General features: G+C 45.9%; 7 protein-coding genes and 1 pseudogene across 18 annotated transcripts in view; 5 read left to right on the top strand and 3 right to left on the bottom strand.

Moving 5' to 3' along the window:
* Positions 1-41,870, top strand: part of rsh (Rap GTPase activating protein radish) — a 473,381-nt gene extending 431,511 nt beyond the window's left edge. For 2 of the 4 annotated variants that reach the window (XM_089549687.1, XM_089549686.1), the window contains exons 9-18: positions 6,172-6,243; positions 6,883-6,969; positions 8,595-8,841; positions 19,758-19,812; positions 20,779-20,899; positions 22,036-22,207; positions 28,015-28,124; positions 29,041-29,473; positions 30,396-30,478; positions 34,374-41,870. In XM_089549687.1, coding sequence (XP_089405813.1) covers positions 6,172-6,243; positions 6,883-6,969; positions 8,595-8,841; positions 19,758-19,812; positions 20,779-20,899; positions 22,036-22,207; positions 28,015-28,124; positions 29,041-29,473; positions 30,396-30,478; positions 34,374-34,538 — 1,545 coding nt within the window. In that variant the 3' untranslated portion in view covers positions 34,539-41,870. Of the gene's footprint in view, positions 1-6,171; positions 6,244-6,882; positions 6,970-8,594; positions 8,842-19,757; positions 19,813-20,778; positions 20,900-22,035; positions 22,208-28,014; positions 28,125-29,040; positions 29,474-30,395; positions 30,492-34,373 lie in introns of all 4 variants that reach the window. The other 2 variants (XM_089549688.1, XM_089549689.1) reach the window with 2 other exon arrangements.
* A 1,345-nt stretch (positions 41,871-43,215) lies between these two features.
* Positions 43,216-66,166, bottom strand: LOC149340802 (cytochrome P450 3A14-like). 7 transcript variants are annotated; one of them, XM_089549682.1, is made up of 15 exons: positions 64,331-66,166; positions 59,388-59,484; positions 59,161-59,231; positions 58,762-58,812; positions 58,585-58,681; positions 57,783-57,899; positions 55,383-55,471; positions 53,046-53,191; positions 50,910-51,028; positions 50,582-50,723; positions 48,364-48,524; positions 47,433-47,524; positions 46,266-46,409; positions 44,841-45,003; positions 43,216-43,413 (listed from the first exon to the last, which is right to left on the bottom strand). In XM_089549682.1, the coding sequence occupies exons 3-15, from the start codon at positions 59,175-59,177 to the stop codon at positions 43,321-43,323; spliced, it is 1,431 nt and encodes a 476-aa protein (XP_089405808.1). In that variant the 5' UTR covers positions 59,178-59,231; positions 59,388-59,484; positions 64,331-66,166; the 3' UTR covers positions 43,216-43,320. The 7 variants fall into 7 exon arrangements, with proteins under 7 accessions (XP_089405808.1, XP_089405807.1, XP_089405801.1 ...); XM_089549681.1 differs by having other exon boundaries at positions 59,161-59,213; XM_089549675.1 differs by lacking the exon at positions 64,331-66,166 and adding an exon at positions 62,868-64,305.
* A 137-nt stretch (positions 66,167-66,303) lies between these two features.
* LOC149340801 (cytochrome P450 3A24-like) lies at positions 66,304-85,810 on the bottom strand. Of its 2 annotated transcripts, none has more exons than XM_089549683.1 (14): positions 85,585-85,810; positions 83,916-84,012; positions 83,575-83,627; positions 82,947-83,043; positions 82,713-82,829; positions 79,684-79,772; positions 77,680-77,825; positions 76,858-76,973; positions 75,667-75,814; positions 73,417-73,577; positions 73,138-73,229; positions 69,877-70,020; positions 67,766-67,928; positions 66,304-66,518 (listed from the first exon to the last, which is right to left on the bottom strand). In XM_089549683.1, the coding sequence occupies exons 1-14, from the start codon at positions 85,650-85,652 to the stop codon at positions 66,408-66,410; spliced, it is 1,602 nt and encodes a 533-aa protein (XP_089405809.1). In that variant the 5' UTR covers positions 85,653-85,810; the 3' UTR covers positions 66,304-66,407. The 2 variants fall into 2 exon arrangements, with proteins under 2 accessions (XP_089405809.1, XP_089405810.1); XM_089549684.1 differs by having other exon boundaries at positions 85,720-85,772.
* A 5,520-nt stretch (positions 85,811-91,330) lies between these two features.
* Positions 91,331-101,080, top strand: LOC149340800 (endothelin-converting enzyme 2-like). The gene is made up of 5 exons (XM_089551184.1): positions 91,331-91,842; positions 93,314-93,485; positions 96,839-97,222; positions 99,759-100,625; positions 101,063-101,080. Exons 1-5 carry the CDS (start codon positions 91,532-91,534, stop codon positions 101,078-101,080), a joined length of 1,752 nt encoding a protein of 583 aa, XP_089407310.1. The 5' UTR covers positions 91,331-91,531.
* A 1,473-nt stretch (positions 101,081-102,553) lies between these two features.
* LOC149340799 (uncharacterized) lies at positions 102,554-107,880 on the top strand. The gene is made up of 2 exons (XM_089551346.1): positions 102,554-102,974; positions 105,150-107,880. The coding sequence occupies exons 1-2, from the start codon at positions 102,612-102,614 to the stop codon at positions 105,297-105,299; spliced, it is 513 nt and encodes a 170-aa protein (XP_089407472.1). The 5' UTR covers positions 102,554-102,611; the 3' UTR covers positions 105,300-107,880.
* A 7,289-nt stretch (positions 107,881-115,169) lies between these two features.
* Positions 115,170-120,108, top strand: LOC149340798 (uncharacterized). The gene is made up of 3 exons (XM_089549685.1): positions 115,170-115,532; positions 118,030-118,201; positions 119,637-120,108. The coding sequence occupies exons 2-3, from the start codon at positions 118,061-118,063 to the stop codon at positions 119,868-119,870; spliced, it is 375 nt and encodes a 124-aa protein (XP_089405811.1). The 5' UTR covers positions 115,170-115,532; positions 118,030-118,060; the 3' UTR covers positions 119,871-120,108.
* Positions 120,109-123,288: 3,180 nt separating this feature from the next.
* On the bottom strand, positions 123,289-126,310 carry LOC149340797 (uncharacterized; annotated as a pseudogene). The gene is made up of 3 exons (XR_016283653.1): positions 125,887-126,310; positions 124,062-124,455; positions 123,289-123,732 (listed from the first exon to the last, which is right to left on the bottom strand). The product of XR_016283653.1 is annotated as an uncharacterized LOC149340797 (transcript).
* Positions 126,311-139,439: 13,129 nt separating this feature from the next.
* The window catches only part of LOC149340796 (putative serine carboxypeptidase CPVL), a 10,573-nt gene continuing 7,543 nt past the window's right edge, over positions 139,440-142,469 (top strand). The window contains exons 1-2 of the mRNA XM_089551183.1: positions 139,440-139,446; positions 141,334-141,503. Of these exons, the coding sequence (XP_089407309.1) occupies positions 139,440-139,446; positions 141,334-141,503 (177 nt within the window). The remainder of the gene's footprint in view (positions 139,447-141,333; positions 141,504-142,469) is intronic.

Genomic DNA, 142,469 nt, shown 5'->3' with positions numbered 1-142,469 from the left:
GATGAGCCGTTCGGCAGCTGGGTGTGAGAACTCAGGACAAAGTCCGGGTCGCGGCGGTCGCATTTCGATGAAGGTGAAGCGCGAAAGATGCACGTGTGCTTGAGCGCACGTTAGAGAGACCGAAGTGGCCGAAATTAGCCCCGAACCCTGTACTACGGCGTCCCTTTATCTCTTTACTCTTTGCACAACCTCCTTAATTCCTTTCCTTGCAACCAACTTACAAATTCGTACAGAAATAGATGCAACCTGTCGTGGAAGTAAAGCCCGGCCAAGCTACTTCAACAGTTGCTATGAGTGGAGGCTTCTTTTTATAGCGCATATTCTCGTCAGCGGCTTCTTTAATAGGAGTGTAATGAGGTATGATATAAATTAGGCCTCTCAATTTTTAAGTTCGCTTTTTAGAACGAGGATAGCGTTTGAATGCCGATGCACATTGGATGCAGCCAAAAGCAATCAAAAAACTTTTACTCGACGAGTGAGCCACTGGACATTGGTTTTGGAAAGTGCACAGGAAATAAACCGCTGAAACTTAAAAGTCGCCACGGAAGAAACGCGTACAAACAAAACAAAATTCGCACGTAGCAATGGGCGCTACTAATTAGTGCTAATGCATTAATAAAGTTGGCACCTCTAAAAACAGGGCAGCTAGGCAGCGATGCGCTCATTGTTTAAAATAGCTTGTAGTACTATAAGTGATCGATGTTCCTTAAAAAGAAAACAATTTCATGTCGTATAAATAGCGTGTTCCCTATAACGTCATGTCTGAAAAACGGCCATTGCTCGAATGACTTCCTATGAAACTACAAATCATTTAGAAGAACTGTGCTGTGTTTAAAGATTACTACACCGACCAAACTGTATAGAGGGATCGACGGTTTCATCCTATAGGATATCGCTGATCTGTTCAGTCCAAGGAAGAAGAAAAGCTGCTCCACAATATCAGTTCATGGATAGCTATATCTTGTGTCAGCTTTCTCTCGACCAGGCCTTTCGTCCTTTTCATTAGAGCAGGTTTACCCTTTTGAATCGCGGTTTTCAATTAAAAGATTCAGAAGTTTATTTCGCTTCACTTCTGGGGACGGGCGGGCTCACATCTGTTGGATATGACTGTTCGCTTGTTCTTAAGAAAAAAATAAATAAAACCGTGACCGATAATCTGGAACTATATATCCCTTTTTTCTGCTTCTCTGCCTGCACTCGCTCGGTGCTGTTTCGAGGGATAAAAGCGCACCAACGGCACAAAGATCGAACTCGCTACATTCGGATCCTTCGAGCGCAGCCATTCGCCGTTTGCTCGACCGCGTCTTTCGTTCTCTGCGGCCTGTTCGAGAGCAGCAGCAGCAGCTTCAACGAGTCAACGGGCCGTCGGTTTGCACAACGCCCCGCACAACAAGCCCACCGCTGCCAGCAGCCGGAAGTGGCTGTCCTGAAGGCCTCGCGAACGTAAGCAAACATTGAATGGGCACGCTTGAGAATGGATCGAGGGAAACGAGGAAAAAAAATAAATAGGACGAACAGAGAGCGCCTCTCAGTTCGTTGAGCGCAGTATTTGCGTCTCGCCGGCGCACCCTGAGCGGGCAAACAGAGCCGACGCAGGCGTCTCCCGGAGCAGCCCGGCGCACTGAGACAGGCGTCCTCCGCTGTTTGCTCTCCGGAGTGCGAAGACGTCACGAGCGAGAGAAGGGGGCAAGGAGTGCCGAGTCTGACAAAGAGCTGCCCGCGGAGAAGTGGGGCTTGCTGCGAAAACTGACATTCAGCGCCGCACTTTGCCACTGTACATGTGTGGATGTGTGTGCGCGCGTGTGACCATATTTGCGGGATGTGATCCAACTTTCTCGCGAGGGAGACACGAAATTCAGCACATACCACATGGCCACCGTAGCAGATGAGATACGATCAAGCTCCGCCGCATGACATGCCATCGTGGCACATAGTAGTGAGAGCGGCCTGCTTTGAGTAGTGTACGAGAGGTCGGCTGACTTACGAGGTGAAGGTTTGAAGGGTATGAGAACGAACGACTAAAAGTCGCCTCTGCACCCACACTCCTATCTCTCCTAATTCTTCAACAGCTGCCGAGAGCCATTCCTTCCTTGCTATAAAGGTTTCATTAATTCATTACGTGGAAGATTCGTTGTGAACGTAAACCTAGAAGTTGAATAACTGCCAGGCGCGAAAAAAAACGCAACATTAACTGTTCGTTTAATGCATAAAAGAATGCAATGCAAAACATGCGCTCGCTATTTCGTTATCCCTGCCTTGAAGACTGATGATGATAAAAATCTGGATATCATTACTGTCGGTAAAGACATGCGCTGGCTTGGGCGGTAAAGACATGCGCTGGCTTGGGAACGCCTTGTATACAATGGAGACAGATAAGTGTTAAACACCTGGTGCGCTGAGAAAACAGATGATCTATCGAATTCACAGAGCTGTTAATAAAATAAAGTTCCCCTCTCTTCATCCCCTCTGCTTACGTAATGACCTAGGGGCCTTGAAAGGTGAGGAAATTAAGATGACGAAATGTCATGTTTATCTTAGAAAAGGCGGCTCGTTATTGTTCCTAGCGTCGTCTCTGAAAACAAGATAGCATCCGAATGCTATGCACGCCCAGTGCCGCTTTCTTACCTTCTTCGCATTTGCCCGGGGCCGCACGTATGCAGCCAGCAAGACAGCCGCTGCCTTCATCCCGCGAGAGACTTAGCCACTTTCTCCCACATATTGGGGACAGCCCTGGCAGCATGGCCCCGGGCGAAATCGAATACGCGAACCGAGGGAGGGACTCGCCCTCTCGAGCTGCCAGATGGGAACTGCGCTATGATTAGATATACCTGGCTGCGTTTGTTGACCGTGCTTTTACCCCTCGGGATCCCCCTCTGGTTCACCGTCCGTTGCTGAATGAGAGAGAGAGCCTGCGCACGCGTGTCCTCTGTCGGAGACATCGCTACGTTGTCGTGACAGCGGGACACCCGACGCGGCCTCTCTGGAGCCTCGTCGTCGCTGAATCCTCGATCTCACGTCGGTGCGAAACTGAGCTGCTTCGTGCCCCACTCAACTAACCTTGTCTTTGCGCTGCTGCTGCTGCTACCGCATGGCAAGCGAATACTGCGCTTGGTTTACGGGACTTATCGATTGCGTGCTCACTTCACCACTCGTTAGCTTGTCTGTTGCGCGGTGATAACATGGCTGTGGCAAAAGAGCAGGTAACATGCGTGTCGGAAAAAAACTTATGTGACCCAAGCATCTTTGGATATTGTGAAGGCTGCTCACGGTGCCTTAATGAGTTTATTAGTAACTTGGTAGTTATATTGGCAAGGATGTGCGAATACGAAGTTGTTTTTCTTGTTTGGATCTGCACCAGACTCTGGTCAATCCCCACACCGGGGATGTGCCATCGCTTTAGAGGCATTAAAGGGGCACTGAGGAGAAATTGAAGTTGGCTTGTATCGACAGAATACCAGCTGCTGATTACAAAAACGTCACTCATACTGACAACAAAGCTCTTGTAACGTAGAAAAGAGCAAGAACCAAAATACAGGTATCGCCGCCACAGGCCAAACTCGCAAGTACAAGCGTGATGACGTCATAGGACAAAACAGTGTTGCTAGAACCAATGGTTCTAGCAACACTAGGACCCGAGAAGTCACAAATCACTGAGGTGCAGCCAATGCATGCGCAAATCTCCTTGACATCGCCAGATGGCGCCACGTGCCCGGCAGCTACGCGCGCGCCTGCAGCATCGGGACCAATCGGCGCCTGCTCTACGGCGGTAGGCGGGCTTCCGGAGTGCCGGTATTCCGCTAACGGTAACAAGGTACACGGTATGCTAAGGGTGTCTATTTGCGAGAACTTCGTTGACTACTTCGAGAACGGGATCCATCGTAACGCTGGCAAAACGCCGGTGCAAACGTAAGCGAAGCGACTGTAGCGACGGCCGCAATAGCCGATGGATGCCTTCAACGTGCGGCCGGCGGTAGCTTTCTTTCCGGCTGCTGCTAGGCCACTATGCTGGCCGCCAGAAATCATGGAGTCTGCGTTACGACATGTGCACGTCATGTTTCACGTCACTTAGTCCTGTGTCGTCATAAGAGAATCCCAAGTTTGAATCAGAGCGGCGGGAAAAACTTTTTCAACTTCGAATCCAAATTTCTTAGAAATAAATGCATCTTTCGCTGCCGGCCAAGTGGCAACAAAACCATGAAATGCCGAACTATCAGATTTTGCTATAAAAAAAATATTAATAGCGCTCTCCTCAGTGTCCCTTTAACAGCAACGACAACGCTATCGGAAGCTGACTTGGTATGCCTGAACAGACCTCGAGTAAAAGTTTTTTAACGATATTTTCAATCTAAGTCTCGGAAACGAGACTGAGCTGCTGTCGCAATAGTGTCATGAAAAAATAAATCACGCACCTATTTGTTGTGTGTCATCTTAAGGGGCATTTCTGTTGCTGCTGATCAATTTGCTTTTTACTGCAGTGCTCATTGTGGCCATTATGTAACTGAATTCCTAAATGCTGGCCTAAAAGTTTAAATCAGTGCGTCGCAACGGGTGTCTGGCTTGATTTTCACGGAACGGCTCAAAGCGAGCGCGCTTTAGTTATGAGAAGAAAATTTGCCATGTCTCTTGGTTTGTGAGCATTCATCGTGAGCAAGAGCGAATCAGTTGCTGCTAATGCTCTAAAAAGCTACCGAAGTTTCTTGCAAACATTATTCGAAAATGAGTGCTTGCGAACTACTCTTTAAGAAGCTACAGCGGCCGACGCCTAAGATATGGTGGCAGCACTGGTAAGGGATAAAAGTTAATTTTTTTGTGGAACTGAAGTCATCCCGGTCTTCCTGAATGCAAGGCTCCCGTAAGCAGGAACTGAGGAAGGGGCCTTTGCGTGCCGCAGGTATGTTATCCACTGAAGTCTGTCAAGAATCAGGAGCACCTGGAACTAAACATTTTGCTTGCCCGGTTTCCGCTTGTTCGTTTGAGTAAATGTAAAAAAAAATAATAAATCGAAAAGCTTAAGTTTTATGCAAGCCGTCACAGATCATGAGCATATCTTTTAGGTCTGTAATTATTTGCGTTTCACGCATGGTATAAACAGCTGAAATGCCCATAGATCCGGTTTCTGACCAAAACATAATATAGAATTGTCGCGTTTTTCAAGAAGCCGTATTGCCCCGCTATAAATGCAAGACGCATCATGCAAAGTCCGTTTCTGCGAAAGCTGACCCTCCGGACGAAGCAAATAAGAAATTTCAGCCGGCTTGATGACACATAAGCAGTTTGTAGAATGATTATAACTTTGCTGTTAATTTATGCAATGTGTCGGAGTATATACCCCCAAAGATAAAGATGAAGAGTCAAGTGTAAGTACATCTTTTAGCAATTTTTTTCCCAATTCGTAAAAATTGCCAGTAACGGCGTAAATGCTAGAAGTTCGAAACTGTTGCCTAATACTTTCATTTCCCGTGTATTAAAGTTTGAAGCTAATTTTTGATTTCAGTCTTACGTGTAAGAAGCACAAAGTAAAAATGTGCATTTCTCTGCTACAATCACTGGCGGTGTGCGCACAACCAACTTTGTTTTATAACATTGCACGTTGCCAAATACTTCCCCCCAACACTAAGATCCGTACGTCTTTTTGGCGTTCTTCATGTAGAGTAAGAAACAAATAAAATAAAAGCGAACAGAATGATCAGCTGTTACGTTCAGACCCCAGCGAGTGGAAAAGGCGAAGAATTGATATATTTCTCTTCTTTCATTCGTCTTATTGCACTGAACTTCTTTTGAAGACCGACATTATGAAGTAATATAAAAGTTGTGTTATGTGTTTTTCCGGTCTTAAATATTTGGGACATGTCAATTGGAAAATCTATGTCTACATAGTCCTCATAAAAGCAGCTCTGAGATTCCTGTCAGGCAATGAAGACTTTTGAAAACCAGACAAATTACAAGGCTTTGAACGTGGTGTCTATAAGAGTAGAACTTAAGTCCAGCGTAAGCGCACATGCTGAAGCTCGAATATGACGCGGGAACAAGTCAAGTTCGATTGGATCTTTTCTCAACTCTTAGGCTTTTGGAGACGCGCTAAAAAGTACATGCTACATGAAATAAGCATGTAATATAATGTAGTACAGCCAATATAGCACATAATTTTTGTTGTTTTCTATTGTGGTTCAGGTGTCGGTGGTTTCAAGAGATGAGGTAGGCGCCTTCAAACCATACCTGTGGCATCGATCTGTTTTTCCCAAAGTGAGTATGCTCTCCTGTACTAAAGTTTTTCTCTGCTTTGTCAGCGCCGGCTTCAGCACTTCGGCCTGAGTCCACGTTAAGGCACCTAAACAGCCTGTTCGAATAAGTCATTTTGTGCATGTTAAAAACCACAGGTACAATTTTTTTTGTTTGGCACAGGAGACCTTCATGATTAGCCGCCACGGTATTATCGTTTGGAAGGTTATCATTATTGCTTGACGCTCACATTCCAACAACACATGATAGGCAAGGTGACTAACACCACACCAGGGCCACAATAGGGTGTTTTTACAATAGCACCCTGCCTGCCGACTAATAACCAGTCCTCGAAAATAAGTGTTCAGAATACAATCCGAAATTTGCAAAGCAGTTAAGAGAGTTTGTTCGTTAGATAGAGCCAAGGAATGACAACACCACCCCGTTGGCAGCATTGCCACGTTATTTAGCTGCGTACTTACGTAGGTTGTTGTTTCGTACGACAGAATATTTGACTTATCTTTTCTTATGTGAAAAACTCGGGTAAGTTGCGCAAAAAAGAGCACTGCTAACCTCGTACTTAATTGAAGAACACAGTGTCCCGTCTTTCTTGTTGTCGTAGTTCGACCCTTGTTACCCCGGCATCCTCCCTCGTATTCGCAGGGGCCACAATTTCGAGAGTGGCTGCTCACGAAGATTGTTAACGGGGAGCGCACAAGTTACTCGGCGCCCAAGTTTGCGAGAATGCAGGTAAGAAACACGCAGGCAGCCCAGGTATCGTGCCGCTTCGCCGAGCAATTGCGTCTCGACCTGCCTGTCCATGAGCATGTGTCTCTGTCAGGCCTCCGGAGCAGCCAAGAATCCCGCCGTCAGCTGCTGCAGCTCTCTTTTTGCTGCTGTTGCAAACATTGTCGTCGTCTTCCAGACTTTGGGGCGGACGATTCCGGGCTCACCGGAGAAGAGAGAACGGGGCAACGCGGGGGAATGAAATTTGCCAAGAGAACAAGACGCCCTTTTGTTTCTTGAAGGCTTGGATTCTTAGGGCGCGCGCATATTAACGCACGCCAGGGTTTCATTTTCGATTTCTTCCTTTTTGTGTGTTTGTGACGTGGCCTGGGCGACGTCATGTCCGCTTCCTTGCTCAGTAATTGAAATTTCGAGTCGAGCAGCTGTGACTAGACCTCTTTTTTTTTTCTTTTCAATGTTTGCTTCCGGATGACGGGACGGGAAAACGAAAAGAGGGCAGAAAATGGGTTACTGCTTGCAGAGAACAGAAATTTTCCGCTTGTCTAGCCATTAGAACGTCGTCGTTTTTTATTCATTTCACATGCTCGACGTCGAATTTACGCAAGTAAATGCCTTGTCGCACTGTGGTTACAATAGGGTGTTTGTTAATGTAAAACTTGACCAGAATTGAATCAGCACAATAGTTTCTTTAGGTGGGGTTGTGTTAAGACGCCTGCGCTTAGTTTTATTCTAGGCCGCTGACTGGGCTGTTGTTTTCTTACTCTTTACTCTTCGCATTCGCCGCGTGCGCTGCTAACATGGCTTATTGGTGCTTACGCACTCGTCATGATCATTCACTCATTTGCTGTCATTCAGTCGTTTGAACAAGCTCGTACCTCCATAGCGGGAAATATTTGAAAGGATGATGCCATATCAGCGCTCTCATCAGTGACCAGAGATGTTCTCTGCATCATACTTCTCACTTTCTTTGCGTTGACTTCAGTCATGTCCATACGCATGCAACTTTCGCACCCGGATTCCATCTATTGCATTTCCATTTTTTCCGCTTTTCCTGCTACTTCATTATTTATTACGCGAAGTGATCATCTTTCGCGAACCCCGAAATCAAGGCCCCGCCGGGTGCCCTGCTCGCATTGCAGACCTAATCCACTTGAGTGCAGAAGGAAATCAAGTCTTGAACCGAATTCAACGGGCCACACTTTAGTACAGCTCATTTCCCAATTTCATTCTTTCGCTCAATTATCATTGGCAGCTGCAACCTGTGACGTTGCGGTTGATGGCCAGGAAGCAATATTGGACGCCTGCTTTTACGTATAAACGATTGTTCTGACCAACTGTCAAAGGATAAAAGGACACCTACTTATAGAAACGACCCCAGTACTACGCTAGAATTTCTGTTATTAGTAGGAGTAGTGGCAGTGGTAGCAATAGTGGCACTGAGGGCACTAGTAGTACTAATAGCAGCAGCAGCGACAGCAGCCCCAGTAGGATTAGCAGTACGCAACTTTACCGCTTCTTCTGCTGCCGCCTTTTTTTAACAATGTGTGTTATGTTGCTCGTATTCACCAAAGGAGCAAAGGGACATTTGCCCTCGCCGCCCTCAACAACCGTGTTGGGCGCCAACGCAGGACCGGACGCGCAGCCAGATGCTGGAGGACATGGTGACCAACCTGCAGAACCACGCCGAGACGGGCCAGATTCCGAAGCCGTACCGGCGCGGCTCGTGGCGGCCCATCGGCCACATGCGGCCCTCGTCGCCGTTGCTCGACAGCGTCCGGGACCCGTTTGAGGGTTACGACCAGCTGGCCAGGGACTTCGCCAAGATGTTCCAGACCACGCGCCAGCTATGCGACGTCGTCTTCAACGTCGGACAGGGTGCGCACGCACGCCGATGATGACGATGATAATGGCACTGCCATACCATCTACATCACGCCCCCTTGGCTTAGCAGCTTCTTATTGTGGCTTACTTTTGTTTACTGCGTCTTCCCATGTGCACGCAACAACGTATACGCAGCAAAGCAGAAGTTTGGACTGGTTGGTGAATACTCGAGGGGAAAAATAGCTCAATCTATACGGGACACACAAAAGAAGAAGGAAGACACCACGCGTACTGTAACAGTGTGATGTATTCTTCTTCTCTTGGGTGTCACATCTAGATTGCGCCGTTTTTTACCATGAACATATCTGTATGTTCGGGCAGAAATATGGTGTGCTGAGTGGCTTTGCTTGTAACTTTGGGTTACTAGGGAAGAGCGCTCTAAAAAAAAGAAAAACATAGGTAAATTAGGCATGTAAGTATAACTACAGTGTGTTAATGAGTGCTGTCACGACTGCGGCTGACAGTTTGCAGCCTATTTTCTTCTGTTAGTTTTCTGTTTTTTTTTTTCAAGCAGCAATACCCTCTTCATGGCCATGGCACCATTCCTCGCATTTTATTATTTGACGAACCATGATCGGAAAGTAAATACGGAACACAAACCTTTTTTTATTAAGAGCCATACCTATTGTCTTCAAAAAATTTTTTCTGATGACAAGAAAAAATAGACATCGCCGGAGCTCTTTGATCAGTTAAAACAGAAACCTCGCTTTGTCGTCTCTTTCTTCGTACCATTGTAGAAACTCCCCATGTGCTCACTTTTCGAAAGCTGGCGGCTGACTGCGCCACACCTCGGAGATTGGTGAAGTTTTGCAGACTGCACACCACCTGCTTCATCCATAGGAATTGCTCAGCCCTTTCCAGGACTCGAATATATTGGAGAAATAACATTTTAAGGCTACATCCGAGGCGCCATCAGGAGCTTATCAGCTTTCCCACAGGCAGCTCTACTATCTGCTAATCTTCGTCCAGTGGTCGCGATGGATTGTCGGGTTTGGAAGCAGAGTTTCGCGACTAATATGACCAAAGAGTTCTTCTTATCAACCTCATTCAGCTCCAAGGACTGGCACCGGTAGCTGTATCGCTCCCACTTCCCCCTAATTCGTGGCAACGCCTACCCAATTTAAGGAGCGACAGGGCCGCTTGACCCCCATCTATCTTTATAACGCTGTCATTACTCAGCACCTGAAGCCGTAGTGTTCGCTGACGACAAGCCATACATTTTAACGCGCGCAAAAGTACCCTGAAAAGCTATGTCAGTTTAAACCTGTCGTGTGATTCAGAAGAATGCAGGTCGAGTTTGGGTGCGATGTTACATTCGTCATGAAACCGAAAAAAACTGGAGGCTGTCATTTCCGTAAACATTATAAATGATTGCAATCTGCTATATGCTGGCGTTAATAAACGTGGTTCACGATGATTGGGGTATACGATAAGGTCATTCTGCCTAAAGACCTGTCTGTCTGTAGTGCATGCCCTTCTGTCTCCTAAGACATGGTTTTTATAGTGCTCTAAATGGAGGGCAGCTGGCGATGTAGAGGGCGCCAGCTTGGTTTTGTCGTAAGTGAAGGCTGTCTAGTTGAATGGCTGTGAGGTAAACGTTTATGCACGCGGACTTGAGCAGTCTTCTGACTGCAGGTCTTCCAAGCAAACAGGCCCTTACGATCCACCTTCAAAGATTGGAGCCTCTCACTAAAGTTTCACATGTTTTCCTAAATTTTTGGAGTCTATCTAGTTGATAGGTGTGCGCGGCGGTCGTTCCTTGAGTACGTGTCCCCGTTCACCACTTGCTCAGCCGGCGAAGAAAATCATATGAAAGTTTGTAGGATCCAGACTTTTGATGTCCACATATGAGTATCCCATGGCAGTGAAGTTTTTTGCATGTTCATTTATGACCTCTCCCCCTCCCCCTCCCCCACCTTGGTGTTTTGAATAGCGCAACTCTCCACCACGCTAACAAATACCTTATCCTCAGTCAGGATCATACATCAGGCAGCCGTTCTTGGGAAGACGAATGAAATAAAAAAAAATATTTCGCTAGCACCAAGTGCGATGGCCAGCTGTCTTTGTGTAGAAGAACATCACCGGAACATTATTATGAGGAGCGTGGAACAAAAGGAGCACTACAGACTTGTAACGCGAAAAAAAGCTACCAGACAAAGAAGGTTAACGATTGCGCCCGCATAAAGTTTCTATTAATGAATATTTATAGCGGTGGAGCTTCTTGCTATTCTGTGAGGAACCATGCAACAACACGCTTGCGTTGCACTCTGTTCGATCGACGGCCGACTTTGGTGCCCGGACAATCCACGCTAGCGCGTGCAGGCTGACGGCCGGGTGCGCCCAGATTGCCAGCCGGCAGCGGTGAAGAGCTACGAAGGGCCGCACGCATATAAAAAGAGCCCGGAGCGGAGGTAGTGCGGCCTTTAATTAATCACTCATTATTCATCCCCTAACGATGGCCGCAGGACAAGAGAGCTTACGAAGGCGAAGAGAATGAGAGGCGCACAAGAAGGGACATGGCGATTTATTTTCCCTGGACTTGGCCCGGATACTTAGTCTGGAGGAAGGGCGCTTAGGGACCGGCTGACTTCCTATTATTCCCTCCGATGCATGCTCTTCTTTTATTTGCCAATGAGTGAGTGTGAGTGGCTGTTTGATTGCGTTTGCGTGTGCACTTGGGTGCGTTGTTTTTGCTTGGAAATGCCTGTTTTGCCGCTCTATCGCCCGTCCGTCGAGTGTTCCGGACGCTGCCGGGAACCGAATGCGGCGTGCCCTTTACACCGAAGAAAAAAAAAAAAGGCCATTAGGCGAAATTGGGCCGGCTTCGATCAGGGTCGCTTACGCACCTGCAGCGGACGCTTCGACCGACGGGGATGCCACTACGTCACCGACGCCTTTTGTTTCGGTTCGCTCCGGGGAGGAGCACCGCGTGTTACAACTTCGTAGGGAAATTGGCCGGAGAGTATCACGTGACGCTCCTTTCCTGACGAACGCGAGTCGCCGATGGACAAGAGGAGTCAAGAACAGCGCACGAAGTCACATACACTGCAGAGCAAAAAAGGAAACGAAAAGAAAGAATGTCCCCGTTACGTATCCAATGAAGGTGGTGTAGCTTTCTTGCGTAACACAGTGTAATTCCAGCTTAGAAAAGAATGGAGCGCTTAGAGTTCTATCGCGCTTTGATCACGAGTCCTGAGAAAAAACCAGCGATTGATTCGTGCAAGTCTGGTGGTAGATTACAGAAGACGTAAGCAGGATTGGAAATATAAATTTTCCAATTGCTCTTAGACGGATCAGATGAAGAAATTTTAGAATAAAATTACTAGAACCGAAGTGTTTCAAGGTTTTTACATTTATTTTTGAGTAGTTCATAGTCTTTATTATAGCACAAGAAATTTTTGAGAGGTGGAGTACGGGAGTCAAGTCAATACTGTCATTTTAACAAATATTTCTGATATGTTTTAAGTCTTCTTTCATTTTACTCGGCGTCTTCTAAACTTCGCTCACTTACCTAATATTCCTCCCTCCGTTCCTTACCATCATCCTCACCATGTTTCTTTCGTGAACCGGGACGTCACTTTGACCGCTACTGTCTGTATTGCGCATTAGCTGTGAGGGCATAGGCAGATATGATTTCCGGAGTGCACCAGTGTTAAATAAATGCAAAATCGAGCTGCTTTCTTTTAGGAAGGTTGCGATTCAAGAGTTTAATCTAATACTTTTCCCGTGTAATAAATCACCTTTGAAAATTCGCCTTACTTTCACCCTGAAATGTACTTGTTCGTTTTTCTCACTAGTTACGAACACTGCGTTTTTTTTTTTTTTGAGCGCGCCTGTGTCAGCCGCAGCTAACTCGGCTACTGTCGGAAAGTAGTTGCAGCACGACGTATTTAACATATATTAAAGCACACAGGATTTTTCATGGTCTATACCCGCGAGGTGAAGCTACGTGAACCTTGGTTATGGTTTCAACCTGGTTATTGGCCAGTGACACAAAACTGAGTGCAGTAACAACGCAGATGTTTTCATAATCACGTGCATCTACCCATGCTTAAATCTGTGTCAGCAGTTCATCCTAAAGAAGGCATTCGATTTACTTGTAAGTTTCATACTCCATATCCGTATGCCCTCTGAGCAATTGTTGGCACTCGAGCCTTCCGCACTTTCGACTCAACCAACCCGAGTTCCTTTATTAATCGTAGTGAGAGCCCTCGAGCGGAGCAACGAAGCTTGCGTGTGAGAATTTAGCGAATAACAGATAATAAAAAAGAGGCAAATGCGTTACGAAGAGGCGTCTCGATCCCAGCTCGCAAAATAAAGCAAGTTTAACAGTCGCACAAGAAGGTTACTGCAAAAGAGACGCCTATAGCGAAGTTTCCCTCGCTCTGCTCCAATTACTCGCTCCACTTCACTGGTGCGTGCGGAAAGTAAAAGCCTTCTTGCGCAATCTGAGCCATTTCACTTTATCGCTGCTGCCGACGCAGCTCCGGTATACGAAAGGGAAGCTTCTGAAGAGCGACTGGCTGCATTTGGAAACGTCACGTTCGCTCGGTTTAACGGATCTGCCTCTTCGCCGCTGGCAACGCTGCGCGACGAAGCGCGAGCCACCGGCGTTGCTCTGACGAAACAAAAAAAAAGAGAAGTAGAGGGGGTTGAGTTGGACTCGAAAACGAATCACACCAAATGCACAGAGTTGCCTTTCGTCTCCTTAAACTCTTTCGCGGAGTTTTCCAATGAGCTTACGCCTCCCGGGGCAGCTCCGCTATACAGGACGCCGTTTGAAACGTCTTCACCGCTCTTCCCCCGGCCCGACCACTGTGCCCTCCTTTCTCTCCTCGCCTTCCCCTCCTCCCCTCCTTGAGAGCCCTCACTGTTCTGCTCACTTGGCAACCTGACGCCACTTCTGTGCCTCTTCAGAGCGGCGCCCACTGTTTTCCCTAAATAGAACACGAAATACCGCTTCGCGTCTCCGGCGTGATTTCCCGGGAGAAAAGTTTTCGAAAACCCGATTTTCTCTCCCTGACCGTGGAGGCAGGGAAACCCTTCGTTGTTATATCTTCGTTTTTTGTTCTTGCGGCCCAGTGCTGCTTTAAGGGAGGTAAGGAAGGGGTGAGTATCGGGCTGTAGGCGCGGCCTTGGCCGTGCAACTAAGACGCTTCTCTCGATCTCCTGAGTCAGGAAACAATTCATTGACTTCATTCCCAAGGCAACTCGGTCGTCATTTTGGTCAGATCATCTTCAGCGCGCTCGTCATCAGCTTCTGTTTATGTTCTGATAAGGTGACGTGCATCTTTTGGTGCGCAAGAACGACACCGAACAACATGCACTATTTTTTTATTGAGATATTGAGAGTAGTTTAAACCATTGAGTTTCTCACTGTGATATAGAGAGGAAGACGGCGCCGGCATCTATGCGAGTTTCTTAAAGAACACTTCATCCACCGCTGGAGTGCCGGGAAGATTAGGTTTCGTATTTAGCTTGGAAACGTGGATTCTGCCCTTGAAACATTGGCTACACCGCAATGTTCTCTTTTTGAAATGTTAATTTTTAATAGTGCGTTTTTTACTGCTTCAATAAATTTATGTCAAGTGAAAATTCGGTGGTTTTAGGCTTGTATGCAAACTTTCACGCCATTTCTTCTAGGTTTGCCTGGAAAAGAATCGTATTTTTACGGCTGAATCCAGGTTTCATGCCCAATAATGGTCAATCCGAATACGAAACATCTTGCCGGCATTTCTGGTCCTCGTCATGGTGCATGAGCTATCGCAGCGCCACTTTTTACTCTAGGTAGTATTGAGAAACTCTGTGGTTTAAATCATTCTTAACTGGTACTTATCAGGTTTCTACTCCGTCATTCTTCAGCCTGTAATAGAATCCTTTAAGGGGGCTGCGAAACACTGCTTGGGGGGATACCGGCTATACTTCAGGTGGGTTCTTTATGTCACACAGATGCTGACTTAAAAAGAATTACAGGAATCGATGCACAGGAACGGGAGTTATTCAGTGGAGAAATTTGAAAATACAAGCAAACAAAACGCTGCCCTCAACTCGATTTTGGCGGGGCTTCCCACTCCTATTTCGCTCTCCCAATGACGGCACCTGGCGCAACCAATCAAAACAGCCAGCCAGAGCACGTCGCGGAAGTTTGTACTCCATGGTTGCCTGCTCTCTGTAACTCGTTCTTGCTGAGACTGGCAGCGTCGTTTCCATGCCAGAGCGCCCCTCGTGGTGTATTTTTATTTTTCTTGCTTTGCAGGGCTTTTATCTGTGACAGACAAGTTGTTTTTGTTGATCTAATATAAAACGCAGATAGGTGACAAAATGTGTCTCTATTTATTCACACAATTTGCAGTATATTTACTGTTTGTCCGATCATCAAGCTCGCGCCAGGTGATGTCATATTCGCTGCTAAAAACCCGCCACTCTGTGGGGACACCATCAGAGCCATGAAGTTGTTTTTGGGAGGACATTAAAATATTAAAAAAACGGAATATACGCGGTATTACCGACGCTAATAGCACCATTATAACTCACTGTATGCAATCAACAGGCAAAACAGTTAACTAAGATTGTGTTTCTGGGCCCCTTTAAGAAGTCAGCTCAGTTTGAATGCGTGAACTGCAGCCTCATGTGTTGCGTGTTGTACTTTGCACTACTAGCCTAGAAGTTTAAGACGACGCGATGCGGGCTTGCGCTGTAGGCTATCGCTTATCATTATCCTGCATTGTCCCGCATTGCCGCACATTATTGCAACTTACTTAAAATTCTTTTTGTATTGCTTATTGTTGCCAAAGTTCTCAATATTTCTGCGCAATAAAAATTCGCGTCACATCTGGAGTGTGCTTAAGAATTCGAAAATTGAACCAAGAAACAACTTTTTAAAACGGCGGATTCGCCATCTGCATGGAGGGTTTTCCTCTCAGTGGAGGATCGCTGATGGGATAAGCCCATAAAAATTCCTGTTTAAATGCTAAATTCGCAGATTTAGACCAAGTGACGGTCAAATTATAACAAGACAAACCCCATTGTGTATCAAATATCGACGTCGAGGAAATACCGCCTTCCTGCCTCGCCGTTAGCCCTCCCCCCCAATCTTTTCCATTACCACACCATATCCTTGGAGCTGGAAAGAATTACTTACCATGGGGATTAATCAGGCAGGCTTGCGAAGAGAACTTGATCCAAGCGTTGTTTGATAATAACGAACTCTTGGTAAATCTGTAATCAAACAGTTTTACTAGATATGTATAGCCAGAACTAAGAATTTCGTAATCCGTTTCTTTAGTAAACTTTAAGCTTTCGGAGACATATGGTTCGCAATATCAATTCCCGTGGTGCACTGCTTGTGTGGATGTTTGCGCGCCATTTTCTTCTTGTTCTTGCAGTATAATCCTTGTATTTTTTCTTAGCTGCCCTGTAGGAGTTCAGTGTTGCTGCAGAAGAAGCAGTACAACAACAGGGGGTGTTTTACGTAAGACTTTCTTGCACTGTAACTCCTTTTCATTATTTTTCTTTAAACAGCGCTGCTACTCTTTGCAAAGCTTACATTCCAGACGTCGCAGGCAGGAGCCATATCAATCCAGGAACAGCAAGAAACTGAAATGGGTTAAGAAATGGTACCAAAAATTCCTTGGGTCGAGCTAATCACCTCGCGTTATTTCAGCATTATTCTTCTGGTATGCTTCCAACTACCAATTGTACTGAAATCTGTACAAGTAGCAGCGCGCTATTCCAGCTTTAGTAGCGTTTTTTTGTTGAAAAATTTGCTAGTACAGGTATCAGTACAGGTTTTACTACAGGTACTAGTGCAGGTACTAGTAACAGTACCAGTACAGAGATCAGTACTAGTATAGGTAATTTCAAGCCCCACGTGCCGCAAAACATCCTCAATATCTCTGAGTTCGAGAAAATCGGCACTAAGGGACGTTTAGTGCCGATTTGCTTGAACTCAGTTAGATATATTGAGGATGTTTTCAGCACGTGGAGCTTAAAATTACCTGTACTCTATGCGCGAGTGTTGTCGTAGGTTGCAGGGTTTAAGAAATAAACTAATTCGTTTTGTTGCAGTCAAGCCTAAAAATGCACTCATACCATAGGCGCTCCGGCTATATTTGTTGCCCTGTTATAGTAATAACAGGCACTCTTTGCTCCGTGCGAGAAAAACTCTCGACGATTAATAGATCAGGAGTCACGGCTTGCAGATATTCATTTAAAGAACGTTATATCACGTCCTCTGATCGCTAGATATGGGGCCAAAAATGGAGGCCGACAAAAAGACTTAAAACTCAGTTGAGGACAGCGCACCGTCCTATGAAAGGAAAATGGCAGGGCTAATATTGCAACATCGAACTAGAGTGTGCCAAATTCGACAACAGGCTCGAGTTAATGATGTCACAGCGGAAACTGAAAATAGAAAATAGACCTGGCGGGGCTCGCAGTGCGGTGAGCACACAACCCACGGTCTGTTTTGGGTAACAGAGGGGTGCTCTAAACCAAGGAAAAATTATACAGGAGCGGCCGAAGGTCATGCGGGGGAGATGAAATGAAAAAGCCTGCTGGGATAGAGTGGGTACAGGAGTGGAATTGCTGGATAGCAATATTAGAAGCCTTATCGGGTTGTGCACGCAATCCAGCTGGTGACGATAGTGATAATGATCATGTCTAGAAACTCCAAAAGTGATGTGATAACCTGCTTGCGAAAAAGAATGATCGCGACAAAAACAAGCCAGGCGAAGCATGCGCTCCCCGAACTTAGTTAATTCTCAGTGCTAACTAAAATAATTTTGCATGAGTATGAAAAGACTTTAGTACTCGTGGGCAGCAACCGAAGCGTTGGGCCCTCGAAACCATACCAGAGGACGAAGCATTGATCACTCAACACGATACCAGAAGACGGGAAAGCCAGCCTTAATTGTAAGCTCTCAAATGTGCAGTGAAATGAGGTCATCGCTTCAGTCACGACACCAATGTGCCTAAATCACTGTTCGTGTGCCTTGTGGACTACTCTTTATGATAGAACGTACTCGATCCGTTGTATAAGTGGCATCGGTGCACCGGGGATAGTTGGTGAGAGAAGGCCACGACTAATAACCGCGATAACACGTTACTCGAAGCTCCATAGCGTGCAGAAATGATATCATTTGCATCAGTACTCAGGTGTTATTTTGTAGCAAGAGCTACATTACCCGCAGTCTCGCCATTTCGCTGTGGTCCTGGGGTGCCACTTGTGCCCATGCGCGAGGAGCCGTGTGACGTCACAGCCACGCAGCTGGTGCGCCGTGCGCCGCGGCGCTTTCCTCCGACCGAGAGGAGCCGCCGAGTGACGTCACAGCTGCCGACGCCGCGCGCCGACGCCGCTCGCCTCCTACCGACAGAGAGACTGCGCACCTATCATTACGTATATCCTGGCATGGCTGAGCTAAGCCACTGAGAATTTTTTCTGGCAGCACCTCTATGTAAAAGTAAAAAAAAAAACAATATAAGCTCACGTGAACCTGAATGTCCAATACTCCAGAGTCGCTCGCTTCAACTACTTGCTTCGGCTTACATAGAAATCAATTTTTGGAGTATGATGACCATGGCGAATGTGCTACAGCTGCTTTGATGTATGTATGAGTTATGTGAAGGGTCAAGTACACAGGCGTGATGAAGTGTTTAAACTTCCGATGGGAAAAAAAAAGTGTTCCCAAGCAGTAGAGTACATATAAGCTGTTCTTATTATACAGAAAGAAAGATTGTCGACCAACGCTTAAAAGTAAAGATTTTGCATAGCACGAGACTCTGAGGAACTCACTGGAGAAGATGCGAAGAAATATTTTGCCTACTAAACCTGGGTTCGAGACTCATGCTATTTTAGCCAACCAAGGATGTATTAAAAATAAGTAGCACTAAAATATATACTTTAGCTGGTACTGTTTTTAAGAACCCCTCAGGGATAATTTTTGCTCAGGTAACCATCATATGAAGGCAGCCGAGTCTTTATACTATGTTCCATATGTTTCTTTTACTTTTCGTCCGGAACCTACTGGAAATATTGCTGAAAGAACCAGTGCCCTGTGTTCTTGTAATACGGGTTTAAACAAATCAAAACATGTCACTATGAAGTTTATGCGTGCAACATTTTGAACCTGTTAATACAGAATAAGAATAAGGAAAAAGATAGGACAGCTTCAATAGAATTGCTGCCTCTCTTTCCTTGTTTTTTTTTTTCAGCTACTATGGTCCTGCGCTCTGAATGACATTGTTGCATAGATAAGGTATTTCGAAAATTATATGTATTTATGTTGTTTTATATGTATGACAGTGTTTTGTACTTTCCAACTTCCAGCTGCTCTGGGGCCTCTGGCCTGATTGGCAATTCATAAAAGCTACATGCTTTGCATTGCATAGGCTGGGGATGTTGGGAAGTGACCGCAATAGTTTTAATAAACGACATCATTCGCATGCAATCCTTCTTAATTATGTTGTGCGTTTTTGCTTCATCCTTTCTATCACTACTATTGCTAAAATTACTCGTGACATCCGTAATTATTGATGGCACTGTAACTTTAAGAAGACGGTAAGGTTTCTCCGTTGAAACTGTCTCCTAAAAACAGGCTTATGGCCAGGAAAATGTATCGTATGTGGTCGCATTCTGCCTGTATATTTTATCGCGCAGCAAATGAATGATTACAAGTTCGTTTTATATTTAGGTTTCTTGACACGAATGCGATGTGTAGTGCAGCTCGGGAAGTCGGACAAGTTTGGGATCAACAAATGTTTCGCATACATAAGCTACAATCAGGCCGAAACAGTCATCAAGAAACACTCCCTTCACAGTGTTACAGCAGTGTTAATTCAAGCACTGACATATGAGGTTTCATTGTGCCGATGCTAATCCTATTTTTTATCTCGTGATGTTTCGCACGCAGGTAAAGACAAGACCAAAGTCTACGCCGTCAGAGCCATCCTAGGAGTCCGCAGTCGGTGAGCAGTGGTCTCATTGCCTCACGTTCACTTGACTACATCATCATGTTAATAATCGATTCGAACCACTCGAATAATTCCTTGTGAACTGCATCTCTCTTCTGTAAAGAATGTAACGAAAGACACGGTGTACACTCAACCAACATTGAAATTCACAGTACTCATGCAGTATTAGGCATATTTCTCGATGTTCCGCCAGGAATGTTCTTTAAACAGAGTGATTCAGCCACGAAAAAATGTATAGGCTGCTTTACCCGCATTTGTTGAGTGGTAAGATAGCGAGGCAGTTGAAGTCATGGACAGAGAGCTCCTCCGGCTTAACGCGAAAAGCGTGATTTCCCTTTTGTCCGCAGGTAAGAATTGCCGGTTATGTTTCAGCGAAACAGGCAACGTCGCTGACGCTGTAGAGGCTATCTCATGAAATACTGAAAGCTGTTGGCTAAAAAGACGGTTCATGATTCAACTGCGCCATCTTTGCACTGTGTATCCTTGGCTATCGTAATCAACCGGACCGCGAGGCATGGGTACATTCCTATCCCCCTAACTTCGTTTTTGTGCAAACAGCCTTCTTAATGGGGTCCTGGAACAGTCGGGCAGTGTTCATGTAGAGCTACCCAACTCTTAGCGGTTTTGATTAGACGGGCGTAAGTTGCACACGCGTTCTGTTTGCACGAAATAGTGTCTCTATAGCAGCGAGCCTAGTCGGAAGGGCAAGAAGAGGCAATTCATGGGCCAAATTCGTATGTGGCTGCGCATCGATCAATTTAATCGCAGATATCGAGCTAACGTTGACAGGTGGGCAGTCACTTGCCGACCAACCATGCTGCCCATGATGTGCGATCAGCAGGATATCTTGCAATGTTCTGCGCTCTGATAGCAATAAGCCGTAGTGGCAGCAACCTAAGAGTGCACGATGAGAAGGTTTTGGTCGTTGTGCTGTGTTCATACCAGTAACTCGTTTTGCAGTGTGTTTCTGGAGATGCTGTACGGATTCAGCACCGGCTTCGGCTTCAACGTGGGCGGAACGGCAGACACGCCGTCTAAAGTGGTCAGTCCGTCAGGACCCAAGTCCAGCAACTATCTTCAGGCAAGTCGAATCCTAGAGGACAACTTGCTTTACTAAATTCAACACTTGACAGGAAAGCAGGACACCGTCACGACATTCATTCCCCCCAAAATAAATTCAGGCGGTGAAAAGGCGATAGCGTCGTAGCGTTCTTTCCATAATGCGTTACACGGAAACAAAGTTGGTGCCAGTCCATCCTCACATTTTGGTCATGGATACACCCCTGCTGAACTCAGCTGTGCCGAATGTTCTTGCTGGGTGTTGCGCACATCTTGAAGTTCACATATGCTCACCCCAGTGATCTACTGGAGACCTACGCGCTATCATTTTAGCCTAGTACATAATTCGGTGGGGGTCAGTGATATCTGCTTTGAATGCAAAAAAGCACTGACAATGATTTCTAAAATTTACATGATTAAGTTTATATTTTTGTTTGTAAGAAAATGAAGCATACTAAATCCATTTAAGCATGGTAGGGAAAGATTTTTTTTTACACTGCTGTGTTGAATTCGCTAGCTTAACCGACATGAATTTGAACCTTCGAACCATTGCCTATTTTCTAGTATAATAGAAGCAAAATTGTATTATATCATTGAAAAAAAAAACAGCATTTTTACATAATAACATGTAAGAGCTCATTATTCGCTACATCTGGGCTCAGTGTGAGAAGGGCAAACATTAGGGTTCGCTTGTCACTGCATAAGCATCTTCATAAGCATTGCGCTCACCGGAGTAACCATATCGCACATGTTGAAACAATGAGGAATGCCATAACGATTACTCAGTTCCGGTGACACCAGGGCTTTCTTCTTAATTATGAGTTGCGTACTAAAAAATCACAATGACATTTTTCCAAGACGCCCTGCTTCATCGTAGATCTCACTTTTTGCTTTCTTTGGATGTGCAAAGTAACTATAAACGCAGTGCCGTTTTTCTGAGACACGCCCGCTAGCAACAATTCTAATGGCGGCATATAAGAATATGGTGCTTCTAATGTTTTTCCAATAAAATATCGTCAAGACGGTATCGTCGAAATGCTAGACCCTGTACGATTCCAAAGCCTGCGGGCCGTATGAAGGCTTCATTTCTTTTGCGTGTTCCAACGACGCCTGTGGCGCAGACGCGCGACTGACGTCCACCGGCGTACGCTGCCGCAGGTTCCCGAGATCCACGAGAGCCCGCGCAACAAGAGCGCTCCGTCCAGCCCGATGGTGATTCGCGCCTTCTCCCGCCTCGGCAACTGGACGGGCTGGAGTTCCCGCAGCAGCAGTAAGGACCCTTTAATACCTGATATCGGGGGCCTCAAGCGCTGGCAGAGTGAGTGCAATTGTAAGTGGCAAGGCCCAACCTCTTACTCTCTCTACATACTACATACCAACCCGCACACAGCGCTTGCCTCTAGAGACTGGCTCTCTCTTTCTTTCTCACTTCGCGATCCACTCCTGCCCTTCCCTTTCTCTCTCTACGCTCTCTCCTTTTTCTGTTGTTCTTTCCTCTTTCTTCTTTATTTCGCTGTTAAGGCCTTTGCTGCACCCTTCGTGCTCCTCAGCCTCCGCACCACGACGCTGTCGCTTTGTAGGCTCCCTGCAGCATGTGCTGATGTACTACACATCGGTGCTTCGCTGCTTCGTTGCGCTTGCGTTTTGTGTTAGAGAAGAAAGAAAGCTTCGCGTTTGTGCATTGGTTTAACTGCGCTCGTGTGCAGATCTTTCGACTTTAGCATAAGCCATGTAGGAAAGCCATCGCTGTAAAAGGGCGATTAATGAGCGCGTCACAAGGAGAACAAAGAGGAGAAATGAGACGCAAGGAGAAAGTAAGTGGTTGCGACACGCTAATACACTTCTTCTGAAATTTTGAAATTCATCGGAGCTTGGTATCTATGGCGGAGAATTCGAGAAGTGCGCATTCTGACATTTGAAACAATTTGCCAGCCTTGCGCGATACTCGCTGAAATCAAAGTAAAAAAGACGAAACCAAGTCCTGTTGCGTTATACGTAATGACAACTGGTTTTATTCTGCTTTTGTCGAATGTACGACTGACAAATAGCCCGATTATAGATCTTAGAACGTGCTATCAGGGACTGTTCGGTGGAGAATTTTCCTTTTACTTTTTCCTTTTACTATTTCTGCACATCTTTCAAAGGCTCAGGTATTTAGTAGCTGACCTCACAGCATGCACTTGCATTTAACCTTCTACTTCGATGGAAAGAGCTAAGGCATAAACCAGGGTATTCAGACAATTTCTCAACTGACGCTTAGCAAAGACGGTGGATCGTTACGCCATCCTTCCAGAGAGCGAAGCATGAAAAGATTTAAGTTTTTGTTTGTTACATCTATGGTTGCCAACTTGTCAGTGTGCGAAGTCGGAATGGCAAAAGAGGAAGTATAGAATGGTAGCTATTTGGTATGTGCACATAGAACAGTATTTTTTCTCGCGCTTTTGTCTTGCTTTCTAGTGCAACCCAGCCGCAATCACTAACAGCTAAAAACTGGTACTAGTTGTGCTGTGTTGGACACAGTTAGCACACAACAGAGAAAGACGGGAATTACCGCCTGTAGAAGCAGCATTTAGGACACATCAGCAAAGCCCACACATGCAAAGAACAGTACCATCTTTATTACAGCGAGAGTTCAATAAGGCAGAAGTTAAGCTGCATAACTAAGTCCTACGTTAGATACCAATTAATCATAAGTGAGAACAGCTGTAGCTTGGAACATTACGGGCTAGATTTACGCTGAACTTGACGCTTGCAGGTGAGAAGATTGTAAGCAGAGAAACTAGCTTTTCTTGCTAGTGTCGGTGAAAAGCTGACCCCCGTCACATCCACGCCGCGACTGCCTTAAGTGCGATCGCTGTTTTGCTTTCTGTTTGGGGGCTTTTAGCGAATGCCATATCGTCCACGAATCTAAGCAGACCAGAAATAGGCCCATTAAGCTGTCCCGACAAAACCAAGTCAGGACTGGGGACTTGTCTTCATGTCACGATAGTTTCACATCATTCGGGATGATTGTCAACCCGGGTTAGACACATACTGTACCTCGAACATCCTACCATTAGCGACATGAGCTGACAAGAACGACCACTCATTTCTTCTGTAACACTGGAGGTAGCAAGTCGTGGCGTTAAGGGAACCGATAACGTTTACTTTCTTTAGCTGGGCCTTTTAATAACGATGGCTTTGATTTTTGACCTACAAAGCCGCGAAAAGATCAGCTTTGGCGCAAGGGAACAATCAAGAATTGCATATTTTTCAACGCTGATACTAATTTTTATTCATATCTGAGTACCGTGTAGGGTTTTTCCGAAGTCAAAGTTAGTTGTCATTTAGGGCGCGAAGTGATGGCTGCAGCCAAGCCTTTTAAGAACATATGCCCATCAAGCTTCTTCAAAGTCACTATCTTTAAAACATGTTTACGAAACAAGCAATTATGAAAACAGTTTGTAAACAATCCTGCAGCAGCTTCCATAGAGCACGATGAGAGAGAAAAAGGCATGCAGAACTTAACTTTTCTTGCTGTAAATTGGATGCCAGCTACAAAATAAGAAGAAATAAGACCGCTAAATAAGGAAATGTGGTTGACGTCCATTTTTACAATTTCGTCGTGATTATACCCGACCAGACGAATGTTTGCTCAGCACTGGGCTCCACAACTTTAATAATCTATGCACGCCATTCCAGCACGCCAGTGAAAGTCCGAGTGCTACATCTTGTGCAAACGCTATATATGCTGCAAAACGCATTAGTGTCACGCATTTCACTTCATTTTCTTGTTACATAAAAAAGGAGGGTCGCCTGTCGCCTCCACTGTTATCACTCGCGTGTCTGGAAAGCACCCAGTGTTTTAGTGCGATAGTCGGTCACGAAGCCCGAAAAGTTTGCATCCGGGATAACACCACCGATACAAGCGATATGGGACAGCTTCGGCAAATGGGCGGGGCTATAAATGGAACACTCGATCACGGCTTGCCTCGAGCCATCGCTCATTCGCGCCCGGCGTAGTGGGTCATTCTGACGACGACAAGGCTTTCCGAACGCTACGATTTCGATGAAAATACTGCGGGGCGCGGCGGCCTTGGGAGGAAATCGGACGAGAGCAACGTGGTACTTTGCTCTGCGCGGCGCTATGACGCCAACTTGGCTCTCGGTGCGAGGGGCACGCAAGGTCGTAAAATGCATCGCCGACGATGTCCCACCCTTTTCATTTGCGTGAAAGGGTGGAGCGAGCTCGTACCTCTCTTGGCGATTTCTCTTCTAGAAGGCTGTAAACATTGGCTGGTTAGCACGCGCATTAGTACGTCACTCATTTCCGCCTTGGTAGCTGGTTATTAGGCTTATCGAGAAAACACGTTTTGCCACAAATGCATTGGTGTATTGGAGATTATAAATGCACTGAAACATTGGTGATTATATGAAATCACGTGAACAGAAGGCTCCACTCTGCGTCGCAGGAAATGCGCTGGAAATGCGCAGGAAATAGGCGCTGCGAAAAAACCTTGGACAGTAATGACGTTAAGACAGTACCTGACTTAAGGGTTAGTTTTGAGGGTTAGCAGAAGTTTGAAGATTACCTTCCAAAGAAACGCTTAAGCAACCAAACGCAGAGTATTTTGGTCGGTGTGCGCTGTTAAACCTTGGCTAAAACTATTTTCGTTTTATTACATTAAGCTTGCAAGGGTAGAAACTTGGGCGAGTCGGTAACTGTGATTCATGGTATGTGAGGTAGCGCAAATCGGGACAAGAGACACAGAAGGACGCACACAACACAGGCGCTTGAAGGTGGCTTTGAAAACGAACGGAATCAGGTAGTAAAAATGATTAGCACAGATACTGTGAGCAGCAACCTATCTTCATCACTCACATTATTGGCATGCTGCTTCATCTTCGTGGAATAGCCAGTAGCGAACTGTTGTTTTCCTCTCCAACATCCGCGTAAAGTCGTTACAACCTGACGTTGCATATTGAGATTGATACTGTTGGTGTTGTGCTCGGCAATAAAACATCCCAGCGGCCTAACAGGGAGAACAATTGTTTCCGTATTTTATATCGTGGTAAAAGTTGATTGAACTGTTAATATGAGGTTATTCTGACCGACCTCCTTCTAAAGCTATTACTGCCCACTCGTCGTAACTTACTGCGACTGCTTTAATGAACACATGTGACCATAAGACCACGAACGTTACAAGGGTAGCGGAATGAACTTTGACCGGAGTGAACTGCGTACGTACAGTTGTCGTTATCGAATTAAGTCCTAACCAAAGCTTAATTTTGTTCACTTGATGCCAAAAAGAGAATGCGGCCCTTCAGGGTTTGCACTATAAAGGACATCTTGGGCGGAGAGGGGTAGGCCTCGCGGATGTTGAACTCTGGTGATGCTATTCAGATAGGCCTGGCCCGTAAACTCTTCTCAGGTGGCTCTGCGACATAAGATTTATGAGTGCTCTCGAAAACGTGCTCTCTGCGGTCGTATATCATGGGCTTGGGAGTGGACGGTCCCATTGAGATTACGATACAGCTGTACACCATTTTTTTTTTTACAGGGACGGTGAAAAGTGCGCGAATTAGTTGAATTTACTTCCACTGACTTCATTTCCTCCTACTCGCACTAGTATTACTCAGGGAAGCAAGTTCTTGAAAGATCCCACTAAATCCGGTACGTCCATCCAGGCTGTAAAGAATGGTTTGAAACAAGGGTGTAGTACAGCCACATAAGATGGACCGGTGTGCATTCAGTATCAGCAACGCCTTGAACAACGCAGGACGTGATGACTGCCACCACAGAAAACAGACGTGAGTTGTGGTTTCGAGAGCCCAGAAGTGGAGAATCGTCAGAATAGCGCTAGTTTCGATAGAAGTGTGCGTCGTGTACAGTTGCGAACCCTAAGCCGAATTTTCAGCTGTCGGCTAGGCGACCAATGACAATATTCAAAAAGAATAACGCCGGCGCATGTGAGGAGTACCAATAGGTGGTAGTAAATCTTAAAGGAGCACCTCCCTGCACTCAGACCTGCCTCCCTTCGTGTACCCACTGGGCACTGCGATGTAGTTGCCTGAGTAGTATAGTAGCATCACCAGACACACTCGCACCTTCTATTTCTCTCTGTCTCTGGTTGGTTGCACACTCGAGACCACATGGATGTGGCGGTAGCCATGGCTGTGAACAAAAAGTTTTCTTAGTAGTTGTGATGGTACAGAAAAACGCTTTACTTTGTCATGTTAACCAGTAGGCCCCTAACGAGCTCGTATATGACTACACTCCTGGCGCCTGTACGAGCTTCATGAGCTGAAGAAGTTAATCTTGAATATTGCTTCCTTCTGGAGCAGCGAATGTACTTTGTAAAAGCCTAATATAAAGTTGGAGTTAGGTACCAGAAATATAAATGGCAGATCTCATTTCAAATTTATTTTTATGCGTGCTAAAAGCATAGAGGGCTGAGCGCGTATAGGTAATTATCTAGCATAGTGCATGCTTTACTATTCCAGAGCATGTGGCACTCCTAAATGTAATGGAACTGCCTAGTCTCTAGCTTCCATGGAAACATAAATCATTATCAATGTTGTTGGGTGTCTCACATAGCCTGAGTTGCTTTGGGACGTTAAACCCCAATAAACCAATGAACCAAATCAATGTTGTTGGTTCCGTCGCCGGATCGGCTTTAGTTGCTATTTCTCCGGTGCATCACATCATGTGTTCTCAGGTGTACGTGCAGAAAGGAAAGTGTACAGCGTAATACCACGGTAACAGGGTCCCTTGCAGTAGCGCAGGAGAGAAACGGACGAGTACGTGCATGCACATTGAGCGCTTTCCAGCTGTGTCTCATGTCACGTTAGTAGAACAGCCTATTAGACGGCGCTGCAACTGGCAACTGCAGACGAGCAGCGGGGGTTCTGTCACATCAGCAGAACAGGTCAGCAGGTGACGCTGCAACTGGCAAGCACTCTGTGCGCATGCGCGTGCTCTCGTCCATTTTTCCACCGCAGTCATGCATGGGACACTGAACGCCCGTCTGGTCGGCTCTTCTGTGATATTAACAAGAAATGGGAGGGCTGTACCTGTATCCCGCTCTGACGTAATACGCGGCTGGTTGACATTACGAGAGGGTGTGCCCTTTTGATGGCCAGTTTATTTCGTTCCAGGCAAGGAGAAGGAGAAAGAGAAAAATACTGTAATGGCGGGGACCACAGTAACGCTGAGTGTTTGCGCGGACGCTCACAAGGTGGACAGGACGAAGCTGTGTCAACACGAGGTAAGAGCCCCGCCCATGTTTGCTCAACGGCAGTTTTTACGCGACTGAGTTACAGTGCTTGTCTTGGCGATGAGCGTGGAGCGCCGTCTTATTCTCTTATACTTCCAGTGATATAAAGGCAGAGAAATTCTTCGCGCGTACACCTTGAAAGGAGTTTCTGTACTTCCGCACTTCTACCGCAGCGAAGCTCACCAGCAGTTTAAATAAGGACTGACCTCAGTTAAAGAAAATGTCTTGCGCATCCATATCATGGGTTCTAGTGGACACGTTCGCAATCACAGAATTTTTACCTCAAGCAAAAACAAATCAACGTAGGCAGCAACTTCTAGGAACACTTCCGTCAGATGTCACAAAAAAACTTCGGAAATAAATCATACACATGACGCGATCGAACAAGAACTGGAATATATTATGACATTTCCCAATTAAATTGGCTAATAAATGTTGCTCTGATGATGTTAATAAAGGGCTAATAGATGATGCGCATACTATAATTTAACTGGTTGCAGTCTTTTTCTCGTCCCACAACCGGTAACTATGCGTTCCCTCTACCAAAGGTGAATTTATGTCCAGTTGGTGGTCTTACTCAAATAGAGCATTCTTTAACTCTCTTCGGGAGAAAATTGAGCGCCAGCGATATTTTCTCAAAATATTTTTCACTTAAATTCACCGCTGCTCTCAACATGCGAACACGATCAGGACATTTGGACTCCGCGTTGAGCAAAACACCGTGATCGGTTATACCTAAGAGGATCGTAGCATCCGTCCTTCCTACACGTCAGTCGTGATCACTCTCGGGATTTGAAATTAGCTGCGCTTGAGCAGCGGTCAGTGTGCAAGCGTACACGACCGCGGCCATTCTCCAGACCCACCCATTTTCCCACGCAAGCATTCCTCTTGCCAATGTCTCACCCAGTTCAACATCATCGAGTTCGACAGCGACACGTTCCAGCTGCTGGTGGACTACCTCCACTGCGGGTCGTGCCCTCTGACCTGCGAGTCCATCCCGGGGCTCATATGCGCCGCCGAGCACTACGACCTGCCCGAGCTGATGCAGGCCTGCTTCCACCACGCCAAGCAACACCTGCGCCTCTCGGTCGTCTGCGGGATGCTCAACGTCCTGGAGAACTACTACTGGCGCTACACGTCGGCCACCGAGCTGGTCAACATGATCCTCCAGTTCGTGGACACGAGGGCCGCGGCGCTGTTCGCGGGACAGGACTTCCTCGAGCTGTCCGAGTCCATGTTCCAGACCATCATCGGCCGCGAACTGAACATACCCGAGGTGAACAAGTTCGAAGTCATGCTGCGGTGGGCCAAGCACCATGTCAAGGCCATCAACAGACCTGGTGTGCACACAAAGTTTTCTCCTACATTTTTAGTGGCTATTTTTTTTAAAAGACGCAGCAGAATAATGCCGGTAAAAGAAAGATAAAGTTTATAGGATGTTCGTGGTACACGAAAGTTTAATCCTACACTACAAACACTGATAGGACTATATGGGCGTAAAAAAGGAATAAGCTGTCCTCTAGCGCGCAACCTTTTATAAAAGCGTGCGTGTTAGAGGACCGTTTACTCTCTTTTTACTCATTTCTGTTTAGAGGGTATGGTGCCGATAAAATCGAGGATAAGCGCTATTATGATGGCAATGCTTTTTAGTTACACTAACTACGTCAGCTATGAGCTGCGTGGCAGTAGGGTAATTTTATGGGAGCGAGGCTAAATGGACAAGCTGCTAGGAATCCTTAAAATGCAAAAAACAGTAGTTCATTGGCATACACTGCTTGTAAGCTTACCAGATGGAACTGCTCAGAGGTGTTCATTTAGGCTTTACGGCAGCAGGATTTAACACACGGGAGTGCACTACTCCTTCCTAATACTTCCCATTGATTCATCGGTCTTGCAGAGCTTTTGACAGCACATACCACCTAGGTAGCGCTTCAAACTTCAATGCATGCTTTGCTTATATTTTTTTTGTGTGTGTGTCACAACGACTGTCCGTTCTGATGACTCGGCACACCATACCATAAAGCCCCTTCTGCTACTTAGATTCGTCGGATGACACTGCAACGCTCGATTGACACATTATTAGAGGGCGCTTCGCTGTTGAGTAGAGTGCTCTCGAATGGCATTTTCCAGATGGAAAATGCCATTCTTTGTCATGCCATTCTTTGTCATTCTTTGATTCTTTGTTATAAATGCTACGTTAGCGTTCTCTCTTGAACGAGGTGACCCAATTTTTATGATGACTTTCTTTCGTCGCATTTTCAGATCCGAGAGAACTTCAGTGCACCATGAACCGACTGACCCGGGACTTGAAGCTGTACCTCATACCGCCGCAAGAGTTAATAAAAGTAAGTATGAAAAGTAAGTATCAATTGTTTTCTTTAGTCTATTTTTTATCACAAAAACATACAAAGCCGGATCATCAGGATGTGGAGCTTAGAAGTTCATGTAATACGGCTTATCTAAATTTGTCATAAGCTGTAATAAGTGAGGGTCATAAGTTCCTGTAAAAATATGATTACGAACAATTGACAATAGCTCGCCTTTTGAAACATTCCTTATGACCGGTCCCATAATATCTTGTTTTCCATATGGCTCGTATGGTGTCTGTAAAAAGCATACGGAGTCGATATGGATAATATAGACAGCAGATATGGCAGCATACAGGCTCTATGTGACGTCATGTACACCATATAAAAATCAAGCGGGTGCAGTACTGTCCGTATAGCTCCTTGCGGATTCCTTGCGGAACACTTATGGACAGCACATAGATTTCCGTATATTTCTTGATATCATTTGGACTCTTTATTCCCATAATTTCATACGAGGGGTTCATTTGTATCGTTTCGGTAGGGGATTTTTCGCCGCTGTTCTTGCGAGTTTGCCCTCAGAAAACCAACGCAGCTCGGCCTTTGGTCTCATGCCAACAAAAATTATTGGGCGGTGGAAGGTTTGGTACTGTTGAATGTGTCTTCACTGCACGTGGTATGTCTCACAAGAGATACGAATTCCAGCGTTTGTGATAGCCCAGTTGTAAAAGACTTTAGGTAATAGCGCCTCATGAGGCGGTGTGTGCATTAGACGATGTTTTAAGTATACTGCCGCTATTTGTCATGGCACTCGCTGGACAATAAATCCAGCCTGTTTGGTTGAAGTTTTCTGGGTACCTATTGGTAATTGAGCGTATGACACAGCCAATGGTGGCAAACAGTTTTTCTATGCGTTAGACAGCGAGTTTAAAGATAGTATCGATGTGACGCGTTGCACTGTAACGCCACGTGTTCCTAAAACCCTGTTGAATTTCCAGGAAAATGAGCGTTCACGCACTCGAATATGAATGAGTGCATCCGGTGTTGTGCCGTCAGCTCCTTTCACGCCTTCCGTGACTGTGCACGCAAAATAAGGCAACCCTGTGTCAATAACACTGTAAAACTAGTGTCTGATTTATCTTGAGCTGTATGCAGTAAAGAGTAAAGAGGGCACTTTTTTTCACGTACAAAGTCCCACAAACGAGGGTAATGGTAGGGGAAAAAGTGTATATGATAGCCCCAGTGTGTACGGTGCGGTCTTTAGTTGCATCGTTTTAAATGTTCTCTGCTGCATTTGTTTCGCTAATGTTAACATACTATTGACTTATGGACTTTTTAGGTAAACCGCTCAGATACAATTTCTTTGGTTTCCATATTCAGTTCATAAAGCTTGTCTTATCATATAATAGACGACAGAGAGGTAAACAGGTACACGTGTAGTTATTTCTATCTGTCTCAGGTGCTGGTTGAATGGTTTATAGCGCCTAATGTTTTGTTCATTCGACTCCAAGATATTTTTGATTGATTGCTTCTCCAAGAAGCAATCACATCCACGGATACACCGGCTGCAGTAAATTTCGAAAGTATTGCCACAGTATTTTGCTAGGTTTATTTTCTGAAATAGTGTGCTCCTGGTTATCACCATCGGTGTGCAGCCTTATTCTCTTATGCGCGCCACGTGAGGCAAGTTGCCTAGCGTATGCCTGCACAACGCGATTAAAGCCAACCCACTTGGGACGAACTTTCACTGCGAACTTAGCGTGGCAAGGGCCGGCATACAGTCGCCGGGCTGCGCCACGTACGACGAAAAACGGTCGTACATGCGAACATGTTGACGCACTTTGAAACAAGGCCCTCGTTTCGGATAGAATTCAGCGTTTTTTGGGACGTCCAGTGGCTGTAAATTGCTCATTGGGTTTTTGCTTTGTCCAGTATCACCTGCAACAAAATGGATTTGCTATAAGTATTCCGTATTTTTATTTAGGTTGACGATTCAGGAGCTGCTACGCCTTTCGGGAGACGTCGGTTGTCAAAAATTTTTCACTTCATAAATACCAGATGGCGCTACTGTGACAAGTTATCGTCGCGTTTGTGTTTGCCTACGATGTACTATTCGCTATTCTAAAGTTCTGTATAGCACACGATGCGTGCCGCTTTCGTCACCGTTCTCCCTCCAGCCTGCTAGGCGACTCAAAAGAGGAGGGCGGAAATCCGAAGCAGTAGTGAGTGAGTCTGGTTTATGCGCGCTGGCGTCTGCATTGCGCTTTTTCGGCGAGTGGCCGGCCGGCTGGCTGGCGAACATGCCTAGCTCTGGTAAACCGACGACGAACAGTTACTTCATGGCCGACATCCGCCCGACAGACACTGCCGAACGGCGTTCTTCGTTTTTCATCAAAAAAATTGTTCCATGTGGGTCGGCCTCACTGTTCGCGAAGGTGTACTGCAGTCGCGACTCAATATTACGGAGCACGCTTCTGCTGTCAAATCCCTCTCACGCCTTGTCTAGCGAAAGTTAGTATAGTTACTTCGTACATGTCCCAGCTAATGTCACTGCTGCACTCGCGTCGAAACTCGAAGAGCCATCATACTTTGCAAGCGTGACCCGTCAGAAAAGTTCAAACACCAAGGCATATTGCGTATTATTCTCGCCGCAACTGTTCGCGTGATATGCGGAATGTCGTGTCATGTTTAAATAGAGCGTGGTGAGCAGCCTGCACACTAATAACCACCAAGTAAACGTGTTGCTATCGCCACCGCGCGGCTGCTTTCTTTTCTAAGAGGGTACAGGGTCGCCCAATAAGCAGCTTTGCCGTCGAAGTCTTTTCCATGCCCCCTAGCGTCATCGCCATGTGGGCATATTACGAAACCACCATATGCTTGTTCCCGGGCCATGACAGCCAGTGGGGTAGGGGCAGCACGAGAGTCTACAGAAGTGACCGCTCCTTAAGCGTACAGTTTTATGAAACAAGAAAACGTAAGTGGTATACAACAACACACGACTGGTGGGCGCTATGATTTTATACTGAACACTAAAATAAACGCGAATACGTAATAGACTTATGGTTGTGATGAAGTTATCATTGAAACACAAACATGCATAAACACCAGAATCTATCGCTTTGATGATCATTTTTTTCTTTTTTGCTGCGGCCCATCGAAGTCGCGCTGACGCAGGGACTACGTTGTCCCAAACCAAAGTGAATGCTCCAATAATCTTTATGTTTGATTCCTTGAGAGGATCAAAATTCAGGTGAATTTAGAATGACGTACCTCAAACTATGCGCTGCTGGGTATTTTGATGACGGGGTCGTTTCGCATGCGTAATTGTGTTCTTTGACAGACCCTTTCATGCATCAGCTCGTCTGGCTGGCTTGCGGGTGCCGGAGATAATGTTGTCTCGAGGCCGCTTTTTTCGTATATTCTAAAAATTTCCTCTGGTGGTGGCGGCCACACGTCCGGCCCTTTTTCTTCTCCATTTGTCTGCTGGGCTTACCTTATTCACCTTGGCACACATTCTCTTCACCATGATGGGTACAAATAGCAGGAACTTCACTTGGTACATGTTGAATTTCTTCTAAAGTTGGTCAGATGTGCGGCGGACACGCAGAGTGTCTCAACTGGCAAGCCACTGGCGCAGTGCCGCACATTTATGTCATCACAATAATTCGCCTCGCATTGAAAATAAACCTTGGTTCAACTTGAGGGGTGTGTCCCTTTGCGCGCTCAGTTTGTGTCATTTGTGCGCAACAGTTTTGTTGTGGTCTTAAAAATTGAGTTTCCTTGCTCACCAGCGCAAGGAACTGGTGCTTATCCTTGGGTTTTGTTGCCAATGAATAATACTTCTACAGTGTCTAGTACGCACATTTTACAAAAGCGCATGTCGTGCATCTTTCAACCCAACATCTTTCTTTTTTTGTGTGTGTGTGTGCCACAGGTGGTACTCCCTACGAAGACAATCAGCCACGAGGAGATCCTTGACACTCTACTCTACCAGGCTGACACCGGCATGTTCCGTGTGCGGCGGTCGTACATCGAGGCTGTTGACGGCCGCAGAGACCGATACTTGCTCAGCCAAAAGCTCGCCAGATACCGAAGGTAACGACGCTGCCACGACCAATAATCGGATGCCACCTGCACCAGAGCGACCGAAGACGACTAACAACGTTTACCAACCTGACGTTAGAAAGCAAACATGACGTTTCGGCTTCCAGTTCGAGGGCCTTGTTCGCAGTGAATATCATCTTCACGTTCTCCCCTCACTGGAAGGTTAAACGTTGTTTTTAAGTGTTTACAAGACAGGCACGCAGACAGGTCTCTACCTGCATTTTAATTCAGAAAGTCTCGCTATCCACAAGGGGGCTTTTGCTGGCACTCTCATGCAGCGCGCCAGAAGAATATGCGCAAGATTTGAAGACGTAGCAGGGGACGAGTAAAGTGTACCAGGGAAACTCGCATGCTGCGAATAACTACGTCATTCGTCGTACACGCAACAAAATGACAATTGTCGAGTCGTGGAACGCTGGGCGACCTGCTTCTTCGAAAGCGGGCTGCTGTCTGGTGTGTTCCCGGGACAAGCGAGTTTTGAGAGAGTAGAAATGACGTGCAGCTGGCGCATATCCTGGCCAGAAAAATGCGTCAGGAGCTGGTAAACGTAAACGCCAAGTCGGAAAAAGAAATATTTCGGGTGTTGTTAACGCGCAGGCTACGACCTTGCTTGCGTCGGCGAAACGGGAAGTTCCACAAAACGGCTGCAGCAACACTGGTGTCATGAAAACACACGAACGCTCTTTCAGAGCACAAGGTCGTGATTGGCCATCAGATTGATAGGATCAGTCAAAGATGATCGCAAGAGAATGATTAACAATAGCACGTCTCCATCTGGATTCGCTTATCATAGAAACAAGCCCTCATACGTTGAATCGTAACGATGTCAGTCTGAACGCGACATACGTACGCTCCTGCATAAAAGCGAACCACTTCGGTCACTTATTGATTGCGAACAAGGCCTCTGTGCTGGGAGCCGAAACGTCATGTTTCTTGCTTTCCACCTTAGCTGGCCGGCATCAGTGTTTCTTTAGTGTATTGCCCCGGCCAGACGGGATTCCTTCATACTATCGACTTCATCTTTCAATGTGTTCAGCTGTTGAACTAACTAATCGTCCAGAGGTGGAAACGTAACACCCGGCATGGTTTCCGTGTTCTGAAGGTTCTGTGCCAGTTGCAAAGCTAATGGAGACCACCTGTATTTCTTTTTAATCATTAAGAATGCAGTGTGCGTCTACACTCTATGGTGGAATTTTACCTACAAAGGAGCACTTTTTCCTCGAATAAGCTCTGTGCAGTCAAAACTGTACACGCAAAAAGAGTCTAGGATGTATCCAACACACTAGATAACGACCCGTGCTCTGACGAGAAAAAACGGATAAATATTTGTGTTGGCAATACCTCAATGGCTAAGTGCGTGAGGTGCGCATGAGATGACACCAGCAACTAGTAACTTAGCCTTAAAAAGAGAAAAATATCTACATCACTGCGCTTCTAGCATGATTATTGGTTTAAACTTTCCATCCAGTGATAATACTTATTATTAAATTAAATATCTATTTCTTCCTCAGTGAGCATGATTCTATTCGAGAAAACCCACCATTCATCAGCCTATGCATGGTTCTGCTATTACAGTGGGGAAGATGTGCAGTAAAAAATCTAGATCTGCTCAAATAAAGGCACTAGTAACATAAAGTATGTAAGTTTATACTGTCAAACTGGCTGACACATGTTTCCACCTAATGTGTGAGGGCTCATGTCTTCTTAGCGTAACGAAGCGCGAACTCTGACATTCTACCTTGTCTGGACAACGCGTTGTAAAGGCGGCAGGCCAAAGACTCTGAGTGTTTCGATTGTTCAGCTGCCAACTTGTCTGGTCATGCGATAATGTGCCGAGTATTAATTGAATCGGGACTGCTGCCAAAAGGTATTTTTTTTTCTTTTATGAGGGCATTTCTTGCCGCGATTGTGCATGACAGATATTTAAGGTGAATTAGTCCTTCGGTATTGAATGTTTCTTTAGTTAACATGTGTTTTGAAAATTTGTATTCAAAGACGGTGCGTCGTTTGGTGTCCTATCTGCTCGGTGCACGCGAAAAGTGACTCTGGCATTCAGGCTCCCTGTGAAGCCGATAGGTGTTCACAGAAGGCTCATAGCCGTTTCAAATACTGTAAGCTGCACAGAGATGTGTTTTGAGATTTTACCCGAGCTCCTGAAGTGCACCGTTTTGACTTTCTGGCAAAACTGTTGTGCACATGAACCGGGGGCATCAGCACAATAATGCGCACATGTGTTATTGCAAGAGATGGTGTGTGCGTGTATTATTGCAAGAGGTGGGATGTGCATTTTCAGATTTCAATATAGCTGTTTTCATAAAACACGACGAAAAATGTTCTGTTTGGCATATGTATCATAGCATATACCAAGGTGCGTTCAGGGGAAATGGAGCGGAAGTTTCCGACTGGCACACCGCGAAATTTTCTGGCATCTGTTTCAGCGTCGATCTTGCGCTTGCTTCACTGAAATGTCGTTGTTAAGCCAGTAATCATGAAAGCGATTACGAGCAATTAATGCTGCTCTATGCCATTTATTTATTCAGTGCTAAGCCCCTAGACAACGCTCGAGTTTCTTTCTCTGTAAATGTGAAGACACTTTGCGCACGCAGAACTGGAAGAGAAACGTTTTCTTTATATATATATATAAACAAACATAAAATAGGCTCAAGCCAGTCTCTACATGGACCAAGTGGCAAAAATTAAGATTAAAAAGGTTTTCTTCATAGAACAGTTTTCCGCGATTTTAAGCACTTCAGGTCATGGAGGTAATGACGTGTGAGTGAGATTGCAGGGTGCGTCCATAAGAGACACAAGACCAAAAGCGACGTTGCACCAACTGTAATATAGTAGAAAATATTTTTAAAGAGAGAAGTACTGCTGTTTACTCAAGGAGGTTAATGAGTATACCAAGTCGGCAAATTACTTTTGTACTGTAGATGCGAACGTACTAAATTTGCAGCCCTAGTTACTCACGGCTTTAGTTTTATAGTCCTGCGACCACTGCAATCCCCTTCCCTGCAATGCCTCGCGGCTGCACACAAATGAATGTCGTTATCATTAAAATTGACTAATGTTTATCTGTCTGTTACAAAGGTCGCACTAAGCTCGATGAAAGATTTTTATGCAGCTCACTCAGTTACCGCATGAGGCTTTGACGTTAGCCGTAGTATATTTATATATCAAATTGTCTCAACCCTAAAAGCGCCGCCGACTTGGGCTATTTTTGCCAATGGCTATCACTGAAATTGCTGAGCAAGAAACTATGAGAAAACACATGGCATTGAGCACGAGTGTGCCCTTTCGAGCAATGCAATGTTGTGTCGTATGCAAGTTCTTCCGCACATACTTGTAGACACGGTAATAAACTTTTGGATGCGTCGCTCGTAGTACTTTGTGCGCACATGTTTCTAGGCACTGAGTGTTACCCTGTCCTCTGTATAGAGTGATGTGTAGCTGTTAGGTTTGTTCCTGCATGCTGGTACGAAAAAAAAAGAAAGAGAACGAACAAAACGGAGATAATGAAGAAAATGCGTCAAGAAGCGGACACGTCAGTGTTGTTTGCTCCACCGAACGTGCCTCACACGGATATCTCGTGCCTTGGTGGACGTAGCATGCGCACTGCAAGCCAGCATTGGGCAGCAAGCATATCCGAAGTCAACAATATTCATGGCTACTTAGGGTGCTTCCAGCAATTGGCTTGATGTAGGCTTAGTGTTCCAAACATACAACAATACGCTCATAGCTCTTAACATGGTAAATATCGCCGCGCGAAAGAACTTAGGTGAGTACCACTCAAGCTCAGAAAACCGCGATCGTAAGCTTTAATGGGTGACATGAATGCCCTCCAATCTGAGAGATTGAGTGACTGATGGCATCTTACTCGTGCTACCATTCACGGAGTTAACTCCTGAACTCAAAGCTACCACCTAGTAGTTTAGTCTGAACGATAGCTACTAGATACGGAAGGCAAGTGAATCATCTTGTTCCGAGTCCAACAACTGTTTCAATGGAAATTCGGCGCTTTAGAAGAGCGCATATAAATCAAGTAAATTTTTGTCGCTAAACTTAGGCTTGAAAGAACGCAGAAACATGAAAATGGTTACATAGTATCCTTTTCCATCATGTGCAGGGAGAAAAAAAAACTTAGTGACGTTCTCTGCGTGTGGTAATGAATGTTGCATAGTATTTCAAAGTCTGTAGAAATGGCAAGGGGTGTAAGTTCGATGTCGATACAAACGTCCTTCTCCGCTGTGAAAGGCTATTTGTAGCCAGAACATTAAAGCTGCATCACTTTGAAACATATCGCCTAATTTCTATTCATTAGGGGTGAAGTTCGCGCATACAGAAAAAAAAGAACAAAAATTACGAAACTGCTGCGCATGTCTGGGCTCGCGTGCTGACGTTCACCAGGCACCGCACTTTCATGTCGTATGTTACACGTGCCTATGAAGGTCAAAGAACAGAGCAAATGTTTTTGTTTTCTACACTACTGCCACAAGCTCAAGAGAAAAAAGAAACTATACACGTTTTAGGATGCACGCAATTGTACATTTCCCTCCCGTGAAAAGTGCTCCAGCGCAGAACACTCAGCGCATAGAAGGCTACTTCAGAAAAATGCGTGTTTTTATTTCTTTTCTTCGGAGTGAAACGAATTCACGGATTTTTACGTGCATATCGAAGATTATAACGCATGCCTCACCGAAGAGCGCCAGATAAACCTCAAGCACTTGACGTTTTCTAATGAGCATAAAAATTTAAGAGCACAGCTTCTCTTGAACTGCGTTGCCACGAACAAGAATGAACACCCTCGAAATGAGGAGGTGCTTAGCATGTCATAGACGATAAGCCACCGCGACGTGCACAGCTCATGTGAGACAAGTTTATGTGGGATTAAAGAGTTGGTGGTACTGAGGCACCGACTGCAAACATTCCGTGGAATAAGAATTTCAATCGTTCATGTAACCAAATCAACGAAATATTAGGTTCAGTGCGACATTTTCAGTAGCGTGTCTTCGCAAAAGTAAACAAACATTTAAGAGAGGAGCGTTTTGCGAGGCATGTAGACGGAATTTTTGTCGGAAACTAAAAAGGACACAATGTCAAAAGAAAGATAAATTTATGGTATATTAATCGCTGGGCTAAACTTTAGTCAATGGAGAGAGAATCACGCTGGCTTCAGTTCTGAACAGGACTGCCGCTTAAATCACGAAAAGCAAATGGAGCGATCGCGGTCGGAGGCATTGGAATAATTCGTACCTACGCTCTACTTTCTTGCTTTGACATCATGAACGTGTAATTTAGACCCCCTTGGGAATGTTGTTTAAAGTCGATTTCGTAGTTCTTCGTGTCGGCAAGAATTTCAATTTTCTATGCATAGAACTGATAAGGATATTTTTCCTTGCTTAAGGAAAAAATATACAACTGCCGAAAGAGAATGTAGCTTGAAATAAAAGGCATTGCTGTATTTTACCATAAACGAGTCACAATTTTCAGAAGGGCTTCATAACTGCTTAATTGAATTCGTTACAAATACATCAGCACAATTTCAAGTATTTATTTCGTCTTTCAGCTGTAAAGTTCGTATCTTTTCACTTCAAGTGAAGGTAGTCGTTGGCGTCCTCAGTTTTGAACACAGTATATCTGGAGTGGGAAACAGAGATAGTCACTTGTTTCGTCCGAGTATGGCAAGGCTTGCGTAGAGGTCTGCCTGGAATGCACGTAGAATATAAAGCAATATTATTCCATCTGGTCCCGACTTTGCTGTGCCTGTTATCCCACAACCAGTTCAAAGGGAGAGCTTTATTCGTTCAACTGGTAGCAAAATCGGTATGTTGCGCGCCATTTTTGAGCGTGTTACGTGTTCTGCGCTGTAGGCACTTATAGCTGGAAACCAAGAAAGAAAAATATATTATATAAATATATATATATTCTTTGTGCAAAAAGTGTGTAAATTATATGCAGAGAGCTGTATATGCATACACTGTGTGTAGCGCTGTGTAAGAGTATTTTTCTGTCACGCTGTTGTCGTTGCCAGCTGTTGTAGTTTCGAGAGCAGAAGAGAGAAGTAGCAGGGCATATTTCGCGGAGGCTGAAATTTTATATAGACGGCTGTTTTATAAATAGTGCAGTGTAGATAATACATCGGCCGACAGGCCAGTCGTCAGTCATAGATGTTTAAGAGTTGTTGATGGCAGGTAATGAACGATATACTTGGAGAAAATACTCACCTTTCCACGACGTCGTCTTCATTTTTGTACTAAACCTTAGTTTCTTCCGGCAGACGGGATCTAGCATATTTCCCTTCTCCTGAAGGATTTTCACGTGCTCCATTCATTCTGTTGAGGTTTGTGACTGAATCGTATTTTCTCCCTTGTGCTTTGATGTCGAAATGAACTTGCAGTTGTGCGATGCTCGAGAACGAATAACTGCACTGCATCTTGTTCTCTCCTTTTCTTACAGTGCTGTTTTTGACAGTTGTAAACGTGAAACCTTATCTTTTTATTTTGGACGGAGGGGTAACATGTAAACCGATAATGAAAGCAGTCTCCACGTCTCTTTGAGGTGTGCAAAAATACTTCTGGGAAGTGTGACAGTGTACTGAGGTTACTGGTCGCCTAAATTTCTTCTACGTGGGCAGAAATCCTTCTCTATAAACGTTTAACCTGAAGGCGTTCTCGATCCCTATTTCCGTTACGATGAACCCAGTGCGAGAGTAAAACTCAGAGCTGCATCATTGTTTTGTGATGCTAAACCTTCTCCAATGTGTGTTCTACTGTTTTTTTTTTTATCGGTAGCGGTAAAGCCATAGCACAAAGACCGGTTTTGTCTGTGCCTAACAAGGCACAATACTGCTGATTTTTCTGCGCATTCTGTTTGTCTCCTAATTTTTGGAGAATAATCCATCTGAGTAATCTGTTAACTGACGCACAAGAGATATGTGTATGAACATCATGAACTTTTTCGCGAAGGTTACAGCATTTTGTTCATTGTCCAAAAGGATACAATGCAGCTTCTCATGTGTTCCTTACCTGGAGTGAAAACTGTGTGTGAAAGGGGCTTTTCCACAGAAAAAGTAAGCGTGTTTGATGGTAATGCCAACCGCTTGTCGCCCTTCGACTTGCATTTTGGATTGATGTGTAACCGATAACAAGGGCGAGGCAAAAACACCTCTGCTGTCGGCTATTTGCGTCATTTTTGTTTTCATCTCTGATGACAAGGGCAAAAGGTCTGAGAAATAGAATCAAATCATGAAGCGTGTCCCCACTGCACACATTGCACTCACTGAACCAAACACGCTCTCTGAATAAATGTATTTTGGTAAATATGGTGACACCGCAGTCTTTCTGTTCATTCATTCTCTATGTGTGTGGCGGCAGCGAGTTGTGACTGGCACCACCTGACCTGACTGAGTCGTCGTCGCAAATCATCCTTTGTTGCAGCAACGCCTCCCTGAACTCAACTGCGTGTACTGCACAAGCATCGCTTCTTAGCGAATTGGCCCACTTACAAAACTGAGTGGCTGAGTTAAATTAGAAACGATAAAGTGCATGATATGGGATCAATGTAAACAGTATTATGTTTAAAAAGAAAATGGTCCTACTCATGTGCGGCTGAAGCAACAGTAATTCTAGCTGGCTTACGCTAAGACCGCAACACCTAGAAGTAAAGCACACAGGATAAACTAAATCGTAGAGAGATAACGTGGAGCATTTGTTAAAACTTTACAGGCGTTAAATTATTTCTTATTTTCATTAAAGCTTCCGATGCTGTCGTTTTGTTCATGCTACTAGGTCATAGTTTCAGGAATAACGTTTAATATTTGTAGCCAAAAATTAAAACAAAGTTAACGAAAGAAGATTATCTGTATACATTAGTCGGGAAGAGCTTTTTGCGCCGTATTTAATGACTTCACTGGAGAAATTGCCTCCAGAACGAACGCCCTGTAGTGACCGGTTACCCTATAGGGTAACCGGTCACTAGAGCGCGTTCGTTCTCTACCGGGACACTGAGGACAATAAAAGATGGCATGTAAACACAGAGAAACCACTATAGACGAAAATAGAAGAAAAATTCTAGGCAATGTAGCCTTAATTTCATGCCAATAATTTTAGTTACTCTTCTGTGACATAGATATATGCCTTTCCGCACTGCCAAATGCGCACTGCAAAATGTGTGAAAATGACAGAAAAACAAAATCAGTTAAATAAATTGTACAAATGCTTTCAACAATTTTTGACCTTTTTCTATGACCACACCTTCTGTGCATTACTTGTGTCAACATTGATTTACATATCTTTCATTATACCATTGATGCGGAATACTTTATGATTACTACTTCTCAAATCTCACCCCCTCTTAAGCGCACTTCAGCTGCAGCGATATTCAAAAAGACTGCCATATTTTGTGAAAAGAACAATTACAGGATGCTTAGTTGCAACAGCTGAATAAGTCTATAAGGCAAGCCGGAATAGCTGAGTGACTTAACGTCGAAAACTTGGGGTGCTCTAACGTTCACGAGAATGAGAGTTCTCGCGTGCTTTGCATTTCAATTCGATTAAAATATAGGAACTGCCACCGAGACCGAAGCAGTGCCACCATCTTCAACGGCAGGATGTCTTTGTCATTGATTCAGCACGTAGCTAAACGTTTTCAAAAGAATGTGCAGTGCATCACGATTACTTTTCCAGAAAGCTTTTATCCCTGCAAAATATTTATTTAGTTTTTGACTGAGTATACACATGCTCCTCAGAGCTGCTTCTTCTGCATTTCGGCAAAACCGCTTATTGGGTCTTTTGGTCCGCCCTTTCGCGTACTCCAACGGTGATGTCTTCCGCGGTCAGAACGCCGATTCCTTTCTTAATTTTCAAAGGTACCTGCGTGAAAGGCAAGAAAGAAGTGTAAGTTCATGCCTCGTTGAACTTCAAACATATGAAAGCTCATTTTCAAGGTTTTCCGCAACTATTTCTTCATTTTGTTTACAGTAATTCATTACCGCGGGATTCACTAAATTCTAGGTAAAGTAAATCCTCATACTGTAACAAAATCCAAACCACAATGTGCCTGCACAACGAAGTGCATGATTTTGCTGGAGGCTGTCGTTTTTTTGTGTGTGTATGTGAGACACGCTCGTAAGTCCACTTTGGCGAGGCATACGTGCTGGGGTAAGTAGTTCTTGAAAGCATTGTATAATTGGCGATCCCCTTTTCATTGGCTTCTTCAATGTCTCATCAGGTCCTGATAGAACGCATGATGCGTGCACGCACGCTACTGGGAGTCCTGCGCACTGAATATACCAGAGTACTGTCATGCAGCATGAATATTCTCTGTGACTAAGAGTTGCGCAATTTAAAATACTCCCAGTCTCACGTGCAACAGTTAAAAGGCGGAAGGACGTAGAGAGATTCGAACGAAGTACGCCCAAGTACAGTTGACGAATTCACATCAGTTCATTGCTTAAGTGAATTTAAGTCAAAGGCCGCTTATCGCCTTTGTAAAAGTGATGGCGTTTATTAAAATCTATTAATTTATTCAGTTACGTCTTAAGTCCCTCTAGAAGAAGGTAATATTTAGGGGGAGCGGAGGGGGGGGGGGTGACGCAAAACAATGCAATTACAATTTGTGAGACTTCTAAATGCACCAAGAATTCAATCACTCACACTAGATACGCAAACCTCCAATATTTGGAATAAGACCGCAATTCAAAGCTAAAAGAAGAAAATTGAAAAATAAAGACAAAATTTGAAACAATCCCGTGAATTCAACCGCCAAAAATTCATGATACACAGAAAAAACAAGAAGAGAGAGAAAAAAAAGACGGGAAAGAAATATTTACAGTGCGCCTAGATTTAAAAAGCCCCCCCCCCCCCCCCCCCTTCCCCCAAAAGTGCGTATAAACGATGCACAGCGACGTCACCTTGAGATATAAGCACGCAATGATGAAACTTATTGGCGTAAACTTCTGTAGCAATTTATGATGGTAGGCTGTTCCATCCAGCTAGGGTTCGGGGTATGAATGATTGCTCATAAAGAGCTGAACGTCATGCTAGGAGTTTGCCTTTGTGAGGGTGGCCTCGGCGAGAATATATGACACAGGGTGATTGAAAGAAGTCATCGTGTAAATAATCGCGATGGTCAAGTTTATGAAAAAGTTATAGGTGAGCTTGTTGCCGTCGCAGTGAGAAGGAATTTATTTCGGCACCATTGACCCGAGGGATATACCCTTGGAAACTTTTACTTTGCGTTAAAAATACAAGTTCACAGGACAGCATAACCTTTTTGACAAGAGGGATTCTGTTGTTACCTGCGTTTTCTCTGTACGCACAAACTGAACATTGTGCAGTGAGTGAAGTAGACACAGCTTGACAGACTGCAGAGCCAGACGCATTCCGATGCAGTTCCTTGGTCCAGCCCCAAATGGAAAGTAGGTGTACGGCCGTATAGTCTCTACGTTCTCATCGCTGAATCTGAGAAGTGAGAACGGAAACAGCAAAATCGTGCTCCAGTGAATCGGTAACTAAGTAAGAGCGAGCCATTTTCCAGAAAGAATTATGCAGATGAGGCTGCAGAAAAAGCTTGAGAACGGGAGTGTCAGAATTGTGCAGCCACCAGCCAAGAGCGACCGGGCCAAGATTTGCGGTGTTGACACACTGGCGGGGAAGATGCCATTGGTGCAACATCGTTCGCAATGAACGCTCGGTTATCAGAGCGGCCATGCTATCACTTCTGCCACCGCGCAAGACACGTACCACCACTATCAACTGCGCCACGCATTAATTCCAACTGCAGCCAAGAGGGGCAGCACTGACGCTCCCAGCGCTCCTATGTCTGCCCCCCCCCCCCCCCCTCCCATCCATTTTTAATTCAGTGCAACCTTCGTTCCGCACCATATGGCAAATGACAGGAAGCTTACCGCCTGGCTAATTTCACGGCACGCGTTTTCACTCAATTGCAGCCACTCGTTTGCATATAAGCAACTCCCGTAAACTTGAACTTGTAGAATGCACAAGTTCATAGTGTTTCATAGTGTGGTGAAAAATGTCGTCATAAAGAATTATATGGTGTTAACCCCAATTTAAGGCACTTAGACTTTTTTTTTACTTAACGATGGCACAAATTGTGAGTCTAAACTCTCTACGTATGAAATTAGCTAAAATTAGCCATTGCAGGTTTAAGATATTCACTACTTAATATTCTTGTGGCCTTCAGTCACTGTCAAAATCTTTTACCTCACTCCTACTAAAATAAGATTGTGGCATACCATTTTGGACGTTGGAATTATTATTTTATTTGTGCGCACTCCATACACCACACATTTGTCCGGTAACTCTTGCAATATGGACAGCATAACCATTTTTTTATTACCAAAAGGGAGGTTGTTCATTTACGTTGAAGGATATAAATTATAAGCAGTTAATTAAAATGAGAAGGCGTGAACCTTATTCACAGTACCGCGAGAATTGCAAGCTGCTGCCTCTCTCATTAGTTTGCAGATTTCAGACTCTCTTTGATCCGCAATAAGGAGTTAGCGAGGATGTCAGTTGTCGCGTGCTCAGTTTTTCTTAATTTGTCTCAAAGTCATTGTCCGTTTAATTAAGTGCGTTGTAGAGGGCTCCATAATGAATCAAGTTGCTGCTGTTCGGCTTTTTCATGAAAAAATTGCACGATAACAATGAACGATGGCTCATGGGTGACAATATTTTTGGCGCGTGAACTGATTCTTGTCTACCTCTCCGGCTTGAAACTGTCGGGGTCTGGAAACAGCTCGGGATCGCGATGCATCGCATATACCGGGATAAAAATGGAGCATTCTTTCGGAACCTTGATGCTGGTGTCGCCAAGAACATAATCATCACAGCCGGACCGCTCTAACCTGGTGAAAATTGAAAAGAAATCATCATTAGTTAACGACAACACTCTTGTCAAAGCCCTGAAAATAATTTGCGTGAGAGAAAAAGTCCGGTGGCGGTAAGGTTTTCGCCAAGGTACTTGGAACCATCGACACATGACTTTAAAAGGTGGGCGGATTTAGAGAAAGGCGGTAGGATAAGCGGGTGAAGAAATATTTCCTTTGAAGATCTCTAACCATCGACACGCGACTTTAAAAGGTGGGTCGATTTAGAGAAAGTGATAAGCGGGTGAAGAAATGTGGATGCGAGTATGTAATTTAAGTCTAGGCATTTCAAACGACGACATAAGAGGGTTCTTAAGTGCGTTCGAGAGGCCACAGCCCTCTAGGTCTGCAAGCGAGATGTTAAACGCAAGGCACCGCTGCGAACGGCAGGCAAGGGACTCACTACATTCCGAGGTTTGTAAAGAAGTGTGTGCATTTCACCAGATTTTTTGGGCTTGCCCACTGAACTGCACACACAAAATGTTAACGTATCACGTTCATCATTGAAACACTTTAGAGAAATCATTTCCTCATAATAATTTTTGTTAATGTTGCGTGAATTGAAATGTTTATTTTCTAAAAATGCTTCCCTGGCTTCTTTTTCTGTGTCACTGTTTCGTTACTTATGATGTTCAACACCTTCTATCTATATCAGTGAACTTTCTTTTGTTTTTTGCCTGTGTGTGTAGTGAAACATTCGTGCCTGTTTTGTTACACAAATAATTTGTATTGCTGTTCAGTTTCGGTCCCGACTAGCCTATTCCTGTTTTGCCATTACTGATTTGTGTAACCAAAGGCTGTTGGTTAATTCTGCCCCATTCAGGTTTGTCAAGGTCCATTCCACGTAATTTGCGGGAAATAAATAAATAAAGTAAAATTTATATATTTGGCAAGGATTTTTTTTTAAATGTAGAACTAAGCAGTGAAAGCAGAACTTAAATAACAGAGAAGATGTTGTCGAATCCTTCGTACTTTATAAAAAAGACAAATATCGCTACTCACCTCGTTGCGGGAGGATACAAGCGGAGCGTTTCTGATACCACGCAATGCATGTACTTCATCCTAGATATGACGTCCAAGTCTGGCTCTTTACCCTGAGACAGAAAAACGCAATAATACGGTCGTATTAGATTTTAACCTGTAATATCAACAACTGTTCCTTTTAAACGCTGAAGTAAAGAACACGCCGGTACCTGCAGTGGCAACGAGCTTCCAAATTGTCATTGTTTTAACTTATAAGAAAACGTTAGATGATGTGATGTGGCCGTCCTTCTGTCACTGAAACTAGTATCCAATTTTTTTTTACCACTGAATATTATTTCATGCTGCAAGAACGATGCAGTTAAGGTTTGTGCGACCATCTGGCAGTAACTGAATAGCGGAGTCTTACAGGAGGAACGTCCCCAACATGGATATGGCGCACTCCCATTTGGCACTATTGAGGTATCTTATTCGGGAGTTTTAATATCATAATGTGTGGCCATGATTCTTGCGCCCTCAGGGAAGACGCAAAGCACAAAACAGTCTAACCAAAGCTGAGCTTCCACGGTACATGGCTGTCATGCTTCCGGGGTCGTTGTCTCAAGAAGAACGTGTCTGGAGCTAAGGCAAAGGCATTCTAAGCACAGTATACGCATGAGAAACGCTCCTAATTGTGCTTGCCGCTAGTGTAGCGCTGGTGGAATAAGACGAAAGTGCAATATCAAAAAAAAAAAAAAGAACAGTGCGCACACTCAGTGGCACATTTGCGCCCGTGCGAGCCGTTCTCTGGGTGTGCTCTTTCTTTCGAAGACGACCAGGAAAAAAAATTGACCATTCCCCAGAATCGTAAGCGGACTGGCTAACTAGATTGCCTTGCACCAGCTTCAGGAGTGTCAGAAAGAGCTCGCACATTCGACACCACTCATTCGCGCGGACAGAAGAGGGTACTTGCATGTTTCGCCATGCAGTCGTCCACTTCCTTCCTGAGCTTCTCCTGCGCTTCGGGGTGAAGGGCGAGAAGGTAGGCGGCGAAGGCCAGAGTTGACGAGGTAGTCTCCTGGCCCGCGAGGAAAAACAGGACGCACTGAGCCAGCGCCTCTAGTTCCGTCAGACCTTGTGGAGAGAAGTCAGTAGCGAAAAGTTAACCATCATACCAAGGGAAACATCGGCACATGATTGTTCAAGGCTTGACGGGCACAAGCAGCACAACTAGAAAATAACCGCTGTCAAAGAGTGGCAGGGGATGTTACAAGAAACTGAATATCGGACTGTACTTTGTTCCACTTGCGGTTAAGTCATTGCTATTTTCCTCTCCATAGAAAGATAAAAGGCAAGAAATGTTTATCAGATATTTTGCATGAACGCAATGGTACATTCACGATAGTTCGGGTAGTTCTCTCGATGGCTGCTTGTAGGCAACGGACGCGCTCAGTGCAAAAAAATGTCCATACCCTTATCCTCCAATTTCACGCCGCGTGTTTATTCAGTAAGCCTAAGTACGACGTAATGTTCAACTTCAGCAGAAGTGCGGAAAATGCATAGAAAACGCTCACACAGCTACGCATCAAAACACATCCCTCCCTCTTCGCCGAAAAATGTATGTCAGGGCTGCCTTCAGTCTCAGTTCACCAGTTCATACATCCAGACACACACTTAAATCCACCACATTCTTATCTGAGAAACAGATCGCTACTGCGGCTTTCAAGAACATAAAGCATAAAAACAGTAGAAGCCCAGGATTTACATGGCGCATGTCGTGTAAAGCCTCTTATAATCTGCCGTCACCTCCACAGATACGTGTAAACTAAATATCCAGCGCTCTATAATTCCGCGCTCTTTTCTCAGAGTGTCACGCTAATTGGCACATGCGCGTATAACCCTTTAAACGAACGCATTGGAATAGATTCGATCTTTCAGTGCCACTCTTTGGTGTGACGGGAGAAGGCGCAAGAAGACTTTAAGCACAGGAAAGTTTGTAAACAGCTTCATCATGTTTCGAATTATTCTTGACTGCTTACAGACTTTCTGTGCCCTCAAACAGCGCAGCGGTCCGAAATGGGCTCACAGCCACACCTACACGATTTCTCTAACAAAATACGCTCCCCCACTAAAGCGACATCTGTATCGAACCCGAAGACAGTGCACACTCCTGTGCCCTCTTGGACTACAGCGGTACATTTAGAAAAGCGTACGCCCACTGGCCCATGAGGTTTTATGATACAAGACTAGTAGGACTGCATAGCCACATATATAGGTTAGGTCAGCTTTAATTCCCTTGAGTTGTGCTGGTTGGGTTATGTTAGGTTAGCTCAGGCAGGGTAGGTTTGGTGAGTACCCATATGGGCCCACAGGCCCTTGTAATAATAATAATAATAATAATCTTTATTCAGCATAATCTGAACATACAAAGAAACGGAAGCGCCGAAGCCACAAGTGGGCTTGTGCGGCGACAACCGGCAGCCGCGGCAATCTTCGCGCTACATCAGAGCTCCATCAGAGGTCAAAAGAAAATTAAAAGACGTAAACATGAAGAACACAAAAATTTTGGCACGGAAAGAATGAAAAAGCACTGATAAGATTTTAGTACATGTTAAAGATTCTCTAACGCTTGAACAGCAACACGCAGTTTTTTGCGGGTGGTTAAAGAAAATAAATCATCCGGTAATTCGTTAAAGATAGCTGGCACGTAATATTTTCTAGTTGCTTTGCCGTAGTGAGTGCGCACTCTCGGTTTATGATAGCGAGGAATATGTCTCAACGGTACCGGTTTCGTATTTATGTGTCTGTATGCGCTATTCCAAAAATATTTCAGTACTACAATTTGTTTAAAAAGATTGTCAAAAGAAGACAAACCGGATGCGGTAAAGACACTGTTGGGCAGATTTTCCTGCGGCAAGTAGAGAACGCTTGTAGCAATGTTTTTCAAAATCCTATTAACACGACATTTCCATGTGAAAGAGCAGTTAAAAAAACAACACATACCGTATCTCAAGACACTATACCCCAGAGCCTGGGCGACTAATTTTCTCACAGAAAATGGCATCATGTAAAGTCAGCCATCTTGAGTTTTTGGTTATAACAAGCGACGCCATTGTTACCCTGAGAGGCATTGTTCTTTGGTGCAATGTAAGGAAATTGCAGGAATTCGCTGAAAGCAACTTGATATATACGTTTTGTGGAAGCCGTTGTTTCCAGCTTTGCCTCCGAGTCGACATCGAACAACTTGCTTTCCAGCTCGGACGAAGTGTCAGAATTTGCAGAGAGGTTGCCGTCTTGGGCATCCATCATGAGCTGGAGGAAATCTTCCTGGCGCTGAAAAAAAGAGCAAAATTTTGGGGCGTAGTACCTCGTATGTACAGTAGGTGTTCATGAACTGGCTGCTTTTACACAAGGAAAAGTCTCATTCCAGTTGACTTTTAAATACAAATGACAACAATACTTCAAAAAACATTTCGCACCGATACACTGAGCGAATACGAAAAGAACAGATTGTCATACCTGACCATTCTGGCGTCTCTGGCTGATGATACGCTTGGAAACATTGCTGAAGTATTCAAATGGATCGCTCCCACTCCCAAGCCTGAGCCGAAAAACTTTCGCCAGCCAAGGAAAAAGTACTGAAAAATAGACCGACACACTAAGAACATTCACGCTGGTAGGTTCAGGTAGCTTATAAAAATCATAAAAATGCTGAAGTTCCTCAAAGCACCGCTCTACTGCGAGTAGCAAAGGGAACCACACGGCGAATTCTGCACCTGCTGCGTCCAGTTGCACGCTGCGTTTGGGCATGAACATTGTTGGCTGTCTAAGCTTTCCTACCAACTGAAGTGTGCGTTTTCTTAGCAGTTGTGAATAATGAGCACGTGCTACGCAGAGCTAGTTCAAAGCAAAAATGATAGTAGTAGTTGTAACGACGTACTAGTGTGAAGATAAATAAGGCCGATGCAAGAAACCGCCGAAAACGGCAAGCTGGGGCCTCCACTCATTCCTTAAAGTACTCCGAATTCACTTATTCTCCTTCGAAGCTGTTTTACACAGGCGAAGCCATCGAAGGCAGGCTGAACTGCAGGTTCAGTGAACGCAAAAGTCCCACTGTCGCTCTGGTGGTGCCCTCATTTTCGTGACCGAGTGCAGTTTTAATTTCGAAAGCATAAACATCTGTGCGTCGTGCTAACCTCTAACGACTGCGTCAGAGAGCAAATGTGGCGCATGCGGCAGCACGTAGGCCTAAACAATATGCTTGTGCCATTCGGGAAGACACCCAGCGGATAGAGCGCCTTTTCGGTATGTCCAACTTCCCAACGCACATTTATCATGGCGTTTTAAAAAGAGCTTCAAAATGACTTGGCATACTTTGTCACACACTTCTTCAAAGCACCCGTCAGCTGATAGCCAACAGCCGCCTGCATGGGTACTCTATGAAACGAGAAAAATATTTTGCTTTGCTTACACGTGTTTCATGAGCCGCACTCTCGCCCCAAGCAGGGAATCACCCCCATGTGCATGTAACGCAATGTATTAACAGTACAATGACTTCGAAAGGACGCTTAATACTCCCATAATCTGTTCCAGTATGATATTCGTTGTCCTTCGCGAAGGGAGATATCATAGGTGTACTGTGAAGTAATAAAAAAACTGATTTGAAAACTTTTGCTTCCATGTATTCAAATAGGTGCTAACCATACTTTTCAGGGCCAGTCGGCTCCGTCGTCTGCGAGTGTCCCCCATGTTTTAAAGCATGGTGTTGGTCTATATATTACCAAATAAAAGATGAATAGAGTGATTGGCTATTAGAGAACGCTAATTAAGCTTAAATTGGTTACGTTTGAAGTATATGGTAAAGTTAAAATGAGCGTTCAAAACATGTCGAGAACTCTATATTTCAGAAAAAAAAAATGCAACCTGCAATTCCTGACTTTAGCTTTATTTTATCCCCCGTCTAGCACTATAACCGAAACAACTCTGAATGATCTACATAATATGGCTGCTAGAACAGTTGACGCCGCTAAGCTGTAGTTAGTATTTCGATATCGGATTTCAGAAGTCTTATTTATGCTATAATGAACATACGGAAGTTATGTTCGAGGTATAATCTGCGTACATCTGAAATTAACGGCAGGTGTGTTCTACAAAATTGCCATCTATTTGTGCTGTGGAGCAAATGACAATTAAAATAAAGTACGAACGACGTTCAACTTCTGCGAGCCTTACATGCGAGCCTTTTCGCATGATGGACTCAATGCTTCAAATGAAATTATTATTCTAACAGTCTTTACACGATATTTTTTATTCTTAGGGCAAATTTCTGTGCAACGATAAGTCGAGTAATTTTTTGTGGGAAATGCTACAAGTTCCTTCTAATGTCATAGCCGTATCTTCAAAAGAACAGATCAGTGTTCTCTTAACATTTAGATCGAGAAAACGTGAGTCCGGAAATTTATGTCATAGAGAGTAATCATGTTTACGCCTTCTTCGTAAGCAGGGGTGTCGGAGAGATTACTTTAATCATTTCACCTGCTTTTATCATTCATTTTATTACTCCAACCCGTCGGCAAGAGCGGGCTTCTTGTGCGTCTTGCCAACATTAATACTTAGTTTAGCTGCAATATAATGCACTTGAGCAGAGGACTGTACCTGCGATAAGCACCTTCCATGATATTCTTGCCGAGAACGCCTTGTTGGCTTGCGCCACAAACTCGTTGGTGGCATCCGTATGGGAGTCCACTTTGGTCCCAAACGCGCATCTCGCTATCACGTCCAGCGAGTAGTGGCCGTAGAACCTGCAATGTTAGGAGTGACTAAACTGAGCGAACAATTTAAAATGTTTTGGGTCGTAGACGTCAATACGTTCGCAATTCTAGGACCACCATTCCTGAGGTCATCAAAAATAGATGCATCGAGGAAGCCCTGAACACTGAATAAAAGGCCAGTGTGAGAATAAAAATAGGCACGTAAGCTGGTGCCCATTGATGATCTATCTATACGAAATTGCAGTCGACTTTTTATAGAGCAGAGGTAGCCTAACCCCCTTTTTCATCCTCTGAGTCTCTGCAGCAGTCAGTGGCATGCGCTTAGCAACACATGTTACTCACTTCTGTGTTCAAAAGTGACGGAAATAAGTGGCACATGCTTTTTGCGAAAGCAACATCTTGGTTCTTAGAGCACGGAGAGAAAATAATTCAGTCTAAAAATCACAGACGGTTAGGTTACGAATATTATCGGCCTTGAAAAGGCAGCTAACAGATATATATCCGAGTTGCTGAGCATGTACTAGGAGTAACGGTCAACTTTACCTAGGCACAGGTTGCCTCCAGAAAAGTGCGCAAAGGGTATTTAAAAAAATTAGCAGACACCTAATAAATCCTTAACGTGGCTTCTGAGCAGTACAGTGATATAGCCAGGCTTACAAAGCACGACCTAACGCGATCACACATGCTGCACACATGAATCGAAATTGATTAGTCGAGATGTTTCACGTTTCGTCGTTTGAATTTGGCGCGCGCTGATAGTTCGCGAAGAACCCACGAGGGCTCCGAGGGCGCCACATAGTTCGCTAAATTTAGCTGCGAAACTCTGGCGCAGCTGTACGTGTTGCCCCACCAGCGGCACCGTTCCAAGCGTTACAGCCATGGTTACAGCGCACATCAACTTGGGGACCTGACGAGCTCCTTAAAGGGACAGTGAGGCGAGCTCTATTAATATTTTTTTTTTATACCAAAATCTGACAGTTCGGAATTTCATGGCTTTGTTGCCACTTGGCCGGCAGTGAAAGATGCATTTATTTCTAAGAAATTTGGATTCGAAGTTGAAAAGGTTTTTCCGCCGCTCTGATTCAAACTTGGGACTCTCATATGACGACGCAGGACTAAGTGACGTCAAACATGACGTGCACATGACGTAACGCAGACTCTGTGATTTCTGGCGGCCAGCAGAGCGGCCTAGCAGCAGCCGAAAAGACAGCTACCGCCGGCCGCACGTTGAAGGCATCTATCGGCTATTGCGGCCGTCGCTACCGTCGATTGGTTTACGTTTGCCCCGTCGTTTTGCCAGCGTTACGATGGATCCCGTTCTCGAAGTCTTCAACGAAGTTCTCGCAAATAGACATCTTTAGCATACCGTGTACCTTGTTACCGTTCGCGGAATTCCGGGAGCCCGCCTACCGCCGGTGAGCAGGCGCTGATTGGTCCCGATGCTGCAGGCGCGCGCGTAGCTGCCGGGTACGTGGCGCCATCTCGCGACGTCAAGGAGGTTTGTGCATTGGCTGCGCCTCAGTGATTTGTGGATTCTCGTGTACCAGTGTTACTAGAACCATTGGTTCTAGCAACACTGTTTTGTCCTATGACGTCATCACGCTTGTACTTGCGAGTTTGGCCTGTGGCGGCAATACCTGTATTTTGGTTCTTGCTCTTTTCTACATTACAAAAGCTTTGTTGTCAGTATGAGTGGCGTTTTTGTAATCAGGAGCTGGTATTCTGACGATACAAGCCAACTTCAGTTTCTAATCAGTGTCCCTTTAAGCTGTCGCTAGATGACACCGCCGCTCCCGCTAAATTTAGTGGTGGAACTCTGACACCGCTCTATGTGTTGCCAGACCAAGCCCTAAGGAGCACATCAATAAGGCGAACGGACGAGAGTTATCGCTTAAAAAGAACGTCATTTAATCAATCGCTCATTCTTCACCCCGGATAAGAAAAATGTAAGTAAATAACGTTACAATAAAAGTGGAGAACTAGCTTTTAAAGCAACACGCTAAACTATAAAATGCTCAAAATAATCTCTTTCGAGTGTGAATGCCGTACTCAACGAAGTGAGAAATCTTTTATTTCGGCTCGCTTCGCGTCTATCTTGCTGTATCTATAATTTACTTTTTCCTATTTCGCTAAGTTCACCTTCAAAGTAACTAAAAAAAAAGGAGGTGTTGCAAGACAGAGCAAGGTTACCTTTCGATGTGATGTCCGAGGCTGCACTTACCGCTTGACATCGATGTCATCATTTCTTTCGGCGGCTGCCTTGAGATGCTCGCATGTTATCCTTGCACAGTCCTGAATCAATGCGTTCATCTGAAATGCATTTGCGAAGGGATCAAACCTAGGAAAATGATTTCTTTCTCAAGCCGTCTAAGCATTTCATCGCTCGCAAACTTCTCTTAGCTCCCTGCCTGTGCACCCTAATTCAGCTTGGGACAAGCAACTGCTGAAGGTAGAAGATAGAATTGGGGTTAGTCGGAGAAACGAAGACGTTCGAGAGAGCAAGTTCTGATTAAATGCCGGAGAGCTTTTCTGGGACGATAGTGAAGTGTTTCATTACGGACCTTGTCTTTTTGCCTCGTGGAGCAAGCTACGATGATCAGTGCAAACCAACTCGCACCGTTCTCTGTACTGTACGAGCACTTTACAACTGGAGAAGTAAGAAAGATGAAAAGGAGAATAAACCACAAGACACATACTACATGCCCGTCTCTTTGCCGTCTCCCAAAGGCATTCCAAAGTCTCGCATCCATAGGGATACCGGCGACTAGATGTAAAGAAAATTGTAACAGAGGGCTTTAAGGGACAACAGAGCAGTATTTTACACGTGTACGTTACACCTTGCTGCCTGGTGGGCTCGGTCCACAAGACGAGCCACAGCACCTGTAGAGATTTGACCTTCGAAAATAAGTCGTATTTAGTCACAACGCACGATCTGATTTCCATCCACTTTAGAGATCAGCCGCAATGGGGGCCTAGTGGTTCGAGCATCTGCCACGCATGTGGGAGGTGCGGTGTTCGATCCCCAGTGCTGCCGGGCACCAATCGGCGGTACAGTGGGTGAAAGCTTTCCCCTGGCCTATTGCTCAGCTTCTTTCTAGTGAATAGCTTGAGAAATTGTTCTTTGACCCCCCACCTTGAGAATACGAAAACACCTTGTGCCATGGCGCTCTTTGGCCCCAGATGCAATTGCGCCATTAATACTCACAGTCATCATCATCATTACTGTAGAGATCACAAGAGCTTTCGTATTCCATTCCGTGACAAACATTTGTGGCTAAATGGCGAAACCTGGGTTGTAGCAGCTATCGTTGATTAATGCGCTAAGCCCGTAAGGCTCATCCTACAACTATTTTCATTCAATAATATCCGCTGCTCCTATTTCTCAAGGCTACATCGGACAACACAAAACGGCTGTTCTCCAGGAAAGTGGTGATGGCTGGTCTTATACGTATTAAGGACTCGAAGTGGGGTAACCAAGGAAAAAGGCAGTAAGAACGCAATGGGCTAAATCAGGACATCGGCCATAGCTACAGCGCAAAAGACGTGGACTAGTTAAGCAAAGAAAACAGAAAACTGCGCTCTAGAAGCCACAGCCTCTCGCCTGCTTAAGGGAAGCCCATTAAATTAGCGCTGACGGAGCTGCGGAAAACAAAATATAAAGATAGAGGTGACACTTAAGCTCAGACTTAATGGTATGACGCGACAGCGTGATGGGTTTATTCCCATATACGCACAAAGTCATTTTCTAGTTTAGATTCGTAGATTCCTTGTAGTCCTCACACCCCTCCCGAGTCAGTGGTTCAGCGGATGACAGGTGCTCCCAGCGGTGGGCCTTGCGCGGGCCAAGTTACTCTTCTCGAGCGACCAATCATTGATTCAACTGCAACCTGCCCCGGTGTACAGTTTGCTCCCCATTTGCGGGGCAGGTTGTGATGACGCCGCAAGGTCACGTGACCTATTGGTAGCCCACCTGCCTCCTAGGTTGCCCTCTGGGGGCCGCCTGCCAGAGCCATACCCGTGATTTTTCACTCACAACGCCGACGCCCGATTTTCTGGAGAACGGGGCCTTTAACGCTATCGTGTTAAAAGCTCCGTTTCGCGTTTCGCGTTGAAATGCCAATAAGGTTCTCTGGCACTTCGTTTCGGGTGTTCGGACTCTTTGTTCACAGATGGAATTTGTTCGGATAGCTATAATTGGTTAATACCTATACATGCCTAATTAATCATTCTGTACTTTACATTCTTGGATCATTTGGAGTACCGGTACTACTCCTTGCGCAGTGATGAAATGGTCAAGCGATGCGCCGTTCCCTGCGATATGCAGGAGCTGTCAGCGGTGTGGTTGTAAAACCTATGTTGCTTTTCCCGAGCAACCTCTCGCGCCCAAGCATTCATGGAACTGCCACATGCCATGGTGGATAGTGCTGCCACCTGGTTTTAAATTCAGAAGCAATTTAGGTGAACCTCGCCACACTCAGTTCCAGTCTGAAGACGAAAAGCTCTCTTCACCAACCGAGATCATGGAGGCCACTCATCACCTCAAAAACGGGAGTGAAAAGAGTGTTTCACTTCTTTTGGAATGGGTCGGTAGATAGTCGCTCAAGTTCACACTACCTCATACCTTACGCAACTTCCCGGTTGAGAAAGCCGGGCTGGCTGCCGGACGAATTGACCGCCAGCGCTCCACATTTGCCAACACCATCATGTTGTCGACGATAGGGTGCGAGCTGCGCCGATGCTGAAATGACAAGCGAACGATAACAAAACAGTCGAGACTGAAAATTTACAAAAAAAGGCAAAGGTTTATAACTTGTGTCAATTAATGTGATAAGCAGAGTTAAGGCGAATGCAGAACTTTAGAAACTCTGCAGTGGAATCCAGTAGAACAGCAAGACGAAATTCGGTTAATATCTTCATGTATACTAGACTGTAATTCACCATGAGAAATGGCAGCACCAAGGAACTAGGACGGCATCGAAGAAGCATGTACAATCAGCGCTTGTCGAGTGGTCTGTGATTTTCGATGTCGTCCTCATTTCCTTTGCGCTGCCATTTTCTGTGATGAAGTCAAATTTCGACTATTTTCAGCAATTAAATTTCTTCAATTCTTTCAAGAAATGAAGGCCAGATTGCTTGTTCTTCATGTTTTAACTCCTTTTGCGTTTTCTGACACGGCGAAAACTCAATTTCTCGATTGATTAAGAAGGCACTCCCTATAATGTCTCTCTTCGAGTCATTCATACAAAACGCAGATGTGAAAAAACTATTTGTTCTATACCTCTAAAAAAATACGAATATAGTCTATTAGGTGAACATCTTCCAGATAATTTAGCCATGCACCGTGATATATCACGCGATAGCGCGCAAGTTGTGATAATATCTGAGGCACATCCAGAGAGAACAAATCACTGAGCTTCACATACCATTCTATTGGGCAAAAGTTGAAAATCCTTCACCAGAACCTGCTTTATCAGTTCAGGCTCGGCTACTACCAGGGCGGGTTTCCCTCGTTCGTAGATTCTGGGAAAAAGTAGGAAACAAATGTGTACAATGCATAGTTGCTCCTTCAGAACAGGTATTCCGCCTGTGGAAGTCCATACCTGGCATGCATAAGCAAACATCGCAGCATGGTACCATGCGTTGTGGCAATGCTGGGGCACAAATGGAGCATACATTTTCGAAAGGCTCATGGTATTGATTCGCGTCGTACTTGGCTGGTGTGTGCGCCGAGCAGAAAAGTTAGGGCCAAAAACGCAATATTCGCATTGGCGTAACCCGCATAAGAAATAGATGTACATTTTTATTTTGTAACTACCGAAAAGGACCTGAGTTTATAACCTGACGCCGCGTTCGTAGTGTAAATTGGGGCAGTATATTTATTTTTGTACACTGCACACAAGAGCCTTTTAGAACAGAAAACTTCAAAGTCAAATACGAGCAAATAATAGGCAAAGCACAGTTTAATGGTCATTGATAAATATACGTTACAAGAACATTACCCGAATAATCGTCCCATTTTCTGATATCTCTCCTGGTCGCTGAGGCATAGAGGCTGAAAAAAAAAAGAATGCTTTCTCGTTCATTGTAGTGAGCAGAGAGTTCGTGATTATTTATGCACTTTAATATATTCGCAACTATAAGCTGTCTAACGTCCAAGAGCAATTAATTACACCAGAATTACGTCGGTAATTAAAATATGCACAAATCTGCGGGAAGAAAAAGTTACCTTTGATAATAGCCTCTTCGCAGGGCCCAATATCAAAGAAAACTTCTCGTGAGGCACATTCTGCTTCTTCCAGTAGTTTCGTTGCCTCGCGGCATACCTACGAACATCGAAAAAACTTCATGCTTCTATTCTCCAGGATTGCTTATGCATGTATAATGATGATGATACGTTGACGATGAGTTCACAGTGTTGCCCTTCTCAAGTTTCAAGTATACATTTTTATGCTTTAGTGGGCATCGGCAGCAAAATAATATTCATCATACAGTATTCCATTTTTCAAACAGGCTCTCATAAAATTGTTTGCAGAACTTTGGAGGATTATAGGATAGGTAATAAACAAAATAAAAAAACCTTGCGGTGATTCTAGGCATCGTGTCACAACGCTAATCGAGGTATTGGCAAAGGATTACCTTATGATAATTTTTTTCCAGGATAACCACTCTATTTTGGTTCACAAAGAAGGCCGTGGAATATTCGCGTGATGGAGACAAGTGAATTTCCCGCTCAGTTTGTTTTGTTAACAAACTGATCGTTCTAAATGTGCGCTTCACTTAATGATCTCAAATATAGAAAGTGAAGGTGAAACTAAAATGACGAGACATCTAGGACGTAAAGAAGGGACAATACTCGAAATATATTTCCATCGCATGAAATGACGAAGCGTCATTACATAATACGGAGCCACCCTCCACGACATGTGACTGCCCAAACAACATCGCGTCCAGCGGACTTCCTTCCGTATGCAATTACTACATTCTGCCATACACTTTCCTAAACTATAGGAAGAAGAATACTAGCAGTGACTTGACCTGCAGCGCATTATGGAAGGAATGCGGTCTCCCCTCTCTGCTGCAGTGTGTCGCGAATTAGGTAAGGAAGTACGGCTAATGCCGCCTAAAAAGGTTCGGGTCAAATTAAGGAAGGAAAAGTTAAACTCACAAAAGTTGTTGCACCAACCAGCTACTGAACTGCGGCGTGCATGCCTGACCTGGATTACATAATACAGACGCCAGTAGTGAAGATTTATTCAGCCTTGTTTTAAGTTCCAGCTCCATTCTGTGAATTAATATGCGCAGAACCAGGGTCTAGTTAGTTTGAATGGGTACAGGACTCCGTCCTATCAGGCAGGGCAAGTTTAATTCTCATCAACCTTGCTGAGCGCGGCCCTCTCGAGCGGTAACAACTGGTCAAAAATGCTAAGGTCTAATTTTGCAGTGATTGCCTATTTTACACATAATTATTACTGGTTGTAAACAATGAGGTTCTTCTCTGCTTATATACTAAATTTTTTTTATAAATCTAGTATTTTCGAAACAGGCAAACATTTAGGTGTTATGATGTGCCTCCAACTGAAAGCACTCTGAATATGCGCCGAAATATTTACAGATACTCGCGTCTTCAAGTTCTTATATTCCCCCGCGGTTAAAAGAATAAGCACAAAATTACGCGTTGTCCACATTTTGGCTGGCAAGCTGGTATTTCGAGTGACAACGAAGTTATGCCTTGAGTGCAACACCGGTCGCACGCACTCGAGTTGTTTACGAATGGGACGCACTATTTTACTCTCGCTTGCGTCAGACGCAATCTCCACTGAGCTGAGGTGCTTATCCATTGTAAACACCATGCAACAGCCAGCAGCAGAGACTCCGCGGCTCAGGCGAGCGTGCAAGCGATGAATGTGCACAGCGGATGGTAGGCCTTCTTCGGTACTAAACTTGCGATGCCATGTTTTATTTATTTACTTTTGCGGACAGTTAAAGCTAATGTACTCTCTGAGAAGAAAAAGTTGGAGACCTCGTTCACTCTAGTCCTCAAAAGAAACACCAGCAAAAATATACTTCTTTTCTTCGAAACGCGTCTAATCATTAAACTGAAGGGCTGTCAGGGAAGAAAGACTCACTTGGCATCAGTGACCTCGTGTATTTAAGTGCTCTTCCGAACATGCGGGATCCACTCCTCAAAAGTGTTAAGGTTGTTCACATCCCAGACATTTTTCTTGAGGACTGAAAGCGCCCAAATACGCAAACAACTGCTGCGTTTCTTGTAGCGATTCCCGACAAGTAAAGCTCTAATCCCAGCACGTAACATGTGCTTTCATCGCGAGGATGGCAGAAATATTTTGCAGTAATTGTGCCACTTCATGCAGCTCTTCTTTCGTTATGTCATAACTTTGCAAAAAAAAGCTCATGGTGAAAACTTCTTATAACGTGGTAGGGAACGTACAGGAGTGATTTCAAGGCAGGGGATCGCTGAAAAATTTATTTAAAGCGAAGTTTGGGGTGTGGACATTATAATCTAGTACGCTAGTTTGCAGAAACAAACCACTTTCTGTGGTGAAACCACTCCACTTTCCCTTGTAAAGTACTGTACGAACCATTGTGCAACGTATGAAAGCAAGAATGAATATGTTTAAACAATTGTCCAAGAGGCACGCGTGAACGGTGGCTTTCAGGGCGCAAAAAATACTGCTGAAGTAAATGCTGAAAGGTTGTTGCAGTGATGGCGAGTTCTTGCTCTCATGTGTAAAGTTTGGATAAGGAAAGCGTTATTGTTTTTTTTATGACATATAACAATCCGAAGCGACTCAGGCTACGAGTGATGTCTTATAGTGGAGGGCTCCGGATAACTTATACCACCTGGAGTTCTCTAACGTGCACTGACATCGCACGGTTCACGGACGTCTAATTCGAATGCAGTAAACATGTTTTTTTTACTTGTACGCAAATCAAACCTAGTAAATCCATTCGAGCATGGTAGAGACAGACACAATCAACGGCGAGAACTTTCCTTCTTGTCCATTAGGTTCTTTGAAAAGCCAGGGGGCAATCTGAGCTACGCTACACTGTATTACACCAAACTTCGTACATCATCAAACTTCGTATTACAACAAACTTGTAACAGGGACTGCTCACCTAACGGCAGTTAAAATTTTTACGTCCGTAAGACTTTCTCAATAAATATGACAGTATCTGCAGTGACTTCGTTCTGCATCGGACACAACAATCTCGCAGCTGCTCTGACTGAGTTAATGAAAACGAGCGTAATTAGGACCTGAACCAATACCCATTTATCATAGAAATTTAGGACATAATTTATAATAGAAATTGGTGTTTAATGTGGCCACCTCTGTCAGTGCGGCGGTACGCTTTGGCATAAGGAGGCCTGTGAAAAGGAAGGAATCCTTACCGAATTTTCCTGAAAAAACGCAGTGAAATGTCTCCGTTACAAATATTTTTACCATTCATGTAACCCTCTGAGAAAGTGAATAATATGAAAAGGATCATAATAACATGATGTTATAAAGACTGCAACCGCACAGGTTTAATAGCGTCTAGTTACACACGTCAAAGTGAGTTAACTGTCAGAGTAAACATTCAGTTTTCATGCCAGCGACGAGAAACTCGTTGAGTCCCAGCATCGTCACGTAAGGAGCAGGAAAGATCGCTGACCGCGGCAGAGAAAGCAGTTCAGGCTACTCACATGTAAAGCAGGACGCAAACCGTCACAGTGACGATGATGAAGTCTGCAAAACTTAGCAGAGGTATCATTGCGTGGCCCTTCGTCTTCAAAAGTGAAACAGCGTGTGTATTCTGTCACGCTAAATGTGCTAACTCTTCTCACCGCCCCACTGTTTCACTAAACCCGATATGTCTCTTCAGGTGGAGTGACTCAGATAAATGGCACTGATGTCAAAGGTGTTTCAGAGAAGCGGGAAACTACCAAGGAGCGGACACCAGATACGGCTCAGATAGCCAGAAATCTCTCCACAAACGCTGCTGCTTGAGCACAGAGATATAACGGACAAAGCAAGGGGAGAGAGCTGACCCAGCCTTGCAAAAATAAGCTGTGACGGCGATTGTACACGGTATGTACAATGCGCAATATACGGTAAGAACACTCGGGCTCACAAGTTTGTGGTCCCTTGCATAATCTTCTATAAATACTCAACACACCTAAGAGTTCTGGACGACCCAGCGCGCAAGATTAAGTGATATCGCTCTTTGTGACTGCTGATAGTAACGAAAGTTCAAGAATATGATTCTATAAAATACAGTCGACCCTGCATATTTTGATTGATTAGCTTCATCAAACGCAGAGATTATCCTCTTGAAAATTATGTGTAAAAGTTTTGGAAAGTCTCGTAGTATATCCAACTCCAATTTCGCCGGTCGTTCAACACGGATGGATGATTGAAGACAGGAGCGTCCGCTTTGAAAAGGGTTGGTGGCGGTTGGCACCATGCTCAGATTTTTTTTTCCTTCGTATTTCTTTCAGCAATCCGTCATACTTAACGGGGCTATCTATAAATTCGTTATTTTCCTTAAATTCACTTATTTACCCTCAACTTTTCACCTTATGCGACCGCTTTTCTTTTCAGCCACCGGTCAAACTAATATAATTGCAATCCCATCACAGTCCATTACACGAAAACTCCATTGCCCGAACACCGCTACTGAGCAGGGTGCCAGTATTGTATACAGGTAAATGTACCACTCGGACATTCAAACAAATAGCCCTGCTTGTGAGTACGTTAACACTTTAGAATTAAGCGTAACACTCGAGGCTAGCACGAAGGAAGAAGCCACAGCTAGTGCTATCTAAAGATTATTTTGTGGAGCATGCGCCCTGCCTCTTTTCTTCGTCTTTGCCTTCTTGCGTCCCGCTTAACTTCGAAACATTCGTACGTTTCTTTTTTCCACCAAATCAGATATATGCAATGATGTCAAATTTTTGTTTTAAATATGACTTCATTGGTTGCCCACTGACTTGGACAAGGGTTCTGGTTCCGCACCACTATGTTGTGAATATATGGGCTTCTATGCAAGCTACGCTACCACTTCTACATCTGCCTTGGTTAATGCTCCAAGAGCTGTGAAGCCGACGTTGCACGCTAATTTCCGTAAAGCCAGGGATTCTCGAGATATTTGTGCCGTATTTAATACCTGTTCTGCTTCCTTTCGGAAACTCGCCGCACAGATCGCGCCAAAAGCACGCTCCACTGGATGCTTGCACAAGAAGTGCTTCCGCAACGTCAATTTCGCCACTGGCTCTCACCCGCTCCAGGACGGCCCTCTGTGGTCATTGATAAGCCACCTGCAGCACTGGTTTAGCGTTGTCGACGTATCTAATCTGTCGTGGCACTAGGGGCCCTCGAGCGTTTGTCTGTCGCCGGGCGCCTCTTTATCAGATAAGCCGCGTTCGCGGATGCGTGTTTGTCTGCCCGTTCGCTAGAAGCGAACGGAGTGAAGCGGTTGATGGCAGAGGGGAGAGTACGGCTGGTCGCTGTTGTGCAATGAAGCTTGTTATGGCTTTATTGATGATTTGCGCAGGCCACAGTTCGATGCAGCATTAAGCATTAAATATGAAAGTTTGTGTCGACTTTTTAATACCGGAGGATGGCGAATATTAATGATTTGTTTTTAAACGAATGTGTTCCGGGGTGTTGTGTTGGTTGTTTTAGATTTTATGGCACATTAACAGCTAACGCTATCATATTAGTTCTCGTGCACTACCAGTGCAGTGGTGCATTACTTAACCACTGCGCCACAGTGCCTGTAGTGGTATGAGGACTCGCCGCGATCTATGAATCCGGCACATTTTGAGTATAGTTGCATAGTCGGAGTTCCAGTAGGACCAGAATTCGAGCAGAATGAGAAACGGAAAAGACTGACGAGTGAAGAAAGCATGCTATCGCATTTCCTCCGTTTCAATCCCACTGATTGCTCGTAACTTTTTAGAGTGAAAATCTCTACTCCTCCCATGCTGAACCTGAAGGTCATCTGGATCTTAGATTTGACCTCTAACGGGAGGTGCGCCGCATCAGCAAAATCGCGCTTGGCGGGTGCCTTCTTCTCCATTTTCACCTTCGTTGCCACAGATGCGCACTTGGCAGTCACGTACACCGCTGCGCTGGCTGCTGCTCGGCTGCTCCTCCTCGCCAGTTGTGGCATGTGATGTGCCACGTGATGAGACCTTGCACTTGGCAGTCACGTCGGCCGCTGCGCCGACCGCCGCTCTGGACGCTTGCTCTTGCACTTGTAGCACGTGATGCATTTCGTGATTTGCTCTCGCTGATGTCTTGAAACAATAAAGATGAACCAAAGCTATACCGTGTCTAACCATGCTAAACACGGCTTTCACTCTCTATATCCTGGCTTAGCTGACTTTAGCACAGCCACTTTTTTTCTTTTTTTTTTTTTGTCCTGGTAGCCTTGGTATCAACTTTATCAGTTTGTGTGGCCTGCAGTTGTGTCGTACCCCAAATCGCGCACTGTTTTCAAAAACTCTACGCAGTTTCCAAACATTAAATGAAATCGCATTAATGTTGTATAATTTGCGAGGTCTAGGTTAAAAAAAAACTCCAGACACTTTTGATGTCTGGGAGAATTACGGCACTGTTCTGAAAGCCACCAAATATTGCATTCTCAAGCACTGATCTTTTGGTGCCTTCAAACCGTTTCCGCAGTTCAGTGATGTTCATGTGACTAAAGCTCACATATTATATTGGGGCCAGTCTCTTTTGCTAATATGGCCTTTTTACGCTTTTAAAAGCGTGCCCACTACGTGCCGTTAAATGATTAACTCTTGTAGCTGATACTCCAAATCACGAATAAAGATCTGAATCGGATTCTTGTAGACTGTAACTTTTGGGATTTAACGTCCCACAGCGACACGTTGGCTATGAGGGACGTCGTAGTGAACAGCTCCGGATTAATTTAGGTCACAAGCGGTTCTTAAAAGCGCTCTAACTGAACTTCCCGCACTGTCCACCATCTTGCCTATCACGTGACTCACATTGCGCCGCTAAGTTTATTTGCGCACAATGCAGTAACATGGGACATTCACGTGTTTTCTATAGTACAAAACAGCCAAAACAGCCAAGGAAATGAGAAGAAAATGAAATTAAAAGTCAACGTTTCCTGAAAAATGAAACAAAAGCAGTCTACTATGGTTTATTTGCCAAATTATCCATCTCCATAATCTTCGGCCAGTTGAAAAATTGTACGCAAGCGATCAGTCTCAATCGGCTGTCATTTGCCCTGAACACTGCGACGTCGATCTTGTGCGTATTCCAACTGTGAATTCCTCCGCAGTTAAAACACCGAGACCAATTTTAATCTTGATTGGGACCTGTGAAATATGAAAAAACTGAAAACTTGTCGACACATACAATTACCCTATGTCTTTAGCAATATTAGCATATTTATCATACTATTACCCTATGTTTTTATTCTTGGGAAGACCAAGCTATGCTCAGTTCGTCATCTCACACTCCATGAAGTTCATTGTAGCTGAACGCCCTGCGACGGCATGTCTAGTATTCCGGATATGCATACAGAACGGCATATATTATAGTTTTGTTTTTTATTGGTTTTCTCTACACAAGCATAACGTGTCCTGATACGGTCAAGCGTTATTGATGCCCATTATAAACCTCTTCACTTCACTCCATACACTTAACTTTTGAGCTGCGGCAGCGCTGTCCAGAAGTAATGCGAACTCAATATTCCTTAGCTTTTCAAGATAGAGCCTAGTGTCGAACATGGTGCCGGCCATTGGCCTATTCGTCAAATTGCCCACATTTTATGAAATGTTTGTATGTTAACTGAACTAGGCTAATAGGAAATTTTCACAGATCCATAGTTTCGTCGCAAGTAGCAGTCAAAGACGGTCTATGGTTGCAAGGAGACTAAACTGCTTTAAAAGTTACTGCTCTGAAAACCTCAGAGTTAAATTTACCTGCCTTATATTTTTCTCCATGTTAATTCATGAAGGAGGCTATCGTAGAATTAATAAAACAATGCAGTAAGTCGCTAGCACGTGATAGGTGGCTTTTCTTTAACCAATTTCTTTGGATTTTGTTTTGGCACATTCATGCGGGCACTCCCCATGACGTCACAAGGGAGTGGTGCAACGCTTGGCTTGATTGCGTAGTATGAAAAAAACACCTCGATGCGCATTTCTGACGCATACTTTAACGCCTTGTGCTCCGCACGACAATTTCACTCTCATCTTTGTATTCTTCGCTGCATGACAATTCCTCGCAGTTGTAAATAACATCAAGTCGGCCAGCTTCACAAACAAAAGCGATATTCTAAATTTGCTTTTTATCTTTAAGTTGTTTCTGTAGAGTAGAGATTAATGATGAGTAGTCGCACGGATACTCGGCATTCTGAGCAAATAAAAGCTACCATAAAATTTTGCGCCTCCACATCTTGAACAATAAATGGCCGTATCCGAGTCTATGCATTAGCTTCCCAAGATGAAGTTTGTAAATCATCTTGACTAACCGACAAGAAAAAATTTCTGCAGTGTTGCTCTTGGCTTGAAGAGGTGTGTAAAACACTAAGTGACCAAAGGCGAATGACTCTGCTTACCTTCGTCTTCTCCGTGCGCACAAAGCGTACGCTGTGCACCGAGTGAATCAGGCAGAGCTTGACAGACTGCAAAGCTAGTCGCATACCAACGCAGTTCCTGGGACCTGCTCCGAACGGAAGGTACGAGTACGGCTTGATAGCATCCACGTTCGCGTCGCTGAACCTAAACCGTGAAATAACACGATGGCAATCATGCAACAGTGATTTCCAGACAGCAATTTTTACCAAGCCGACTCTAGGTATATTTCTCTTGCTTGCATATAAGCAGGGCGCTAAATCCTGAGACTCTAAGATATTAAAATTATCTTCTCATGACATTATTTCCAGATGAATATTGAAGCCACGGACCCACATTCTAGGCCTTTGTTAGGGGGTGTGAGCAAAAGACGCCGTGCTACTTCGAAAGATTTTCGTTCACACCATGGACGTTCTTTGTTTTTATTGGCTAAAAATATCCCGAATCATTGTCACGTGTCATTTACACTACGAGCTCAACTCTCCTTTTTTCCTTTTCTTACTAGCTCCTTTATCCCCTTTCCGAAGTCTATGGTGGCCAAGGTCCCTTCCTTTCTCATGTTTTCTCTCTCTCGCCCTCGTACAGTCACTTGCCTGCTCACCTGGGGTATGTAAGTGCAACGCCTAAACCTTTGCAGCACTGTAGCAATAAATAAATAAATAAATAAATAAATAAATAAATAAATAAATAAATAAATAAATAAATAAATAAATAAAATGTGAAGAACAGGTGCGAAAGATGGTAGAATACGTTCACATGCGATGTGCGCTGTGAGCAAGGTTTCTTAACCTTTTCATGGCCAATGATTCGTGCAGGAATCACGATCCACTGGCGGGCTTCACTGACTGATAAAAAAAACCAAACCGAAACTTACACTTGGAATGAATTTCTCGAAGAGTCTAGTTAGAGTTGCTACCGCTAGCTGGTAGCACGGACTCCACTCTTTTCAGACCATGTAAAATTCGTGCGCCAACCGCGGCGATAAGAATCCGAATTACTTTAAAGAAAAATCCAGCCCATTGGGTATCGCCTCGGAGATTAATTCCACGTTTCTTTGACACCGAAAGACCTACAGCTAGTCGACAAGTAATTTTAATACGAAGTTGCTACCCAGTGTCAGCTAATAAGCATAAAGATTTCTACGTAACACCTCGACAGTTAATTCATTACTGTAGAAAAGGCAGACACTTGCTAACAAAGTTCTGCGAACAAACGTGCTCGCCCCCTACATCCCGCCTCCAAATGTGGCCAAGCAGCAACAAATCCTCCTCGCATTGACGAAGTGCCGGGCTCAAGAACAGTTGGTCTCGGAATAGTTGGTTCATATTTTCTATTTAGGAATCCATGTTGCGAGCGACGAAGAACACAGGAGACAGGGACACCGGACAAGCGCCTGTCCATCCCTCTGTACCTCGTCTCTCTCGCGCTCAACATGAACTGCCCGTAATAACAGTACGACTATTATACGCAGTACTAGCATTCCTTAGTGCAATTTATTAACTCCAACTTCGTTCAGTTTCGGTCTATGTCTACTAAACAAAACAAGCGAAAGCATTTGTATACGTTCTGACTTCTCTGTGCAGCTCACCACGACTCACAAGGTTTTTTTGTGGCATGCAAAAAGAACTGAGGGAAAAGAATGTGCTTTCCAAAACTGCACTGCTCGCGTGCTGGCATACAAGTCGTGCCACGTTTAGGAAAATTAGGAAAGCGTTTCTTTCGTTTAAAGAACTCTAAAAATCGTTGTCGTAAACATTTTGTAGTCCTTGCATTAATCCTCGCCATTCCTCGTGGCATTACCATGTCACCGAAAGCCTCCTAAACAAAGCATTAACACCCCACTGGGATTCTTTGAGGCACGAAACGAGGGAAAAATGCGTTGCCCATCGCATCAAAAATTAGATTAAAAATTAAACACAGATCATTGCGACATGTGATTATTCGAGACTGCACGCGGAGCATGGCACAGAGCATAAGACTCAGAGACAGAAAGACGACAGGGGGGGTTTAGGGCTCCTTTGAATTCCGGCACCACGTGGCGGGCGGACGGAGAGGGAAAAAAATGAAACAGAGACACTGCATATAGGACGCTCACCTTTCTGGCACAAAGTTGTCTGGATCAGTAAATATCTCAGGGTCACGGTGCATAGCGTAGACTGGAACGTAGACGGGGCAGTCCTTTGGTAGCTTTATGCCGGTGTCACCAAGAACATAGTCGTCAATCGCGAAGCGCTGAATTCTGAAAATGCGGTCAAAATACACAAAATATGGTTTTAAAATTAAGCAGCTAGTATACGTTCAGCGAAAAAGCACGGGGAACCTAGCCTACAAGCTTGCCCTCTAACAAGATCCGCACCTGCTGTATTGCGGGGTCACATACGCGATTGTTCTCATCGAACAGAATGAAAAGTATTTAGAGCGAAAGCGTGCTGTTGGGCTCTTTGTTATCGCGGCGGAGCGCACGTTTAGCAGCCGCTAAAGCATTGCAAAAACGCGCCGCTGAGAAAACGCCACAGCCAGAAGGAAATCAACCAAAAGTCTGTTACCTCTTCTTGCAGTCGTCGGGATTCAAGGACAGGAGTGAACTGACATTCTATGGCTTCATGATTATGTCCGTCGAACGCACCTCAGTAAGGGAGTGCTGCTTCAAAATAATCTTGACGCATACGGTAGCAGCTATCGGCCGCACAAACTAAGAAGCAAAGGGGATTTTTTTTAACTTTCTGGCGCTCATCAATGGAGATTGTTAGTGAATATTTTATCCCTCAGATATAATTGATTACAAAACAGCACAAAAAAACAACCACATGCCGCCAGTGAGAACACAATCCACAACCTCCGAATTACGCATCCGGTGCTCTACCAACTGAGCTAAAAATCTTCTTTTCGGGGTACTTATGTTTAAGTGTGACCTAATCTGGACGCAACTGTCTTTCACTTTTCACGCTGACTGCGTTGGCATGTACCTCTGTTTATATGTTCACACTTCTGCGGTGAAATGTTTGCAATTTGACACTGGGAAAATGGTGCACGGTTGTGTTGACAACTTACTCCAGGAATTTATGTGTTTTTGGTTACGAATAGAGAGGCAGATAGGCAGATGCTGCAAGTGCGTCTTGTATCTGGATGTGTGCTTTCGATTCAGGTGAAAGGCAGGTGCACTTCATTGTAAATATATTTGCTACTAATTTTTATTGCATGGAGGATAATGGTGTGCTTTCCCCACGTTCTTTTTTTCCTTCTTTTTCTAGCTGCGGCCTTCTCTGTGCCACTTTTGTCCGGCAGCATATGCCAAGAGAATAAGGAGTAACTAAAATTTTAAATACCAACCTACGAGCGAGGCACCGATCAAACGTTATACCTATACCTACATTTTCTTTTGGTTTTTCATCGTTAGCCAATGACTACTACAACTTTTTCATTGTAAGCGTGGTCGTACTGCTGTGAGAAGCACCACTGCCCCGGCTTTATTGTTGTGGGAGCTATCCTGGTTTTTGGCGCGATTAAAAGAGTCTGGTACAACGAACCAAGCACTTCTACAGCGAAGAAATGTCCCTTGTTACGTTTCGCCTTCGTACTGAGGAAAAATCGGCGCGGTTGCATCGGAATGCCGACGAGTCACGAAAGGCACGCGGGGTCAACGCCTGAATTAGCCACGGAAGCGGCGTCAGTAATCTACCCCGCAACTGGCCAGCGCAGCTCTGCAGTGCACGCTCTTCTACTGAAAGAAGTTAGCTGCCACGGTCGGCAGTACTTGACATTCCAAGGGGCCCGGGTGTCAGCTGAGTACAGTCATCAAGTTTGACAGCAGCATCCGTCTTCTAGGAAGAAGTTAACAGCGAGCGTTTGTCCTGCACCACGTGGACTTGCACGTAGCCTGGACCCCCCTTACAAAAATGGTCTTTATAATTCGTGTTAACATTCTATTGACTCTATCAACACTCTACCAACTTTTACATTATACAGGGTCTGTTCTGAAAGTAGTAGGACTCATTTTTTAAATAAAATTTATTCATGAGAGTAATACAAACGATTAGAATTTTTCAAAGTAGCACCCTTCCGCACCTACACCCTGCTGCAAATGAGTTTTTCAGTTTTCGTGCGGCTCCAGGAACGCTTGTACCGGAATTCTGTTGAGCTCCCTCGTCACGGCCTGTTGGACCGCCTCTACCGATCCGTGATGCTTCCCCTTGAGCGTCGATTTTATTCTCGGGAATAGAAAAATCTAGCGGGCCAAGTCGGGACTTTAGGGGGCCTGAGGCAGCGTTGCCGCCTTGTGCTGGGCAAAAAATCGGGGCCTGCACGTGCGACCACATGAAAAGCGCGGGAACGCCGCTCTCCGACATTCCGGTGTCTGCGCGACTTAGACGGCATCCTCTCCATCTCAACACGTGACGGGGGTGTGTTTCCTAATCAGAGAGAGTGTGATGGGTGCCACCGTAAACTTTTCTGGACACTCCTTCGTCGGCAGGCCCGCCCCCCATCTAGGGAGTCCGGGGAAAGAAAATGCTATAAAACTCGGCGCCGAGTACGGCCGAGTAGCTCATGACCATCGAGCTCATCGTCATGTAGCTTCTGGTCATCAAGCTCCTTGTTATCGAGACTCTCTTACTGAGACGTTCTCTCAGTTGCTGTTTGTATATAATGTAAATTTACCTTTATAAAGTTCTTCTTCTTGTCTTTCCCGTAACCTCGTCTCCGACCTCCCTCATCCCCTCTCCGACCCGACCATGCTACCTGAGTCGTAACACCCTCCTAATTCACGTTGCTGTAACGGCGTTTAGCCTTGAAACGTTGATTTGACAAAAAAAAAACAAATTACTGCCCCAAGGCTGCTTCTACCAATCTGACGATTAAGTTTCCTATTGTAGTTAAAGGTACGAGGTATAGCCGAAGGCACAAGCCTGAAGAGTGCCATGTTGCCAACATTAAGTGGTGCTCTGATGCCTTCCGCGAAGTATTTCACGGGGTGAAAACATAGCAAAAAGAATTAGCCCTACATTAGAGAAAAATCTCAAAATTTTCTTGTTTGTTAATCCACTGCTAAACCAATATCGATAATCGTTTCAAACAGTGGAACAACTGTCGTCATCGTAACTGTTATGGACCTATCATGCAACGACCTTGATAAGCTGAGGACATGCTAAAGACATGGCTGAATACAGTATGAAAGTAAATTTTTTGCACTTGTGGTGAATTCTCGGCGTGTAACAAGTGGGCTACTAATTGCTTCCAATCTGGTTGAAATTAAACGCTTCACAAACGAATGTTACCAAGAGCTAAAACAACCCCACGCATCAAACAACGAACTCACATTTCCAAATTAATAATACGAACCATAATTGTACGCTCTCACCTTTGTGCAGGTGGATACAAACGAAGTACTTCCGATACGACGCAATGAAGGTATTTTAGCTTTGATATCACGTCCAGGCTGGGTTCGGGACCCTGCAGAAATAATTGGGAACTAATTCAGCAACCATTACTGCACTGCAATACAAAAAAAAAAGAGGAACTCCAACGCTTTTCGACCGCCTTCAGAAGAACAAGGCACATTACGATGGCGTCAGTTCATCTCTGATGTCCATTGTTTCTCTCACAGAGGCAAATGCTATCATGAGGACAGGCCACTTACGTGTAATGCCATGCACTCGTCCACTTCTTTTCTCAGCTTCTCCTGCACATCTGGATTCATAGCGAGGTGGTATGCGGCGAAGGCTAAAGTCGATGACGTGGTCTCCAGGCCAGCCAAGAAAAAGAGCACGCACTGTGCCATGGCCTCCACTTCCGTGAGGCCTATCCAGAAAATCATTCAACACCTCCTACAACAGTCACCTTCACAGAATCACATGCATTCAAATAGGTAAGAATCGCACAAAAGCCATTTTTAGTTTGCCTAGAAATCTACAGTCCAGAAAAATTGCGACAAATACACACATATTTGCATAAGGAAGAGTCGACGGGGATGGGACAAGTTTTGTCATCGACAACAGTGAGACAAGTTTTAGTAAAGAATTTTTATTTTTCTTCATTTTGTGCACGCGAACGAGTTACAGCGTATAAATGTGGGAATACGCAAAGTTCACAAAATGTAGAAAAGTGTTTTATCCGAAATATAAAAGAAGTTAACAAAAATTATTTCCTAGGTATAAATTTTTGGCACACTGTAAGTAACCGCACACGCTTAACTAGTAACCAGCAGCAACGCCAAGTCCTGTCATGGAGAAGGTGCAGAAGGCGTGAACCTCGTTGGAAGCACCTGGGTCTTGCCATTTTTATGGCGGTCGACAACTTTCCAGTACTCACTTGAACGTCGCAAACCCTATTTGAAAAGCTTATTAATTTATGTGTACTCAATATTAAAGTAGGCGGAACGAGAAAAAAAACAGCTGCTACTTAGCATAACCCCTAATAACATTCACTTAATTAAAGTTAGGAAGAATGCTTTCTTTTTGTTTAAATATTGATCAATTTTAGCTGGGACAACTTTTGGACCTGTGTAGAATTCGTCTGCTTTAAATACCTTATACGTATTGCTAATGACACTGTCCGCCTTGCCTTTTAGGGCTCTAATCTTTGCCTGTGTCTTGTTTCGTCGCAACCGCTTTTAGTCTATTTCTGTTCATCAACTGCACAGTTTTTCCATATCCTCCGCAGTTTCGACTCTAGACAACGAAGCTCTCATTCACCTTTTGCCACCATGCTAAACTTACCTTTCCGTTACAAACCCACTTTCAAAGCTGTGAATAGCAGGCTGTTCGAGGTTTCCGCGTTCTCTAAGTGTTTTCGTTTTGCAAACAGAAGGTAATATTTTTTTATTAACAATTTCTATCTAAATAAAAATAAACATTCTCAGCAATACCGACGCGCATCAGTAGATTTTTTTCGCGAAACTAAAATCTGTAACGTGAAAGACGCGAAGCAAACGACACACTGCATGATACACTATTACTGCGCTATTGGTGCCTCCTCTATTGTGTCGCTTTTTTTTATTGCATCGTTTGCCCCAAGAACATACGCAAACTAATCCATCAGTCTGCTATTTTATGATATATTTTTTGTCCTATCCTAAACAGATGAGCCCAGGCCCAGTTCTCTTTAATGCGCGACAACTGAATGCGACACGTCGCGTGCGGAAAGGGATTTTAAGCGGCACGTTCTTAAAGGGGCCCTGAAAGGTGCCCTCAGTAATGTTGCGCTATGCCTAGGATGTTAAAGTTCGCCGCTTCACAGATATCCTCCACCGATAATTTTTTTAATGCGTTTTGTGGAAGCCAAGTTATCTCTAGTTAAAATTTGAATTTCTGCTTTTCTCTCCTCTCATCACATTTGCACACTGAAATGCCAGCGCTCCTCCGACCCCCCCTACTCGGCCCCTTCGCCAGGTGCCGACGGCTAACGGGGGTTCCCCCTGGGAGTGGAGCTTCCGACCGCAGTCATGGTAGTTGGGTGACGTCAGAAAGAGTGGACACGGCAGACCAATGATAGCCCTTCACTGCTGACGTAACGAGCGCTGTATGAAGCGTTGCGCGCGGATTCGGGTGGAAGCCTGGCGCCGCTGGTTGCCCCGAGGCGTAGAAGCTCCAATTTTAAAGTATTGTAAATGATCGGTACACTTTTGAGGTCTTGTAGGCGGCAAGAACGCTAGGTGGCCTATACTTTACGCAATGCAAGACGCATTACAGCCACCCTCACACACCCTTTTCAGGGACCCTGTTACGAAAAAATTAGCATAATGTGAAACCACACAAAAAGTAAAGAATTAGAGCTTGGCGATGGTAAGTCACTCTGTACTATCGTTTCTTAAATTCCGGCTGCAGGACTGATCTCTTTGTGACCGCTACCTGCAAGTATGGGCCCGCTGGTGCTTTTTTGTTTTGCTTACGTTTTGTAGAAAACGCTGCCTCTTGTTTCGCTTTCAGTTCAGAGCCGACGTCGAAGATTTTGTCCTCAGGCTCGAAAACAGGCTCGCCACTGGAGGCCAGGTTTCCTTCCTGGGCGTCTATCATGAGCTGCAGGAAATCCTCCTGACGCTGAAAAATAGATGATGACGTTGCCCATAGGCAAATGAAATTTTTCTCAGTGCCGTATTCAACACTCTCGGCGTTTTTTTTAGTAATTTTTTTAAAGCAGAAATATAGAAAACAAGTCCCGCTGCGGAATCTCATCTCTGTGATTGCCAATTTACAGTAGGCATTAACGGTCAGCATTAACCATGTTAGCTTTTAAGCCAGCATTGTGTCATTTATTTCAAGCCAGCCTTGTAAAATCTTTGCTCTGGCTTTAACGCCCAGCAGCTTCTGGCGTCATCATCTAAGGCTATAACAGTCACGTGGACGTAGGGTTTGCTTCGGATTGTAACATCTGTAAAAAAAAAAAAAATGGGGGGTACCAGGCCAATACGCCCATTGTACGACGGGTGGCGAGCGTGTTTTGTAGCGGAGAGGCTACAAAAATTTTTGCGCGCGAGCTGGCGAAAGATAGCTGAATTATTCCTGGCAGTCTTCGAGTCAGCGAGTAGCAACGAAACTGCCGTTACTAGCGCGGGGTGCCCTGACTGTTTTCTCGCCCTCTGTATGGAGCTGGCTTGTGCTGATGAAAGGAGACACGTAGCTTCTGTATTAAAGTTAAATTTACGCTCACTTATGCTTCCAAGTTGAATACTGCTTAAGTTGAATTGCGTAATTAGGCCATATCTGAATTAGGCGCACTTGCGCTGTGTGGCCATGCTTGCATTATTCATCGTCCACCTACGACCACCTAGGTGTAGGTCACGTGGACTTGTGACGTCATCAGTGTGTGTGCATGTGTGTGTTGGTATGCGGGCGCGTGTGTGTACACACGCACACCTCGGCAATTTTCCCATGACCCTGTGGGCAGGTGGGTCATAAAACAGCCTTCAAACAAAGACGCCACGGCTGAATGCGGGGAGTAACGCACTATAACAGTGTCGTTCCAAAATAGGGACCATCCGCTACCCCAATTCGTTCTCTCTCTCTCTCTCCAGGCACTCTATAAGTGTTTGCACGTGTCGACGTATAGTAAACAACACAAAATAAAACAAGTTTATACGAACGGTGCCGTGCTCACGCCTCTCGCGAACGATACGCTGGGAGACTTCATTGAAGTATTGGGCCGGGCCGGTTCTGGCTATGGTGAGTCTCAAAAGCTTGAGCACCCCAGGAAAAAGTACTGAAAAAAAAAATCACGATGAACCGGTGATAACTTATGGGACGGTGAACTAGTTCACAGAAATCGGCAGGACCTGGTAAGTGAACCGTGAGCCAAATTCACAACGCTCGCTTTTCGACGTTCGGCCGAGGCATCTCTCATTCATGCTGGCTAGAGCCGACAGCAAGCGAAATGCAGAAGAGCTACTCGGCTAATTTTTTGTCAAAAGATTTGTAAAATCAACCACCGGTGAAAGAATCGACAGAAATCAACCAATAGAAGAATAAAGCTACCTTATAGAGCAAAATAAGTAACAATGTGGTAGTATAGTTGCCCCTAATAAGCTGCTTTGTGCACCTGGGGTGGCACAAATGGCACCAAGACTTGTTTTGAAACACAAGGCTCCGATGAGCGACTATCGCCCATTGCAACTGCACTCCCTCAGTAGCTGCATATCTAGAAAGTCCTTCAAGGATTTCTGAGAAAATGTTAATAAAGTGAGAGCTTAATTTTAAATTGAAGTTGTCTTTCATTTATACGGATCTGCCGATGTGCATGCAGCTTCACTCTCAATGTGAAATGTTTAGACCCGAAATCATAGGTGCGAGCAGTGAATCAGGAAATATTACATCACACGTGGTACATTCAGCATCGGTACTGCTTTACTCTAGTTTATTTGAGCAGCATTTTTTTCTATTTGATTGCATAAAAAAAAAGCGAGGCGTACATGCGAGCAGCACTTTCCATGTCATCCTCGCCGAGAAGGCATTCCTGGCCTGTGTCACAAACTCGTTGGTGGCGTCCGTGTGTGAGTCGAGCTTGGTGCCGAATGCACAACTCGCTATCACGTCAAGTGAATAGTGACCGTAGAACCTGCCAAGTTGAAATGTGAAAAAAGGTTTAACAAGCAAATAAGAACGCTGGCACCTTGGATGCCAGAAAACAAGGTGTTTTTTTTTTTTTTTAGCAGGCGCCAGTAATATTGAAATTACAATATCTGCTTTCGTACTAAGGACTGTGTTCCGGTCTCACCCATCGCCTTTTGCTGACTGCGCACAACCTGACGGCATGCGTTGTCGAGCAGAAAAGTGCATCCTCTACGGTACACAGTCATTGGGCTTAAGGTAAACATATCCTAGTCCATACCAAGACCTGCTGAACTACAGACCTGCACATATGGCATTGCTCCAGCGCGCATGTTCTAGTTCATGCTTTTTGTCGCTAGGATAGAAACATTACGGGCGGCGTGGCGCTAATATATACCTGTTGAGAAAATGGCCTCCTCCATCATTTTATTTCAAACAGGGCAGTTTTGTCGTTTGTCCACGTAATCATTATTATTCATTTATCTGCGCTAGGCAGGGTGGTGCCGACGAAAAGAAAGGGGACAAAAACGGAAGACGTTTTTTATACCCAATGAGACCAAAAAAAGTCGTTATTAAGGCTGGTTTCATTGCTGATGTTAAGATAGCAGAGAAAAATAAAACAAATGTATTAATAGCATGCAGAAAATGTCAAGCGATGATGATGATCATAGCAGACGAACAGGTTAACCGAGCGCCCTCAACGGCCAAAAAGCTAACGAAAGCTGGCGCATGCTGCTCCATAGGACCCCGCCATATGTGCAGGTCTGTAGTTCAGTAGGTCTTGGTCCATACTGCTGACAAGAACAAATCGCCACACGTTGTAATTGACACCTCTCTCCTTTACTCATTGCTGTTCTAATTTTATTTCGTGGCTTATGAAAGGCGGTCTTGATATCCACAGATGAATCCGGTTACTTCTTCACTCGTCAAGGATGGGAATATTAACTAGTTGATAGATATGGCCGGCACCGAACGCAATGCAAGCTCAGTAGAGATGCTTGTTCGGATGTTTAGAAAAACTCAATGCGAAAATAATGTACTCAACACCCGACATATGTCACAACGCACAGTACATTAACAATACATACAATTTCTCCATTTTTTAACAGCGCGAAAAGACGACGACGTTTGCACACACAACAACACGAGCGCTGTTCTGTTCTTCTTAATACATATAAGTTTTTAGTACCAATTGAAAATGCACTATGTATGAAATTTGCTCGGAAAAGCATTAGTCACTGATCTATCGTCGCGGTGGGTCAGTGGATATGGCGGATGTATGGCATTTGTCAGCACATTCGAATAATCCGAGTGGTATACCATCCTTCTGGGTTGGTTTATTGGAGTTTAACGTCCCAACGCAACACAGGCTATGAGGGACACCGTAGTGAAGGGCTCCAGAAATTTCGACCACCTGGGGTTCTTTAACGTGCACTGACACCGCACAGAACACGGGCCTCTAGAATTTCGCCTTCACCGAAATTCGGTCACCGCGGCCGGTATCGAACCCGCGTCTTCGGGTCAGCAGCTGAGCGCCGGAACCACTGAGCCACCGCGGCGGGGCTATACAACCCTTCTATTTTTACATTAATTCAAACATGGAGCAAGATAAAATGAGTAGTTTCACGTTCACCTCGCACGCATGTGACTACTCCGACTCTCCTCGTACTGTTCCTTGCACTCCTAATCAAGACTGTTTACTATTAGGTCCTTTATTATGCTTCAATAAAGCGCTACTTGGGGACTTCAGTTACTGTCACCGTCTCTTAAAAAAAAACACCGTTATTTATTTCTTTGATACCACCGCGGGCGTAAAAATGAATTGCGCATAGTAACAATGATATAAATTCATGAGCCACACTTACTGCTTGACATCGACGTCATCCTCCTTCTCTGCGGCCACCTTTAAATGCTTGCAGGTAACCCTCGCGCATTCTTGAATTAGAGCATTCATCTGAAAATGTTTGTTGCAAAGTTACGCAAGTGTCGTTCACTTTCGAAACAAATCATAACACGTGTACCGTGCAGATGATGAAATTACCAGTCCTTCTGCGGCTAAGAGAGGTCCTCTGCAATCACTTCTGCACACTGAGTCTTAAAAAGTTCTGCTTAACGATAGAAAGCATTTGGTTATTGTCTTAAAGCTTGCAATAAAAGCGCATGTCTTCAAGAAGTTACGTACTTGTGGAGCTTCTTAAAGCAAGTGGGCTTTCTTTTGAGCATTATAGTGGGGAACTTCAGACCACCGTGATATTCCAATGTTTCCGAGCGATGCGGACAAGTGTCCTCCTACCCTTCTGGGGATTTGAAAACTCAGGTGTGAAGGAAATTATCAACTACACGGTTCAAAACCAGACCCTGCGGCGTAAAAGCTTTTTATCGAAGGTATGCATAAATATTTTGTAATCAATTACTACTCACTATAGTTTCTCACAATTACCGCTGCGCAGTATGGTCGGGATAACTGGAGAATAACGGCCTCAATAGTTGCCAGTTTGCTTTAAAATAAAGGTAGGCGTGCACCTGACATCGCTGCTTTTTCGGCATCAGGAAAGGGTACTTGGTTGCCAGTGGGCTCAATTTATACAATCAGCGCATCTTTCCCCGCTGGTGACATTAACATAGCCGAAAATATTTTCGTCAGTTTCAAGCAACCACAACATTGGCTGAATTAAAAATTAGTTCACATGATTTTGAGGCGTTGCGAAGTTTCACCGCTGTGTCCGAAATAGGGTGTTGCTGCGGTAAGAGATTTTCGTACGGTTAACTGCCGCCACAGCAGCGCGCGAAAAAAATGTATGAAAGAACGGTTGAAGCCGCCTAAAAGGGGCGACTACGTGGTGTGTACTGCCATGGTTAATAGTAGTCAACAATTTCACGCAGCTTTTATTTATAACTCTTTTTTTTCCCCTCGGTGGGTGACAATACGTGTTTCTCTTCTCAACAATGTGCAAAATCGTGTTTTACCAGTATTTTGAAGCCGAGTTACTTCAGATTTAGCAATAAAACATTTTTTTTTTCAACAGCTGAAACATCCTTCAGCATGCCATAATTTCCGGACTATAGTCCGTGAAATATACATGCTTAAAAGGTGCATTTCCGTCGTGCGGACTATAAATGAGCGCAGACTATGCATGATTTAATTTCTTCAGATCGTTTGTCGTAGCCAGAGAAGCCTATCGGTGGCTGTGAAAAAAAAATGACCCGAGTAGGCACCTACGACATGTTTCCTTGCTAAATAACATTGCGAAATCAGCTCCGATACGCGATCAACTTCGACACGCAAGCAACTATTATCGTAGTAGCAAAGAGTGGCAGCTTTCTAGTGCTTGTATTTGTGAACACATGCGCAAAACCTCGTCTACATAAATAAATACGTGGACGCATAAATGTAAATGTAACGCCAGGGCTGGAATAGTAAGAACTGTTGCGATGGCTCAGGAAAGGCGAAGAGCCTTCTCGACAGCATTAAACCTAAGCGTATCTAAGTGTAGAAGGAAGATTTTCCTCGTCACTATCGGGTGCTGGGCTACGAATAAGGTAGGATGAATCAACAAATAAGTCTCAGATGGATTGATGAAGTGCTGCGAAAACGCAAAGGGTAACGTACTATTCAATCCAAAGGGCCTTTTCATTATGGATTCCATGAGTACGCAGGTCGCGGAGGGTGTGAAAGCAAAGGTGAAGAAGACAGCCATTGCAATCGCCATAGTCCCAGATGGCATGGCGAAACACCTTCAAACTTTCGATATTTAGTGAACCGGGCCTTCAAGAACAATGTTTGAAAGCAGTGGGAAACCTGGATGCAATATTGGGCTCATACGTATACGAAAATCTCGCGGATGCTTTGGGCGCCATGTGAGGAAATGAGCAAGTGGATCGTTGGTTCGTGCTAGGCCATGCCCCAACAACTTGTCGTCAACGGCTACAGTAAAGCCGGATGAAAACTTCCTCAGCAGACGTATCGAATTCTGATGCAAATGAAGACAGTGACGAGTCTTTAATCGAATCTGACATGATGTACTTGTTTCATTCCGACAGCACCGGGGAAAGTGATTTCGACGGATTCAAAGAGTGAAAGCAATGCGGTCTAATAAATGCGCATTTTAGAGCGCAGCTCTTTGGCGTCCGTTCCTGGGTTTCGCGTCGTCGTCGGCGTTGTCGTCGGCCTCGTAACCAGCTCCGCTCCCCTTTCATCCCCCCAGCGCTAGCAGCGACCGACTGATACCGCTGGATGCCGCTGACGCCGCTAGAGAGTCAAGATAACGTGACTGCATAGAACACCGTCGCCGCCATGCAGAAAGAGGAGGAAAGGGTCCCCCCCCCCCCTGTTCTTGTGTGGCGGATAGGGTGCTCTTCAGTTGCCGACACGCCGGTTATTTCACGTAGGCCCCGGCACGTCGACGAATACGTGACCACCTTCCCACGGCTAGACCTGGTTCTTAGCGCTGCGGAAGCGAGGGTATCATATTGTTTGTGTCGGCATCGGCGGCGTTGTCCCTGAAACCAACTCCGCAGCTGGGGTTGACTCACTATCGAAAAGGTGAAACAGCTTATTTGCTGCGCTCAAATTTCGCATTAGGAAGTAACGTAATCGTCGGTAATTTTTTGTTTCGTGACAATACAATGCTTGCTTACCCAATGTATACTGCTTGCGGACAATCCAAAAAACTTATTTTCAGCAGAAATTCATCCATGCGGTCTATACACCGGGTATACGGACTATCCAAGCAAGAAAATTTAATTTTCAGTCGAAATTTGCCCCTGCGAACTGCACATCAGGTGCCGACTGTAGTCCGGAAATTAAACAATAAATACTTGGGGCAGATCAGTTTTTCGACCACAATGGAATTCTTAAAAATTTGCACTGGTCGGCACATAGAGGATAAAATACCTTTCGCAGCTTCCCCGTCGAAAACGCAGGGCTTACGGCAGGACGGATTCTTCTCCAACTTTCTATGTGCGCCAAGGCCATCATGTTGTCGAAAATCGCATCGCCAGTAGAGGTCAGCTGAAATCGAAGACGAACAAAGACAATATAAGGGACAGGGAGGACTGTTAGGGCAAAGGCCTCCCAGAAAGGCCTCCAAGTTACCCTTCATGACCTGATAGGCTCATCTTCACCTACCGTTCTGTTCGGCAAAAGCTGGAAGTCCTTGACCAGAACTTGCTTCACCAAATCGGGCTCGGCTACCACTAGGCAAGGTTTGCCTCCTTCGTAGATGCTGCAAAATAGACTCACTCTTACAGCTCACGCAATTCCCAATAAAATGTGGCAGACGCATGATAATGCGCCATTGCCAAGCACGTGGAGGAGTCAGCCTTCTGCACCCAGTAAATTCGGTTACAACAGCATAGCTAAAGCTAAACTCTGTAAACAAAACCTTAAAAGAGAACTCAGACAGCTAGTAAAGTTCTTGTGCCTCATAAGTAAAACGCCAAGAGCTACTTCATGGCCCTGCCAGAAAAATGCGCCGAACTTCTTCGCCACGGTTATTTTTCGCAGACACAATATAATGTTGAAGATTCGCTATTGGCTAGTTCCTCCTGCAAGAAAAAAACTTATAAAACGCGATCTTATGCTTGTCGCCTCCAAAAGCACATATCCAGAATCTACTTCGGCATGAAAGTTGGCGCTTGGGATGACATGGCGCTAGGGGAGCAGGTTTATCAACTTTCATATGACTAAAACACGGTACTATTGTGTTTATTCACTGCACTGTATAAGAAATATCTTACTCTTGCTGAAATCTTACCCGAAAAGTCGTCCCATCTTTCGATACCTCGCTTGGTCACTCAGACATATTGGCTGAAAAATAAAGTGGGACATTTACACTTTATGTTAGTTGTGTGGTGCTTCAAGGATGAAATAAAATGAGCCTGCATTTCGAATAACTACTGAAAGGCAATTGTTCTTATTCATTAAAACACCTCAAAGTACAGTGTCTTTTCTTAAGCTTATTGAATTTACGATTGCTAGGATTGCCACCACAACATTTAAGATGAGAATGAAAAAGAGAGGCGCTTATAGCGTCATAATAAACATAATAAATAATGAACATAATAAACATAATAAACATAATAAATACCACTTTACCTCGAACAGTAGTCTCTTAGCTGGGCCAACTATCAAGGAAAACTTTTCATGAACAACATTCTGGTTCTTCCAGAAATTTCGGTTTCTCGCCGCGTACCTATAACAGAAAAATATAGAAAAACAATGTGTCTTTCGATTTCGGAATGCTTTTTTTATTGTAATATACCACCCGCTTTTACCTAGGGCCTTCTTGAAGGCTGGACACAGTTGACAAAATAAACAAATAATGAAAATTCTGTGCATAAAAAAGCAATAACTGTTCACTCTCTAAATTTTAATTACAATTCAGTACTTGCCTGCTTGGCACCAAAAATAACATGCCACAGAGGCACTAGGTCCGACTTACTAACACCGAGAATGTAAAATTCTTGGGCGCAAATAAAATAAACTGTTTTGCGATCCGGTACATCACAAATTTTACCGGCCACAACGCTTTCTAAACTACACCACCAACAGTAAGAAGTCAGGCCTGAAACGCGCGCGTACAGAAGCATGTACAATCATCACGAAGTTTCATCACTCAAGCGTGTTATGAAAGACACAGCCATTTATAGACACTCATTTTATAGCCGAGTGCACAAGTAGCAAGGCTTTAGCCTATTTCCTCCTCCGTAGTTCAAAATGTTGATGTCCGAGTCGTGGTCTACGTGAATGTACGAGACTCTGCTCCTAAATTACGCGAAAAATCAGGCAGCTGCTGCTAAGAACGTGCGACTCGGCTGATTATAAGTAGATAATCTGTACTAGAGATATTAAGAAAGTAACGTGACCGATCCGCTGCAGTTATAAGCATGACGAATAGCCACATAATTGGAGAGAAAAGCTTCCGTGGTTTACCCGCTTATAAGGACGCTTTCTGGTAAAAACCACTGCCATTCTTCCCGACACCTCAGTCGTCATCTGTTAGACGCAACCAGCCGTTGAATGCTAATACTACTTCCGTTACCTACATTGTCATTGAATGAAAGGTGGCAAATTTCACCACAGTAATATGTGGTAATAAATCAAATGGCCCTCAAAGTAGTTATAAGGCAACTTTACATCACGATAGCATCACTGATAAACTCTGCGTGTATGTGTATGGGCATGTGCGTGCGTGTATATATGTGTGTGTTTTTGAGTGTGTGTGAGAGCGCGCGCGTTTAATTGTAAATTATGTAAGATTGCAAATTATCGGTTTTAACGACCCGAAGAAGGACGCCGTAACCGAGGGCTTCGGATTAATTTAGTCTAGCCGGGTATCTTTAACATGCGCTGACATCCCAAGGCACACAGGTGTTCTTGCGTTCCACCTCCGTCGAAACGCGGCATCCGCGGCCTGGATTCGATCCCGCGACCTTGAGATTCGCAGCAGAATGTTAAAGCCAGCGTAGCCATCGCGAATGGAAACTTACTAGAAAAGCTGTGCAAGAAAGGGTGCCAGTGGTCAGCTCCAGTAATTCATGTTAGATCATAAAGTTTCTGTAAACTAACATCGCAGATGACTGTGATTACAAGAACGAAGTATTAGAATTGTTGTATATGCCATGCGTACCTTAAAATGCCTCATCTTTAAGTCCGGTCCTTTAAACCCCCCAAATGGCTTCGTAATGTAAATAAAAAAAGACACGCTAATACATCAGGCAATACTTCTCCAGTAATACCAACATAAAGAATTCCCCCTACTTACGCGTACAGAAGGACACAAAGAGTCACACCAAGAAGAATCACGTCAGCCAGGCCCAGCAGGAAAGACATTGTACCGCCTCTGTCAAACTCACAGCGTTGTAGATAACTGTGCCTCGTCCAAAAGCAATACACTTACGGCGGCGAAACGTGTCCAAACCTAGTCATGGAGAGCAAAGTGCCTACTGCTTTATGACGCGAGTCATCAAAACGTTTATCTGCGTCGACGACGCCACAACAACATCGTGTTCTCAAAAGATATGACGTTCGGGAGGAGAAATGAGGGAAAGCAACGCCAGATAAGGTAGATAACTCAATATCTCTGTCCTGAACCTTGCTCCGTTGTGTGCTATTACGGAGAGACGGAGTTTCTTTCGCTCTCTATAGTTTTAATCAGACCAACAAGCACGTTTGTTCGTTCAGATTATAATGACTATCTCACGAACCATGGCGGTAGCCAAGGGACAAGACAGTAAGCACCCCTCCTACGAGTATCACGCCGCGTTCTTTCCTACCCTGGCTATCTCTTCAATTTCGAACGAAACTTAGCGTTCACTACCATATGGAAGTTCCTTACTTCATTTTTACGAAGCAGACGACTGTTTGAGAAGGATGCTTTTCCAGAATACAAGGCTCGAGTCTCGCCAGCCGCGGCATAGCCGACATCTCCTTCACTAACCCTAGCAAGCAAGTAACGTTCTTTTTTTTGCTCTCGCTTGGCCAAAAGTTTACAATAAGCACAACATTTATGTTGTAAAACGTTTTCTGTGCATGAAGCTATTTCGTTTATATGAGCAATGACAGGAAATACGTAAAGTATTATGCGTGCAGGATTATTCTAGGGGCTGTGTAGTTTCTTCCATCTCACTGCGTCCGCACATGAGCGCCCACACACGCAAAAACTGATTGATGAGAAGGGTGAAAAAAAAAAATGGCTGTGGCTTAGCTTGGTTAAGCCCGGAAATTGCGAAAGCAATGGGCACGTCGCAGTCGTTTCGTGAAGTTCCAACGTTCATCACTGCTCAGACTACACCTGGCTTCTGCATCACTGTCCATGGCATTGAGCGAATGAGTAACATCCGTCCCATCTTCCACTGTTTCCAGTGAAGAGGTTGCACGTCCACGCAAAGCTGCATACTGAGCACGCCTCTTAGAAAGTCTTCTTTCGCGCTGTTCCTCCGTCTCTGTAGCTCGCTGCTGTCTCTTACGCTCATTGCGACGAGCTTCCCTAGCGGTAGGTGGCATCGTCGAAGCAGATGTTAAGCCGCCGGCGGAGGCACCGCCACTACTCGCAGACGGCGCGAGATGGTCGCCCAGCTCTTCGGCGTGACGTCACAACACCTGTTGCGCTCCTGGCGGACAGCGCGGGAGTTAGGCCGCCGGTGGTGGCACCGCCACTACTCGCAGACGGCGCGAGATGGTCGCCCAGCTCTTCGGCGTGGCGTCACACAGAGGTCATGCGAAAGGTCAATGGTGGCACCGCCACGGCACGGCAAAGGCTTGAAAGTGCAAGTAGTATTGCTTTCGCAATAAAAAGTTTGCAAGTACAACAAGACGAAACTAACCCTGTGCAGCAATAATGTATATTGTTGTATTAGTTATTGAAAACAAGATGCTCGGCTAGTGTCTTGCCGCGTAGGAAGCATACAAGATTACTACTCCTCATTATTGGCAACACAGACCAGGACGAGAATATGTTGAGAAGAGGACTGGGAAGTAAACTAGGTGTGATCCACGGCGTTGTGCAAAACCGAGCCACGAAGCCACGAATAATCTTCTGTCATTTCATCAAGCTCGAAGTCAAGAAAAATCCGACATGAGAATGCAATGCTGTGCTCGTATTTCATAGTGCTCCTTCTTCAGCGACAAGAAATTTAGTTGAGAACGAACCCGCAGAAGGCATAACAGTGTCCATAAAAGTGGGAGATAATGTAACAAACGGCGCAAACTGAGATAACTAGCAGAACAAAGTCCACGCTCTGAATCGAGCCCTTAAACGGTGGCTTGTTACTCCACTGACACTCACTCCACCGCCTCCACTCCACTGACTCACTCACTCACTCACTCCACTCCACTCCGCTGTTGTTGGTCGACTCACTGGCTTACAAGGGGCACGGGTGTTTGCGGTTGTTCGGACTGACATAGTATTTTTTTACTTATCAGACTACTTTTCCTATAGAAGAAAAAAATGACGGATGATTTAGCGTGTTAGGGCCAAATGCGAATTAAGTGCGCTCGCACTTCGGATTCAGCTTCGGTTCGACACTCGGTTTATGCGGGCCATGCGATAGTGGTGTGTTCTGGGTTCATTGAGTATGGATGGAAGCTGGTGAGTGAGTGAATGAATGAGTGAGTGAACGAGTGATTGAGTGAACGAGTGATTGAGTGAACCAGCGAGTGAGTGAGTGAGTGAGTGAGTGAGTGAGTGAGTGAGTGAGTGAGTGAGTGAGTGAGTGAGTGAGTGAGTGACTGAGTGAGTGAGTGAGTGAGTGGAGTAGGTGAGTGAGTGAATGACTGAGTGAGTGAGTGAGTGAGTGAGTGAGTGAGTGAGTGAGTGAGTGAGTGAGTGAGTGAGTGAGTGAGTGAGTGAAGTAGGTGAGTGAGTGAAGTAGGTGAGTGAGTGAGTGAGTGAGTGAGTGAGTGAGTGAGTGAGTGAGTGAGTGAGTGAGTGAGTGAGTGAGTGAGTGAGTGAGTGAGTGAGTGAGTGAGTGAGTGAGTGAGTGAGTGAGTGAGTGAGAGTGAACTTTTATTGATGAGGATCGTGGCTGGAGTGCATGCGAGTGGGCCCTCAGTACAAGGCTCCAGAGGCTCCTGTCGACCTTCTGGCGATGAGAAGGAGCGCTGCCTGGTCATCGAGGCGTGCGCTGGTCAGCTTCGCCTCCCGCAGCTCCAGGGCCGTATTACGCGGCTTTAGATGGTGGGGTTTTAGGGGACATGTCGATGTGATAAGTGTTAGAGTTGGGGTGTCGCCGCATCATGGACATTTGTCTTCGTGAAGTGTCGGGTGTAGGCGATGTAAATCGTCAACGCATGAAGTTGGGCTAGTTGGTTTTGCACTTCATGAATTTGGCCCACAAGATGGGACGAGAAGAAGAGAGACGACCACAAGAGCGCTACTAACAACTGAAGCTTTATTGCAAGCGGAGCATATAAATAGAAGCGTTTCTATCATAAACACAAAACCGTCAAACCTTAACAAAAACAAAAGCACGCATGAAAAGTTACGTGAAAGAAATCGCAGAAGTAGTTGCGATACACAAAATGGGCGATGAATTTGTCAGTGTGGCTTTGATATTCCTCCTAGACAAGGAGGTTGCCTTTCTAAAATTTCTAGCTTCCGTGTCTTTTCATCTTTGACATATATTCGTAAACGTGTTTTTGTTTTTGTTGTGGTTTGACGGTTTTGCGCTTGCGATAGAACCGCTTTTCTTTATATGCTCCGCTTGCAATAAAGCATCAGTTGTTAGTAGTGTTCTTGTTGTCTCTCTTCTCCTCGTCCTTGTTGGCGATGTAAATAGTGTAGGCGTTTGTTTGAAGACGGCTTAAGAGACAGGAGTCTTCAGAGGAGTGGGAGGTATGAGGGAGGAGGTATAGGGGTCTATTGAGGCTTTGGGTTTCAAGCCTGCTGGTGAAGTGGGAAGATAGGAAGCACAGGGCATGATGGGATGGCCCCTCTTGATGAGTATATTTTCGAGCTAAGGTATACGCCCAGCCGTTGCCATAAAGGTCCTCGTAGTCGGGGACCCAGCTGATGACGTGGTCTTGGTAGACAGTGTGTCCCAGGATGCGTAGCGCCTACCGTGGGACACGGCCGCTTGTATACGCTCGACAGGCGGCTTGATAGTAGAAATATGTGAGCGCTGTTGGAGTGAGTGTCCCTCATTTTTATGACCAGGGAGGGCGATCTCTTCAGCGGCGGTTGGCTCTGGATCTCGACAAAGGCTGCCAGAAGTGGAGTGTAGGTGCTGTTTACGGCAACACAGGCAAAAGTCTGTGGGTGGTCATAGGAGGAGATGTCAGTAGACAGCGGCGGAATCGTGCCCGAACTGCCTTCGCAGACGCCGGAGTCGCGCTTGACTCCTGGCCTTTTGGAGTTCATGGTGCATGTGTCTGGGAATAGGGCTTGGGCAGAGGTAGGGACAGATGGTGGAGGATAGTATTTCTGTGCGTTGGCAGGAGTAGACCGCATCCCGCATTCCATCGAAAGTGTTGTAGATGCCCAGAGTCACCAATAGAGATGTTGACTTGTACATGGGGAGTCCGAGAGCGGTTTTGAAGAATGTGCGCATTAGGACCTCAGCCTTGAATTGGTTGCTTTTGGTGAGGCGGCGGTAGGGAAGGCTGCACTGAATGCGGTTAATAGCAAAGGCCTTGACAAGTCGGAGAGTGTCCTATTCACTCATGCCTTTTCTGTGCCTCGCTCTGCTGCGGATCACGTGGGTGGTGTTGAGAACCTGAGAAAGCTCGGTTCCTGTTTTTCAACGGTTTCTGTTGCCCGTATTTGCCGCCATCGGATTAACATAAGGCAATCAGCAAATAGATATTTGAGTGCGTGATAATACTTGCTTTATTTCAAAAAAGCAACTTTAAGGAACGGCGACCAATAAATGAATATAGGCATGCCGAGATTGGTTCCTGCCAAATGTAAAAATTTTCAACAGCTTTCGCGTATCGTGGGTCAAACCTACTGCACGATTCATCTATAGGTGCGGAAGATTGTTTACTCTGTCGGAAATCAAACCGACTGGCGAATGGGACGTCCACTCGAGTGCGAAGGCAGATATCTCCTTGGCGTTCCTTTTCGCTCGGCCTCGGCGCCTTCGCTTTCGAAGCGCCATGCTTATTTGCGTTGATGTTTAAAACGTTCTTACCTTCTCCGCTCGGATTCTCTTCCCCTTATATGAGAGCACGACGCTGGCATCATAATACGAGTCCGTAACATACTTCTCGACGTATAGCTCAGAACATAAAGAGCGCCACCAAACTGGCCAAGTCCACGTGAAATGCGGTGATTCAAATCCCTTGAAATTGCCACAAGGGCGCACGAACCTCACGTAATTAAAAAGCACTTGATATGACCTTTCCAATGACGTGCACAAACATACAGCAATTTCACGCGATGTTTGCGTAGCCGCGGGGATGAGTGGAGGAGGAACACGTGCGGTGGAGAGACAGGTAGGAGGTTAGGAGACGAAACACGGTGTCCATTATTGTTACTTTCCTCGGCGCCAGGCGCGCGCCCGCGCCAGCCTCTAGGTCTTTCTTTCTCTTCACCCATGTGTAGCGCGTTGTTCGATGTGGTGACGTGATGTGCTAGAAATAATAAACCGCTTATCTAATAAACATCTTTAGTGGCTGCTTCAAATGTCATAGAGATACGAAGCCCGGCAGACTCACGAGCTGTGCGGCGGAGAGAGAAATGGGAACGCCCAGAATCGGCGGGAACCCTGCTAGTCGCGCAGCCAAGGGCGGAATAGAGTGTTAAGAAACGATTCCAATGACGATGCCCTTGATATCGAGACAAGACCACATAAATGCGATCACCTAGCTTAACCAGATGCAGGACAGCTTCAATGGCAAGACCACCTAAGCAGTATGTGTCGCAACGGCCATACACAACGACGCAGGCGCAAAGACTCAGCAGCGAGTGCCGACCAAGCTTTCGGCAAGGAAGCGTCAGAAGAATGAAAGAGTAGGGCGAGTTTCGGAGTTTTAACTTGCGGCTATGGTACTATTACGACAAGGAAGCTGCAAAAAAAAAAAGACCTTTTAGAGGATATTAAGTAATGCAATCTTTAAGTCAAGAAGTTATTGCCTTCAAACTATTCGTTCACTCAATATTTGTTTTCTTCATTGGTTGCAGTGGCACATAAATATCCCAGATTAAATTGAAGGAAGAAGAACAAGGCACGGAACAGGCGTTGAGGCAGAAGAAGTGGAGACCGCGCACGATGTGGTCGGTCGTGGGAGCACTGCCGTTGCGAAAGTCTCCGGCTCCGTTCTCCAGCACACAGCTGCTCGCACCACTTAGCAGCGGCGATCTCCCACCGCCCATTGACAGATCCAGCCTGCAATCCGTGCCACTGTACGCGGCATTCGTGGTGGCCACCGCGTCTCTGACATCTGTGGCACTGTTCGTGGCGCCCGCCATGTTGTTCGCCAGGGCTGGCCTCTGCCGCAGACCAGGTGGCTGTTACTCCCTCGAGCGAGACCTCCTGGCATCCATCGACAGCAGCGTGCATCCGTGTGACGACTTCTACCGGTATGTGACCCAGAGCGCGGTTGCGTTCGCTTGCGCGTATACACGCTCGCCTTGCTCTTCATTGCTCTCTGCGTTGTGTCCGCTGTAAACGGCGCAACTATGGCACTTCTAATGCACTAGCGTTAAAGGCCCTGTGTCGCAGAAAAACCAGTGTCGGCGTTACCGGCAATGTGGCTGAAAGCTTAAGCCTAACCGGCCGGTTCGTGACATCACAACCATGACCGAGCGCGGGTGAAACAAACAGCTCCGTGCGATGACACTCCTGCTTCCTGTATGTATATGCTGCTCCGCCAACGAGCGAAACCTGCATGGTGAAAGACATAAATTGATAGCTTGCTCGGATTGGTCGCAAATGTCTTAAGGACGTTTACATATGCAAAGAAATAGTGGTGAAAAATAAACTGAGAAAAATTAGGCGGGATTCGGACCCGGTACCGTTGCATTGCGTGACAAGCACGCTACCCATACGCCACAAAAACTCGTCAGTTTAAGCGGCATAGTGGTTGACCTGGCGAATGCGCTGTGGTCTTTGACTTGCAGTGATGTCTTAAGGGCGTGTACTGATGCGTGCATAGTTATGACAATGCTAATTCGTGATTAGGTCATTCAACCAGATTAATTCGATTTCTGAGATGATTGGTTCTACTTGAGCGGCTCGATGCGTGTGTACGTGCGATGTATCGATGTGTAAGGTGTAATTCGGGCATCATTAATCGGGGAAAGAGAGAGAGTTATAAACCCGCCGCAGAGCGCCGTGCGTGCGCCACGTGGTGATGCGTTACTTGACATTAGGTCTCGTCTGTCTGGCGGAAACTTTTCATCCGTCGTAGAGTTCGCTGAGGGGCGCTGGCGATCCCGTCCATCTGAGGAGAAAGCGGAGCCACTCCCCACCCCCCTCCCGCGTGCGGTTGCAGATAGCGGCTGCCGATTAGCAGCGGCGGTCCAATAACGCTACCGCATTCTACTCTTAAGGCAACCCTTAAGCGTCTTCAAAGTTTTAATCTGCCGCACTGTAGAGTCCCCTAGTTAAGTGGACGTGTGGACGTATACACTGTGGCTCCATCCAGTGACGGCAAGTCGAAGCACTTTCGCGCTATCCTCAGGAAACTGATCTGAAATTGTTGATGACAGAGACGCATTACAAGCCTCAATTTTATTTCAAGGAGGAAAGCGGTTGCTAGGTTGCTTCTAGGTTGCTTCTCTGGGAATTTTTCACTCACGCCGCCGCCGACGACGACGCCGAGTTTTCCACTGAAATTTACCCTTGACGCTATCGCGTTAAAGGAAGGTTACTTAACCTTATTACTTCTGACCAGTGCTCTAGACGCTATCGCTACTTGGCTTTTGGCACTCGTGCATTTTTCAGTGGTGCCAGCGAGACGAGCCCCCTCCAACTAAATTCCACGGGCCAGTCCGACTGCACCGTCAATAAATACTGCTCTCTCCGGTTCTCGATCGATCTGCTCTGCAGGCACGTCTGCCATGGCTGGAACAAACGCCAGAACGAGACGCCACCCATCAAGAAATACGCTGACCGTTTTAAGGACATGTTCGTGTGGAACCTCCTGAAACGCACTATCCCTCGAAAGCCAAGGACGGCGCTGGACAAAGCATCCTCTATGCTGCTGCAGTGCATCAAAGAGGTGTGTTCGTGATGACTTTCTGATTTTGACGGTGCTCCAATGTTCTTGTTTCTGTGTTTACTTTTCTTGCGTTGCGCAGCCTGCGTGGGCAGCACAAGAGGCTTGCTCATCCTTCCTGCATCACTTAGCGCAGTTCCTTAGATTTCTGTTGTAACAGTAACCGGTTTCCACGCATACATCGAGAGCTCGTCTGATTAGTTTAACATCATACTACGATAAAATGCTTCATAGGGCTACTTGTAAGAGCCGCACGATACAGTAAAATTGCCCCCTCTCTTTTTATTGGTCGAGACTCGAGAGTAAGTGCATGCATGAAATGCATTGCAGTACCGATAGAGGCTCTAAACGGTACCTGGAGGGAAAGCTGGAGCCACCGTCTATGCGAGTTTCTTAAAGAGCACTATTTAGCAACGGCAGGAATGCCACGAAGATGGAAACGAAGTTTCGTGTTTGGTTTGGCAACTGCAAGGCCGAAAGCGTTAACTGTACCTGGAAACTGGTAGTTGCGCCGCTCTTCTCTTCGGTGCGCAGATTATTTCGATTCTTCGTTTTTCGCTTCTGCAGTAGACTTGACGCAAGTGAAAGCACGGTGTTAAGCTGGTGTGAAAACTTTCGCAGCATTTCTTCAAGGTTTGCCTCCAAAAGAATCATATTTTTTTTTACGGCTGAATCCACCTTTTATGCCCAAAAATAGCCAAGGCAAGTAAGAAACCTCTTCTTCCCAGCATTCCTACATCTCTCCGTGGTGGATCAAGTGCGTGATCAAGTGTAACGGCATAAGGTTCAGCCTGTTTATATTAAGAAACTCTACTGCAGTATCATCATAGCAAATTCTAGAGACTGAACCTAGTTGCAACATCTCGTCTCGGCCAAACACAACCGTCTGTCCACAGCGTTGCTCGGTGGCAGACCCTAAGGTGCAACCCAAGTGCAACCATTCATTACTTCCTCCATGGGTGCAACGTTCATTCAAGAACGCCACCTTCTGCCGCCCTCACTGCTTACAAGGGGTTCCGCACTGCGCCGAGAGATGGCGACATGCCTCCGCACAAAACGAGTTAGCCGCGGGAGCGCGGATTACGCAACGTGCGCGGTGCTCTCTGTTCGCTCGCTCGTTTTCTCCTATCTAGTCTAAGTGTTTCAGTTATTTATTTATACGTTATGAGAGGGTCTTTATTCCCACTCAGGGGCACTTCCAGAGCTGATGGGATATATAATTCCCGGAGAAGACTCTCACTTCAGGATAGCTCACTCACTCCAAAGGAGTGCAGGCTTCAGGTCAACAGATCCTTTTTGTAATCGAAACTTTATACCCTAATCTAAGAGCACTTGCTGCTGGGCTAGTTGGTTTCGGTTCATATTTGAATAGGTTTTAGGCTCAAAAAACAGACAGACACATAGGTAGGTAGCAGGACGAAGCGCCATGGCGCTTCGTCCATGGCGCTTCGTCCTGCTACCTACCTATGTGTCTGTCTGTTTTTTGCGCCTAAAACCTATTCAACTTCTTCGTCCTGCTACCTACCTATGTGTCTGTCTATTTTTTGCGCCTAAAACCTATTCAAATATTTATACCCTAAACCTTATACTCGTACTTTACACTGCACTGGGGAGCCTGAGCTCTGCAGTAGCTGTCACAGAATGACTTCGCAAAATCACGTAATTTGGGAGTGTCAGGATTCTCCTGGGGCTAAATCACATAGCATCCCAGACCTTGCCACATTGGAAGAGCTGATCCGGACGCACGACCCGGATCAGCAAAGACTCATATCCGTCAGGCGGAAACAGCTTACTACAAGGCTTTCGCCGCGGTCTCTGGTGCTGAGAGCCGGCTGAGAGGCACACCCTCCTAATGTCTGCGCCCAGGCCGTGAGGCCCCATGATGAAGGGAGTAAAGTTCATTCATTCATTCATTCATTCATTCATTCATTCATTCATTCATTCATTCATTCATTCATTCATTCATTCATTCATTCATTCATTCATTCATTCGCTCGCTCGCTCACTCGTCACGAGAACAGCACATGCGCCGTTGGGGCTACCTGTGTCTACAGTACTACAGACAGCGGCCTCGCTTCGATGAAGTCGAAACATAAAAAGGCACCTATTTTGTGCTGTGCGATGTCATCGCATGTTAAGATCCCCAGGTGGTCGGAATTATTCAGGAGCCCTCCACTGCGGTACATCTTTCTCTCTCTCTTTCTTCTGTAAGCCCCACCTTCATCCCTTCCTTCCCTGCGCCGTTGAGGTGTCCACGTAGAAGTGAAACAGCTACTGCGCCATTTGAGTTCCTCAAAAAGCCCTAATTACAGCACAGGGCGAAGGTTCCTTCTCGCCACGTGCTCGCTTAGCCGACCACGTCACTAGGAAGAACGCCACCCGCGGCGCTCCAGCAACGCCATATAAAAGCATTTCATGCTTAAATGAATAGGACACTAGATTCCATTACCCCCGAAAGAAAGCTTGCGGCAGTGGATAAGCGGAAAGGTGGCTGCGGGTGAGGGGGTCTGCTTCTGAGGGAACGTCGTGCTGGTCGTAGCGCGCTGCGGGGCTAACGCACTGTAGGAAGGGGCGGGCATGCATGCACCTTCGGCCACACGTTCGAGACCGAGTTATTCCGGTTAGCAAAGTCACTGCAGTTGACTAGTGAGGCCGCGGTAGGAGTCGCACGAACGTGCAAGCAATAATTGCCGCTGTGAACTTTCTGACAATGTTTACTGAAACCTTACAAATGAGCCGCTCGTATGGAATTACGGGAATATAGAGTCGATAAGATATGGAAATATGTATCAAAATCTATACTTTGTCTGTACGGAGTCCATAAGCTTTCCGCTTAATTTCTACACGATTTCCATACAGTGTATATGATGTCATCTGGAGTCCAGTCTGTAAGTTTCCATACCTACTTCCCGGTCCATACCTACTCCATATGCTCCACAGTGACACCATAAAATTTCTCATGGAAACGTATGGAATTATGGAACTCGTCTGGTGGAAACTTCAGAAACGTGTGCTGTGCGGTGTCAGTGCACGTTAAAGAACCCTAGGTGGTCGAAATTTCTGGAGCCCTTCACTACGGCGTCTCTCATAGCCTGAGTCGCTTCGGGACGTTAAACCCCAATAAACCAATAAACCAATAAACCAACATTTCACATATCGCGAGTCCTTCTCGTTAAGTTGAGCCTTGTTCATTGCTGCTATGACATTCCTTGAAAGAAAAAGGGCAACAGTCCCTTCTTTAGCTGAGTTTTTGCAAAAAACCTGCATCATTGAATTTGGTGGAAGAAAGATAATAAAATGGCTCACCCAAAATTATCGTATATGTAATGACAGGGCGATCTACTTCATTCATACAGGGAACAGAGTCTGCGTCAAAAGGTGGCGAGGCACTCAGGCAGTTCCTCCAGGACGTGGGCTTGTCGTGGCCGCAGAAGAGCGCAGTCACCCGACAGCAGTTGCTCGACCTGCTTGTGAAGCTGTCGTTGGACTTTGGCATGCCAACGCTGTGGCAGTTTGTCGTAGGCCGTCACCCGTCGAAACCGACAGAGAACACGCTGTACATGGCCCTGGACACACGCTATACCGGCTGGTCGAGTGACCTGAAACGACTTGAAGAACGGGACGCCTTGCATCGCCACTTGCGCCGAGCAGCCGAAGTGGTCGGAGGTATCGGCAAGTCCTACAGCGGCATGATTGAAGACGTTATGAAGACTCACCAGCAGTTCAAGAAGGTGTTGCAGGTGGGAATTTTGTATCGCCTTTGGGAACTTTAAGAGCGTAAAAGTCACCAGGGACCCCTCAGGGGTGGCATCTGCTTAACCAGTAAAATCAATTTAAGGAACCAGTCATTTTTTGTAGTGGCTCCAGCCGTACTGGTTTAACGTACAGCGAGCCTTAATTGCATCTCCAATGGGACCCGCCTTGTTCTCACCAGGCTGACCGTTCCTATGCGACGTTTACTGATGTCTCTCCAAAGTCATTCTACAGGCAATGGAAGGCACTTGTACTGTTATTATGTACACATTGTCTACAAAATCAAGGCACACGAGAAGATCCATATTTAGGTATTAGTCTCAGCTGTTGTCTAAAAGACTTATTTTTGCGCAGTTAAGAGCCAATCTTGAACGAGAAAACCCTGCTCTACCATGGAGGTACAATGTTTGCTGCACTAAACTGCACAATAACACAGAAAGCAGACAACCGCAGTGCGTGGGTGCTGTCACATAATAAATGTCATTGGGACTGTACTAGTTCGTCATCTTTTTGATGAAGTAAGGAGCGCAGTAGTGAAAATACGCAGTCAAAGCCGAGCGTTATTCTTGAAGGCTATTTTTTACCATCAGTTTCACTTTTGGTCAGGGTCAGCGCATGGCTTCTACGTGACGTTTCATGGTTTAGGGGGTTTAACGTCCCAAAGCGACTCAGGCTTTGAGGGACGCCGTATTGAAGGGCTCCGGAAATTTCGACCACTTGGGATTCTTAAACGTCACTGACATCGCACAATACGCGAGCCTCTAGAATTTCGCCTCCATTGAAATTCGACTGCCGCGGCCGGGATCGAACCCACATCTTTCGGGTCAGCCGCCTAGTGCCATAACCACTGAGCCACCACGGCGGTGTCGTCTGCTCGGCAATCTGCCTCCCAGTTTCCACGTAGCAGTTTTCTTTTTATTGCGAAGAAATACTACTTTAGCTACCACCTCAGCCCGTTCCAGCGCGAGGCGGTGGTAGGCACCACTTGACCTTTGGCATGGCCTTTGGCATGACGTCATACCATCTGTGTAAAAACGGGGCCCCATCTCGCGTCGTAGCATCGCGAGGCTGGTAGGCACTAACGGCGGCCTAACTCTCGCTCCTCTCACCAGGGGCGCCGCGCGCGTAGTGACGTCATACCATCTGCGTAAAAAAAAACGGGGCCCCATCTCGCGCCGTCGCAGCTCGAGGCTGGCAGGCACGAACGCCGGTTCGCTCCTCTCGTCAAGCCTGTCAGATGCCGCCTCAAGCAAGCAAGAAACTTCGGCAGAATGCAAAGAGGAAGCATCAGCGAGCTGCGGAGACAGCAGAAGAACGATAAGAACGACTTTCCAAGCGGCGTGCTAAATATGCAGCGGAACCTATCGTATTGCTTCGCAATTACCAAGCTTAATTAAGCTAAGCCACAGCCAGTTTTTTTTTTTTTGGCAGCGAAAAGCATATCGATTTCACAGAGAAAGCTGTAGTAAGTTTGTTCAAGCCATTTAGTCGAAGTAATTTAGAGGGTACAACGGCAGCCGTGTAACGCGTTATGTGTACGCCACCGCCACACACCTCAAACTACGATTGTGTGTCTACTGAAGCAGAGAGCTGGTTATGTTCTGTGGTTATGTGGTTAGAGAGCATATCCTTTCATCGGAATCAAGGCTGTCTAAACCCTCCGTTAGTTATGAGAAAAGGAAAGGCGCAAAACTGCCTCAATTTGCAGGAGGACACCAACTACAAGGCGAGTGAGGTGACTGACCCAGTTAGCCAGTTCTTCGCCTTTCCTTCCCTCAAAATCATCGGAGGGCTTAGACCGCGAATAACACGACATTGGGAACTAGACTATTTGCTTCGTGCCAACGGGCCCTAGAGTTCGTGAATTAAGCCGGGAACGCGATCGAACCGAAGACAGCATGCGTAAGAAGGCCGAGTATGTGCGTGTGCGTGTGAGAAGCGCAAGCGGGCAGTCGCTGTGAAATATCAAAATAGGCGTGCCACTCCAGAGCTCTCGACCTTTTATGTTAATCAGCTTGCGCTAATTAATGCACTTAGCCGCTAAGCTTACATCTTATATTTTTTCTTTCTTGGAGAAGTTACTCGATGACAAAGCTGCGGATTTGTATGTCAGAGCTGCTCGCCGGCCATTCTTCAAAACATGTTAAAAGACCACTTGCTCAATTCCTGTCGTGGAAATTTGGTGGGTGGCATCCCTATCCAGTGAAAAAGAAATTACGCCTGGTTTTTGGGTTTCTAAATGGTGTTTACGCCAATTTAGTCCGAAAAACGCATGGCTGACAGTGCTACTCAAGTTATCTGCAGCCAGGTTTGTATAGCTAACAAATGGTTGTGATGCCAGTGAATTATACCCATGTACCAAGGATTCATTACAAGTTAAACATGTATGCCTCGCTGAATAACTTTACTACTCAAGCTTAAGAGACGGCCTTTCACTGCTCTGAATGCTCTAGCAAGATTAACTGCATAATTCTCGGGTTGTTAAATCTTAACCTTGTGGGATCTTTTTATTTTGCTGTTCAGCATGGCAGGGCAAGGTACAGAGTTCCCGGGTACGTGAACCTAAGCGACTACGATTTGAGGCTGGCCATCAACGGCCACCTTCCAGACGACTCGCAGCTCTGGATCGATGACACGATCGTCGACATGCAGCCGGGCTTATTCAGCGCCATTGACGAGAAACATCTAAGCGACGATGGTGCGCTCAAGCGCTTCAAGCTCTACCTTGGCGCCTACTTGGTCTGGACAGTGTCACCCGTGCTAGCCAGCCACCTGGACCATGCCATGCACGTCGACATGGGCAGCCTGCTGCCTGCCTTAAAACGCAAGTCCCGCGACTGCCTTGCGTCCGTCAGCCACCTGATGCCCCTGGTGAGCTGGAAGGTGCAGTCTGACTACGTAAAGAGCAAGTCCCGCGCGTGGCACGTACTCAGCCTGCTCTTGCGCTCGGCCGTCAAGATCATAAGAGTGTACAGCCCCGAACTAGCAGTCCAGGCTACAGAGGCCACGTCACACTTGGCTATCAACGCACTGAATATGAGCGTGGATTGGTCGACGCTGGACCAAATCTACGACTTTATTCCCGTCAACGCTGGTAACGGGAGCTACTTCGACCACTACAGGCGCGCTTCGCAAGCGGCGATGCGCTTGTGGAAGAAGTCTCTGCGCCGACCGCAGCTAAGTTTCTACCACCTCCCGGGCACGTCGACGGAAGCCGCCTACCGCATCCTGGTTATCCGGGAGGTCACACTAAGCTACGCCTATCTCGTTCCGCCATTGATGGTGCCGGATCACCCACTGGCCGTGTCGCTTGCTACCGCCGGGACGCAGATGGCCTCCGACGTCCAAGTGCTTCTTCAGACCATCCTCCTTTACAACGACCAATTCGCGGTAAGAGGAACAGCAGGCACGACGGCGCGCTTTACCCACTATTCTGGCTGCACGCTAGACCACTGGGATTGGTGCTCAAGGACGTCGTCGCTTTGGCAACGATCGGAATGTTAAAACGTCTAAAACATCCTTGACAGCCGGTTTCACTGGGAGTAAGCGTCAAACTAATCAGTAGATCGCTGCTGAACCATCGCAATTCCTTCAATGCTTTTTCGTGGATACATGCATCCCGTATGAAACGAGAGGCCTTAAAGAGCGCTGCTTAGTCAAGCCATAATGCTTGCAATTATATACATATTAGCCATGAAAGCATTGTAGCGTCGATTAAACGTTTACTTACCGATAACCTGACAATAGCATCATCATCAGCCTAACCACGAGCACTGCAGGACTAAGGCCTCTGCCATATCTCTACAATTAACCCTGTCTTGTGTCAGCTGGGGCCACCTTCTTAATCTCATTAATCGCAATCATTTTAATCACATCCGTCCACCTAACTTCCTGCCACCCCCTGCCACGCTTGCCTTCTCTTAGCACCCAGTTCGTTACCCTTAACGACCATCGGCTACCTTGCCGTCGCAATACATGCCCTGCCCAAAACCGTTTCTTCTTCTTCATTTACGCTACGATGTCATTAACCCGCGTTTGCTACCTCACCCGCTGTGCCCTCTTCCTGTCTCTTTGCGTCACATCTATCATTTTCCTTTTCATAGCTGGCTGCGTTGTCCTCAACTTAAGTTGAACTATTTTGGTTAGACGCCATGTTTCTGCCCCATAGCCGAAGGTAACATACAGCAGTTATATACTGTTCTCTTAAAGATACAGCTGTTATATACTTTTCTCTTGAGGAATATTAATAAACTGGTACTCATCATCTGAGAGGACCTGCCAAATGCACTCCACTACATTGTTATTCTTCTAGTTATTGCATTTTCATGAACCCGCCGCGGCGGCTCAGTGGTTATGATGCTCGGCTGCTAACCCGAAGGACGCAAGTTCGAACCCGGCCGCGGCAGCCGAAATTCGATGGGGGCGAAATTCTAGAGGCCCGTAAGACTAAGATGTCAGTGCATGTTAAAGAACAGCAAGTGGCTGAAATTTCCAGAGCCCTTCACTACGGCGTCCCTCATAGCCAGAGTCGCTTTGGGTCGTTAAACCTTAGTACCAATCATCTTCGTGCAATTCGCGGCGAATAATTGGAATTTTAATTACCTTAAAACACAATAACGGCATGGTAAGTGTCAAATCAGCACTCTGGCTTCTGAGTCATTGCCATTGTGAAGGGCTCCAGATTAGTTAAGAAAACCTGAAGTTGTTTAAAGTAAGCAGAAACATGTTCACACCGGCCTCCTCGCATTTTGTCTTGATCGAAATGCGGCTGTTGCTGATGTCTTCCAAACTCGGCAAATGACAGCGAAAAAATGCGAACGAAAGTGCGCAAAACATAGCGCAGTGTCGCTCATCACTCCATTAATCCAGTGGTAGAGGAACTCGCAAAATACAACCAACCAATACACAGGATGGCCAACTAAAACTGACCAAGATTTAAAAACTCAAGCGTTCTTCCGAACTCAAATCAAGGGATTGTTGTTAGGAGTAATGTAAACCTTCGATGAAGTAACCTTAGCGTAGCTCTTTTTAACTGGCGAAAGTGGGTTAGCGCTACAAGCACAGAAATAGGCGAAGCGTGCTTAGGGTTCTGGGCATGCGCAGTGCCCACTGTTTTAATTTTACCACAAGAGATCAGGTCCACGGTCCAATTTTAACGAGCGCCGCTATACTAGACCTTGTTAATTTCTAATTTTCTCTGTTGTAGTTGCTACTGTCATGTCACTAACTTCGCAACATTCGCCACGGTTCCTATCCTAAAATGCCGGTTTTATCAGTTAGCCTTGCTATCCCTGGGTCTAGATATTAATATTGCTTGGTTATAAAGTTAAATCTCTCTGCAAAAAACATCAACTAAGAAGTAATGGCTTCCACTTGATGCGCAATTATCGCCACCCAACTAATACGATGTGTATGCAGTTTTACAGTAACGCGGAACTGGGACCCATCCTGCCGTTGGTGGAACTGTTGGCCACCTCAGCCTACCATCTCGGCACTGCTGGGCAGGAATTGGTTGGCATCGAGGGATTGACGCCCAGGGATTCTCTGGACATGACACACGACGCCTTAGTGGCGTGGGCCGCGTCTGACGCTGTCGAGTCCCTGCAGTGCGCGGCGACTGCCAAAGCTGCCCATCCACCGGCGTCCGCTGCTTTCCATGGAGTGCCTCCCAGCAAACTGTTCTTTCTTGTCGCCTGCTTCATGGAATGTGGCAGGGCTGGCCGCAGTCGCTTGTTTAAGGTGCGAAACCTGTGCCTCGACGGGGTGCCGGAATTAGTATTACCCTATAACGAAACTTTTTGGCGAAGATATCATAAGATTGGTGGCGATGGTGATAATGATTTGGTGGCTATCCCCTTTCTATCGTGTGGACACCGTGTTGGCACTTCGTACAAAAAAAAGCGCAAAAATTAAAAAGTGACAGTAGAAACACAAAATTGGGACCCTCTGCACGCCGCGCATGCACATATCCCGAGGGTGCCGCCCACTCAGAGAGATTGCGCCGGGTGGCGTCCTGAATATACTTTTGTACTTCTGTTCTCAATGTTTTCGTCCTCTGCCTCTAGCATCTTTCAATATTGTTCGTATATATAGCGCTCTTTTTCTTCTATGTATTGTTTTTTTTTCACTCTCCCACCCCCTCTGTAATGCGAAAGCCCTGAGGGGAAAATAAATGAAATGAAATGAAAAGGGTAGTGCCATTTATGGTTGGTTAACAACTGCACCGCCATCTGTTGACAGAACAATGTGTTCGACGAGCCCTACTCCCTGTAATCCGGACACGTATTGCTAAAAAACACATGACGATCTCGACTCGTACATGTGAGTAGCAGAACTCATATGCCAAAAAAAGACTGTCGGCTCGTGACGTCATGGTGTGTTAAGGGGTTATGCTATGTTTTGTTATGGTATGTTATGTTACGTTTGGTTGTGGTTATGTTATGTTATGTTATGTTATGTTATGTTATGTTATGTTATGTTATGTTATGTTATGTTATGTTATGTTATGTTATGTTATGTTTTGTGTGGTTATGTTTTTACGGGAGCGCCAGCGGTGGTGGCTGGCTAGGCGAACTTTGCAGCGCCCGAAGCCGCTGTGGACCGAGTGGCTGAACTGTGTTTCTGAAATGTTCTTCGCTTTCGCGTCTTAGCTAATGCTCGAACAATCCGCACTCGTAACCTGCCTATGAATTTTCGGTCTTGTGGAGGTGGGGTTGCCGACCCAATTTTTCAGAGTTATGAAGTTGCCAGGAAACCTGTCGCGGACAGAAACAGCCGCCGAGCAGTTTTAATGACGCGTCTATTCAAATATATGTATACACACACGCTGTGGTCACTTGATGGATCTATTTACAACACGAACGAAGAAACTGGGGATAAAAAGTAGACATTACGAATCAGAAGATATATGCTTAAAAAGTAGACTAATAGACGCTTAAAAACATAGGTTTGCTGATGTTTTTACTAGGGATCCGATACAGATAAGCAGCGGCATATTAACAGATTTGGAGGGGAGGAAGGGGGTAGGGGGCTTGGGTCCCAGTTAGAGAAGGTGGTTTATTTATCAGAATACGTCCTAGCTGCATTCTGATGCGCTACACAACTGACAGTGCTTTGGCGCAAAAAGAGCTCTTATAACTTTCGGACAGTCTTAGGTGGAACAGTTTGTATAAGTAATCGCTTTCATGTCGACGTGACTCTATTCTTGGCGTAAAGTCAGCTGCCGCAAATGACATTGAGGAATCCCACTTACCGCTAATTTCAGATAGAGTGAAGCAAAATTCAGAACTAAACGAAAGAAAAAGTTTTAAACATGGACTGCGCGTCCGCGAGATTTATTTGCATATAAACAGTTATCGAACTGCTACTAGAAAAATAATGACCACCATAAACTGCCGAAAGCAAGCTGCAATCACTGCAAACACGCTGATATAATAAACGAAAGTAAATCTGCATTTGTTCCCAGAAATACATTAAAAGCGTGGAGTCAGAGCGTCACGGAGGAACCATTTCTGAGGGATTCCATCAACTAGAAGGCACCCTTTACACATATATTTTGGTAAAACTTTCATTTGTACTAATTATGAAGAAAGTGAACGGTCGTCGAAAGCAAGGAAACATACGGAAATGTTTCTTTGTATTAACGCTTGGAAATAATGCCGCAATTTCTTTTTGGATAAGGTATAAGTGACTAGAAAGAAGAAAACCAAGAACCACACTACTGCTGATGACGAACTACAGGTAGTTCGTCAGGAGCCTACAGGGGCACAAAGCACGAGACAGAAAAACTCACACAGGACAATTCAGAATTGAACTGAGCCCTGAATATGGGAACCATTCCATATCTCATAACTGAAATGATTTCTTGAAGTCAGTGGCCTAATTCTGGCTTCCTGTTTCCTTATATATTTGCAGAAAGCTCATTGCAACGCGGTCCTTCCTACGATGCCGGCATTCAGAAGGGCTTTCCAGTGCACTGCGAACAACCTTCTGGCGACAAATTTCACCTGGCCGGACCTGAGTACACAAGATGCGACCGCAGAAAACTGTTCAGTCTCGGCTTAGGCTTTCATCTGGACACATCATTTTAGATGAGCACGTCAGTCACTGACGCATTCGTATCACGAACTAATATTGCCCCACGAACCCACTGCGCTGTCGTGAAGGAGGTCGAGGTTCTGTGCGTGCTTGCATGCTTTTTTAGTTTGCTGCTTCAGCGTAATATCCGCACTATAACACATGTAACAGGGACATTGTCATGAGCGAGAATTGATGTAGCCAAACGTGTTGCGCAGACGGCGTGTCATATTGAGTTGCGTCTATGTCGATTGTCAAGATAGTCAGTAACCGGCGCACTTGCTTTCATCGACGATGCGGCGTGTATTCCAATACTGTGCGTAACATCAACCCTAGTTCGTTTGTTTTTTCTTATGGAGCATATCGTTTATAAAAAGCGTTTTTGAACGTGGCCGTTTTGTGAGCATTTCGTACCCAGAAATTCTGGACAAAAGCATTTTTGAGCAGGAAACCGTTTATGAACGAAATTTTTTTCATACAGTATAAGATTTCGCTATAAGATTATATCCGCTGATCACACGACTGCAGTCTTGTATTTTTTTTTCTATTAACGTTTTTACTATTGTCAAAGGTGTTCCCCATTGGTTTCCTATGGGGGTCTTAACTGTCCGGTGCGATCGATCTAAACTCTTTAAATTTTGCTACATCAGAAGAAAGGACCATTACGTTCAATATTTCCATAACAGTGTCTTGCAATTTTTCAGTCTTCAAAAGTTTTGTCTCAGAACGTTGGACAGGGAAACTCAAAAATTTAACAAGTAGGAGAATAAAGCCGATGTCTGCCAGGCCACACTTTGTTTTTCTCGTGGTTTTGCACAATTTTCCAATCCTGCAAAGTTTCGCCCAGCAGTGGTCTGTTATGTGCCGTCCATGTACAGCTGTCTGAAGAAGAAATTCATAAAAGCCTTGAAATTCAGTGACTGACTGTTTATAATGGAGTTGTCAGATTAACCCCGCCAACATTTGCCTCGAAAAGCTGACGCTCCTGGAACAACCATCGGTGAGTGGTGAATGTCGCGTTGTCCCGATGTCATAGACTACAATCATGAGAACGAGCGCCCAACTCAGCGATGCATTTTTCACCTGTATTTCATGCAATTTCATGCGAGTTTTCACCTATAATTTGATATACTTCATGCGTAGCGTCAAATATATGAATTGCGTTCGATTGACCTGAAAACTACGTTATGATGAGGTGGTCGATGTTTCCAGAGCCCTTAACTAGGGCGTCCCTCATAGCCTGAATCGCTTTGGGACCTAATGGGAATAAACGTACAGAAGCGTTACAGACGAATTTCACAGGATCTCCCAGCAAGCAGCCTGTCCCTCTCCTGATGTTGGGAGACTACTTCCTAATGTTGCAGAATAATATCGAACATCCACAGGTATTTGGAAGCCCACAAAGCGTCTGGAGCTTCTCACATGACGCAAAGATCGTTGTACTAACCAACCGGTGAGGTCCATCGCCTATACCAGCTACCCCAAGTTACCCCACCGTTAAGGAGCGAATTTGGTCGCAGTTATGAAGTGTACTACACACTGCTGTGCAACGTGCTTACGGGGGAACGCGTGCAAAAACTTGTGCAGTGTACAAAATCTGAAGAAGCAAGCATTCGCCTAGCCCGCAGTGGCACATTTGGTGACTCAGACCGATGCACTGTTTTGCGTCAATATTGATGTATGCAAAATGTCGGTTTGTCTTAAAAGGCTTTGCAAATTTTATTTACGGCAAATATAAAATTTCTTGCTTTTTTCTGTGTTAAAAAAGAATGTGCCTAATGACCATTTGCATTCAGAGTCCTTAGAAATGTTTCATAGTTTTCTTTAAGTATAGAACGAAAATTTTTTTTCCCAGCTTTAGTAATTTCGGAAAATTTTGCATCTGTGTTCATATTACCGCACACACTTCAAAAAAGAAAAAAACTCGAGTGAAAATCTCGCATTCCTACTACTTTAGTACATAAAGCCATGAATTCCTTGCTTCACCGGAGGGCCAGCTTCTCGAGCGTACTTTCATCCACTGTGAGGATCGTTAACCCATATATGCCGACACTTCTGGTGGTTTAAAAAATTGAAATATTTATTGATATAAAATTTTCGTAAGGGTTCCTTTTATTGATGGAAATAGTTTTATTTCTTTCCTATTCGCCCACCACATGTCCCCGGTGCTTTGCTTAGTGAACTGCCAGATAACGCCAAGAATCTTATCGTGTCTCGCTGGGCAGCGGATGGATTGCATATAAATCGTGATACTGAGCAATGGCAGGTTAGTTTTTTCGGTGCCGGTGCTGAGGGTCAGACAAAAGACCCTCATTTTCTGTTTGCCGAATTCATGAAGTACGACATCTAACAAGACAGACTGCTGTGTCTTGAGCAAAAGTGTCTTGACTGGTCCCAAGGGAACTGGAAATCACAATCAGTGAGTAAATACTGAATGTTTTTCATTTTTCATGCTTTAGTGTTAAATTCCAAGATGGCATAATTTCGAATTTAGCTTGTGCAATGTACCGGCTTGTCGCAGAGAGCGCTTAAATACGGCTTGCGTTTTCCTGAAAAATAAAGTTGTCAGTCTGCGCTTCTAAGTGTCGTGAATGTGTCTCCCTGGTGTCCTAAACCTTTCGCGCAGTTAACTCTTTAATTCAGAAATGCTTAATCTACATTTGATTCAGGGAAAAGCATTGTTCTTTGGTGAAGCGTTTTCTTCTTATAACTACCTTGTCAATGCACCCACCTGACCTTTCCACGCGTCACCGCAGTATACCTCCAACGCTAGTGCATACCCTCCGTGCCCTTTTCGTGGGAGAGCTGGGTTACTGGTCCTGCTGACCTACGCAAAAACCATACCGCATCACCGTTTCCCGTTTCCCGTTTACCGTTTCCCACATCACACACATTTAGCTTTAAAACCATACCGCGCCGAGCTGCAGCCTCGATTCGCCGACATGACACCCGGACATGTATCGCAAAGTGGTTGTTTCGCTTTCTCTTTCATTGCATTTTACCTCCCCTTTTAGCTCTCAGAAATCCAAACTTTCACATCGGAGCCTCGTAGCATTTCTAATGGTCGTTTTGTAATGCAGTCTACAGAGCCAGTGGTATTGTGGTGTGTGACTAGTACTTTGATAAACTGGGCAAACTTTCTTGATGGTAATAATAAGAGCGAGCCCATTTTGTAGTGGCCGAACACGAAGTGTAAAAAGATGTCCTGTTCTGTGTTGATGCATAGAACAGTTTGAAGATGTGTTACTAGTACTTTAAAAAAACTGGGTAAACCTTCTTGATGATAACAAGCGAGCCCATTTTGTAGTGACAAAACACGAAATGTAATCAGATGTCCTGTTCTGCATTGGTGCATACAGGAGTTTGATTTTGCTCTATAAGTTCTATGCTTACTATCTTGAGGAAAATAAAGCAGGAATAAAGTGAAGGAAATGCATAGAGAAAGCCGAGGTTATCAAGTTTTCTGCCCTAGGCTGAGGGCAAGACGTGGAGAAAAGGAAAGAACGAGGGAACATAATATGCACGTGCACAAAATGTAAATCTGAGCATGCCTATTAGAGGACTAGCAGTCCTATACTATAGTTTCTGGAGTTTCACTTAATCCTCTACGTCGACAGGCACGACACAGGTTCGCCCGCGGTCACGTGACCACTCAGTGTACCCAGCCCGCACCTGGCGCCTCGTGCTAGCTTCCTCGTCATCGGTTCGGGCACGCGGTCGCAACAAGCCGCCGCCGAACGCCTAGAAACGCCTTTTCATCCTCACCATCATCAGACTACGCCCACTGCAGGGCAAAGACCTCTCCTTTTAGGCAAACATTTATTCTGAAAACCGTCACCCTTCCTCGCCGGTTTCGATGGAACATTACGAGTGGCTCCTGCTGGCGACTTCAATGTTGACGTGATTAAGCACACACAGTTCGTTCCAGACAACCCATCAAGGAGGTTTACTCTCGAAGCCGATCCAAGCAGTCTACAACATCACGAAACATATATGCATCGATCTGGACCTGAGGACGCAGGGTAGTCAGTGTAAAAGCGATTGCTCTCATATGCACGCATTTTCTCACCATAAAGAAGCTATATACCAATACCTATACCAATACCTATACCTATACCAATACCTATATATACCAATACCTATAAGCATAGTTTTTTTCCCAGGACTACCAATGAATGGAATTTCCTGCCTTCGCACACTTTCGCAGCCAGTGACTTTGTTAAAGAACTGGAGCGTCAATTCTTGCGCTGTTAATTGTACTTCGCTCGTTATGAATTTTTTGTGTGAAATTTGTTTGTGAACAGCTGTATGCTTGTTATATGTGTACTCATGTTTTTGCCGCGGATGCCCCTCCTGCCTGGGCTATGTATATTTATGGTCTGCAGTATCTGCAAAATAAATAAATAAGTAAATAAATATGCAAGAAACGCGAAGGGAGGCTGTGGTCAAGTGAAATAGACCGCATTCTCGTCATTTTATAGCTAACCATGAACGCACAATCACGCGCACAGCAACCACCACCAAACTCCCTATGCACCCCGTCATCATTACATTCGAGGGAGGTAAACACTCGCCAATTTTTTAGGAAGCTAGACCATCTCACGCACTCAAACAACCCGCCGCGGTGGCTCAGTGGTTACGGCGCTCCGCTGCTGACCCGAAATACGCGGGTTCGATCCCGGCTGCGGGGGCCGAATTTCGATGGAGGCGAAGTTCTAGAGGCCCGTGTGCTGTGCGATGTCAGTGCACGTTAAAGAACCCCAGGTGGTCGAAATTTCCGGAGCCCTTCACTACGGCGTCCCTCATAGCCTGAGTCACTTTGGGACGTTAAACCCCGTAAAAACCAAACCAAACACAAATATAGGTGAAGCTCAAGTAATGTAATATTTCCAAAGTGCAGGTAAGTGAAGACATTCGTGAGGTGACGCTTGCGACACATACGCCTGCATTGAAGGATATGAATCTGCATAATTTCATCGTCGTATTCGAAGTGTTTCAGTTAACATGCGTGCATTTTTTAAATAATATGGCAGGTTAAAACCTTCACAGAGCTGCGACACAGCAGAAAGGGCGGCGCAGGGTGTTTACATCCTCCACATATGAGATGAATGAATAGTGCAGTAATTCCTCACCGTTCATCTAATTCGGGTCTTTAGGCTAGAGACCATCCAACGATTCATACAAAGTAATCTTCTGAATATGCTCATGGACAATAAGAGAAAGGAGTGTCTTGTCATTCTCTTGATTCTTGCACATGTTTTGTTGTTCGCTGTTCTCACCGCAGCAGCTGTCCAAATGTTCTCACAGTTCCTTTCCATTAAAGACGACGAAGGCGAAATGAAATGGGAACAGAGGACGAAGAAGAGCATAGTGCTTACGATGCAGCCGCTCGTGGACGCAGGATCTTCCCGAACGTTGCCAGCTCTACGCCTCCGCACAAAGCGACCCGTTCCTACTACCCGCGTCGATTTTTCATCGGCCACTGACACGTGCAACCAGCTCTCGGTGCTTCACTACTCGGCCTTCGTGGTAGCCACCGCGTCCCTCAGATCGGTGGGTGGGGCTCTGCCGTTGCTTGGGTGTCTACTCCTTGGAGCGAGACCTGATAGAGTCCATCGACAGCAGCGTGCACCTGTGCGACGACTTTTACAGGTATGAGATGACCGCAAATAGTCTCATTTTTATTCACCCTCGCACAAGTCTGATTAATGACACTATCAGCACGACGCCACATGCCCTTATGAGTGCACTTATTTCTAGGCGTTTCAGATCACATGAGCACTCAGGTAATGCACCTGAGTGCTCCAGTCGTCTTTACACATGGTACAGGATGAGTCGAAAGCTCCCTGGCCACAGAGTCTGGTTTTCAGTGATATGTCCTGGAGTTACCAAGATTTTCAGGGTTATAAACGATGATGAAATAACAGCGCAAGGAACGGGACGAAAACACGAAGGAAGAAGACACAGACACGGGCGCTGTCTGTGTCAGCGCCCGTGTCTGTGTCTTCTTCCTTCGTGTTTTCGTCCCGTTCCTTGCGCTGTTATTTCATCATGGATTACCAACTAGCCCGGCATCTTGCACTTCTGAACTTCTTATAAACGATACTCCTATCTCCAGGGAGTTATTGAAGTTAGGTTGTATGTGGCGTGAATGCTCTCCACTACACGACTGAAATGGAGACCCAGTGGCCAGGGAACTCCTGAAGCACCCTCTACCTTCTTGCTTAACGCCAGTTATGTAACGCGTCTAAGGGGGAATTATAAGGACACGAAACATGATGCTTAGTACTCAGCTTCATGTCGCTTGTACAAGCTTGGACAAGAGTGACACCTGTGATTAAATTGGAAATGCTAGCAACCCGTCCACTTTTTGGACTCCATGCCAGCTTCGATGTTTTGCAATTTCTCTCAGAAAACTGACCCACAAATGGCTCATTCCCATTGGTCACCTAACAATCTTCCATTTCCATCAAAAGCAGTGTTATCATATAGCTTCAGATTTTTTACGTGAACGACTTTCAAGAAATACTACTAGTACTACGACGCCGTGGCTGGCGGACGTCTTTCACGTGGAATCATTATACGAAAGCCTACAAGCTCTACGTATCTGCCAGTTCAAGCAGCCTCGCTACGTGCGTGAAGGTAAACGGCATCGTGAATACCTATGCTTGTTAATTTATCGCGCACGTTAATGTCTACCATCCGCTTGAACCCCTCCGTGAGGAATGAATTGGCACTGTGGGCACTTCTTACATAGCCGTTCCTTGAAAGGAGGCAGCATAACTCGCGCAAACACTGGTCTGTCTTTCTTTGCAGAATGCGTACTGCAACGGAGCTATTGAAGCGGGTGCGGCATTCACGAAGGCTTTCCGGAGCACTTCGAAAAACAAGCTGGCGACACACTTCAGCTGGTCAGAAGTTCCTCACGAAGCAATGATGCATAAGAACTCTGGGTCTCACTTTAAGTCCGCACCAGAATGCGTCATTTTGCATCACCATGGCAACCACAAAAAGTTCGTGTCAAAAAGAAATAATGCCGCACGAGCCAGTCAAGGAGCCATGAGAATATGTAGCCAAACGTCTTGCGCATGTCAGGTTCTGTCGTATTTGCGCGCTTACTGAATGCCATTTGATGTAGCCAAACGTGTTGCGCGTGTTGACAGGTCCTGACACTTCTGCGCGCTTATTGAAAGTCGTTTGATGTACGCAAACGTGTCGCGCATGTTGACAGATCCTGTCGATTATGCACGCTTGCTGAATGTCATTTGATGTAGCCAAACGTGTTGCGCATGTTAACAAGCCTTGTCGTTTTTGGACACTTACTTAATGTGGTATGATGTAGCCAAACGTGTTGCGGGTGTTGACAGGTCATGTCGCTCCTGCGCGCTTAGTGAATGTCATCTGATGTAGCCAAACGTGTTGCGCATGTTGACTGGTCATGTCGCTTCTGAGCGCTTACTGAATGTCGGTTGATGTAGCCAAACGTGTTGCGCGTGTTGACACGTCCTGTTGCTTCTGGACACTTACTGAACGCCGTATGATGTAGCTAAACGTGTTGCGCGTGTTGACACATCCTGTTGCTTCTGGACACTTACTGAACGTCGTACGATGTAGCCAAACGTGTTGCGCGTGTTGACACGTGCTGTCGCTTCCGCGCTTAGTGAATGTCATCCGATGTAGCCAAACGTGTTGCGCATGTCGACAGGTCGTGTCGATCCTTAGGTTAGCTTACCAAACGTCATCTGATGTAGCCAAACGTGTTGCGCGTTTTGACATGTCCTGTTGCTTCTGGACACTTACTGAACGTCGTATGATGTAGCCAAACGTGTTGCGCGTGTTGGCACGCCCTGTCACTTCTGCACGCTTACTGAATGGCATTTGATGTAGCCAAACGTGTTGCGCGTGTTGACAGGTCCTGCTGCTTCTGCACGCTTACCGAATGTCGTTTGATGAAGCTAGACGTGTTGCGCGTGTTGACACGCCCTGTCGCTTCTGGACGCTTACTGAATGTCATTTGATGTAGCCGAACGTGTTGCGCATGTTGACAGCTCCTGCCGTTTCTGCACGCTTACTGAAGGTCATCTGATGTAGCCAAACGTGTTGCGCGTGTTGACAGCCCCTGTCATTTCTGCACGCTTACTGAATGTTATTTGATGTAGCCGAACGGGTTGCGCGTGTTGACAGGTTCTGCTGCTTCTGCACGCTTACCGAATGTCGTTTGATGTAGCCGAATGTGTTGCGCGTGTTGACAGGTTCTGTCGCTTCTAAACGCTTACTAAATGTTTCACTGCATAGAAAGTGTCTGTGAAAGAAGGCGAAATTGTTTCATTACCTGTTTTCTGTGTTAATATTTTGCTGCATTATTGCAGTTTTTCTAGCATTCAGTAAAAAGGAGTAAATGTAATTATAGTGCCATAAATAATTTCAAGATCGTTAGCGCCATCTGTGGCAGCAACTACTCATCGCGTTTCGAGATTTCGTGGGATCTGCTACCACCGTGAGATCACAGCGCCATCTGTGGCAGCAACAATAAAACATCTCGCATTGAGACATATAGCGCCATCTGCAATAGCATTGTAGAAACAGCTACCTGCCGCATGCGAATGATGTCACGGTGCAATATGGTGGATAGAGGTGGAACTATGCGAGTATAACCAAACAGCTAACGCTCGTTACTTCAACGTCTCCCAGACGGTGGCGGGCTTTTTTTAGAACGCAAGTTCACCTAATCGTGATGCTTACCTCTAACTTTGTTGATGTTTCTTCGTTCGACAAAAAAAGAAGCAGGGGGGGGGGGGGGGGGGGGGCTGTCGCCCACATCTTTATCTGCAGCCTCTATTTCCGTCATGATGATGATGTCCTCAGGCTTCATTTCAGGTCTGTGTTTCCTTAAAACACTTCTGTTGTTCGTCTTTATCTGGCTATGAAGCGTACGAAAGCAGCCGCTTATCCAAAGTTGCAGCAGTTGAAGCATTGAAACCCCGCATGACGTTGGCATGAGACTTTCTTTTAAGCATGAAATGCTTTTAGCTCCCGTTATCGGCAGTGTCGTGACGTCACGCCGAGACCGAGAGCCAACATCCGGGAACTGAATTGCACCCATCCGGGCACTGAATTCCACACATCCGGGAGCTGAAACGAGAGCATCCGGGCACCGTACGAGATTTAACGAGACTCTATAAGAGAGAGGGGCGCTTAGAGCAAGAGGGTAGCTCCAGGGCGAGATGGCTTTGGGCGGAAAAAATGCTTCCGCGCCGTCCCCAAGGATGGCGCCGCAGTCCCACACTCACGCATGTAAAAGACCGGCCGCTGGGCCTTCAGCTCATGACGTTTCCGCCTTCGGCAGGCAGATGTATACACACTCGCGGAGTATTCGAACGCGCTGCATATACATTCTTGTCGCCTGCGTCTGGTCGTGTCCGCGTACGCTTCTGCATCGTCCTGCATTTCAATGCCGCCACCGTCACAGCTGCTTAAGCCGAGCAATGGAGCCTGACAGAAACCGGATACAGCTGACGAGGCAGGGCGGAAGAGATTCCCCAGACACTCACAGGAAACGATTGCGTCCACATGGACCAGTGCACAGTATGTGTGGTGGCGTGTGTTGTACGCTATACCCATTTCAACATTTTGACTACCATCTACAACCAATGTGTTGTGCCCGTAAACATTCCATGCTTACTGCACTCTCGGTTACGGGAGAGATTTTTAGAAGAGATGCCTCTCTTAAAACATAAATGACCAGTTTTTTTTTTTAACATCCAACACGTTTTTTTAGTTGATTGCTTAATACCACTCCTACCGATTTTTCGTCCGCTGGCTTCCGTAAGTGCCTGATTGCTGCTTAACACACATGTGAAGCAAAAAAGACGAAGAATAAATGAGATAGTAGCAGAGATAGAAGAAGTGAAGCAGCCGCTCACGGACGCAGGGCCATCCTCAACTACGCGAACTCCATTTCTGAACGCAGAGCAGCGCTTTCCTCTCGGGAGCTACAATACCCCGTTGCCCATACCGTTACCTATAGACAGGTCCAGCCAGCGCTCGGTGCCCCGCCACGCGATCTTCGTGGTGGCCGACGCATCCCTGACCTCGCTGGCGCTGTTCGCGGCCCCGCCATGCTGATCGCCCACGCGAGCCCCTGCCGCAATCGGAGCGACTTCTACTCATTGGAGCGGCATCCATCGACAGCAGCCTGCACCTGTGCGACGACCTTTACAGGTATGAGTTGACAACGAACACTCACAAGCTTTTCGCCACGGCCGCATTTCGATGCAGGCCAAATGCTAGAGGCCCGGGTACTGTTCGATGTCAGTGAAGGTTAAAAAAGTCCAAATGGTCAAAATTATCCAGAGCCCTCTTATACGGCATCCGTCATAGCCTGAGTCACTTTGGGACTTTAAACCCCACTAACCAAACCTACCCACATCCTCACGGAGTGAATAACAGATGAATATTCCACAACCTTGCTGCTGTTATCCTCTAGATAATGCAACCATCGTGTAGTGAAGAGGACGAATCGTTGTAGGCGCGATGCACGCACGCACGCGAAATGAGGAACTGAGCAGGATAGAGCACAGAACGGCTCGAAAGAGGGCGGTTGCTGCGTCTTCTGTCTTCTTGAGTCCTACTTAAGATGCAAGATATTTTGGCGGCGAGGGTGTTAGTTTGAACCAGGACCTTGGTGTGGCCTCCTTACCGCACGTCATGAGCTTTTCGGGTCTTCAGCCGCCCCACAATTCCTGTCGACTCCTGGTCGTTCTGCCCTTCTATGGGCGCAGATGCGTCCCACCGGCTCACTAGGAGTGCAATTTTTGTCATGCCGCATAAGAGACTGTTCACTCTTCGAGGGGAATTGTTCGAGGGAATGTGGCTACGCCTAGATTGCGCGCGCGAGGCTCGCTTGGTGTGTCTTAAGTCTCGTGGCTTGAGCTCGTGCCAGTGTCGCTTCGCCTGGATGGAATAAACGCGTCCTGTTTTCTGGAGCTCAACAAATCCAAATCGACGACAACGCGTTTACATGAACTCGATCTTGGCGAGTCAAGACCGGAGCGATTGAAGCGACGCCCAGTGTCGGTGCGGCCGGGCAGCGCAGTGTGGGCGCGAGAAGGCGGTGGCAAAAGTTCGTGGCTGCGGCCGCTATCCCTCAAAATCAACTATTTTACACCCTTCAGGCACCTTACCAAGTGGGCCCGGCTAAGTCGTACTACCCTGCGCAATCTGGTTGACTCAGCGCGACCTGTCATCGTTTACGTTAGCCCCACAGTCAGTTCTCAGCCTAACAGCCTATCTCTCAACGACGTTGTCGAGTTCATGTAAATGCTCAGAATAAGTACACCCAGTCCAAGGCCCTTCGAGCAATATGACTACAAGTGCCACAGACACTAGAGCGCTGTAGAGAGTGTGCGACTCTGGTGTTCATTCGTTTGGAAGAGCAGCTGAATTATAGAGGCTAGAAGGTTTAACCTTCTAGCCTCTATAGCTGAATGCAGGTATTTCGCTATTTCGCTTACTGAGAGTCGCCCGCTTCGGCATAGACGCCCATTTCGAAGTCAGCGTTCCTGTAATCTGTTCTCTGGACGGTGTCCTTCACACTGCGGCAAATATGGACGAAAATTAACCAACCCAGCTCTGTTCATGCCACATAGTATTCACTACTATGCCAAAACCTAGTGAAAAAATTAGCAGTGGTTTAGCTCTGGTTAAACATGGAGGATTGCGAAAGCAACGAGGAGGAGAGAGAGAGAGGCGATGGAGAGCAGCGGCGGCGGCGCCGGCATGCTAGCTATGCGCCGCTACTGCGCATGCGCAACTGGTAAGCCCGGCGGCGGCACCTTTGAGTCACCCGCGCAGCGACGGCGGCGGCGCGCCAGCTGTGCACCGTGTGACGTCCCTGCTCCTCGCGCATGCACAGTATGGCCTTTCTTCGGCTCCGCGAAATGGCTCGGCGACTGGCGTAGTGTTGCTTTCGCAACAAAATGACATGCCAGTTATGGCATTGCGTCATCACCCATGAAGCCGCGCGAAGCCTAGCCTGGCCACGGCAACGTTTGCCGCGCAGTCCAGTGACTCCACTTGAGTGAGTCGTGCCTACGTTGGACGTGCAGCTTCGGTGTCTTCCATTGCCCGCAAAAATTTTGATGTTTACGACTGCTACACACAAAGCTTAGTGGATACCTAGCATAAATGCCGTTATCTCCTGTGTTAAAAAGCATTCAATCTGCTGCTGCTCGATTCGTCCTTGGCGTGCATGATCGCTTCCTTATTACAAGTAACATGAAGAAGGAATTTGGCTGGACTCACTCAGTGAACGCCGTAGGGCTCTCTGTTTAGAAATGTTTTGCTCAGTTTATCAAAACCAAACAAGACTATCATGCTCATTGTATCTGCACCCACCGCATTACGTATCTTTCCGAGCCGATCGTTGCTGTGAAGTGCGAACATATAGCTCCAGGACAAACATTTTGCAACCGTCTTTGTTCGTGCGTGTTAGAACAAGTGAGATTGGCATCGCTTGTTTAGTGTCTTGGGTTTTATTGCAAAGAGCAAAAGGGTGGTCGCACACGTAAACATCTGCGCATACAAACGCGGAGCTAACCACTCTACGTTTATTACGGCGAACCGCGCACCTGTTGTCGCCTCCATATGTGCCCTGGCATTGGTTGAGTTGTGAGTGATGACACTGCAACGAGCCGCTGGTGTCCGCACTTTTGTACAGGCATGTCTGCCAAGGCTGGGAGGAACGCCAAATGCAGTCGCCGCCCATTAGGAGGCACGAAGCGCTCTTCGCTGACTTGTTCATCTGGAGCCTGCTGCGACGTCGCATTCCGGAGAGGCCCCACAAGGCGCTGTACCTAGCATCCTCCATGTTGCTTCATTGCGTCGAGGAGGTGCGTCGTGACGAGCTCTGCAAGTTTCCCAAGCCATGCTATCGGTCCAATCGTTCTGCTATACACGTACCGTCTTTGCCAAAAGTAACCGGGCAACGGTGTTTTTTTTCTTGCCTCGTAGTGAAGCACTTATGTCAGCCCTTAAACTCTGAATCTGTGTAGTTGACAAAGCCACTTAGGATGCACGTGATATATGTAACGCCATTAATCACCTCGCCATATGAAATGCTGTCTCGTTCTCTTCACGGCTGGCGCAACTTTCACCGGCAGCTTTGATCAGAACAATTGAGGAGTCATAGTGCCGTCTGAGCAATGGAGCTCGAATGTAGCCGAAGCTATAGCAGCTGCGAAGACTGGCTTGGTCGAAAGAAAATCACCGGAGAAATGTACATTAAGTTCGTCGATTTTTCTTTACTTTGCTGGGTCAAACATTTCGTACAGATCTTTCTCTTGAGTATTGCAGGATGCGCTGTTTATTTGACGCCTGAAAAAAAAATTGTCTAATTCCACGTTTCCTTTTCAACAGTTGTGAATTAGTTACTGATTTAGGGAACAGATAAATGGATTAAAAAGACAAAACGAGAATAGAAAAGTGTAGGTAAGTACTTAAGTACCGCATGCATAAAACTTACTTGCATCGGAGCTCACCTTACCCCTACACTTTACACTGACGCCTAGCCCTGCCTTTACCCTCTCTCTGTATTAGCCGAGCTCTAACCTCATTTCCGTTTCACGTACCTTTTAGAAACTTTTGTTGCACAAAAAAAAAAAAAATTGAATCAGCGGACATTTATTCCTAACGCGCACAACTTTTTCTAGAATTTGCGATGTTGGAGGAAATACTCCCACACATTTTTCGCTCCGCCGAGGCGAAGATATGAGTTTCAGCTGCTTGAAAGGGAAGAAGCGCGAGGGTGGGGAAAGACAGGGAAGATAGGCGTATAGGGCGCTCAGTGTCATACTGTGACCATAGATGACACACGTTTGTTGGATAGCAGGCGAAGATATCGATGTTCTCACGTTGGTACCCGTCGTGATAATTTACCTCCTGACTGATGACTACATGGAATTCCCTTCTTACGAAACACTGCTGCAACGAAGCCGCAAACCACACAAGACATCCCTGATGACACAACACGGCAGTACACGGTTAGGTGCCTGCATCCAAGAGCCAAATTTAATGCACCGGAAATGCTACTTGCGGATCTGCTATTTTGACGAGTCTGACGTTGTGTATGCCATAGGCAGTTAGTAACGCGGCGAACTACACTTGGTTTGCCGCTAACAATTTAAGACGCCGCTTTTACTGCTTGCTCAAATTTTGCAGCCAGAAGAGCACTGACACCGAATGCCGCAGGAGTGTCTTTTTCACGGAGTTTACTGGTTTTCAGAGGTGCGGCCTGATACGAGCAAACACTTGTGCCATTCTTTTCAGATCGCATACTGCAGCGGTCCTCTTCCAACGGTGCCAGCGTTCAGCGACGCCTTCCACTGCACTCCAACAAACAAGCGGGCGACTAACATCACCTGGCTAAACATTCCTTACCAGCCTCTGGGCGCTTGCTTTCGCATCGGGCTCCATCCAAAGCCTATTATTTCAGCGCTTAGCCACACAGACGTTCGTGTCACGAACAAAATAGTGCCGCACGAGTCAATTCGAGCACTCTGAAAGCGCTGAGTTTTCAGTGTATCAGTGTACTTTTCTTTGCAGTGTGGTGCGTAATAGTCGCGTCATAGGGAACAGCTTCGTCAGCTAGATGCTTGATGTAGCCAAACGTGTTGCGCAAGACGGCATGCACCGCTGGTTCTTAGTGTGTGTTGGCTTTCAAACAGATATGCACGACGTGATCTTTCATAGCGACGATGTGTATATGCCTTCACAGAATGTGATATCTGCTGTTCGCATAGCCGTTTCTCACACACTTCTGATCGCCATAAAAAACTTCTGCTCCTGCTGATTTTGTGTTCTAGTTGCTCATCTATATTTTTCATGCGTCAGCATTAGAGCCCCCATGTCGGGAAAAGCTGTCCGGGGCCGTCTCTGACGCCTTCGAAGAAGCGTGAGCGTGAGCAGAAAAAAAAACGAGTGGGATTCGAACCCACGGTGGTGCGAACAGATCAGCTTTGCTAGCGCTGCTTTCGCCCCACATGTCAGATCACCGCAGCCTTTCGCCCCACATCTCAAAACTGCCAGCCTCCCGCGCTCTGCTTCGGATATCGTGGTTTTCATCAACTTTCATCCGCTTCCAAACGCAAGAGCCCGTAGGCACTTGGATCCATCCACAAAAAGTGCAAGGAAGCGCCATCTGACAGTCATGAAGGAAGCCACACGGAATGGCGGTAAATATGAACCACCGCTGCAGGGCAGGATGCTTAAATTGTCATTGGTGTGAGTGAATTCACTTCGCAACACAAAGCGCTCATGAAACCGTAGTCCATATGCTCTACATCTATTGCATTGATCACCCGTGAATTTTTTAATGGTGGCGTAAAAGATTGAAGACAGGTGTCAGTAAAGTTTTATCAACGCTCCATGGGTGCCTCGCATGAACACACTTTCTCAGTGATCGACCCAACCTCATCCCTAAAGTGACCGGTACAATCAGAAATGTAGTCTTTAACCAAAGGTGGATTTAAAAATAACAGTAGAGATGGGGAAGACTGCTTTGTGCAGAAAAAGCTTAACCCAATAATTCCCAGTTCTAGAAAACGCAAGGAAAGCTGGAAAACAAGTTGTTTACCTGCATTTAGGACACAAATAGCGACACAAACACCATAAAAATATTCAAGAATAATTTTTTATTAGGAACTACAGCTTGTTGCATATATGCAACACTGGGCAGTAATGAAACAGAACACACAAGGGGAGCTAAACCATAGCTGCATTTACAAGGTTTTTTTTCCACTGCAAGAAGCCAGGCAGTGGTACAATGGTTAGAACGGGCTTGTCGGTGGTTGGATTAAGCCTGGTGGAAATGGGTAAAACAATTTCGGGCATTATTGAGGCAGAGGTACGTCTGGCACTTGGCACAAGAAATGAAGGTGTATCCCCCGTTGGATGCCTTACACCTGTTTCTGCGCTCGTTCCAAATAGGCCAATGCTCTGTTCCGTCTTTCCTCACGTCTCGGGGAATTGCACTGAAGACCTTCCTTATGACTGGAAGATTGTTCTCAGATGGTCGTCCTGGTGTCCTTTTTCTGTAAAGTACCAATCCAGTCGCGAGCTCGGAGAGAAAAGTACGCAAAGGCATTGTCCTGTTGCCTTGCTGTTGGGCATGACGTTTATGCAGAAACCATGAATTCACTGCAGCCATTTTTACAGTGTGCCAGAATATGTACATGTACCAACGCTTTGCCCGCATCGGAAAGCGATAACTGTAGCACATCTTGTCTAGAAGGTCAACGCCGCCCATTGACATATTGTACTGAGGCACAATAGCGGGGCACTCAACAGTAATGTGTGACTTTTGCTTCTTGTCCCACCTTTTTACGCTTGTTGTTGGTTCAACGCCAATACAATTGGAGACGAGCGTCACTGACCTGTTGTCGAACCACTTCACGGCAACGATGTCTTGATCGCCGCATGATGCAACGCAGAAGTCAAGTGTGCCACGGCCTTTCTTTTTCATTTCTTTTTCGTTCATCAGCTTGCACGATTGTAGTCTATTCTCTCTCACAGTGCCGATGTACGAAATTTTTCTGCGCGTTAGCTCGCTTACCAGGTGAGTACCCGAAAAAAAGTTATCAGCAACAATGAGGTTGTTGTCGCGGTCAGGGAGACTTGAACATACCGTATTTTCCGGTGTATAAGACGCGGCTTTTTTTCGAAAATCTTGCTGGTGCGTCCTATACAAGGGTGCGTCTTATATGCGAATTTTTCATCTTTTTTGCGAGTTCATCGATTACTCCGGTTCATGCTCAAGCTTTTTTCACCTAAAAAATATCACTACCGATAACGCGGTTGTAACACGGTTAATACTTCAATACCAGGACCGCCGTGCGCGACATTCTAGGTGATCTTTATCATGAAACGGCGGGATGACGACTTCCGGGATCACAAACGCGCGGCTGTTTCGGAGGCCCCAAGCAAAAGTAATGAGAAGCGCCAAAAGATGGTGACAATCGCGCTTCTCGCCATTGTGAAGACAAGCCGGGGTTCTTTTTTAGTCACCCTTTGCAACTTTTTTTGCTCCGTGTACGTAGTGCATGTTTCAGCCGAGTTGCTTCCAGAAATGGGTGAACCTTTTGATAGCGCATCTGAAGATGAAGACTTCGAAGGTTTCAAGTAGAAATAAAATGTTGTTATGGACATATGGGGAGCTGTATCATTTTTTCTTTCTTTTTTGCTAAAACGTGGACGGGTATGGCGTGAGCGTTGCCTTTTTCGATCACTTAGCGTTGCTGAAGAATTGCTCACAGGTACGGTGCATTTCGCGATAGTCGCGCAAGCGTGTTTAATTAAGCCTCACTAGCCTAACTGGGCAAACTGGGGTGCGTCTTATACACGGGTGCGTCTTATATACGAACTTTTTCAGTGACAGCTTGCATATATGGCAGGTGCGTCTTATACAAGGGTGCGTCTTATACACCGGAAAATACGGTAGCTGGATAACAACTCCTGCCCCAAGACCAAGTTCATAACCACCTTGATCTCCATAAAAACCCTTGCTACATGCTGGATACACGTCAAAGTCATAGCAAAGCCCGGACTCTCCTGCTCGAGCCCAAAGCTTGAGTCCCCACTTGCACTTTGGCTTATTTGGCAGGTACTGCCGTATAGGCGACCTCCCGCGGAAAGGGATCAGAACCTCATCAACACAAGACTTGTTTTCCTGCGTAATTTTCAACATGTTTTCACGCAAGTCTGAAAGCCAGGGGCGCACTTTCCAGCATTTGTCTTCCATCGTCGCTTCTGTTGCAGCATCATTGTCAACGAAGTGCAAGTGACTCGTGATTTTCTCGAATCGGTTCCGGGACATGATTTGTGCCACAAGCTCATATTTGCTTCCTTGTTCCCAGTATGCACGCACTCTGTGCATGTCCACTAGGCCCATGCGGAAAAACATTCCGAGCACAGATGTGAGTTCCTCAAGTGTCATGTTCAGAGAAGTTCCATTTTTTTGCAAGTAGTACTTGTTTGTTTCTTCAACGACATGTGTCAGCATCGTTCTAGATACAAACAAGTCAAAAAGCTGCTTTGCTGTGAGAGGCTCAGACGGAGGCAAAGGGAAGTCATTTTTGAAGCAGGTACCAGGCTGTTGAAATGATGTCTTCTTCCACGTGTAGCGCTTCTTTGCATATGCTGCTTTCAAGCCTGTTGTCGGCGCCAGCACCTCATCCTCGTACTCGGAAGAAACACTTTCTTCGTCACTGCTACGGTCAAAGGTTGCCTCATCCGCTTCGTCGCTACTGCTTTCATCGGATATGTCACTCTGGTTGCAATCGATGTGACGAATCAGGTTGTCATTTCCAAGGAAACGCTTTCGTCGCGTTCTCGGTAACCCATAGAACATAGAAGGCGTGATGGCAACCTGCAGATTTGATTAAAATAAACTTTAAACTACTGTGAAGCACGCAAAATGCACAGAATATGTCTTTTACACAACAAAATGAGATCATCGCGCTGCTAATGTGAAGAAAACAGCCATGTTGCATATATGCAACGGTGGTTCAGTGGGACACTACTGCCCGCCGTTGCACATGTGCAACATGGCATAAACAGAAAATATTTAACTTCATCTAATGCCAGAAAGACGAAACATCGCATGCGACACAAACAATGAACACCTGTGCTTTACAGGTAAGCAATGTAGGGTTCTTGACTGAAAGATTTTATTAGTTATTTTAAATATAAACGTACCTGCTCGCCGGCGCTTCCGAGAGCCATGGGAGACTCCATTTTGAATGAACTTTTCTGGGCACAACGCTGCCCCCAGTGGCGAAATCATGAAATGCTGAGATAGAGAAACACCTAATTGGAAGAGTAACGTCAACTTTTTGCCGGAGCCTCGCCATATGAATCTTTTGTGGGTTGATAAACTGCGCGTTGCATATATGCAACAGTGGGCAATAATGGGTTAATTCAGGAATGCATTCGACGTTTCCATCCTGTCTTGCTATCTTGGTGCGTACGTGCCTACTTTCCTTGAAGTAGCAGATGTGTTGTGCCTTTTGAGCAGCGCTAGCGGACCTTGCATCCTGGTCTGCGGTGACATCATAGGCGACTTCTCGAGCTTTCCCACTACTCGACTTTCCTTAAAGCAAAATAAGCACGAAAAACTTCTGCATCGGAGCATGACCCAATAGCACGCTCCTGCAGGGCTCAGCTAGGACCGCGCCTTAATATCATTCGGTCATCGCCGCTCGGCTGCGACATTTTCTACGCCGTTTCTAGCTGGTACTCCGATCGACCATTGTAACGACCGTAGCCGTCGGTTTGCCTGAATCGAAAACAAATGGCTGCTATTGCTGAGCGAGACGAAACAGCGTATTTTCAGCATAGATCATGTAAACAAACCATTTAGGCGCACTGCTGTCTTCTGTTGAGAATACACACAATGCTGATTCGTCTGGCTACAGCGGGAAAGCACGGTAATTTTTCAGGCCCGAGGATTTAATTCAGTTATGCGTCTTAAGTCCCCATGTCAACTTTTCGCGTTCGTGAGTGCGTGTCAATGGGCTAAAGAAGAGAGGTCGCGCGATCACTCGATAAACAGGTACAAAGCGTCCTGTGTCCACAGAAGGTTAGCAGTGTAACCCGTGTTATAAGCCTCACACATTTAAGCTGCAGTAGTTTAGCGCAATCTTAGCAAGCTGTAACACTGCGTTTTCTTTTTCTCATCGTAGAGGAGTACTTATTTTCTATATTTGCGACAGAGAAAACGCAAACGGGGACGGCTGAGAGCCCAAGTGACCCGTTTAGAAAACCAGCCTCAGTAGTTTGCCAACGCTGGCGCAAATCAGGAATTGATGGCCGTTGGCAATGGAGGATGGCCGTTGGGAAGCGCCTTTCTTATCGACCGGTCGAAAAAGTTATTAATTAGGCGACAGCGTTAAGGACCTCGTGTCAAAGAAAAAACGGCGTCGTTGACAGCGAGCGAAAAATGCACGAAAACTGGTGAAATAACCTAGGAAGCAGGTGGGCCACCTTTGTCACGTAACCTTGCGGCGTCATCAATGACAGTCGCCTTTGACTTGCTGCGTTGTTTTCTTATCATGATCTCGCACCAGCTACCCGAAACAGTCGACATGCATCCGGACATTATGTAGACTAAACAGTCAGCAACAGTCGACAAAAATGCCTTTTTGTCTAACGACTGTTTAGATCTCATCTGTGGCCGCAAGCGCGACGTGATAGGGTGCTGAGCGTACCGTTCACATTAAGCGACATGAAAACAGAGGCCTCAGTACTGAACCAGCGCTGGAATTTACCTAAGTACAAATGCACTAAAGTCACGAGACATAACCCGATAAAATGCGACCAATTTTACTCCGTTTCAGATTTGCCGTTTTGAGCGCAGCCATATTTCCACTGGGATGTGCCAGTAGCATTCTGATTGGCGGATTCCTTGCAGGAGTCTACTGTTCATGCGCAGCACAGTCCAATACGCATGCGCACTCAACGAACGTGTAAACAGTGTGATGGTCTATAAGCAGAAAGTGCGAAGGGCAAAGTTCGTACTCACAAGTAGAGTAGCACAACTGCTGTCACAGCGAGCACGACCCAGTCCGCTACGAGGAGAAGAAGCGCCATTCCGCCGGCAACGGTATTCGTTACATGCGAAGATTCACGGTGGTGAGGCAACGAGTAAATATCGCGAAAACAACTGTCTCTATCGTGGTCTTCTCAGTGTAACCCTTAGGCAACACAGGCGCACGTGTTATCCATTCTGCTGTCGTCGTTTCGCGACACGCGTATCTAGTGAAGGGTGCTCTTCGTTTCGTCAGCCGAACAGATTCCTTTCGCGTCGTTTGGGCGGTTGGACAGCAGAAAAAAATGCGGCAAGAGTGGTCGCTCGCCCTTTCTCTTCCTGTAATTCGCAGCGGGGCGTACCATTTGTGCCAAGGCTGCGCGGCTACGCACTGGGCTGTCGTTGGGTCCTTTCAAGTATGAGGGGACGCAATAAAAGGACTCCTCGCCGCTGTTGCGCGCGCGTGCTGGCGTGTTGCAGCTTGCTCGATGCTCTTTTCAGCGCTTGCCGATTGGCGCGTAGTTCCACACATCCGCTCAACTCTAGCGATGGTTCGTGCTCTCCCTTAGGAACGCTTTTTACGTAGGCGACGTAAGGTATGAAGTAGGGGAACGCGCCAAATTTTAAACTCGTACCACCACCATCTTCGCAATAACGAAACAGTGCAAAGTTCGTGAGTAGGGATAGGTAATGGGTGAGCAGTCAACTTTTCATGCTAAGTACGAGTCTCGGCACCTAAGAGAAGTGAAAATCTAAGGGTACATTAGTAAATCGTATTGGATGTCAGTGAAAAAACTGAGACAAAATTGAAAATAAACGGACAAGGCAAAGGCTTAAAAGAGTAATGCTTCCTTCGTGTTGAAGTCATCATGATCAGTATCCTGACCATGCCCACTGCAGGGGAAACCTGCCAACGTGTCCACCGGATTGTGGGCAAACTGCGCACCGTGGCACGTGGCAGCTAAATTAATGGTTGATCGCGAAAGGTTCTCTGCGAAGAGCAACTCGCACAAGCCCCACCGGTGGCAGCACCCCCCATCGCAGGGCAGTGGCGCATCTCTTAACCGCTGCGCCATTACGCCAGGTGTGGTATGATGACTCCCAGGGATCTGTGGTTGTTAAAAAGACATTGACCAATTCTGCGTATATCGGCATTAAGCCATTAGCTGTCACGTCATACACTTAAGGCAGAGCTTAAGTGACCCCTGTTAATTTTTTTAAGTATTCGACGTTTCAATTTTTATGGATTAAGATTACGTTAACCTCCTGCTATGCTTTCGCTAAAGCTGCAGGTGAAAGGGCAATGCCTAAGCAGGATGCCTAAGTTTCCTAGTGCAATCTCCCTTGCGTCCCTCAGCTGATGTCATGTTACCTGATCTTTACCAGCTTGTTTCCCTCTTTGCATTGCCAAGAGGTGTCAGCTGTACCACAGCTGACATTGTACAGCCACCCACAGACTTAACACGAATGACGGAATGCGTGGCCTGGACTGCCGTCAGCACCATGAAGCGATAGTTCATCGGGTGCGAGATAATGCTCTCGGAATGTTTGCGGTGTCTGACGATAGAAGGCGCGAACCTGCGGCAGCTTAAGGCCGATTCACACGACGGACCGTTCGTCCGCGGCCCGCGCAGTACGTGTGCATACGTCAGCACTTTGAGAGGCGCGCTAGATGCATGGATGGATGGCGGCCGACAGCGCGCCTCTCAAAGTGCTGACGTATGCACACGTACTGCGCGGGCCGCGGACGAACGGTCCGTCGTGTGAATCGGCCTGCGGGCAGTTCCTGGCTGCCGCGATAAGAAAACTGCAAAGACCGTTGCCGGGGCCGTGGAGGCCGAATCGGCGAGCAAAAATCTCTGAAACGCCCCCGTGACAAGCGCGCTGTCCACGCGGCGATGAGGCACAAGCGGAAAAGCAGTAAAATCGAGCTGCGCACCAGCTATCGTCAGCCACCGCAAACATACCGAGAGCATTGTCTCACACCAATGACTATCACTTCGTGGCGCTGACGGCAGCCCAGGCCACGCTTTACGTCATTCATGTTAAGTCTGTGAGCGGCTGTACACTGTACAGAGCGCTGTGAGAGTGGGCGGAATGAATGCGCGCCGCCGCTGTGCCTAGTCCAATTGAGGTGTGCTAACGATGCTGCAGCTTTGCTGCCAGCCAGGATAGCCGCACCTGAAAGAGGAAATGGCTCAAGCAACCCTAATGTATCAGATAATGGAAGGAATACACAGTTACATGACCGTAATGTCGTCGTGTGTCGTGTACTTTGCTCTTCGTGATGGCGAATGAACGCACAGACGCTTTAGCGTTGTGACTGAAAAGAAAAAAGAAAAGCTATCCACAGTTCTGTACACTTCACCGTGACGCGACCGCTCTGTCAATCGTAGCACGACGACGGGATAGCTGGTGAACACACAGAGAAGCGTCGCCTAGCTTCGGATATGACAATTCACGTACTTTGACCGCACTAAAATTTTAAGAGGACAGAGAAGAGAGCTAGGAATTATGCAATTCACCTCGTGGGATGATGGGATATCAGTTGATTTGATATGCCGAGTGGGTTTTCTTTTATTTCATTTTCTTGATAAGAGCGGCTGCTTTGTATAAGCAAGTGTTCTTTCAGTAAAAACTTGAATTCTTAGCGCTTTGTCCTATCGACTTCGTTCCTTCCTGTGCTGTTGTTCTGAGCTTAAAATCAATTCTAAATGAGAATTGCAACATAGAAGTTTCCCTACTCATCAAGTAAAGACCTGAAGGATCGTGGAAATGATTTCTATTTCGACGGAGCACATTATTCTCGAAACTGCGAAAAAAAATAAATAATGGTGCTACTACTAGTGGCAAATTATTTCTGCACAAAAATGGCACTAGACGTGATACCCCGCTCACTTTTTCGCGAAATATTACTTACTACATCCTCTATATGACATAAAAAACCAGCTTATTTGCGAGTTGAAGGGTGTGGCATTCACCAGAAACCAAAAAAAAAATTGCTGCTGGATGCAGCCCACTCTCAGAAAAAGCATCGGGCTCGCTTTGTACTCAATTGTGTACATAGCGTGTCAAAGGGCTCATTGCGAGCCCTCACAGACGCTCGCAGAAATTAAACGGCAGCTGTCGCTTGGGGCACCAATGAGTGCTATTCGGTGGCGACTAAATGCTGCCGGACTTGGCAGCTGAATTGCCTGTCAGAGGATGCGCCTGAATGAGAGAGAAAAAGAAGAGTGACTGAACTTCGCTCAGTAGACGGGACGAGTGGAGCCTGGTTGTATTCAGCGATGAGTCCACATTTTCTCGCGCTAAGAGCAGCAGCAGACAGTCTGGAGGCTTTTTGGTAGAAGGTAAGTACAACACATTTCTTATGTTTACGATGAGGCAGTTCAAGAGCTGGTAAAAGCCTCGACAAAATAATCTGGATAACAGTTGCAAAATGTATGCGTAATTGGCATAAAACGTTGTGAGCAAACCGGCTACGGAATAGTGGTGTCGGCTCTATATTTTTGTCGTAATGATTTCTTTACTTTTATTGCCTGAGACGAAACACTTGATAATCCTCATATTAAGAAATATGTAACAGATTGTGAATAACCTTTTTTTATTTTTTTGTGCAGCGGCATTATAAAATCACCTCTCCGCTTAAATCATTGCCGGTAAGTTTCTTACGCCGCATTTCAAGTTGTAGTGTAATTACCGTCGTGTAGCCATGTTCAGCGCTGCTATATCTTTGATATTCCAGCTTGCAGAAGAACTCTAGTGTATCGATCAGTATTCGCCATTGGTAATCAGCTCGTATTTAAGAAAGGGTCGGCGCGTTGGCTTAGTGGGTAGAGAGCTCGCAAACTGAGACCAAAGTCAGCGGATCGAAAACCGCCCGCAGCGGCCGCATATCAGAGAATACGAAAAGCGAAATCACCCTTGTGCTGTGCGTTGTCTGGGCAGATGAAGGAACCCGACTAGTCGTAATTAATTGAGAGCCCTACGCTACGTACGCTGTTCCTAGTAAGATATGTGCCTGTGCAAAACGTTAATTAAACCCAACGTAACTACAAACCACCAAGTTTAAAACATTTATGCGCAATACTCCCTTCCCCGCTGTCAGAAATTATCATGGCGATAATTTTAATGACAGTGTGCAACTTGCAACCACAAAGGTTCCTATGCGGCAATTTCGTCAGGTGTACTAATCTGAGGAGTTTTTTTTTTTTTTTTCAGAAACAACCGCCAGTAGATTTAACAGGTCGCTGCAAGGGGGTGGTGCTCCTTGAGCGTTTGGTACGCAATCTCTGCCCATGGACTTGGTCCACTGTATAAAATTGAAGACACTCTTACAGCGAACAAGTACTGTGACATAATAAAGCATGTCTTCCTACCCTTACTGCTGGACGGCCCGTTCGAGGACGGCTTCTTCATATTCCAGCACGACAGGAGCCTCGTACCCAAGGCCATGCACGTTAATTTTATTGAGATCCTATTGCTTTCTGGATAATTACAAATATTGCACAAGGAATCTGACCCGAGTCTTGCACGAGAGCTAAACCTTGTTCTTGTAAGCCTCAGATTACAGGGAACATGGAAGGTAACAAAAATGTACAGGCCTCATAGAACATAAAATGAATTAATAAAGTAAAGTTTCCTCAAGAAATGTCTCAGTCCAGCCGGATTACTAGAAAGCATATTTTCTATGCCTCGTGTGCTCCTTTTAAAGAAGCATATGCAGGCAAAGTTTTTTTTTTTTTTTTGACAATTTGCAACCTACAAACTGTTAGCGGGGACGACCAATCGCTGACACGGTGCTCATGTTGCCTTGACTAGCAACAAATACACTAAGATGTGATGCGGGTTCTGCTCAATGTTCGCATTTTCATCACCAGCGACTGGCGAAGCCGCTTTGTGAAACGCAACGGCGCTCTTCCGCTGTGCGATGTCAGTGGACTTCAAAGGTCCCCAGGCGGTCCCCAGGCGGTCCCCAGGCGGTCCCCAGGCGGTCGAAATTATTCCGGAGCCCTCCACTAAAGCATCTTTTTCATCCACTCCCAACTTCCTCTCTTCCCTCCCTGCGCGGTTGAGATGCTCGCCGAGAAATTAGACAGTGACTGCACCTTTCATTTCCTCAAAACCCACAAGCACAAGATCCTTGAACATCAGTTTTAGTTGCGAGGCAACTGGAAAATATTGCGAGATACTGTTGTGGATTGCAGTATTCCAAGGGAAGGGGAACGCAGCAGAGGGCGGCAGAAATGTTAGGTGAGCGGATGAGATGGAGTTTGAGGGTATAGGGTGTCCGCTGCTGGCGCATGAGAGGGCTAATTGGAGAGATATTGGAGAGGTTTGTGTCCTGCAGTGGGTGTAGTCGGGCTGATGATGATGTTAAGGGAACATTGAAGGTAACGTTCCATTCTTCTCATGCGTAGCAAAATCATTTAAAGTTAGCACATCGCACGCATCTAATAAAGACTTGCCATAGAAATCTAAAGCGGAACTTTTTTCGACGAGAGACAAAATCGATAATAGCAAAAAATGCAAACCTGAATATGGTAGATCGGTAGATGTATTGATTGTTATTGTGGAATCTTACGACAAATGAAAAAATTGCGTCATAAAATTTTTTCATTCAAAAATGAGTTAGTCAAGTGTTTCTGGATATAAATATCACGGAAGTGCCGCCACTCGGCCCCGCAGCCGGAATACACCCCTGCGGTGTGGTCTCCAAACTTTTGAAAAAGATCGTACATATAGCTTTTTTTCAAGCAATACGCCAACTCCCAGCGAGCGCTTATTGCAAACGCCCTCAGCTGAAATCCGAATACAAGAACGCTTACACACAAACACTGCTTTGAGGTCGTGTCTGTGATGATTTGCCCTTAGGCGTCTGTGGTTGGAAACGGCAAGAAATTCACGCACCGTACACTTCGTATACATTCTTGTAACAACCGCATCATGTGCACGCCACTCAAAGTTCTTTATATTCAATCGTCATGACGTGCATAAATTTACCTTCTGCCAAAACAGAAAAAATTGGCTACGTCTGGGAAATTGTTAGATATGACATGCATTAGCAACATTTCGAACCCACACCTATGGCTGCAACACACAGAGATGTTAGTCGCGTAACTGCAAGGTAACGGTTTCTGTGTTCTGTTCTGTCTAAGATAACGGTTTCTGTCGGGCTAACGTGACGCCATTGAAGCCTTTTCTAAGGCGTAGTGAAACCAGCCAACGCTATTACGATCACCTGCTTCTTTTACATCATCTAGTTCGTGAGATAACGCAGTCAGGGCGTCTACGACACAAAGGTGATCTTCACGTCATTCTCATAACTTCCCTTCGCCTCTCTCACTTCCTGCGCTTCGCGAGACTGAAAAACCAGCGTTCCTCGGGAAGTAGGACCGACAAACTGCCACTTGTTTTCCTTTCGGAGAAGAGTTTCGGGCCTTCCCTGTCACGCCTCGCGTTACAAACGGACCGCGTCATTACATCGCCAGCGATGAAGTTGCACCGGCGGCAGCAGAAAGGCCGTATATTACAAATGTTCGGCAACGCTGCAGTAACGTGACAGCCCTCGATATGGTTCCCGTGAGAAAAACGCCCACCTACTGGGCAGATGCGATCGGCACAATGCCGCTAACGTCAGCCACGCACGCGCATCTAAGACTTTCTAGGCGACGTCATAGCTTCCGTGAACGGCGCCTCGAATATCTTTTTCGTGAAAAGTAAGATCAGAGGCGTCTTGCCGCTTCTTATCACATCGTGCCTGCGGCTCCGAGGATATACGGCCGCACTTTTGTATTGGGCGACAGCGTATGGCCTTACGTCGCCATTGTGCTGGAATATAATGCTTGCGCTTTCGTTGTTCGTCGAACCGGCATTACACTCGTGCGCGGAATATGCGCGCACAGAGCAGCTAGTACGTACGGAAGTGCCGAGGTGATCGGCGAGGTATTCACGCACAGCGCGAGCCCTACACGAAACTCAGAAGGTGCGTATACTGACGTCTATACTATCGGGCATCGACATGGCGTAGTTAGAAGCGAGTTCAAGGCTTCAACCAAATACGCCCGAAAGCCCGCGATCACTTTGCTCCTGGTATTCGAGGATCTATTAACAAAGTGAGGTTAGTGCACGTGCTGATGGTAAAGTACCTCGATGTCCGCGCCTCCACTTATGGTGCGGAGACAGCCTTTGAACCACACCCCACAACCCTTCGGCTGTGATGTCGTCCCTGTATGGTGGCGTGGAGGGAAGTAAGGCATCAGATATTTTCTTTCGCTCCTGGCAGTCCCGTTCTGGCTTCTTGTACGGATTTTACGTATGATTCAGTCGCTGCAAATGCACGGCGGTCGACAAGTTATACATGGCCGCTGTGTTTCCCTGTGCGCTGACTGCGCTGAAAAGGGACAGCGGCTGTTTTGTTTTCATTCGTATTCGCAACTTCGGGAATCCGGGTCACCAAAATTCGCACATTATGCTGCATTCGTTGTTGGGACGGAATTACAGCTGACAAGGCCTCGAGTTCCGCAGGTATGTCAGCAGCACGGAGAATAAGCTGCGAAATAACTGTTTGCACAATTGCACATCGGCTTTTCCAGCATTCTCTGTCTTTTGACATCTCTTTCGTTACAACCCCAATTTTGCAGAACATCACGCTGGTAACGGCAAATTTTTCTTCGAAACGATCCGTCGTCACACTGCGCTAGGCTAGACAGCTGAAGACACACCTGGAGGCAAACGATCACATTTTCTGAATTGTTTCCTGAAGTGGCTGCTTCAACAACAATTTCAGCAGCCATTTCTTCAAAAACAATGCGGAATCTGAGTGTTGTTGACTGGACGTATACTGAAGACACTATGCGATTACATCTTGCAGATTCGTAGCTGCTAAGTCATGTTACTTGAGGAAAATTTTGTGAAAAGGCTATCGTTAACAAAAAGTCGTCGCAAAAAAAAAATAGGTGGACGACACCAAGAACGTGTCCTTTTTTACATCGCAAAGTCAAAGAAACAAGCAAGGAGAACGCTATCAAAAGTAAATGATTCACAAAAAAGCCTTACGAAATCAGCTCCTGTTAACAACCTATTTCAATCCCACAGTCCTTGCCTTTGGCATGGTCAACGGCCAGTCCGCTCACTTAGATCTCGTGCGGTTCACAGCTCTGCAAATCAATGATTATAGAGAGGAAAACACTCCCTCCCAACCAGTGGGGTACATTTCTTCTAGGCGATTTTGGAATCCTTTTCTTATCTCTTTCCGTGGAGACATGCTGTCGGTCTTTACAAAAGCAGCACCGCCCCATGCGGCCAAAATATTTGTAGACGTCTTCCTTGTCTATCACATTTACTTTGGTTCATGGAACAAGCCATTATCAAGGGACACTGATTGCCTACACCTAAGATATCATTTGCCTTTCCAGCACACTCTCGCAGAGAAGTATTTAGCGGAGTTTTTTTTAAAATTTATATACATCCCCTCCCCAATACCCTCTGCATGAACAGTAAATATGAGCACTGTAGCTCATGTGAAAATCGACGAACAGCTGTTCGTCCCAACACCAAACACGCGAACGCAAACTTTTTGTGTGGGGAGGGAAGGGCTTGAGACCGATAGACTAAATATTATTTTGGGCGTTCTCTTTCAAACTTTGCGTATTTTCCAGAACGCATGATACATAATACACGCTCGGGGACACATGAATGCGCGTTAAATAATTCACGGTTAAAGCGCTCCGCGAAAGCTGAAACTGAGCTACGCACGCACCTGAGATGCACAGCGCACTCGCAGCGGGCCACGCGCAGTGCACAGGTTCGAGAATAGAAGAGACTCCAATAACGTTGGCAACTCTGTCGAGGTGCAGCGGGCCGCGTACTCCAGTTTCGGCGATGATGTGCGCACCGGCGTCCATGGTGTCGTTTCCCCCGACGAATCATCTGCAGAAACGTTCCATGCGGGCGCCTCTTGAGAAGGGGAAATTTTTGCTAACAATATGTTGTGGATTGCTCGACAGAGCCGATTATGTGCGGTTGTTTCAGTTTTGCGCGTCGAATGTTTATGAAAGTGATTCGCAGGGTTAAAAATTGATATCGTGAGCGCGACATGGCCGCTGGCGCTCACTTGGGGTTCGCTGTAACACGTCGTAGAAAAATTTTATTTGGTAAAAACCGGACATGTACAGTCGGGGACAAAAGTCTCCGGACCACGTGTTCCTCTAACGAAGCTGATAGCTCTGCTATTAGTCGGCGGCTGGAGACCAGACTTGCGGAGGTAAAAGTTAAATTTTTGTTCTTTCATCTCCACAAGTGCGGTCTCCAGCCGCTGTCTGATAGTAGAGCTATAAGCTTCGTTTGAGGAACACGTGGTCCGGAGACTTTTGTCCCCGACTGTACAGGTCATGTGTGAAAACTTCGATAGGGAATTGCCATTTCCTTCGTTATGTCTATTATTTCGTTATAAACCGTATAGAATGCTGGAGTAAGGTGGGATCAGCAGGTATGGGGTAAGGCTCAGGTACAAATCATGCTGCTGCTCATTTCTCGTCGGAGAGTTCTAAAATGAGGATGGCCAGAGCGCACAAAATTGAAGGGACACAACACAAGCGCTAAACTTCCACTGAACGACCTTTATTTGGCGCGGACAACCTTATAAAGATCACGTAAGGTACAGGTATAGATGACAAACAATGATTATCTTGTCAAGTTCATGACGTGTCAGAAATGAGAAAAACACACTGCAAGCCACCAACCAGTGAGCACGTTTCACACTATCGCCCGCTGCCTTGCATCTAAGAAAGCTAAGTACTTTTTTGATAATGACACCGAAGGATGACTAACGCAATTTTCCAATCCCTCTTTTTCCATCGCCGCAGCTTCAATTATCTCCCTCGTTTTTTGATTAGTATTTTTCCTATCACTGAACACTCCTCGAACTTAGGCGATCACTTGTGACCACGGCAGTGACGAGCCAAATTACCTGGCTCCTCATCTCTGACGTTTCTGTAGTGCTCGCTGAGTCGCTTATTCAGGCACCGGCCTGTCTGTCCAATATACAACTTGCCACATGAAAGTGGCAACCTGTAAACAACGTTATCGGTGCAATTTACGAAGGGGTTCTGGTGCCGTACGGAGCATACGTTCCTCTCCTGCTGATCGCGAATGTTTCCTTACACATGCGGGACAACTTTTCTGGGGCTGACATGCAAACTCTAACTCCAATTTTCTCTCCAATCTTTTTGAGGCCGTGGGATAGCCTCTGAATATACGGCATTACTTCAGTTTTCTTGGGACCTTCCTTTTTATCTGTCAACCTTGTGCTTTTTCTTTGTGCATGCTTTCTGTTACTGCTACTACGAAGTACCTCGGGTAACCCGCTTCCTGAAGGCGATCAACCTGATTACTGAAACTTGTCATTAGGCATGTGCATGACTTATTTACTACATCAGACAGGCATATCTTTACTACTCCTCTTTTAACCAACTTCGTATGTGCCGAGGAAAACGGTAAAAGGACCTCATTCCCTCTAGGCTCATACATCCAGCAAACTTGACTCGAAGAAACTAGTTTTAAATCAAGAAACCGGATCACACCCTCAACAGGAAGCTCGTGAGTAAATGACAGTGGCTCAAGACACTATTGTGCTATTGGCAGATATTGTGCTTTCCGATATCTGAAGGAAGTTTCCACTCGTCTTTCGAAGAACGGCCAAGTAATCATCTACAACAAAGAACGTTTTTATCACCACTTCACTGTCTAGATTACTCTGGATCCTCCTATCTGCGCTAGCAAGAAACGTCAGAGATGAGGAGCCAGGTAATTTGGCTCGTCACTGCCGTGGTCACAAGTGCGCGCCTAAGTTCTAGGAGTGTTCAGTGATAGGAAAATAGAGTGATCTAAACACGAGGGAGATAATTGAAGCTGTGGCGATAGAAAAAGAGGGATTGGAAAATTGCGTTAGTGATCCTGCGGTGTCATCAAAAAAGGACTTAGCTTTCATAGATTCAAGGCAGCGGGCGATAGTGTGAAACGTGCTCACTGATTGGTGGTTGCAGTGTGTTTTTCTCATTCCTGACACGTCATGAACTTGACAAGATAATCGTTGTTAGTCATCTATACCAGTACCTTACGTGATCTTTATAAGGCTGTCCGCGCCAAATAAAGGTCGTCAAGGGCGTCCGCAGAATTTTTTGCAGGGGGGGGGGGGGGGGGGGGGGGCCGTTGATGCCCCGGGGGGGGGGGGGGGGGGGGGGGTATGTTCGTAGGAGAAAGGCGCTATTTGCGGAGTAAATTTATTTATTTATATATAAATAAAAATTAAACAAAATGCACACATGAAAGAAAAATTACAAACAGCAAATTAAAGCGCGGCTAGGAGAGGTACATTGGAGTTTATCAACGAAGAAACAACTAAAATTAATAAAAATGCAAAAAGATGCTATATCACTTCGTGGAGAAGAGTGCTCAGTCTTGCTGCATACGGGCTCTCGACTCACCCGGATTGATGACCAGCACACAGCACAATATGTTCACAAACACGCAACTACAGTCACTCAGTCAGTCTTCCTTGAACAGCAACTGTAGGCGCCTCGGATTTTTCTGGGCGAATTGCGTAATTACACGTGTGATAAATTCACTTCTGTGCTTCATTACACGCTCTCGGTGCACACTCATCATACACATTGATTGGAAAAACTGTTGAACGCGTACGTTGAAAACAAAAGATGACTATATATACAACGAAAACTTATTTACAAGATAAATGCACGCTCGCAGCTTCATACACCTCGCTCCATCTTGCTTGCGCATCCGCACAGTCGAGCAACCGCACACACACTGCTCTCCGCTCGTCGTTTTCTCGTCCGCTGTCTCGGTTGTTCTCAGCTTCGCTGACAACCGGCCACTAAAAACACCCAAGCACAAACACAGAGGCGCGCACACGTGCAAGGGCTTACTTGCCGCAGTATCCCCGAATGCGCACTTTGGGGGTGAAAGGAGCGCCGCGCAACTTCCGAGGGGAAGGGACACTCGCCACTCCAGTCGGAAAATTTGTTTTTGTGTTTTTATGGGGTTCAGAGCCCCAAAACGACTCAGGCTATGAGGGATGGAGTAGTACAGAGTTCCGGGTAATGTCGACCACCTGGGTCTCTTTACCATGCACTGACACGCACAGTACATGGGCGCTGTTGTGATTTGAGGCCCAGCCAGAGGTGACAGGCGAGCCAGGCAGGCGCCATCGGGCTGCGTTGACCAAAGGCGCTGGTTTTCGCAGAAGACGCAAAGAACGCTGGTGTGGGGGCGCCTCGGGAGACTGCGTCGCCGTGAACAAAAGCAGCTAATCTCCTTTGCCGGAGATTCTGAAAGCGGCGCTTCTACCGAACTGCGCTACCCGTGGATCGGAGGAGACAGCGAGCGGCGGCGGCGCCAACTCATCGCCCGCTTGCCCCTGAGCAGCCCGACAAAGCGGGGGTGGACACGGCTGATTTTACCTTCCCTCCTTAAGAATTCATCGGTGACCGGCGTAACGATAGGCGAAAACAAGATGTCCCGTGCACTGTCTGCCTCCGTGTCGCTATCTCTCTAGAGATCAAAGAAACAGACACCCATCTCAAGGCGGCTCGAAACACATGCTCGCCGGTGCCGCTGTATGTCTGGAACAGGTCGCCCTTCAGTAGAGCTAACGATGGCGTGGTTTGAAAACGGCGGAACGACGCACGCCCGGACGCGGCATTTCGCAGATGTGACCATGCGGGGCTGCTTTTACCCTTTTGACTGAGCGCACCACCGCCCCTGGCGTGCGGCCATCACTCACGGTTCGAGTGAGTGATTTTCCAGGGGTGTGCAGCCGCCCCCCCTTGCCCCCCCCCCTCCGGACGCCCATGAAGGTCGTTCAGTGGAAGTTTAGCGCTTGTGTTGTGTCCCTTCAATTTTGTGCGCTATGGATCCTCATGTTGACTACCCACTAGCCAAAACCCTGACCCTTCTAAGTTCTAAAAATCGAAAATTGAAGCACAAGCCCACTACCTTTAATCTCCCACCCATAGCGCATCCAACGCTCTAAGGGCGCCGTATATGTAGTGACAACTTCCGTATACACGCTATATCTTGCGTTGCAGTCGAGTGCCCTATACTTGATGCATTTGTCTGCTTCCTGCAGCATGGTCCATTGGACGATGAAGTTATCTAAAGTGCTTCTAGTCCTCCTGTTCTCTGAGACCAGCTTGCTGATCCAGGGCAGACAGTCCTGCGCAAACTGGTGAGCTGACCTCCTTTTTTTTTGACAAATCAAACCTACTTGAATCATGCGCGTAGTGCTGTTTTGTCGCAGTAGTAGGTATTTCAGTAGTAGGTATTGAAAATGGCTGGCTTACTGCTCAGTAAGCCAGCCATTTAAAACTCCCATTATCCCTATTTACATTTATATACCATGAAGGCGTCTTATAAAGTGTGGAACTTTCCCGGCGTTGATAATGCGAATACCATGATCTCTGGATTTTCTCACGCCATTTGACAGCGACGCACGGAGGGGCGGACCAAACAGAGGAGCACCGAAAGGCATGTCAGGTCAGTTAAGACTGCCGTATTCACGCATCACAGTCCATTAAATGAGGCGGGCCTTTTTCTTTGTCATCAATTTATCAATTTCCCTGATCTACTGCACATAAGAGTACTTATGCATTGTTTTACATAATAGAATACACATTATGCACTTAGAATACTTCTGTATTCTTATGGGCAGTTCCAGCGTTACCCCGTTTCCAGTGTCCCTGTAAACAGCGTCAAGCCCAGCCCACCAGGTGCGTTCTAGGGCTCACCAAGAGCGTGTACTCTAGAGCTCCAATCCTCAGCTAATATCACCCACAATGTCATGATTATGTCGCCGTTGGCCACAAGGTGAAGGCTTAGTTTCTATTGTGAACTACCTCACCGACAGTGCAAGGAATTCCCCCGGTAAAAATCACTGACTCTAGCTTCCGCACTGAATTTTTGTTGACATTTGAGGTGCGACGTATCTGTGATGTGCTGCCTGTTTGCATATTCCAACCTTTTCTCTTTTCCCCTTCCCCTGCAGAGCACCAGCCGATTTAAAAATATATATTCAAGTTTCATTGTGTATGTAATGCGTTTCTTATGAGTCATCAGAAAGTCTACAAAAACGCAATGCCAGATGTGTTTTAAAGTTTAATCCGTAGCAGACTTTCATGTGAGTTTACACAGCAAGTTACCTGCTTTGAAAGCTCCTCAGTTTTTTTGGCATCGAGGTTGATGTGGAAACACATTATTAGTTCTCGAATGAAATCGCAGCGTTGGCCTAGTGGTCTGAGCATCCGCCTCGCATGCGGGAGGTGGGGGGCTCGATCCCCACGGCCACCGGGTACCCACCGGTGATACAGTGGGTACAGTCTTTCTCCTGGTCTGTTGCTCGGCTTAACTAGGGTGATATGCTTGGGACATGGGTCTTCGCCTTACCTTGAGAAAACGTAAATACCTGATGTCATGGCGCTCTTTGGCCACAGGTGCCCTTTTGCGCCATAAAAATCCATCGTCATCTGTTATCTGAAAAGCTATAGCGTATATTTTCACCAACAAAAGTGTCTTCTTTTAGTATTAATTCACACTGTTTCAAAGCACTGTTTTGTCACTTAAGCTTGACATAAATATGGTGTTGTGTCAGGTAAAACTTTTCTAACCATGGATATATAAAGTGCGACTCCGCCTCAGCTGGTTGATATCAGAATTAGGAGTGTCTTATATTATCTTTCAACAAAATATTCACAGAAAACTGTCGCGTTAGATTTCAAATCAAGTTCTGTAATTGGAAGTCTCAACAATTTTGCACAATTAGTGTGTAAATACATTTAAAATCTTATAGCCCAGAGAACAATCACTTAGGCTGACTTCTCTGTTTGTCTTTCTAAATCATGTAACGCAATATTTCTCTTTTGTTTCACTTTTGCAGGAGACAATGTTTACATATACACAAAGTCTCTGTCGCTTTCGTTCGCTTACTGTAACTGCGGCTATCGTTTAAGCTGACACGAGAACTGATGTAGCCAACATACAACACGAGAAATGAATTGGACTCGCGGTGGCTCAGTGGTTATCGCGTTCGGCTGCTGACCCGAAAGACGCGAGTTCGAACCCGGGCATCGATGGAGGCGAAATTCTAGAGGCCTGTGTACTGTGCGATGTCAGTGCACGTTTAGGAACCCAAGGTGGTCAAAATTTCCGGAGCTCTTCTATACGGCATCCCTCATAGCCTAAGTCGTTTTGGGACGTTAAACTTCCATAAACCAAATCAAACAGGAATCCTCCTCTGATTACCTTCACTGTCTTCCATTACTACCATTTCTCTCTCTCTTTCTCCCAGTCTTCCTTGATGCGTCATGTCAGAAGCGGAGCTGAGTTCATAGCCACTCGTTCCTTACATTACATGGTGCACTGTGACAGGCGCGCTCTTCCTGACGCCGCTCATCGAAAGAGGCATGCTGAAGGAGGCCAGAGAACGGAGTAAAGTTGGCGACCTCGGCGCCGAGAAGGAGCTGCCCGGATACTCGGGATTCATCACCGTCAACAAGAAGTACGGTAGCAACATATTCTTCTGGTTTGTTCCCGCCGAGGTGAGTGCCTGCACTTTTCGCTATCTATTCCCACCGCAGGAGCGCGATTACGAGTTTTCGTCTCAATTTTGAGACTCTGACGTCAAAATGACGACACCGCGAGATGCGAACGCGAATACAACCAATCAGCGGTGGCCAGTGAAGTCCCTAGCTAGGGGCTTTAGCGGCTAGTAGCAGGGCTCCACCCAGGAAGCATTTAGTTGCGCAATAGGGGACCGTATGCAAGCGTTTTGCTGTAAACAAGCCGTTAACAAAATGAACAATGTTTTATTTTCCCAACAAACTATGTTTCAAACCTAACAACATTAAGCAAAACAAGAAGCGTCCTCAGTTCTGCAATTAAGTTTGCTCTTCAGTCACTTTTGCTGCCGCGAGGGTGCACTGACGCTGGAAAAGCGTCGGCTAGGTGGCGTGAGCTGCCGCCTGATTCAAAGATTCAGCTACATTCAGCCTTATCCCTCCACTCACATATTCACCCATCGTAAACATGGCAGCCAGAAAAAAAATCAGCTGATTCGACGGCTGTCCTCTTCTTTTACACATTACGTAGAATCAAAGTACTGCGCAGACGTCTGAAGTGCGCGGAAAAATCTGTTTAAAGGCAGTGATTGCTACGAGTCTGCCGAGATCAATTTGGAAGGAGCGCTTGGCTCGAAAACCGGCGAAGGCAGCTTCAAGGGAAGTTCACACTGACGAGTTGCAAACGTCGCGTAGTATTCTAGGCGACCGATTTCGGTCAATTAGTTACGGTTTCCGAAGTACATGTAAAGCGGGGAGGGAGCGTAATAAATCGATTTAAGCCTGTCGCGCGACCTCCGCGACTCGCCAGTGTGAACTCACCTAGCCTGCTATCGACGGCAAATGTGCTCAAAGGGCGATGCGTGGTTCTATTTATTTTTGTTCAGAAAATACCAGGCGACCATGAATAATCACACTGCAGCAACTGCCGACACACGGGAGCAGACC

This window comes from Amblyomma mixtum, chromosome 6 (assembly GCF_055824585.1).
Source record: "Amblyomma mixtum isolate Tamu chromosome 6, ASM5582458v1, whole genome shotgun sequence".
Taxonomy (NCBI): domain Eukaryota; kingdom Metazoa; phylum Arthropoda; class Arachnida; order Ixodida; family Ixodidae; genus Amblyomma; species Amblyomma mixtum.
The sequence above is the reverse complement of the archived record's forward strand: the minus strand, read 5'-3'. Positions and strand labels throughout refer to the sequence as shown.

Coding starts and splice junctions, on each gene's coding strand:
- LOC149340802 (XM_089549675.1), bottom strand. CDS start 62,935: ATGATACCTCTGCTAAGTTTTGCAGACTTCATCATCGTCACTGTGACG. Junction 59,485..62,867: donor GTTTGCGTCCTGCTTTACAT/GTGAGTAGCCTG, acceptor CGATGTTCGTAG/GTATGCCGCGAGGCAACGAA. Junction 58,813..59,160: donor AAAATGGGACGATTATTCGG/GTAATGTTCTTG, acceptor TTTGTGCCCCAG/CATTGCCACAACGCATGGTA.
- LOC149340801 (XM_089549683.1), bottom strand. CDS start 85,652: ATGTCTTTCCTGCTGGGCCTGGCTGACGTGATTCTTCTTGGTGTGACT. Junction 83,044..83,574: donor AAGATGGGACGACTTTTCGG/GTAAGATTTCAG, acceptor TCTATTTTGCAG/CATCTACGAAGGAGGCAAAC. Junction 76,974..77,679: donor ATGGAAAGTGCTGCTCGCAT/GTACGCCTCGCT, acceptor TTTTTTTTTCAG/TACTTTTTCCTGGGGTGCTC.
- LOC149340800 (XM_089551184.1), top strand. CDS start 91,532: ATGTGGTCGGTCGTGGGAGCACTGCCGTTGCGAAAGTCTCCGGCTCCG. Junction 93,486..96,838: donor TGCTGCAGTGCATCAAAGAG/GTGTGTTCGTGA, acceptor TCATTCATACAG/GGAACAGAGTCTGCGTCAAA. Junction 97,223..99,758: donor AGTTCAAGAAGGTGTTGCAG/GTGGGAATTTTG, acceptor TTTGCTGTTCAG/CATGGCAGGGCAAGGTACAG.
- LOC149340799 (XM_089551346.1), top strand. CDS start 102,612: ATGCGCAATTATCGCCACCCAACTAATACGATGTGTATGCAGTTTTAC. Junction 102,975..105,149: donor GCCGCAGTCGCTTGTTTAAG/GTGCGAAACCTG, acceptor ATATATTTGCAG/AAAGCTCATTGCAACGCGGT.
- LOC149340798 (XM_089549685.1), top strand. CDS start 118,061: ATGCAGTCGCCGCCCATTAGGAGGCACGAAGCGCTCTTCGCTGACTTG. Junction 118,202..119,636: donor TGCTTCATTGCGTCGAGGAG/GTGCGTCGTGAC, acceptor CATTCTTTTCAG/ATCGCATACTGCAGCGGTCC.